Genomic DNA, 144,179 nt, shown 5'->3' with positions numbered 1-144,179 from the left:
TATTCCCCTTTATTCATCATCCTTATCTTACCCACTCGAGTCTTCCACCACTTTCCTCTTCATTTCTCTCCCATCTTAACTTCTTTCCTTTCTCTTCCTCTGCCATCCTCTTCCCTCCTCTCTCTCTTCCCTCTCCTTATTGTTCCCTACCTCCTTATTCATTTCCCTTCTCTTCCCTCTTCCCTCCTTTCTCCCCTTTCTTCTTCCTTCTTCTTGCCTCTTCTCTCTTCTGTTCTCATTCCTTCTTTCATCTTCAGTCCTCTTCCCTTTTCATCCTTCTTACCTCTTCTTTTGTCTTTCCTTCTTTCTCTTCCGTCTTCCCCTCCGTCGCCATTCCTCCTTTTCCCCCTTCCCTCCAATTTCTTCTTCTCGTCTCTTACCTATTTACTCTCTCCTTCCCCCTTTTCCCTCCTCTGTCCTCCTTTTCCATCCTCTTCCCTCTTCTCTTCTGTTCACTTGCCCTCCACTTCCCTCTTCCAGCCTCTATCACTTTCCCTCCTCTCTCTCCTGCTTTCCTCCCTCCTCTTCTCTACTGCCTCATCTTCTTTCAGCAATCCTCTTACCTCTTCTTCCTTTCTCTTCCTTCCTTGTCTGTTTTTCCTCCCCCTATTCCCTCCTCCCTTTTCCCTTCTCCCTCTTCTGCCCTCTTCTTTTCTCCTCTCTGGTCCATCTTCTTTCCTCCGCCCTTCCTCTTCTTTCCTGTTCTCTCTACGCTCCTATTCCATCTTCCCTGCTCATTCTTCTTACCTTTGTCTCTCTTCTCTGCTCTTCCATCATCTTCACTACTCTTAGTTTCTCTTCCCTCCTCCACCCTCTTCCTTAGTTCTACATTCCCCTCCTCGTGTTTCCCTTTCCTCTCCTGCTCATTCTCCCTCCATTTGTCCTTTGTATTCTCTTCTTTCCATTTCCCTCCTCTTCCTTCTTCTCCACTCTAGCCTCCTCCTCCCCTTCTTCCCTCATCCTTCCTCTCCCATCCTCATTCTACTCTTCTTCCACCCACTTGCCTCCTCCCTCTTTCTCCCCTCCCCTCCTTTTTCTTTTCCCTCCTCTTCCCTCCTATCTTCCTTTCTCACTCTCTATTCATTTTCCTTATTCCCTCTTTTTTCATCTCTTCACTTGATCTTTTTCATTCTCTCTTCTTTACTGTTCCCTCTTTTCTTCTCAAACTCATTTTCACTTCTCCCACTTCTTTCCTGTATTTTCTCTTCCCTCCTCTCTTTTGCCTTTTCTTCCTCATCCTTTCTCTTCTGTACTCCTTCCTGTTCCTCCTTTATCTTTCCAGCTCCCCACTTTTTCTTCATCCTCCTTTCTCATTCTTCTTCCCTTTCCTCTCATCTATCCTCTTTTGCACCTTCTCCTTCTTCATCCCTCCTCTCCTTTTCCTTCTTTCTTCTGCCTCCTTCTAATTTTCTTTGCTGTCCTTCCTGCTTCCCCCTCTTCCTTTCACTTCCTTCCTTGCTCCTCTTCTATCTTCCATCCTCTTCCCTCTTCTCTCTCATCCATCCCCTCCCCTCTTCTCTCCTTTCTCTTCTTTCTTCTTTCCTTCTTTCTTCTTTTTCCTCCTCCCTCATCTTTTCTCCCCCTTCTTCCCTCCTCTCTCCTTTCTCCTCCCCTTCTTCCCTTTCCTTCCTATTCCTCCCCTTCTATCTTCCTCCTCCCTTATTGCTCCTTCCTTTGGCTTCTTTCCTTTTTTTTCTTCTTTTTACTGAGACAGGGATTCTCTTTGTAGCTCTGGCTGTACTAAAACTTGACCTGTAAACCAGGCTGACCCAGAACTCCTCAGCCTACCTCTGTCTTCCATGTGTTGTGATTAAACACATGCACCACCAAGCCTGCCTTCCTCCATTGTTTCTTGACCTAATAGGCAACTTGATCTCAACACTAGAGTTCTTTGCCCAACCACACCTAGTCACCAGTTCATGCTCTGACCCTGACAGATTCCTCTATAAGCACCCCCGCTTACCCTGCCATAGCACTGTAACCTGTCCCTTACTCCCTTCCTTCTACCCTAACTCCTAATTTCCCCCCAAATTCTCTTTTAAGCCAAATTTAGAATCATCAGAAACTCCTTCCAGTACTGTAGTCCTACCATCATAGGTATAAGCTAAAGCCTTCCCAATTAGAAAAAAAATCCCTCTCTTAAGAATCATTAAGAATTTTCTGAGAATGGCTGTGTAGGTCCTAAGCAAAACCTGCATGCCTAATCTCAGGACAGGGCAGAAGGGTGCCTCAGAGGCCCTGGGCATGGAGTTGCAGACCTTTGTGCACTCCATGTGGGAGTTCACCATCAAAAACCTGGCCTGTGGAACAGCAAGCCATTGACCTAAGTGCTGAGACACATGTCCAGTCCCAGACCATCCTACTGTAGTCCTGATGTTCAGCTCCATTTTGTACAGCAGGATCCCAGTTTTCTATGAGCCTCTGCCTTCATGGATACTTATCTTCTTTTTCCCTGTTCACCCCGATCACCCAGACCTACAGGCAAAGCCAGGCCTCCTATCATACTCTTCATCCTCCTACCCACATCCTTACTCTCCTTGTCTCACAGTGACTCCTGATCACCTGCACATCCTCTGGTCCACACTCTCTGTCCCTTCTAGTGATATATATATATATATATATATATATATATATATATATATATATATATCCACTTCCCGTCTTAGAGAGCAAGCTGGCCTCTTTCTAGTCTTCCTGTCCATCCCAAGTTTGACTCTTCTTCATTCATATTCATATTCATCTTTCATCTTTATTCTTCTCACCCAACCTAGGCTAGTCACTACCCTTCCTGGTTCCTGATCTAGACTCCACCCTGCTTTCCTCTTAGACTCCTAACCTCCTCAGACAATATGTGAACTCCCCTGTTATCTGTTCCAATCCTATTGATCTTCCTCCGTGCTGTGTCACTATCCCCCTGCTTCGAACCCAAGTATGCAGCCTTCCACTTCAAGTTTCTTCTCCTCCCTTAGTCTCCTATACTCACCATAGATTCCTGCTTTCTCCTGGTCCTGGTCCTTCTCCCTGACCTGCTAAGCCCCTCCAGCTTTCTCATGTCTCTATGTGCCTGCTGCCTTACAAGCCAGTCTTTTTGCTTCTGGTGTGTAACACCCCCCACCCCAGGAGTACTGTGCTCAGAGCAGTCTCTGAATTCCCCCCACACTTCTGCACTCATGTCAAAGTCCTGTGCTTCCACACAGACTCCTAAAGTCCCAGACACTTGATCTCTATACCTGACATATAAACTTGACCTGGCCATTCTTTCATCCTCCTAGCCTATTACCCTCCCTCTCAAAATCCTATCTTCCATTGTCCGCCTTGACATACCCTGAGCCTCCTGCCCTCTTATGAAGTCTCCCCATCCTCCCAGACTTCTCCAGCTCTTTCCAGTCTCCCTACATGGCCATGACACTTAGATCTCTCCCTTACCTCAATCTCTGATCCACACTTCCTGAGACTTCTGCATTCATCCCCAGCCATTGCCCCCTCTCCCCAAGTTCCTGACATCTCAGCACAGGCATTAGCCTTTATCCAGTCACTTACACTATCCTATACCCTTCTGACAAACTACTTTCTGTTCTCCATTTTCTAAGTTTCAACTGGACCCTCCTGGTCTGGTACTCAGAGTCTTAGGAACCCTGGGACAGCTTCTGGTCCTCCGTGTCCCGCTCTGCCTGGGAATACACTTTCCTCCTATCAAACCTGTCAGCTGCAGAAGACTCCTACCCCTATCCACAGGGCTGGCACTTCCAATCTTCTAGACATTGACCATCTTTTTCCTACCTCTGGCCTCTACCCATGGCATGAGCTCACCTCCTGCACTCCCTCTTAGTTTCCAGCAACCCCACTGTGTGCCCTGCTCTCCTCTCCATGCTCCTACTGACCTCCTCTCCAGGCTTGTTCTCTTATGCTCCTCCTCTTCTCTTTTAAGACTCTAACCCCATTACCCTTCTGTAGTCCCAGAGCCTCACACTCTCAAGAGCTGCTGACCCCATTCTCAGACTCCATCCCTGGTGACACTCTCCACACCCAGTTCTGTCTCTGGGGACCGCCTGGAACTTGATACCCTCACCCTGAGCCTCCTTAATGTCCTATCCAGACTTGGTGTCCCTCCACAGCCGTTAAGACATCCCCTTAAGCCTGCTTTCCCCCAGACTCCTCCATTTCCAGAGCTCACTAGTCCAACACATAAGACAGTTCACCTCTTCCCTGGTCTTCTCTAGTCTGGTACTCTCCTATTTTCCTTACAAAGGACCTCCTGCTGAGTCTCCTGACATCTCCTGTTGTCTCTTCTCACTAGTATTCTGTCACCTCCAACACCATGTCCTCAGGTCCATCTTCTGTCTGTCCCCATCCTTCTAACTCTGCTAAGCTACCTGTACTGCTCACCCCTCCAGCGTCCCTGAGCTCCCTGCTCTCTTCCCCAACCCTTAGCCTTTACCCTGCTCACCACTATCCCCTTTTGTGTGTTCCTTCTCCCCTCTTCTTCACATGTCCTCTCTTGTGCCCTTCTCCAGTGACCTCCCCAGCCCCCAGCACCCTCACCATCCCCCGGCCCTCTTCAGTATACTGTAGTGCTCTGTAACCTCCTATAGCCTCCACACTCACCCGCAGGCTCCATTTTGTTTGGTCACCTTGGATCTGTCCTTCTGGAGAGACGTCTTGGAGTCTTCCTAAGACCCTTTTGTGGGCCTTTGGCCTCCTCTTCATCCTGCAATGTTTGCCCCAAGTCTTCTGCCCTGTTCCCTCACCTTCCCATCCTACTTCCTACTTCCTCCCTTTACACTGAGTCTCCGACCCCTTCCTCAGTCTCCTACAACCCTTGAGTCCTCATTCTCAGGCATTCTGTCCCCTAGCCCCACCCCAAACGCCCTTCTTTCACCAGAGTCCTGTCACTCCCCATTCTCCCTGAAGCTCTTGCCCCACACACCAGCCTCCTGTCCCCTGCCCAGTTCCTAGTGCCCCTTGAGTCCTCTCTCATTTCCTAGTGTCCCTCAGTTTTCCCATAGCTTCCTGCTCCTCCCCTGACTTTCTACCCCCATCCTGCGTACCTTCCTCCTCAGATTCTCACCCTCTCTTGTCCCTTTTCACCTCAGACTCTTCTCACTCCCATTTGTTCCCTGTAGCTGTATACTTCATCCCAGCCCTTTCGTTAGCCTCCCCTTTTGCCCTGCAACTCGTGCTCCTAGATACCCCCACAGCTTCTGGTCTGTCTCCTCCTCGACCCCTTCCTTCTACTACCAGCTTCATGCCTCCCCTGAGAAGCCTGCTCTGCTCCTCACTGTCCTCACCCTCTAAACCTGTCCTTGCATCCCTCTTTCCTCCTCCAGGTCCTTCTCCTCAGTTCCATCCAATGCTGTCTTCTACACAGCCCTCTCAAGCCCGCCCTCTGTTTTTCTTCCATTTCCATGAGCATCTTGTAATCCTCCTCATCCCTGGACGCTCCTTTAGTCTCCTGCCACACCATATGCCTTAGACTCCGTGCTCATCTCCAGCTTCTTCCTCAGCCTGCTGGTACACATGTCTTCCAGATCAGCCCTCAACCTTCTTTCCTTTCTGTGCTTTGAACCCTGCTCCTCAGCCCCTGCCTTCCTCCCACCATCCTATCCTCTGCCAACCTTCTTACCCTGCTCAGCATGGGGCCTGTCTCCCCAAACTCTTACTCTCTTCTGTTACATATCTCCTCAGATAGACTCCCTCCTAAAGTCTTTCCATTCTAGCCCACTACCTTACTCTTGAGCTATCTGCCTACTCCAACATCTAACTTTACTGACTTGCTTGCCCATCTCCCTGATCTCTACCCTGCTCTTCCAGCTTTGGTCCTGAACAGCCTATTGCCCCCTGCCCGAGTCTCCAACTATCCTACCTAGGCCCTGCTCCATTCTACCTATGGTTTGTGTCTGTCCAGAACCTCCTAAGCCCTCCTAGGCCTCCTCACCAGCCTTTAGCTGCATCCTTCTAGGTCTGAGTGTTTCTCTAGCCTCCTCCTGAGTCCTGAGTTTCCTGCCACCCGGCCCATCCTCTAGGAGCCCTCCTCCCCTCTACACCTTAGCCTCCTGCCCTCCCCTCGGCAGCTTGCTTTCCTCTGGCCTTCTGACACCCCTCAATGTTCCACTCCAGCCTTCTACCTGCTTCCAGAATCCTAGAATTTCCTCACACACACCCCCATCCTTATTCATCTGGTACCTAGCTCCCAATGTCACTTCCATGTCTTGAGCACCTGGCCTTTGTCATCAGCTTCCTAGCCTACAAATGCACATCTGAGCTCCTTTAGTGTCTTACCCTCCTCTCAAGGCTCCGTGCTGTTGTCCTCCCAGAATGTCTGCCCTCCCTGAAGTCTCCCCTCCTCCATCCTCTTTCCTTTCTCTGGATGCAAACCACCCTGTCCTCCTCTGTTGCCTCCCATCTTGCTCCCCAGCGTTCTGCTTCCCACCCCCAGATTTTTTGCTTCCTCAAGCCTTCTTTCCCCTAAACTTCCCCTAACCTCCCATCTTCCTTTAGCCATCTATTTTCTTTCGCCTTCCTCCTGAGGAGCCTGCTGCCCTCTCCTCTGCCTTCTGAGTCAAATAGACGCTGCGGCTTGTAGGGCCTCTGGCCACAGTCCACCTTTCTACTCTGTCCCTGCCCTGTCTCCAGCCTTCTGCTCCCTTGAGGCTCCTCCCCTTACCCCTGCCCTTCCTCAGACTCAGATCCCACTCCTGCAGGATTCCCTAGCCTCAGGCTCACTGCCTCAGCCTTTTGCCCTTCCCCCCATGGCTCCTGCTCTCCTCAGTGGGCTTATACCCTCCCACAGCGCCATTACTTTTCCAGAACCTCCTTCCCTCCTCACCCTCCATTTGCCCTTCTCCTGCTGTCTATGGACTGTCCTCAGAATACAAAGGGCTTGTCCGCTCAGTCCCCCTCTCCTACAGAGCCTCCAGCCCTCGGGCCTCTTTTAGCTCCTCCCTTCCTCAGTGCCTCCCACTCTCCTGAGGCCTGTTGTTTACCTCCCAAACCTCTGCCCTCTTCCAGCCCCCTGAACCTCCTGCCTTCCTCCCAGCTTACCTTTTTCAGTGTTCTGTCTTCCCTCCCAGAATACCACATCCCCAGGACAGCATGGCTCTCAGTCCTAGTTTTCTTCTCTCCCTAGGGTAGTACCCCCTGGCTCTGCCAGCCTCCTCCCAGCCCTTAGAGCTTTCCACAAGACCCATGAGCTCATGCTCTGTGAGAGGATTCATACTCTCTTCTGATCCTCTGTCCTGGCTGAGGTTCTATACTTCTCAGCATCCTGCCCTTGTCCTGGGCCTCATTAACCTTCTTCTGGGATGCTGGGCCTCCTCTAAACCTGTCCTCCTCCAGCTACTCCCTCTCATCCCAGACTTCCCGCTGAGTCTACGGCCTGCCTCTCTAGCCTCCCACCCCACTCTATGATCATTCTGCCTGCTTCACAGTATAACCTTTCCTCAAGGCTCCCGCCTTTTTCGGGGCTTTCAGCACCCAATATCCTCCACTTATCCTCTCATCCTACCATGCCTGCAGCCTGCTGCCTCCCTCCCCAGAACCTGAGATTTCTCTTGAGCTTCTGGCCTTCTTTCTTCAGCCTTCCTCTGCAGCCTTTACTTGCCCACCGCACCCCAGTATCCTATTGTATTCCAAGAAGCTCTTGGGCATCTCTTCAGGTTTTTGTCTTTTTCCTGAGACCTCTACCATTCAAGGGGTCTACAATTACCCTGAGCCTCCTGCTCCTCATGATTCTACCCTCCCATGACTCTCCCTTCTCCCTAAATACATTTGAGTTTTATGCCCTCTGCACTTCTCCCAACCTTTCTTTCTCCCTTTCTGCTTTCCTGCTGACTCCTTTTCTACACTCCAGGCCTTACAAGGGATTCTTTTTTACAAATATGCTGCCTTAAGGCCCCCTGCCTCCTCCCCACTGAGCCTCCTGCCTTCTTCCTAAGCCACACCTCACCTCTGCCCTAGAGTTCCTGGATTCTTGGGTAATAGCACAGAATGGTGTTCTGAGAGCACAGAGCTAAAGCCAGGAGAGAAAAGCAGGTATCGCTCAGTTCCAAAAGAAACTTCGATTCCTCAAATTTCAAAAGGTAGTTCAAATATCCGGAAATGAGCTCAACCTATAGGAGGGTTTCTATTGGTTAGATAAAATCAAGCATTCCTCAGGAACTTGTGAGGTCAGGTCAATACCTGTGGCAGACAGGACAGATAATTACCTGTTGTGCCTGGAATCTCAAGGTGTGTGCAGGTATCACAAGCAACTGTTACACATTCCAAGTAGATCTTAGCAACCTTTCCTACTTTACATTTATACTCCCCAGATCAAGACTTCCCTGCTCCCAGTTACTACTCAATCTTCCTACTATTGCTATGCATTCTCCCCCTCTCACCTCTCTCTCTCTCTCTCTCTCTCTCTCTCTCTCTCTCTCTCTCTCTCTCTCTCTCTCGTTCCCTCCCCCTCCCTCCCTCCCTCCCTCCCTCCTTCCCTTCCTCTCTCCCTCCTCCCCTCCCTCTGTTGTGCTTTGCTTCTCCTTCTGCTTCTTTCTATATATTTTCTCTATTCTCTCTCCCCTGTTTTTCCCCCCTCTCTCGCAGATAGTCGTGGTGAGGTCTAGGATGCTGGCTATGCTCAATCTGCTTTTTTCTCTCCTCCCTCTTCTTCCTTATCCAGATGCCTCTTGCTATTCTCTCTCTTTTTAATCAACATAAAAACCTTTTCCTTGCACATACAGTGTGGGGAGAAGTCATGTCTTCCGCTTATACAGCATCCAGTTCCAGCACCTGGTGGGTGGTTCGTCTTAGCAGCAGTCTTCAGCAGACAAAAGGCACTGAGGGCTTTACCACTTACTACTGCAGAGAGGACTTGGCTGCACACAGTGGCCTGCAGACACTGGTTCCATTTCCCCTTACTCTTGAGGTTCAACTTGCATTCAACACCTTGACTCCAGTCCCTAGAATGAGAGAGACAACTTTGATTCAGTTTCTTTCTCTGAACCATGTTAATGCGACCAACTGGAGCCTTCTGGGCCTGGCTCCACTGTAGCCCATTTAGTGTGTGTGTGTGTGTGTGTGTGTGTGTGTGTGTGTGTGTGTGTGTGTGTGTGTAGGAGGGTAGCAGAGGGTGGTTGTCCTGTCAAGGGTGATCTAGAAAGAGGTTCTGAAGGAGAGGAGGTTCTCTGCTCATCTCTGGATTGTCTTCTTGGCTTGGAGCTTGCTGTCCCATGTCCCACCTACTATCCCACTCAGGGTATGGTATGGCACCCACCAGAAACAGGAGGCAGCTAGGCAGTGTTCGGTGTACAGAACTCCAGGATTTTCTTTTACGTTTGAGAGATAACAGCATGTGACAACTTTGGAAACCACATCTCTGGCTAGACAGTGCTGACCATGCAGAGACCAACACACATGGAAACGAAAGGTCATCCGGGCTAAGTCTCTGAATTTTTGAAGCTCCACTGCCTGCCATACAGCCTGCAAATACAGGGCACCATGACATCATACAGCCTGCAAATACAGGGCACCATGATATCATACAGCAAGGGCACCATGACATCATATAGTGAGGGCACCATGGAAGAACAAAAGTTCCCAAGGGGATGGCAAAGCAGAAGCTCACAGACTGATCAGGGTCAGAATGGGACATGAGCTCAAAACTCAGTTGGGCCCCTCTGTCCCTGGGGCTGGCTGGCATGCTTCTGAAGCTTTCTGTATCAGTAATAGAATGAATAGACCTTGAGATACCAGTCCCAGAGAAGTTGGAGGAGTGTGGGATAAGGAGCAAAAGTATCCCTTGGGCCATTCTTGGGCATTGAGAGATCACAACTTCTACCCTAGATAGGGCCTCCTGGACAGGCTGTCCTCTGCTTATCTGGATGAGATTTCCCATGTGATGCCAGGGATGGGCCTGCGAGCTGGGAACAGAGAAACAGGGCCATACCATGGGTCTCAGCCACATCTCCTCAACCTTCCAGTGACATCATGACCCTATAAACCACAATGCCATCCTCACGGCTGTCCATACCACACAACAGCCCAGGAGCTCTTGGTCAAGCACCAGAGAATTGGGGGGCTTGGTTCTGGAAGGGGGCTGGACATTTTAGGAAATCCTTGAACCTTACCCTCTATTTATGAAATCAACTGTTCACCCGTCTTTCAGACCACTCCAAGGGAATGCAGATGTCCAGCTCCCCTATCTCGTGGCCTCTATTTCTCCCTAGGCTCCTTGGTAGCTCTCCACTCCCTCCCAACCCCAATGTCCTGCCAGGTTGTGGAGAAACTGTAGCAGGGATGGAGGAATACCGGTCCAAGACAAGCTGGGCTCTCTCCTCTTCTCGTGTAACAGGTGGGAGAGCACATCTCCCTCACACTTACTGGGAGATATCAGTGTCCAAGACTTTTCTGTGGAGGGACCAGGAGACCTGAGCCACCTCACCCCTCTGGGCTCACCAGAAAGGCCCCTCTCCTTCTAGGCAGGCTCTTCACTCAGCTGCTACCTGGGCTACTACAGCAACAGTGGCACCTCTAGGATCCAATTTGAAATGTTCAGAGACAGGGTGAGCCATCACCCAGAAGACCAATGCCTGAAAAAGAAAGAGAGACTTCAGAGTTGGCCTCCTGTGTGCTCCCCTTCTCTACCCTATTCTGAGAGCAGCTGCCTGCTTCTGGGGTCCTTCCAGGTCTCCAGATCCTGTGCATGAGTCCTTTGCATAAAAAAGGGACTGGATGCCTGGAAGGTGGGTGGGTGGGCCTCCCTGTCTGGGTGCTGGTGATGAGCCGACCCTCCAAGATACCATGCCCCCTTTACCCTATCAAGGAATCACATTACCAGGTAACATGGGAGAGCTTCGCCTACCTTTTTGGTTTCCCAGCTTGGCTAGGAAGCAGGTGTGTCAGGTGAGCTACCTCATTCCACAATGCTGTGCTTTTCTTGTCTCTCCAAACCTTCTATTCTACAGTTCACCTGTCCTCCTGCACTCACCCATCCTCCAAGTGTCTACTGATCTCTGACCTTCTTCCCCAGTCTTTTGTCTTCCTTCAGCCTCCTCAGTGGACCTTCCCACCTTATCTGCTCACAGCCCTTATGCTGTCTCCCAGCCTTGGAACCTCTTGCTCACCATGCACACGGCCTGTCTTCCGCGAGACTTTCTGATTCTCCTGTCCTCTCCTAGACTCCTGCATTCGTCTCCTGCTTTTTATCTAAGCTGTCTTCCACCTGTCTCCTCCTTATCTTCCCATTCTCATGACTTTTATCTTTCTCTATCCTCCAATCTGCTCCTTGAGCATGTGATTTTAGCCTTCTCTGAGCCTCCTACCCTTTACTATGGCATCCTCCTCAAATTCCCACTCCTTCCCAGCTTCCACCTTCCCCACCAGCCCAGCCTGCTATCTGTATCCCTAGCCTCCTGCCTTCGTACAAACCTCCTCTGTGTCTTCTACCCTCCCCATGAGTCTCATGTCTTCTTGTAGCCTGCCACCATCCCCCTAAGCCTACTGATCTCAGACGTCCATGCTCTCCCTGAGCTTCCATTTGCTGACATTCAACCTTTCATCCCCAGACTCCTGCCTGTTTCTAGGTTCATGTCCTTCTCTAGTGGTATCCTAAGAGCCTCTGAATCTCCAACCTTCCTCTTGAAGTGTGTATCACTGCAGTCCTTGGATGGCAAGAGCAAGGGTACCAAGAGCCTTTAAAGTATCTGTAAAGGACTCACTGTACCCCGCAAAAAACCAAAGTCCTAAACACAGCTCAAAGTTCCAGAAAGCAGTGGCATAATAAAACATATAAATGGACCTCAAAAGAAATGCGCCTGAGCTAAATATTAATATTGTGCTATATCTGTGCTCATATCTGTGTGTGACAGCAGGAAGACAATCCTCTGAGGTTGTACTGAATAAATTTGCAGGATGTAAAAAAAATTCTTATGCACTGATGTCCAGAGGTTGCTAAAGGATTTTAGATAGTCACTATTAAATTGAAACTGTCATTTTCTTTCTTTTTATATTATATTATTTGATTTATTTATTTGCTTGTTCCTTTTATTTATTTGTTTATGTGTGCACATTCATTTGTGAGCATATGTCAAAGTCTGAGGACAATTTGTCAGGAGTCACTTCTCTTTTTTCTGGGTTAAGATTAAACTCATGTTATCTGGCTTAGCAGCAAGAGCCTGGAACTTGAACCTTTTAGCCCAGAAATTGTCCCTTTCTTAAAATTAGAAATATTGAAGGTGATTTGACCCCTCCGTATGAGAAAGATTTCTTCAGGGCATTTCAGCAAGTTCAGTATCTGTATACAGGATAAGTGGTCATGCGTCTCCTGATCAGTGTAACCCTGAGGCAGAAGAGTGACCTCCAAGGCTCTACAGGCATCTTCATATCAAAAAAAGAAGCAAGTAGCATGCCCTTAATTTCTGCTGCATCTGGTATAAAATCTCAGCCGCTTGATCATTAAGAATGTTTCTGACACCCCAGTACCTGACCTTACACACCAAAATAAAGGAGGCAAGTCAGGGTCCCATTGTTCTTGGCATCATATGTTCCTTCAATTCACCACATACTTCTATGTATGATTTCCAGGTTACTACAGCTATATATCCCTTGCATAGCTTGGCATTGTTCACAGTGTGCAGTAATGCTGTTTATTAACTATGTCCTAGAAGGCCAGTCTCAGGGAAGACTGCAGTCTACTGTACCATCCTAAAAACCCTGGTTTTCTGGTCATTAAAACACCATACACTGTAAACAAGAAACAGACTGACAGTCAGTCTGTACTGTCGGCACATACAATTACATAGGTGAGCACATGTCTCTTTTTCTGTGGGATTGCAGCTGACCTTGAATACATATGCCATCACACCTGTCTTTGTCATATAGACCAGGTTGCTAGTTCTTACACTGTGCCCAAGGGGTTCCTCAGCCCATAAAATTTAAAGATACTCTGGTATGGAGCCAGGGAGTCCCACAAGGAGGCTACAGCAGGCATATGGGCCTGAGTCGGCCATGCCTGGGCCAGTCTGCTGACAGAGAAAATAAAACAATAAAAGATGTATCTGAATAATTGAGTCCAGGCTTTGTTTGGTTCTTCTGTAGAAAATGTCACTTTATATCCTTTGACTATTATCTTTTATAAGAAGGAACGAGTTGCCGACTCAGCTATCTCCTGTTATGCAGCTCGCCCCAACTTGGAAGAACACAGAGGCCATTGCTGCTACTTGACGAGGAGGAGTGTCTGCTAGTATCTTTTTTTTTTTTTTTGGTTCTTTTTTTCGGAGTTGGGGACCGAACCCAGGGCCTTGCGCTTCCTAGGCAAGCACTCTACCACTGAGCTAAATCCCCAACCCCGGCCGCTAGTATCTTTTGCCAACTCAGGGAAGGATAAATGAATGAATGAAAGCTTGGATAGATAAGTGACCAAAAGAACTGGGCTTTGCATTTTTCACCATAACAAGAGTAGGGTCAGTAACGAATGATGTGGCAGTTGCTTATATTTGTGGAGTTCAGGATACCTTGCACCTTCTACCAACTGTCCTGAGGTAAATGAGAAGAAAAGGAGAACTTATGAAAAAGCATTTCACACTCATGAAATGAACAGGTCACTATCCTCTCTCCCTCTTTAGATGCTCTGTATGAACAGAAGGCCTAAGGACATGATATCCTCGTATCTCACTATGGTTAGATGATATTCTCACTATGGGTAGATATTCTCACTATGGGTAGATATGATGAGTGTATAATGTGACTCTCCTCTCTCTGCTATGGTTCTCTGGATCTTCTAGCCGTCACAACCAAAGGTTCAGAAATAGATCCCACTCCTCAATACCTCTAGCCGGGCTGTATTGTATGGTAGTCAATGGCATCCTGCTTAACATTTAATGGGCTTTCTTTAAAGTGAAATGTAGTTAAGATTACTGAAACTTACATCAGATCCAAATTACGTTTCTCCATGACATAAACTCCATTTGAGGTACTTGTGGCTAGTGGCCCCAACATCAGAACAAATCTGAATTTTGTTCGCCATATTAACAGTGAGTGATTCTAAGCAGAGACATTGAGGTCTAGTGACATCATGATTTATGTTGATGCAGCCCAGCCCACCCATGTATATGCTTAATCAACTATTAGAATATAATATACTACCACTTGTCCTTTATATCCCTTTTAGATTCCAGCTGACTCAAAGGTGGCAAGCTTCTTCTGTAAAGTGACACTGATTTTTTTTCCAGCTTCAAGGGTCCCAGTTGCAGTCTGCTGTTCTGATTGCTTCCTCTCTTATGTAAAGCAACTTTTTCCAGGTGCACACTTACCTTGTTGCCCCAGTTCATCTCAAACTCCCAGGCTCAAGCGATCCTTCTGCCTTACCCACCAGGGTGTCAGAACTACAGGGGTGTGCCTGTACCCCCAGCTAACTAGTACTTGGCAAGGTTAAAACTATCATGAGCTACTGAGACAAAGACATCCCACAGACAGAATTGTCCTACAAGCCAAATGGCAGTGCACTGATGTTTTGAATGGTATGTAGAAAAAAGGATAGGTGGACCGAGAATTTTATTTACTGATAATAGAAGAGCCATTGGTGTTGTGTATTGGACAGACGGCATGGGGTCTGGAACAGTGGAAAAATGTAAAGCCCAGTTCTTTTGGTCACTTATCTATCCAAGCTTTCATTCATTCATTTATCCTTCCCTGGGTTGGCAAAAGATACTAGCGGTCACTCCTCCTCGTCAAGTAGCAGCAATGGCCTCTGTGTTCTTCCAAGTTGGGGCGAGCTGCATAACAGGAGATAGCTGAGTCGGCAACTCGTTCCTTCTTATAAAAGATAATAGTCAAAGGATATAAAGTGACATTTTCTACAGAAGAACCAAACAAAGCCTGGACTCAATTATTCAGATACATCTTTTATTGTTTTATTTTCTCTGTCAGCAGACTGGCCCAGGCATGGCCGACTCAGGCCCATATGCCTGCTGTAGCCTCCTTGTGGGACTCCCTGGCTCCATACCAGAGTATCTTTAAATTTTATGGGCTGAGGAACCCCTTGGGCACAGTGTAAGAACTAGCAACCTGGTCTATATGACAAAGACAGGTGTGATGGCATATGTATTCAAGGTCAGCTGCAATCCCACAGAAAAAGAGACATGTGCTCACCTATGTAATTGTATGTGCCGACAGTACAGACTGACTGTCAGTCTGTTTCTTGTTTACAGTGTATGGTGTTTTAATGACCAGAAAACCAGGGTTTTTAGGATGGTACAGTAGACTGCAGTCTTCCCTGAGACTGGCCTTCTAGGACATAGTTAATAAACAGCATTACTGCACACTGTGAACAATGCCAAGCTATGCAAGGGATATATAGCTGTAGTAACCTGGAAATCATACATAGAAGTATGTGGTGAATTGAAGGAACATATGATGCCAAGAACAATGGGACCCTGACTTGCCTCCTTTATTTTGGTGTGTAAGGTCAGGTACTGGGGTGTCAGAAACATTCTTAATGATCAAGCGGCTGAGATTTTATACCAGATGCAGCAGAAATTAAGGGCATGCTACTTGTTTCGTTCTTTCTTTTTTTATTGTTAACTTGAGTATTTCTTATTTACATTTCGAATGTTATTCCCTTTCCCGGTTTACAGGCCAACATCCCCTAACCCCTCCCCCTGCCCTTCTTTATGGGTGTTCCCCTCCCCATCCTCCCCCCATTGCCGCCCTCCCCCCAAAAATCACTTTCACTGGGAGTTCAGTCTTAGCATGACCCAGGGCTTCCCCTTCCACTGGTGCTCTTACTAGGATATTCATTGCTATCTATGAGGTCAGAGTCCAGGGTCAGTCCACGTTTAGTCTTTAGGTAGTGGCTTAGTACCTGGAAGCTCTGGTTGCTTGGCATTGTTGTACATATGGGGTCTCGAGCCCCTTCAAGCTCTTCCAGTTCTTTCTCTGATTCCTTCAACGCGGGTCCCGTTCTCAGTTCAGTGGTTTGCTGCTGGCATTCGCCTCTGTATTTGCTGTATTCTGGCTGTGTCTCTCAGGAGCGATCTACATCCGGCTCCTGTCGGTCTGTACTTCTTTGCTTCATCCATCTTGTCTAATTGGGTGGCTGTATATGTATGGGCCACATGTGGGGCAGGCTCTGAATGGGTCTTCCTACTGTCTCTGTTTTAATCTTTGCCTCTCTATTCCCTGCCAAGAGTATTCTTGTTCCCCTTTTAAAGAAGGAGTGAAGCGTTTACATTTTGATCATCCGTCTTGAGTTTCATGTGTTCTAGGCATCTAGGGTAATTCAAGCATTTGGGCTAATAGCCACTTATCAATGAGTGCATACCATGTGTGTTTTTCTGATTGGGTTACCTCACTCAGGATGATATTTTCCAGTTCCGACCATTTGCCTACGAATTTCATAAAGGCATTGTTTTTGATAGCTGAGTAATATTCCATTCTGTAGGTGTACCACATTTTCTGTATCCATTCCTCTGTTGAAGGGCATCTGGGTTCTTTCCAGCTTCTGGCTATTATAAATAAGGCTGCTATGAACATAGTGGAGCACGTCCCTTTTTTATATGTTGGGGCATCTTTTGGGTATATGCCCAAGAGAGGTATAGCTGGGTCCTTGGGTCGTTCAATGTCCAATTTTCTGAGGAACCTCCAGACTGATTTCCAGAATGGTTGTACCAGTCTGCAATCCCACCAACAATGGAGGAGTGTTCCTCTTTCTCCACATCCTCGCCAGCATTTGCTGTCACCTGAGTTTTTGATCTTAGCCATTCTCACTGGTGTGAGGTGAAATCTCAGGGTTGTTTTGATTTGCATTTCCCTTATGACTAAAGATGTTGAACATGTCTTTAGGTGTTTCTCAGCCATTCGGCATTCCTCAGCTGGGAATTCTTTGTTTAGCTCTGAACCCCATTTTTTTAAAGATTTATTTATTCATTTATTATATATAAGTACACTGTAGCTGTCTTCAGATAAACCAGAAGAGGGCATCAGATCTCTTTACAGATGGTTGTGAGCCACCATGTGGTTGCTGGGAATTGAACTCAGGACCTCTGGAAGAGCAGTCGGGGACTCTTAACCACTGAGCCATCTCTCCAGCCCTAAACCCCATTTTTAATAGGGTTATTTGTCTCCCTGCGGTCTAACTTCTTGAGTTCTTTGTATATTTTGGACATAAGGCCTCTATCTGTTGTAGGATTGGTAAAGATCTTTTCCCAATCTGTTGGTTGCCGTTTTCTCCTAACCACAGTGTCCTTTGCCTTACAGAAGCTTTGCAGTTTTATGAGATCCCATTTGTCGATTCTTGATCTTAGAGCGTAAGCCATTTGTGTTTTGTTCAAGAAATTTTTTTCATGTGTTCAAGATGCTTCCCCAGTTTTTCTTCTATTAGTTTGAGTGTATCTGGTTTGATGTGGAGGTCCTTGATCCACTTGGACTTAAGCTTTGTACAGGGTGATAAGGATGGATCGATCTGCATTCTTCTACATGTTGACCTCCAGATGAACCAGCACCATTTGCTGAAAATGCTATCTTTTTTCCATTGGATGGTTTTGGCTCCTTTGTCAAAAATCATGTGCCCATAGGTGTGTGGGTTCATTTCTGGGTCTTCAATTCTGTTCCATTGGTCTATCTGTCTGTCTCTGTACCAATACAATGCAGTTTTTATCACTATGGCTCTGTAATAATGCTTGAGTTCAAGGACAGTGATTCCCCCTGAAGTCCGTTTATTGCTGAGGATAGTTTTAGCTATCCTTGGTTTTTTGTTATTCCAGATGAATTTGCAAATTGTTCCGTCTAACTCTTTGAAGAAATGGATTGGTATTTTGATGGGGATTGCATTGAATCTATAGATCGCTTTTGGTAAAATGGCCATTTTTACTATATTAATCCTGCCGATCCAAGAGCATGGGAGATCTTTCCATCTTCTGATGTCTTCTTCAATTTCTTTCTTCAGAGTCTTGAAGTTCTTATTGTACAGATCTTTTATTTGCTTGGTTAAAGTCACACCGAGGTACTTTATATTATTTGGGTCTATTATGGAGGGTGTCGTTTCCCTAATTTCTTTCTCGGCTTGTTTCTCTTTTGTGTAGAGGAAGGCTACTGATTTATTTGAGTTAATTTTATACCCAGCCACTTTGCTGAAGTTGTTTATCGGCTTTAGTAGTTCTCTGGTGGAACTTTTGGGTTCACTTAAATATACTATCATATCATCTGCAAATAGTGATATTTTGACTTCTTCTATTCCGATCTGTATTCCTTTGATCTCCTTTTGTTGTCTGACTGCTCTGGCTAGAACTTCAAGAACTATATTGAATAAGTAGGGAGAGAGTGGGCAGCCTTGTCTAGTCCCTGATTTTAGTGGGATTGCTTCAAGTTTCTCTCCATTTAGTTTAATGTTAGCAACTGGTTTGCTGTATATGGCTTTTACTATGTTTAGGTATGGGCCTTGAACTCCTATTCTTTCCAGGACTTTTATCATGAAGGGGTGTTGAATTTTGTCAAATGCTTTCTCAGCATCTAATGAAATGACCATGCGGTTTTGTTCTTTCAGTTTGTTTATATAATGGATCACGTTGATGGTTTTCCGTATATTAAACCATCCTTGCCTGCCTGGGATGAAGCCTACTTGATCATGGTGGATGATTGTTTTGATGTGCTCTTGGATTCGGTTTGCCAGAAATTTATTGAGTATTTTTGCGTCGATATTCATAAGGGAAATTGGTCTGAAGTTCTCTTTCTTTGTTGGGTCTTTGTGTGGTTTAGGTATAAGAGTAATTGTGGCTTCATAGAAGGAATTCGGTAGCGCTCCATCTGTTTCAATTTTGTGGAATAGTTTGGATAATATTGGTATGGGGTCTTCTATGAAGGTCTGATAGAATTCTGCACTAAACCCATCTGGACCTGGGCTCTTTATGGTTGGGAGAACTTTAATGACTGCTTCTATTTCGTTAGGAATTATGGGCTTGTTTAAATGGTTTATCTGTTCCTGATTTAACTTTGGTACCTGGTATCTGTCTAGGAAATTGTCCATTACCTGCAGATTTTCAAGTTTTGTTGAATATAGGCTTTTGTAATAAGATCTGATGATTTTTTTAATTTCCTCTGAATCTGTAGTTATGTCTCCCTTTTCATTTCTGATTTTGTTAATTTGGACACACTCTCTGTGTCCTCTCATTAGTCTGGCTAAGGGTTTATCTATCTTGTTGATTTTCTCAAAGAACCAACTTTTGGTTCTGTTGATTCTTTCTATGGTCCTTTTTGTTTCTACTTGGTTGATTTCAGCTCTGAGTTTGATTATTTCCTGCCTTCTACTCCACCTGGGCGTATTTGCTTCTTTTTGTTCTAGAGATTTTAGGTGTGCTGTCAAGCTGGTGACATGTGCTCTCTCCTGTTTCTTTCTGCAGGCACTCAGAGCTATGAGTTTTCCTCTTAGCACAGCTTTCATTGTGTCCCATAAGTTTGGGTATGTTGTACCTTCATTTTCATTAAATTCTAAGAAGTCTTTAATTTCTTTCTTTATTTCTTCCTTGACCAGATTATCGTTGAGTAGAGCATTGTTCAACTTCCACGTATATGTGGGCGTTCTTCCCTTATTGTTATTGAAGACCAGCTAGAGGCCGTGGTGGTCTGATAGCACGCATGGGATTATTTCTAGCTTTCTGTACCTGTTAAGGCCCGTTTTTTGACCAATTATATGGTCAATTTTGGAGAAAGTACCATGAGGAGCTGAGAAGAAGGTATATCCTTTTGCTTTAGGGTAGAATGTTCTATAAATATCTGTAAAGTCCATTTGGTTCATGACTTCTCTTAGTCTGTCTACATCTCTGTTTAATTTCTGTTTCCATGATCTGTCCATTGATGAGAATGGGGTGTTGAAATCTCCTACTATTTTTGTGTGAGGTGCAATGTGTGTTTTGAGCTTTAGTAAGGTTTCTTTTACGTATGTAGGTACCCTTGCATTTGGGGCATAGATATTTAGGATTGAGAGTTCATCTTGGTGGATTTTTCCTTTGATGAATATGAAGTGTCCTTCCTTATCTTTTTTGATGACTTTTAGTTGAAAATTGATTTTATTTGATATTTGAATGGCTACTCCAGCTTGCTTCTTCCGACCATTTGCTTGGAAATTTGTTTTCCAGCCTTTCACTCTGAGGTAGTGTCTGTCTTTGTCTCTGAGGTGTGTTTCCTGTAGGCAGCAGAATGCAGGGTCCTCGTTGGGTATCCAGTTTGTTAATCTATGTCTTTTTATTGGGGAGTTGAGGCCATTGGTGTTGAGAGATATTAAGGAATAGTGATTATTGCTTCCTGTTATATTCATATTTGGATGTGAGGTTATTTTTGTGTGCTTTACTTCTCTTTGTTTTTTTGCCAAGACGATTAGTTTCTTGCTTCTTCTAGGGTATAGATTGCCACCTTATGTTGGGCTTTACCTTTTATTATCCTTTGTAGTGCTGAATTTGTAGAATGATATTGTGTAAATTTGGTTTTGTCATGGAATATCTTGGTTTCTCCATCTATGTTAATTGAGAGTTTGGCAGGATACAGTAACCTGGGCTGGCATTTGTGTTCTCTTAGTGTCTGTATGACATCTGTCCAGGATCTTCTGGCTTTCATAGTCTCTGGCGAAAAATCTGGTGTGATTCTCATAGGTCTGCCTTTATATGTTACTTGACCTTTTCCCCTTACTGCTTTTAATATTCTTTCTTTATTTTGTGCATTTGGTGTTTTGACTATTATGTGACAGGAGGAGTTTCTTTTCTGGTCCAATCTATTTGGAGTTCTGTAGGCTTCTTGTACACTTATGAGTATCTCTTTCTTTAGGTTAGGGAAGCTTTCTTCTATGATTTTGTTGAAGATATTTACTAGTCCTTTGAGCTTGGAGTCTTCACTCTCTCCTATACCTATTATCCTTAGGTTTGATCTTCTCATTGAGTCCTGGATATCCTGGATGTTTTGGACCAGTAGCTTTTTCTGCTTTACATTATCTTTGACAGTTGAGTCAATGATTTCTATGGAATCTTCTGCTCCTTAGATTCTCTCTTCTATCTCTTGTATTCTGTTGGTGAAGCTCGTATCTACAGCTCCTTGTCTCTTCTTTTGGTTTTCTATATCCAGGGTTGTTTCCATTTGTTCTTTCTTGATTGCTTCTGTTTCCATTTTTAATTCCTTCAACTGTTTGATTGTGTTTTCCTGGAATTCTTTCAGGGATTTTTGTGACTCTTCTCTATGGGCTTCTACTTGTTTATTTATGATTTCCTGGAATTCTTTCGGGGATTTTTGTGACTCCTCTCTATGGGCTTCTACTTGTTTATTTATGATTTCCTGGAATTCTTTCAGGGATTTTTGCGATTCCTCTCTGTAGGCTTCTACTTGTTCTCTAAGGGAGTTCTTCACATCGTTCTTGAAGTCCTCCAGCATCCTGATCAAATATGATTTTGAAACTAGATCTTGCTTTCTGGTGTGTTTGGATATTCTGTGTTTGCTTTGGTGGGAGAATTGGCTTCCGATGATGCCATGTCGTCTTGGTTTCTGTTGCTTGGGTTCCTGCACTTGCCTCTCACCATCAGATTATCTCTAGTGTTACTTTGTTCTGCTATTTCTGACAGTGGCTAGACTGTCCTATAAGCCTGTGTGTCAGGAGTGCTGTAGACCTGTTTTCCTGTTTTCTTTCAGCCAGTTATGGGGACAGAGTGTTCTGCTTTTGGGCATGTAGTTTTTCCTATCTACAGGCCTTCAGCTGTTCCTGTGGACCTGTGTCTGGTGTTCACAGGCAGGTCACTTGCAGCAGAAAAGTTGGTCTTACCTGTGGTCCCGAGGCTGAAGTTTGCTCATGGGGTGCTGCTCTCCTCGGTGGCAGCAACCAGGAAGATCTGCGCCGCCCTTTCAGGGAGCCTCCGTGCACCAGGTTTCCAGATGGCGTTTGGTGTTTTCCTCTGGCGTCAGAGATGTGTGCAGAGTGCAGTCTCTTCTGGTTTCCCAGGCATGTCTGCCTCTCTGTAGGTTTAGCTCTCCCTCCCACGGGATTTGGGTGCAGAGAACTGTTTATCCGGTCTGTCCCTTCACGTTCCGGTGGTGTCTCAGGCACAGGGGTCCTGCCCCTCCTGGGCCCTCCCCCACGGGAACCCAGAGGCCGTATATAGTTTCCTCTTGGGCCACGGATGTGGGCAGGGGTGGGCAGTGTTGGTGGTCTCTTCCGCTCTGCAGCCTCAGGAGTGCCCACCTGACCAGGCGGTGAGGTCTCTCTCCCACGGGGTTTGGGAGCAGAGAGCTGCTGCGGGCCGGGATCTTCTTCACCTCTTTTTTTTTTTTTGGCTTTTTTTTTCTTTTTTTTTAAATTTATTTAATACTTAATAATAATTCTTTGGTTTCCGGGCAAACATCCCCTTCCCCCCTCCCCTTCTTTATGGGTGTTCCCCTCCCCCCATTGCCGCCCTCCTCCCAACAGTCTTGTTCACTGGGGCTTCAGTCTTAGCAGGACCCAGGGCTTCCCCTTCCACTGGTGATCTTACTAGGATATTCATTGCTACCTATGAGGTCAGAGTCCAGTGTCAGTCCATGTATAGTCTTTAGTTAGTGGCTTAGTCCCTGGAAGCTCTGGTTGCTTGGCATTGTTGTACATATGGGGTCTCGAGCCCCTTCAAGCTCTTCCAGTTCTTTCTCTGATTCCTTCAACGGGGGTCCTATTCTCAGTTCAGTGGTTTGCTGCTGGCATTCGCCTCTGTATTTGCTGTATTCTGGCTGTGTCTCTCAGGAGCGATCTACATCCGGCTCCTGTCGGTCTGCACTTCTTTGCTTCATCCATCTTGTCTAATTGGGTGGCTGTATATGTATGTGCCACATGTGGGGCAGGCTCTGAATGGGCGTTCCTTCAGTCTTTGTTTTAATCTTTGCCTCTCTCTTCCCTGCCAAGGGTATTCTTGTTCCCCTTTTAGAGAAGGATCTTCACCTCTTTCTTGAAGTCCTCCAGTATCATGATCAAATATGATTTTGAAACTAGATCTTGCTGTTCTGGTGTGTTTGGATATTCTGTGTTTGCTTTGGTGGGAGAATTGGGCTCCGATGATGCCATGTAGTCTTGGTTTCTGTTGCTTGGATTCCTGCGTTTGCCTCTCGCCATCTGATTATCTCTAGTGTTACTTTGTTCTGCTATTTCTGACAGTGGCTAGACTGTCCTATAAGCCTGTGTGTCAGGGTGCTATAGACCTGTTTTTCTGTTTTCTTTCAGCCAGTTATGGGAACAGAGTGTTCTGCTTTCGGGCATGTAGTTTTTCCTATCTGCAGGTCTTCAGCTGTTCCTGTGGGCCTGTGTCCTGAGTTCACTAGGCAGGTGGCTTGGATATGGAAGGTTTGTCTTACCTGTGGTCCCGAGGCTCAAGTTTGCTCGTGGGCTGCTGCTTATGAGCTCTTCGCGGCGGCAGCAACCAGGAAGATCTGTGCTGCCCTTTCTGGTAGCCTCCGTGCACCAGGGTTCCAGATGGCATTTGGTGTTTTCCTCTGGAGTGAGAAATGTGGGCAGAGTGTAGTCTCTTCTGGTTTCCCAGGCGTGTCTGCCTCTCTGAAGGTTTAGCTCTCCCTCCCACAGGATTTGGGTGCAGAGAACTGTTTATCCAGTCGGTCCCTTCAGGTTCCGGCAGTGTCTCAGACACAGGGGACCTGCTGCTGCTGTGCCCTTATCCAAGGGAACCCAGAGGCCATATACATTTTCCTCTTGGGCCAGGGATGTGGGCAGGGGTGGTCAGTGTTGGTGGTTTCTTCTGCTCTGCAGTCTCAGGAGTGCCCACCTGTCCAGGCGGTGAGGTCTCTCTCCCATGGGGTTTGGCAGAAGCGAGCTGCTTCTGGCCCGGACCTATCCTTTTTGTAAGTTAGCCACTGGCTCACCTTTGACTCTGTGTGTGGCTACTGAAGTGGGTATTAGTGAAAGTTGAAAGTTCAGTTCCCTGGCTACATTCATCCTGCTCTGTGGGCACTAGTGAATAGTGCAACCTGCTATTGCACAGCTCAGCTTGAGTGTTCCCGTGGACTGAAGGCCGGGGTGCCCTTCTCAAGAGGTTCAGGCCTCTAGCCCCACTCCTGATAAAATAACATTCACCTTGTGTTTTGAAATTCAGGGACACCTCAGACGAATGGGAATGAAACATCTACAATCGCCCTGAGTAACCCTCAACAACCTCTCTAGTCTCGAGTCCCCCTTAATAGCCTTAATTCTGAGAGACCCGTGCTGGGGCGGTGCTCTGTGAAGGCAACCAATCCTCACTCCTCAGTCTTGTCCTCAGAGGCTGCTTGTGAACTAGCAACCCCACATCTTCCTCTAGAACTTAATCTACCCATGTGATACCCATCATAGCCAACACAACTTTGGAAGGAAAGAATTTATGTCATCATGCAACTTTTAGTCCATAATCAAGGAAAGCCAAGGCAGGGAGTCAGGAAAGGAGTTTCAAGTAGAAACCATAAAGAACTGCTGCTTACCACAGTACTGTAACCTATGTGTGTAAGCCAAACTAGACCCCCCCCCAAGGTGCTTTTTGTCAGTGTATTTTACCAGAGCAACAGAAGGAGACTAGAATAGATGGCCATCTATACTTAAAAGAATGTTTTTTGAGTTACAGAAACATTCGAAAGTCTAGCTAACATCTAACATACATAGCCGACCATCATAGTGGCCATGACCTGCAATTTAAAACTTTCACCCAATTGATCCCAATCCCTTAAATCTCCCATTTTTACAAAAACCTTTTGGATCTGGAGACCCATGTGGTTCTGAGCATGCTTGTAGGCAAAATTCAAATAGACTTGAAATCAAAACAATTATTTTTAAAAAGCCTTCACTGTCTTGAAGGGACATGGCAGACTTTGAAAAAGAGGTCTCTCTTTTCTAGTTCAGCTGGCTTTTCAAATAAAGTTGTCTTCCTTACCACAGAATCTTGACATGGTCGGTATATCATACATCCAGCAGCTGAACTGAATCCAATAACAACCATTTATCATGTGGCATTGTCTGAATTGATTCAATGCTTCTTTCTCGTTAGCACAAAGGGAATCACATCACTGCCCAACTCCTAATCTCTGGTGAGGGTTAATCTGCAGGACTTGCACCTAGCAGAATTTACTAACTGTCCTTTATTCAGGGCACATTATTCATAGCCTCTCCTGTTGCAGTATATTTTCCTATTAGGAAAGATACTTAGAGGATATACTGCTTATTTTTTATTGTTAACACAAACTAGATCCACATAGGAAGAAACAAACTCAGGTGAGGTATTGCCTAGATGAGATTGGCCTGTAGGTATGTCTGTGGGACATTGTCTTGATTGCTGTTTAATGTAGGAAGGCGAAGCCCACTATGGGCAGTACCATCCCCTAGGCAGGTGGACCAAAAATCTATTTTCTTAAGCTAAAGCTTATTGAGTGGGAGTGAGAGCTAGAGCAAGAGAAGGCAGGACAGGGATTCAAGGCAATATCCTGAAGGCAGGGACAATGGAGATGTGTTACTTGCTGGCTTACTCCCAAACATCCTTATATAACCCAGGCATCCTATACATGGATAGCATCTCCTTCATCAATTAATAATCAAGATAATCCTCAAAGACTTGCCCACAGGACAATCAGATGGAGGCAATTCCTCAACTGAGATTCCCTTATTAGAAGACTCTAGGCTATGCCAAGTTGGCAGTAAATGTTAACTAGGACACCACCTTACCATCTCAAACATTACATTAACAAATCACATCCTTGCTACTAACTATGTGAAAGAATAAAGGTTACTTAAAGACCACTTTTTCTACCTTGTCTCTGTCCTATGACATTACTAGTAAGCTCTCAGGTTTTAACATGTCTCTATGTTTTAGAGCTCACAGACGTTTTCTGAATGAAGTTAATGCTCTTACAAAGAGATGAGATTGGAATCTACAGTTTTCTGCCATGCAAGTGCCAAGAGAGTCAAAGTATTTTAGTGCATTTCTGAGACTATGTAGATAGTTACATAAATGTCTCTATAGATCTCAGGACTTGAATCTCCCTATGTGCTATGAGCCCTCTCCTCTATCATAGCTTTTGTTGAGACCATTCCTATACCTGTCCACTTCTATAAAGAGGTTCATAAATGAGAAATACTCCTGACTCTCACCAGGTGTGCTAGTAAAAGCACTTGGGGGACTAAAACAGTGAGAACCTATATTTAAGGCCAGTCTGAGCAACTTAGAAATTTGAAGTTCGTCTGGTGAAGGGGCAGGAGGCGCCATGTCGGGCCAGAAGGGTGGCGAAAAGAAACCCCTGAAACAACCCAAGACACAGGCCAAGCAGATGGATGAGGAAGATAAGGCAGAAACAAAAGGAGGAACAGAAGAAACTCAAGGAGCTAAAAGCCAAGGCCGCAGGGAAGGGTCCCCTGGCCATAGGTAGAATTAAGAAATCTGGCAAAAAGTAAGCTATTCTCACATCTGAGGTGATGGTGACCCTCCTCTTCCATTCCTATTTAAACATCTGGATTCCCTGCCATAACATCTTTGCCACTACAACTAGAATGAAGTGTTATCCTGTAACCTGTCAAACATCTGGATTCCCTGCCATAACATCTTTGCCACTGAATAGCTAGAATGAAGTGTTATCCTGGAGCCTGTTGTACATTGTAATGAATTTTTGTTAAAAAAATGAATAAACTGAGTAATGTGAAAAAAAATTTGAAGTTCAGGTTGGATGCATAGAAAGCTCCTGTCTTAAAAACAAAAGAAAGTAAAAATCCCCAATAACAACAATAAGAAACAATGGCCCAAGTCTTAGCAGTTCAGTGATAGAGTACATTGCAAGTATGCAAAAGGCCCTGATCTCCATCTCCAGCAAAACACACACACACACACACACACACACACACACACACACACACACACACACACACACCCGTGCACACACGCACGTGCACGCACACACACACACACACACACAACACACATGCATACAGAATCTCTTGGTATTCTGTCTAAGCTCCACCCCCACAGCTACCTAGCAACAGCCAGGTATGCTCTGCCTGACAGTTGCCTAGTAACAGCCAGCTGTGCCTGAGTATAAAGGGGGCTGCTTGCCCCCTCCTCTTTCTCTTGCTCTCATGCCCTCTCCCCATTGTCCCTTCTCTCCCCATGCCCCTCCTTCCCTCCACGTGCTCTTGGCCAGCTTTTATTCATCCCCCCTTCTACTCTTCTTCTGTTATTAAACCTCTCCACGTGGAACCATGTTGGTTTGGTGTGTTCTGTCAAGAAAGCGGGCGGAGATTTCAACCCCAACATTGGTGACCCATACTCAGTTTTTAATTTCCTCATGACTATCTGGCCTGCCACCCCACAGCCAACTACAGGGCAGACAATAGGCCTTCCTACCAAGTGCCTCTGCTGCCCACTACCGCCGCTCTGTGGGGAGGGATGGAGCAGCGTGCAGTGGTCACAGGAGCTCGCACATGGCTGTGGTGAGGAGGCACTCACTTCCTGAATTGGATTGCTGATGCATGTCCCAGTTCACAGCAACATCTACTGTGCCCGTGGACACTGCCACCTGCTGGCTGCTGTGAGACTCAGGGTTTTCACCACATGAGTTGTTGCTGTAGCTGGCGCATGTGCAGACTTCTGTGGAGAGCCGCTGCCCTCCATGGTTCAACACTTGGTGCCAGCCCTTGCCACGTGGGTCACTTAAATAGGCCCTCATCAACCATATGGTCCCTCTTCTCCTGCTACCAGACTACAGTTACAATTTCCGCACACCAGCAGATTGCTAGGTCTATTCTGGTTGGCAAGGAGGACACAGATAGGGCTTGACGAGCCCTTCTGGGATTAAGGGGAGTCCCCTAGCTAACATATGAGATAGAACCTTGATCATTAGGCAGAGATTCCCTCAAAAATGGTTCCTCGCTCCCCTCTCCTTCCGGACTCTCGCAGCCTATCACAAAATCCCAGGCCTGGGTAGGAACACTTTCTGGTGGGTTCGAGACCCATCGTTTATGACCTCCAGGAGTCTAAATGGTGACTCAGACACCTGGCCTGGCAGTGTACTGCTGTTACCAGTAAATCCTTCTGGGATGCCTCGATGGATGACTCGATAACTTTCCCGGATGGGCAACTGATGTCTTCGAATTTATCTCCAGATTATGTTTTCTGGAAAATTTCAAAACTCTAAAACTAATGCCTCACCTGAGGACATCAAACTGATACACCCTTGCAATGATGTTTGGACCCAGTATTCATTAGACAATAGTTCAAAATGGCCCCATAATGGCACACTAAAATTCTCAATTTTACAGGATCTTCGCAATTACTGCCAGCAGTCTGGTAAATGGAAGGAAGTTCTTTATGCCCAAACATTCACCTACCTTCGCTCTAATCGTTCTGTTTCGCTTCCTGTGGTATCCCGCTGAAGTAACCTGTGTCACGAGTACTGGCTGGTCAGTCCAGCAGGCCACCCCATCGCCTTGATGCCCCACATGCAGCTGCCTGCCAAGGAGACCGCCCTCTTCAAGCAGGTGCTGGTGAGCAGTGACCTACTCGACCTCTGTGCGCTTTTTTTTACCTCAGAGCTTGACTTTCCATGGTGCACACATGGTGTCAGGGGAGCGTTCTTGAGCTTGGAGCTACCTGTGCTGCCTCTAGGGATGAACCTTTTTACTGACTCTCATTCTAGGATCTTTTCTCTTGGCGAGATTTTTCCTCCCTTTTTTGAGACAGTTTCTCTCTGATGAAAATGCCACGCTGGGTCTGGATAAACTGCTCTCTGTCTCAGGAACAATGGCTCTGAGTGTCTTTAGTCAGAGATAGATTCATGACCTGTCCTCTGGCCAGTCTTTACAGGACAGTCTTAAAACCAATGAATTAAAACAAAACAAAACAAAACAAAACAACAAAAAAAAAAACAAAACCACAGGGGTCATTTAGGAAAACAGAAAAACCCATCCCAAATTTTAGAACACCTTGGCAAGGCTTTATTTAACTACACTAATTTGGACCCTGAAAATCCAGAAGGTAAGCAACTTCTGATGACCTATTTCTTTTCCCAGAGCCAGCCCCACCTCAAAGACAAAATTACAAAGCTAGAGAGGGGGCTTTTAACCCCACAGGCAGAAATTTTGGCACTGGCCTTTAGGGTGTACCTTGGGAGAGATGAGAAGGCTTGCAGACTAAAATACCATATGTTGGCAACAGCTGTCTGACCAGCCTCAGCCGCTGCCCAGAACTCCGGGTCTTCTAAGACTAAGAGACCACCAGACTCCTGCTACAAATGTGATAAACAAGGTCACTGGATAAGGGTTTGCCCTAATCCCCGCAAACCAAGGGGGGTATGTCCTAGATGTCATCAAAAGGGACATCAGGCTGTTGATTGCCCTCACATTGCACAGGATAAGGGGACATCATGTCCAGTTAACCCTCCAGCTGGTCTCCTAGGCTTGGCTATGGACGACTGAAGGGGGCTGTGTTCCCTGGACCTGACCACTGTCATCATGAGCAGGGAGCCCTGGGTAACTATATTGGTATGTGGGCAGTCCATCTTCTTCTTCTTGGACACTGGGGCCACTTACATGGTCCTAACAGAGTTTTGGGGACCCACTTCTCTCTCCCGTTTCCCCATTGTCAGGGTAGGGAAACAACCTTACCTTCCTCACCAAACCCCACCACTTGGCTACATTTTTAGGGGTGCACCTCTCACCTATTCCTTTTGGTAGTGCCAACATGCCCGGCCCCCTTATTGGGAAGGGGTCTTCTAGCTAAGTTGGGAGCCTCTGTTTTGCTCCACCCATTTGTCCAAACTCAAGCTCACCAGCAGCCCTTCTGCTCTTTCTAGCCAGCCAACCTACCAACAGGGACATGTTGCTTCCTTTACCAGCTTCTCAGGTAGAACCCCAGGTCTGGGAGGTCCAGAACCCTTCTGTTGCTAAACAGTCTTTCCAAGTAGGATCTGGAAACTGCTTTCTCTGTCTTTTTGTTGTGGCAAACTGTTTTAAGTTATCCAGAACATATTCTGTAGGACAAATTGTTCCTTCTGCTCCACAAAAAGCTTATCTTAAAGAATGTTCATGTTGTTAACTCATGTTGTTATCTCTTTTGTAAACTTATAAGCTACAGGAAACCCACTCAGACCTATCTCTCATGGACCAAATAGACTCCACCCAGATAAGTACATCTGCCTAAAGTTCCCACTGACTACCTATTCCAGAGGGTGAGATTCCTCTGGGTTTCAAATGTACATCTAAGAAAAAGAAAAATTTTATTTCTTCCAAATGCGCTTAATCCTATTCTCTGCCTATAACAAATATATCTGTGTTCCAGCATCTTGTCAAGTCCAGGCACTTACTACACCCAGGATAGCTCCAGAGAACTGACCTCCAGATGCTCCAATCTCCTCTCACAGACACAGAACTTCTATTGGACCTGTTCCTTCTGACCTATCCTCAGATGGTTCCACAGACCCTGGACAACAAGGAAACAGCCAAGTCTTAAGACTGGACAAACATCCCATATCCACATTTCTAGGTTCCCTGGAGACACATTGCCCCAAAGCAAACAGGAAGTAGTCAGAGATCATGCCAACCCTATTCCTGCTCCACTGTCGCCTCTAATTTTTCTTTTTTAATTAAACCAAAACGGGGGAATGTTGGTATTCTTCTAAGCGCCAACCCCACAGCTACCTGGCAATAGTCATGCATGCTCTGCCCAACAGTTGCCTGGCAACAGCCAGCTGTGCCTGACTATAAAGGGGGCTGCTTGCCCCCTCCCCTTTCTCTTGCTCTTCCTCTCTTCACTTCTCTGCTCTCTTGCCCTCTCCCCTTTGTCCCTTCTTTCTCCGCTCCACCCCCTTCCCTCTATGTGCTCATGGTCAAGCCTTTACTTATCCCCCTTATACTCTCCTCTCATTAAACCTCTCCTCATGGAACCATGTTGGTTTGGTGTGTTCTGTTTGGACACGGGCCGGATTTCAACTCCAACAGAATCTCTCCACCCTCTCTCTGTCCCTCCCCATCTCTTTCTTTCTCTCCCCAGTCTATGACTGAAAATCAATCTTTACTAAGTGAGAATCAATTTCAGTGCCAGCCCGTGTGATCATAATACTCAGTGTCTCCATTTGCAACATGTCATGTACTATGGAATATCTTTCATAAAATGCCCTGAGTTCAATTTTATAGAAAAAATAAATATACTTGTTTCAGGTATCTGAGAGAGAAATGTGAGGTCCATACTCCAATGCCAGGAAAGAAAGAAGGTCAGGAGCATCTGTGAAGTTGTGGAAATTGCCAGAAGTCACAGGCAGATAATCTGGTAGTTTGGATGAGATGTCCCACATAAGTCACAGGCATTTGAATGCTTAGTCGATAGTTGGTAGCTGTTTGGTGTGTGGCCCTCATGAGGGCAGTATGTCAATCGGGACACACTTTGAGGTTTCCAAGGTAAGCGTGGTTCCCAGTGTGCTCTCTCTGCTTGCTGTTTATGGATACAGATGTGAGCTCCTAACTATTCTTACCGCCAGGCCTTTGCTCTGTCCTCAAGGACTCTAACCCTCTGCACACACAAACCCAATTTAATAATAGCAACAACAATAATAATAATAGCAGCAATAATGATACCTTATTCTCTCTAGGCAAGCCACTAGACAAGCAGTCACCAGCAGGCCTCCTGATACACACCAGCACACACAGGCTGGAGCATGCAAAGCAGATCCCAGCAGGCTCCCAGGCACACATGGGCAGTGCAGGCACACACAGAGAGCACGAGGAAGCAGACTCAGAGGTCTGGACACTCACGGGCAGGCTAGTGAAGGCTACAAGGCAAAGGTAAAGGCCTAGGAAAAGGCCCCAATCTCTGACATCAAGGACATATTTATACAAAGTCCACACAAAGTGGCATTCTGATAAATAACTAGTCACATAACAGATTTTAGCACTGTTTACTTGGGGGTCTCCAGGACATCCAGGATCAACTATTTTTGATGACTCATATAGGCCCCTGGATATTCATAGAACCATTTCAGCATGGTTTTGTCTGAACAATTTGCCATAATTGTCCTGTTTCCTATAAGAGGTAGTATTTAAAGCTTAGTTATCATGTGGACTCCTTCCTGGAAAGTCTTGGTTTTCATGAGCCTAAGTATCTAAACTGTAGGGGTTTTGTTGCTGTTGCTGTTGCTGTTGTCGTTGTTGTTGTTTGTAAGCGACGGGTCTGAAGGTACCTAGAAAAGAATGGGGGACAAGGGACGTGAAGAAGGACGCCAAGAAAAGAGTCTGATCAAGGCGACAATTTTATTTTTCCCCAAGGCTGAATTTATACCATACATGGGTAACAGAGGGAGGGGGGAAGTAAGAAACATTTACGCAGGCCAAGGACACAATATCCGTGTGGTCAGGGAGTAGGCTGATGTTGACAAGTTGTTAGAAAGGTCACAGGTTTGTCATGTCTATTAGTCAAGAGGATGTCTTTATCATATTATTATTCATTTTGACCACCAGATTTGTATTAGTCTTCTGCAGCTGGCTGGGGATTTTCCATCAACCCAGTCATACTTAATTCTAACAGCAACAATGGAGGGCTTCAAGGGCATCGCTCCCAACATCTCCCCCTTCCATATAGTCAAATAAAAAGGTGGCCAAATGGCCGTGCTGTCCTGGAATGAGCCCCTCGGGAACTGCGTCTGTCTTAGGTTGGAGTGATATTTGTCACATGGCCAAGAGAATCTTGTGGCCAGGGTCTGTCATGGGATAAGGCAGCAGCTAATGGTGGCCCTCCTGTCTTAGGCCCTTTATTCATGAACATATCACTCTCTTACCTGTCATTGACTGTCCAGCTCAGCACGCAGGGTTGACGATTTGTTGATGTTTCAGCAAAGGCATCAGGACAGCAGACAGAAAAGAATGTTGGCCTCATTTGGCTGAAGGACAAAAATGTCCTTGCCTGGTTTGGGAGGAGATGTGTAGGTGAGCTTGGCCATCATCAAAGTCATCCTCCATAGCTAGCCTATGATAATATACCTGAATAGGTTTTGCTGCCATATTATCTACCTGTTGTTTAACAAAGCTGGTTGAACGATTAAATGTCCAAGTGCCAAAAGATATAAGCAAAGGAAGTCCTACTAGGGGACCCATCAGGAAAGGAAGCAGGATGGACAACCAAGGGGAGACGGAGAACCAATTTTGATACCAGTTCTCAGCTTTTTCTTTCTCGTTTTCTCTTTTCTAAGCCTTCTTTGACATTTTTCATGCTGTCTTTAACCATATACCAAGACACAGGAAGTAACCAAGCACTGTCTTTCTCTTACAAACCATAATTCGCTGTGATTATTCAAAGTTGTGAAATTAAAGGTAAAAAGCCAACCAGAAATAAGTACACTTGTTAGCATATACAGCTTATGTAAGGGGGGGGCAGACGACTGTTCTTTTTGATTAACCTCTGATTCTTAAAGACAGTGTGAGTCAAAATTAAAATAGTCAGATATACTTAAAACACTCCTTCATATTTGATAGATGTGGAAGTTTAAAATTGAATGAATTTATATGATTATAAATGTTTACCATGAAATATCACAGAAGGGATGCCACCAGGCAGAGAATTACAATTTTAACTGATATTAGATATCTTAAATAATTTGGAGAAACCTCAGCATTGAAATATAACCATCAGGAAAAAATAAAGACATACATAGATATCCTGTGCATGTTATATAAGAAATAAGCAAACCCCAACTCAGTACAGTACAGTAGCAATAACTGAAAATTAAATAATATGTTGATACATAGAAGGAAAAAATACCATGTTGATTGACATTGTTGACATTCACAAAATATATCAAATACACAATTCAATTTGGGTTCCTGAAACAATCATAATTGCACTATCCAAAAATCCAAACCCTACAAAAGGTATCACACTGTAGAAGAATACATAATTCAACTGTCCTGGAGTGGGTGGCAGAGCTTCCAGTTCTTCTTGTGCGATGACAATGGTCTCGAAGTGGTGCAGTTCTTTGAGCAAGCAGCTCCTCTAGGTGGAGTGCAGGCTGTAGATGAAGCTGAGTGTGCTCTGCACTGTGTTCAGTGCCTCCCTGGTCTCCTTCTTTGGATCAGTGCCCAAAACCGGGGCAGTAGGAATGTCCAACTTTTTTTATTAACTTATTTACATTTCTTATTTACATTTCGAGTGTTATTCCATTTCCCGGTTTCTGGGCCAACATCCCCCTAACCCCTCCCCCTCCCCTTCTTTATTGGTGTTCCCCTCCCCATCCTCCCCCCATTGCCGCCCTCCCCCCAACAATCACGTTCACTGGGGGTTCAGTCTTAGCAGGACCAAGGGCTTCCCCTTACACTGGTGATCTTACTAGAATATTCATTGCTACCTATGAGGTCAGAGTCGACGGTCAGTCCATGTATAGTCTTTAGGTAGTGGCTTAGTCCCTGGAAGCTCTGGTTGCTTGGCATTGTTGTTCATATGGGGTCTCAAGCCCCTTCAAGCTCTTTCAGTCCTCTCTCTGATTCCTTCAACGGGGTTCCTGTTCTCAGTTCAGTGGTTTGCTGCTGACATTCGCCTCTGTATTTGCTGTATTCTGGCTGTGTCTCTCAGGAGAGATCTACATCCGGCTCCTGTCGGCCTGCACTTCTTTGCTTCATCCACCTTGTCTAGCTGGGTGGCTGTATATGTATGGGCCACATGTGGGGCAGGCTCTGAATGGGTGTTCCTTCTGTGTCTGTTTTAATCTTTGCTTCAAGTTTCTCTCCATTTAGTTTAATGTTAGCGACTGGTTTGCTGTATACGGCTTTTACTATGTTTAGGTGTGGGCCTTGAATTCCTATTCTTTCCAGGACTTTTATCATGAAGGGGTGTTGAATTTTGTCAAATGCTTTCTCAGCATCTAATGCAATGATCATGTGGTTTTGTTCTTTCAGTTTGTTTATATAAGGGATCACGTTGATGGTTTTCCGTATATTAAACCATCCCTGCATGCCTGGGATGAAGCCTACTTGATCATGGTGGATGATTGTTTTGATGTGCTCTTGGATTCGGTTTGCCAGAATTGTATTGAGTATTTTTGCGTCGATATTCATAAGGGAAATTGGTCTGAAGTTCTCTTTCTTTGTTGGGTCTTTGTGTGGTTTAGGTATAAGAGTAATTGTGGCTTCATAGAAGGAATTCGGTAGTGCCCCATCTGTTTCAATTTTGTGGAATAGTTTGGATAGTATTGGTATGAGGTCTTCTATGAAGGTCTGATAGAATTCCGCACTAAACCCGTCTGGACCTGGGCTCTTTTTGGTTGGGAGACCTCTAATGACTGATTCTATTTTGTTAGGAGTTATGGGCTTGTTTAACTGGTTTATCTGTTCCTGATTTAACTTCAGTATCTGGTATCTATCTAGGAAATTGTCCATTTCCTGCAGATGTTCAAGTTTTGTTGAATATAGGCTTTTGTAATAAGATCTGATGATTTTTTGAATTTCCTCTGAATCTGTAGTTATGTCTCCCTTTTCATTTCTGATTTTGTTAATTTGGACACACTCTCTGTGTCCTCTCATTAGTCTGGCTAAGGGTTTATCTATATTGTTGATTTTCTCAAAGAACCACCTTTTGGTTCTGTTGATTCTTTCTATGGTCCTTTTGGTTTCTACTTGGTTGATTTCAGCTCTGAGTTTGATTATTTCCTGCCTTCTACTCCTCCTGGGTGTATTTGCTTCTTTTTGTTCTAGAGATTTTAGGTGTGCTGTCAAGCTGGTGACATATGCTCTCTCCTGTTTCTTTCTGCAGGCACTCAGAGCTATGAGTTTTCCTCTTAGCACAGCTTTCATTGTGTCCCATAAGTTTGGGTATGTTGTACCTTCATTTTCATTAAATTCTAAGAAGTCTTTAATTTCTTTCTTTATTTCTTCCTTGACCAGATTATCGTTGAGTAGAGCATTGTTCAACTTCCACGTATATGTGGGCGTTCTTCCCTTATTGTTATTGAAGACCAGCTAGAGGCTGTGGTGGTCTGATAGCACGCATGGGATTATTTCTAGCTTTCTGTACCTGTTAAGGCCCGTTTTTTGACCAATTATATGGTCAATTTTGGAGAAAGTACCATGAGGAGCTGAGAAGAAGGTATATCCTTTTGCTTTAGGGTAGAATGTTCTATAAATATCTGTAAAGTCCATTTGGTTCATGACTTCTCTTAGTCTGTCTACATCTCTGTTTAATTTCTGTTTCCATGATCTGTCCATTGATGAGAATGGGGTGTTGAAATCTCCTACTATTTTTGTGTGAGGTGCAATGTGTGTTTTGAGCTTTAGTAAGGTTTCTTTTACGTATGTAGGTACCCTTGCATTTGGGGCATAGATATTTAGGATTGAGAGTTCATCTTGGTGGATTTTTCCTTTGATGAATATGAAGTGTCCTTCCTTATCTTTTTTGATGACTTTTAGTTGAAAATTGATTTTATTTGATATTTGAATGGCTACTCCAGCTTGCTTCTTCCGTCCATTTGCTTGGAAATTTGTTTTCCAGCCTTTCACTCTGAGGTAGTGTCTGTCTTTGTCTCTGAGGTGTGTTTCCTGTAGGCAGCAGAATGCAGGGTCCTCGTTGGGTATCCAGTTTGTTAATCTATGTCTTTTTATTGGGGAGTTGAGGCCATTGGTGTTGAGAGATATTAAGGAATAGTGATTATTGCTTCCTGTTATATTCATATTTGGATGTGAGGTTATTTTTGTGTGCTTTACTTCTCTTTGTTTTTTTGCCAAGACGATTAGTTTCTTGCTTTTTCTAGGGTATAGATTGCCACCTTATGTTGGGCCTTACCATTTATTATCCTTTGTAGTGCTGGATTTGTAGAAAGATATTGTGTAAATTTGGTTTTGTCATGGAATATCTTGGTTTCTCCATCTATGTTAATTGAGAGTTTTGCAGGATACAGTAACCTGGGCTGGCATTTGTGTTCTCTTTGTGTCTGTATGACATCTGTCCAGGATCTTCTGGCTTTCATAGTCTCTGGCGAAAAATCTGGTGTGATTCTCATAGGTCTGCCTTTATATGTTACTTGACCTTTTCCCCTTACTGCTTTTAATATTCTTTCTTTATTTTGTGCATTTGGTGTTTTAACTATTATGTGACAGGAGGAGTTTCTTTTCTGGTCCAATCTATTTGGAGTTCTGTAGGCTTCTTGTACGCTTATGAGTATCTCTTTCTTTAGGTTAGGGAAGCTTTCTTCTATGATTTTGTTGAAGATATTTACTAGTCCTTTGAGCTGGGAGTCTTCACTCTCTCCTATACCTATTATCCTTAGGTTTGATCTTCTCATTGAGTCCTGGATATCCTGGATGTTTTGGACCAGTAGCTTTTTCTGCTTTACATTATCTTTGACAGTTGAGTCAATGATTTCTATGGAATCTTCTGCTCCTGAGATTCTCTCTTCCATCTCTTGTATTCTGTTGGTGAAGCTCGTATCTACAGCTCCTTGTCTCTTCTTTTGGTTTTCTATATCCAAGGTTGTTTCCATGTGTTCTTTCTTGATTGCTTCTATTTCCATTTTTAATTCCTTCAACTGTTTGATTGTGTTTTCCTGGAATTCTTTCAGGGATTTTTGTGATTCCTCTCTGTAGGCTTCTACTTGTTTATTTATGTTTTCCTGCATTTCTCTAAGGGAGTTCTTCATGTCTTTCTTGAAGTCTTCCAGCATCATGATCAAATATGATTTTGAATCTAGATCATGGTTTTCTGGTGTGTTTGGATATTCCGTGTTTGCTTTGGTGGGAGAATTGGGCTCCGATGTTGCCATGTAGTCTTGGTTTCTGTTGCTTGGATTACCGTGCTTGCCTCTCGCCATCAGATTATCTCTAGTGTTACTTTGTTCTGCTATTTCTGACAGTGGCTAGACTGTCCTATAAGCCTGTGTGTCAGGAGTGCTGTAGACCTGTTTTCCTGTTTTCTTTCAGCCAGTTATGGGAACAGAGTGTTCTGCTTTCGGGTGTGTAGTTTTTCCTATCTACAGGTCTTCAGCTGTTCCTGTGGGCCTTTGCCCTTAGTTCACCAGGCAGGTCGCTTGGAGCAGAAAAGTTGGTCTCATCTGTGGTCCTGAGGCTCAAGTTTGCTCGTGGGGTGTTGCTTATGAGCTCTCCATGGGGGCAGTAACCAGGAGGACCTGCGCCGCCCTTTCCGGGAGCCCTCGTGCACCAGAGTCCCAGATGGCGTTTGGTGTTTTCCTCTGGAGTCAGAGATGTGGGCAGAGTGTAGTCTCTTCTGGTTTCCCAGGCGTGTCTGTCTCTCTGAAGGTTTAGCTCTCCCTCCCTCGGGATTTGGGTGCAGAGAACTGTTTATCCAGTCGGTCCCTTCAGGTTCTGGCGGTGTCTCAGCCACAGGGGACCTGCTGCTCCTGTGCCCATATGGGAACCCAGAGAGGCCGTATACAGTTTCCTCTTGTGCCAGGGATGTGGGCAGGGGTGGGCAGTGTTGGTGGTCTCTTCCACTCTGCATTCTCAGGAGTGCCCACCTGTCCAGGCGGTGAGGTCTCTCTCCCCCGGGGTTTGGCAGCAGCGAGCTGGGGGCAGGGAATGTGAGGTTGGGAATCCCGCTAATAACCGGAAGTGTCCGGTCCTAGAGGAATTTTGCCTCTGTGTGTCCTGAGGCCACCAGTCAGGTCGCTTGCAGCAGAAAAGTTGGTCTTACCTGTGGTCTCGAGGCTCAAGTTTGCTCGTGGGGTGTTGCTTATGAGCTCTCCGCGGGGGCAGCAGCCAGGAGGACCTGTGCCGCCCTTTCCGGGAGCCCCCATGCACCAGAATCCCAGATGGCATTTGGTGTTTTCCTCTGGAGTCAGAGATGTGGGCAGAGTGTAGTCTCTTCTGGTTTCCCAGGCGTGTCTAGGAATGTCCAATTTTATGGTAAAAATAATCCCGTATCAACACCTGATTGAAACATTCTAAAACCCCAAGTATATCCACGTGTCCAATCCAGGATTCAAACTGTAGAGGTAAATTTAATATTTAGGAGGATAGACTATCACCTTGTTTTAGAATTAGAACCTTCACGACTGGAATCTGGGACATGTATATTAGTAGGGTAGGAGATAGTATAAGTCAAAACAACACAGTGTATTAGGTGATAAAATTCTTAAGAACAGAGGAAAGGGGCCCAGGCAGGAAAGCTAGGGCGTGGCCCCTTGAGAGCTGGTGGAACAACCAGATCAGGTGACAAATAGCATTCAGTCACACAGCTAAACGAGGAAGCTTTCTTGGGACGAAAAGGCCATTGTAAAATAAATGCAAGCTTTGTGCCTGTGAAACAGAAAGGCGAGCAGAGGGGCAGCTGGTCTGTTACCGGCTGTCTCTCTGGACTTAGATTCTCCTTTAAGGAGTACCTCCCTTCAGTGTCAGCTTGGTGGCTCTGCCTCTCAAGAGAGGCCAAAAGGGTCAGGAAAGAAGGAGGATGGTCCAGTCTCCCCCGTCAGTCTCTAAGGCCAATTTTGTCAAGGTCTCTTTTAGAGTTCTATTTATCTTTTTTACCTGCCCTGAACTCTGTAGTCTCTTCAGGGGCATGGGTAAGGCTGAATCTGGAAGGGGCATTTCTTGCTCTGAAGAGAGCAAGAGGGAAGGAGTGCCACCTAGTCTGGCACAGCCAGACTCCATGTGTGCCAGCCTCCATGGTCAATTTGGTCAGGGTCTCTTTTAGAATTTTTTTTATTCTCTCTACCTGTCCTGGTCTTTTATCTCTCTTTAGCTCTCTAGCTTCCTCTTCTTTTTGTCTCTTTTCTTCCCTAGCTTCCTGCTCTTTTTACCTTCTTTCCTCTTTCTCTTCCTCAGTCTCTCTGTTATGCTATCTTCCGCATCTTCCTCTACAGCTACTAGATGCTGTCCACTTATGTGCACAGACCCTGAACTACACTTCGATCTTACTTTCTCTGCAACCTACACTAACTCTCTCAGCAACTTAACTTAACCCCTCAAGTTTCTGTTACTTTCTCTCTGTATCTTTTCTTTATCTTAGCCAGATTGGTGGGGCATTTTCCAGCCCCTCGGAGACCCACCCTTGGAGCCTGGCGGTAGACCTGGAGCACTCCCTACCTTCAGGGGTATTGAAGTCAACAGTCAGGAGCAAGGATCTTCCATCCATATCTGGAACATTCTTTCTGACCTCTAGTAGGATTCTGTCTCTCCTCAGTGGTAAAGAAGACCTGTAACAGTTACTAACAAGTATCTAGATGCCAAGGGGCTGACATAAGAATTGTAACCGGTTTACCTGGGACTTTCAGGACCTCAGTAGCAGCCCTTTACCAAACTGTCTCCTTGAGTTAGAGGGCCATGGAAAAGAAAACATTGATTCTGACCTTGGCCACAGCCTCCAGTTGGAGTAAGGTGAAGAGCCCGTGCCAAGACTTTCTCCTCTTATCATCCTAGAGTAAAGCCTGTTCTGTCTGGCAAAACAAAGTTGTTGTTGTTGTTGCTGTTTTGTTTGACCCATTCATTACTTGACTTTCAGCTCAGCATTTCTACCCTCACCAATCTAAATCCTTCAACTGTGTCAAATAGTATGGCTCAGTGTTAGAGCATTTTCCCAGCATGGGATGACCCTGAGTTCCACCCCCAGCATAGCAAAAATATAAACAAAACAAATAGAGGAGGAGAGAGGAGTAGCTGAGCAGGGACCCAGTAGAAGCAGAAACATGAAAACAGGCAAAGAACTAGCTTGGGTTAAAGTGGATAGGAATTCATGTCAATTAACTGACAGTTCTGCTGTTAGCATTGCTCAACCCCCCTACAAGCAGTGGAGAACAGATATCTTGTTATTCCTGGTGATGATATTTCAAAGGCATGGTTTTCTGTCCTTGAGAAAGATACAATATAATATAGATTGTGGGTTGAGAACAGACAGCTTTGGAAAAGCCATTGTCTCAGAAAACCCCATGACATTCACTGAGGTTTTTGTCTAGAGCCCTGAACACGGAAAGGAGTGCAGGCCCTAGGCCATGTGAGCTGTGAGGTCTCAGATAACAAAGCAATGAATGAGTATCTCTGGACTTGGGGAAAAGAAGAGCTTTGTCATCACCTCTCCCATGCTGGCAGCATGGAGCATAGCACAGGAAATAATTTCTATCCTGCTCTAGATGCTCCAGCCCATAATTCCAGGTATCTGGCAGGTTGATGCAGGAGGATTGCAAGTACAAGGACTCCTGGGCCAGCAGACTAAATTCAAGGCAGTCTAAGCAATTTGAGTGAGTTAAGTGACACACACCAGCATTTAAAAGGTGGAAACAGAGAGAGTTCAAGGCCATCCTTGCCTACTTAAGCAGGCCTCTAGGCTTCATGGGCTACATGAGACTCTGTCTAAAAAAAAGAGAGAGAGAGAGAGAGACAGACAACAAAAACAAATGATTTTTAAAAACCACAGCGGCTAGTCATGGTGGCTGACACCTTTAAGCCCAGAACTTGGGAGGCAGAGGCAAAGGCAGAGGCAGAGGCAGAGGCAGAGAGGCAGAGAGAGAGGCAGAGGCAGAGGCAGAGGCAGAGGCAGAGGCAGAGGCAGAGGCAGAGGCAGAGGCAGAGGCAGAGGCAGAGGCAGAGGCAGAGGCAGAGGCAGAGGCAGAGGCAGAGGCAGAGGCAGAGGCAGAGGCAGAGGCAGAGGCAGAGGCAGAGGCAGAAGCACAGGCAGACAGATCTCTGTGAGTGAGGCCAGCCTTGTCTAAAGAGTGAGTTCTAGGGGGTTGGTGGATTTAGCTCAGTGGTAGAGCGCTTGCCTAGCAAGCGCAAGGCCCTGGGTTCGGTCCCCAGCTCTGAAAAAAAAAAGAGTAAGTTCTAGGACAGTCAGGGATACACAGAGAGAATCAATGGAAGATGTGGGAGAAGCGATTTTTCCCAGGGCAAATCAATTGGTTATCCAGTGCTGAAAGGTTAGCCCTGTAAAACACACACAGGTAACATTATTCAGGCTGAATCGGTTTAACTTGAAATTGTAAAGTAATAATTGCAGATGGGCATGCAGCTGAAATATATCTGAATTTATCTTTATCGGCTTTCCTAGATTTTCAACAGTACCATGCAATAATTAAGAACAATATTGCAACTAGGATGCTGAGATTGGTACTGTCCATGTACAGGATGGTTTGTGAACACAAATATCCACACAGTTGTTCACTTCTAGCTTCCCCCAACACCTTCCAAGACACCTCAATCCACCACAAGAACTCATCACTGACAAAGCACCCATCTCTCTCCATTTGAAGACTATTTTTATTTTTGTTTTCCCAATGCTGAGCAGCTCTTAGATATGGCATAATGGAGTGCCCCTTTACAATTGGCACCATTTTTGACTCAAAGCATTCTAGGGAGTCTCATGCAAGTTCTCCTGTGTAGCAATGTCCATGCTCCGGCCACCATATACACAAATAAATGTGATTTGGAAAATAAAAATAAATGCAGTCTTTGTGCCCTGGACAACCTTAAGGTGGAGGAGGCTTGTTCTCTGGTCTCTGGTTTTCATTTGTCTCCTCCCTCTCCCACTTCCTCAGCCTCAACTCTTCCTCCTTTCCCTCATAGTGAGGCTTTGACTGAGCCTCTCCAGCCAGTGTCACAGGCACAGGAATACTCGAGTATGTTCTACACACTGTCCCTAGTTGGACATGCATCTCTGAGGATAGATTAGAACTTGTTTTGTCACTGCACAATCAGAGTACAGGCAGATAAAGGGCAGGAATGGAAAATCTCACAGAGAGGTTAAGTTGTGATACATGATAAGGATCCAGAAGAGACTAGTATAGATGGGAGAAGAATAATTGCCACCGGGATGTAGGCACAGGAAAAGAGCCAGCACGAGGCAGAGAAGTGCTGTACACAGGAGGAGGGGGTCATGAAAGTAGGAAGCTTCTGGGAGTCCTTTCTTTTCCTTCCTTCCTTCCTTCCTTCCTTCCTTCCTTCCTTCCTTCCTTCCCTCCTTCCTTCCTTCCTTTCATTCTTTTTTTTTGTTTGTTCAGTTGGTGGTGGGTTTTTTTTTTGAGACAATGTTTCTCTGTGTAGACCTGGCTATCCCACAAATCATTCTTGTAGACCATGCTAGCCTTAAACTCAGAAATCTGTCTGCCTATGCCTCCCAAGTGTTGGGATTAAAGGAGTATACCAACACTGCTGGGCTTGGAACTCTTTTTTTTTTTTAAAGTCTGGTTTCCACAATAAAGGCTAGGCTGGCAAGAAGCACAATGTCCCCCTGACCTCAACCTGAAAAATGCTAAGATAAAAAGTTCACAGCAACACATTCGGCTTTCAAATGTCACTTGAAATAATTGGAGTGATGTTAAAATGTGTTTTCATTTTAATGGTGGAACCTTCTGACATTTCTCATCATTTTAGGCTTGCCCATACCCTCATTCAATCCAGTTCTTGGTCTTCTGTTTCCTGTTGTCATTTTTTCCCGTTTTTAACATACATACATATACATAATTGACATTTATTCATTCATGTGTATGATTAAAGAGGAGGAGAGGGTGAATTTGAGAGGGTGTAGACACAAGGAACAAACATGGAAAGGCTAGAAGGGAGGAGAAGGTAAAAATAATCCTCTAGCATGGAGATATATACAGGGGAGACTTTGTGTGTATGCGTGTTGTGTGTGTGCACACAAGTGCTGAGCCTAGACAGTTTCAGATCTCTTGGGTCTAATGTTACAGGCAGTTGTGAACCACCTGACCTGGGTGCTGTGAATCAAACACAGGTCTTCTGGAAGAACAGCAAGTGCTCTTAACCACTGAGCCATCATTCCAAACCCTCCCATCTATCATTTCTTTTTTTTTTAATTTTAATTAAAATATAATAACATCATTTCTACTTCCCTCTCCTCCCTCCTACCATGCCTGCTCTTCTGTTCCTATACCCTGCACAAATCACTACCTCCTCTCCTTAGCCATTGCTACATATATGTATAAATGAATAAACATAATTATGATTTGTCATTTTTCTAACATAGTATTTTTATTGACTATTTGAGTATTTCACATAATGCATCTCAATTACACTCACCTCCCAGTCCTCTCAGGTCTGCCCTCCAACCTTTGTAGCTTCCCCCCACAAAAAAGGAGAAGAAAAATACCAAGTCCAATTTGGGTTGCTCAGATACTCCCTGAAGCACGATCAAACTCCCAGTCAGCAGCCCCTAAATAAAAACGAGTCCTTACTCACTTGTGACCCCCACCAGATAGTTGAGAGCATGTGGATGTCTGTGGTCTGTGCTGTCACCAGCAACCATGAGCAAATCCATAAACCATGCTCTTGCTGACTGTCAAGGACAAAGAAGCTACTCTTGTATTGATGACTATGACTCAATAGTTGACAAAGGGGGACATAGAAGGTTTCTATGATAACACCTATACCTACCCTTTGCTCTCCAAAAAATGTTATAGTCTAGACAGATGCTGAAGTGTAGTTCTCCACAATTTGTCATTTGTTAATGCCCAATTTCTTACACAATTCCCATTCTGAGTTTCTCAGAGTGGATATGATTTGCTTAGCGCACCCATTAGCGGAGAGAACTGTTTGTATGGGACTACATCGTTATAAGCTATATGTCCTTTAGTCAAAGGAATTCCTTCCCATGCTTTGTAGTCTGAATCTCTGGGAATAATGATCAGCTCTAGATGGCATGTATTCTAAAATCCCAACCTAGCACTGCTTTGTTCTCACCAGTGTGCCATTTCACCAGGGCAATCTGTTGGGTTTTCCAGTGGGATGCAGTGAATTATCTCTGTAAAATGGATAGGGAGGAGAATCTTTAGTACTGAATAGCTATGTGCTGGAGAGTTACGCATACATAATTATACTTCAGATGTGATCTGCAATGCAACCTCACCATCCTTTCTTCATGAGATCCTACAAGAAGAATATCAAGATGGATACAATATCCTTCCCAATGCAACCAAAGAAGGCCCAGACAAGAAACACACAATGTACCAAAAGTAATTGCAATAAAGACTCATTTAATGGATCAAACATGAGAGTGGCTAGTTATTTTACTTGTTTTTAAAACATGTGTTTCACCTATACATAAACATGAATTTTGGCCACTCTATTCTGGAGGTGACACTTCATTTTAGTGTCCAAGCCCACTCAAACAAATCCATATCATTTCTGGGTCTCCCCAGCTGCCTGTCAATCAAATAGATAAGAATGTTATTGGAGGGCTTCTGCCATTTTGGCTCTTTAGGTGGGACCACCTCGATGTTCCGTTCTGGTGGGCTTTGTACTGCTTCTGGATTTTCTTTATCCATGTCTGGTATTATCCAATAGCCTCAAGGCAACAGAGAATGCCTGAAAAAGAAGATGAAGCCACATCATCAGGTCAACCCAGAGGCCTCTTTAATAATGCTCCTCCCTGTTTTGTCTGTCAGTTTCTCACACATGAATGCTACATGTCATAGTCAAATACTGTTTCTTTTTAAAGGACTGTGTTCGTGTGTGTGGGGGGGGGCAGAGTACCTATGGAAGTCACAGGACAACCTCATATGGCTTTCAGGGATTGAACTCAGTTCATTAGTTTTTGCAGCAACTGGTTGTGTGATCTTGCTAGCCCTCAACTCCCTTTTCGAAATGAAACCCTTGGGCCACATGCTAACTGCTACATTTCCTTTTGTTGCAAGTTATAGAAAAGCAGGGGGGAATGTACTCCTTTCATTTTGCATCTGTCACGGTAAAGTTACAGAGAAACCAGTACACGGATTTCAAGAAGAAAGGGATGGAATTCCCAGGATTCTGCTGCTTCATTTAGTTGACATCTAGAGAAAAAGAAGGTTAACCAAGAAATCAGGACACAACTCTAAATTATACCAAAACCAGGTATCCTGAGTGCTGAGACCAGGATATGGACTTAGAAGGCATAGTCTAGAAAGTTTGTGATGATCATACCTTGGACACTTTCTACAGGAAAGTTTCTCTTATCAGCTTAAACACAAAACTATCATCCTCCTCTCCAGTACTCAACATGATCAGGACTTACTCGTCAGATGAGTTTGATGATGAAACAACAAAAAGTACCCAATGTTACTGGTTTGTAGACTTTAATCTCTCAGACCACTGTAGCATCTCTATAAGAAATGAGCTGGTTGCACAAGGCATAAGATACCTGCCTTCTCTGCATCTTAGATACTGATTGGTCAGTTCTTACAAGAGTTATGATGCACAATGGACTTAGAACCCTCAAAGAAACAGTTTTATGATAAAACCACTGACCACTGCTCCCGCTTTGTGGCTGACTACAGTAAGCAGAAAGAGCTGTTACAGACACCAGACATTACCAAAGCATTAACCACACACACACACACACACACACACACACACACACACACTCACGCGCGCGCGCAAGTGCCCACAGACGCCAACACACACACACACACACGTGCAAGTGCCCACAGATGCCAACACACACACACACACACACACACACACACACACACACACACACACACCTCTGCAAGTGCCCACAGAGGCCAGGGGAGTGCATCAGATACCCTGGGGCTAGTCTTCCAGTTTTCGAGCCTTCAGAAGTGTATGCTGAGAACTGAATTTTGGTTCTCTGCAAGAGCAGCAAGCACTTTTAGGTCTTTAGTCATCTCTCTAGGTCCTTAGCCCTCCCCATCTTACATGGTTTATAGTACACAGTTTATACAGTTTACAGTGGGTTGTTTCATTATTAAAATGTTGGCCATGAGTAGTCACAATGGCCACAATGTAGTGTTTTCCATGTCTCTAATCTATAACAACTATGCTGTTAGTTAGCATTGATGTTTGACCCAGCTGGGTATTGTCTGTAGGAGGGCCTGAATTCTAGCAGGCCATTGGAGGGTTTATGGTGAGGACAATTTTTTTGATCGTGCTGCCCTCTGGAGGAAATGAAAAGAATTTCTTTTCTTTCTGGCCCCACACTGAACATCTCAGTTCATGTGAAAACTGAGGGAGTTTAAACCCAGATGCCTAATAGAGGGGCCCAGGTCTCAGTTAGTATTGGTTGGGGTTCTCTAAATAATCATAATATATACAAAGGTCATTTATTAGAATGCATTTCAGGTTGTGGTCTAGCTAGTCCAACAGTGGCTGTCTACCAACGATGGGTTCAACAATCTAATAGTCATTCAGTTCCTGATCTGCATGTTTCAGCTGGTCTTCAGTATAGGCCAGGAACCTAAAAAGTAAGCTTTAAGGCTAGTGAAGGAATGCACTTGCTAGCCAAAGTAAGAGCTAGCTGACAAAGGAAGAGAACAAGTTTCCTTCTTCTATGTCTTTAATATAGGCTGCCAGCAGAGTGTGTGGCCCAGATTAAAGGTGGATCTTCCTGCCTCAAAAGATCTGGATTAAAGGTCTATCTTCCCATCTCAAAGATCCAGTGGGTCTTCTCACTTCAAATGATCTATTTAAGAAACAAATCCCCCACAGATGTGCCCAGACATTTTGGTTTTAGCTAATGGTAGATATAGTCAAGTTGACAACCAAGGTTAATCATCATAGATCCACCAACTGTTGACATACATAGCATAAAAATGCTTGATAATATAGTCAAGTTGACAACCAAGGTTAATCATCATAGATCCACCAACTGTTGACATACATAGCATAAAAATGCTTGATAAACTTATTTCAGAAGCATTAGCATAATGGAACATAATCATTAGAATCTAGTAATTACAGCAAAATTGTACAATTCCCATCAGCACACATATGCTATACATGCTACACAAATTACTCCCCTGCAAAATACTCAATTGCATTCTCATGTAAGGCAATTCATCAGAAAATAAACTATCTCATTTTACTCATGAATGTGTGTGCCCTTGGATGGCTATATTCTAAAGTCATGTTGAAGAGGACAGGAAAATGATTGTCCCAGAGTAAAACTTATCTTACTGGCTGTCTTAGTTAGGGATTTAGTGCTGTGAACAGACTCCATGACCAAAGCAACTCTTAAAAAGACAACATTTAATGCTTGGTGGCTAAAGACATGAGAATAGCTATACTTACTGATACAACACCACCAGGCTGTAATTGGCTTTTGCCAAAATACCATATAATATGGTGAGAAAATGATAAAGATGATGTGGATCAACAAATCATTCCATGAATGGAGCCATTAAACTGGAAGCTGGATTTTCTCTCCTTGAGTTTAATATGGTGTGTTTTCATTTCCCCTTGTTTTATTTTTGTTTATTCACATGCCCCATATAGTCCAGTCCCAACTAGGTACTACCCAATGGCTGCAGACATGTAATCTCTGGCCACTCATTCTTGCAAATGTGTTTAGTAACAGTGTAACATAACGGAGCTTTGCAGTCAGAGTAGCTGTTAAGTCAACCTAGGGCATGCAGGAAATGACGGGGAATCCTTGAAGGGATAGGAACCTAGTTAGAAAAATCTAGCTAGTTACCTTGTATGCAGTTGGAGTATATGGCGAGGGAGACCCTGTGGGAGACATCTCCATTGTCATTGCTAAAGGATATCTTGCTGTAACTATTTAACCCCCTGTTACTTTTGGCTAGCCTTGGCTTATGCTCAGAATGCTTGTAGGATGAAAAAGGGAACTGTGGTGGTTTGAACATGCTTGGCCCAGGGAGTGGCACCATTAGGAGGTGTGGTCTTGTTGGAGGAAGTATGCCACTGTGAGGGTGAGCAATGAGACCAACCTCCTAGCCCCGTGAGAGCCAGCCTTCTTCTATCAGACTATTAGCTCCTCCTGCACCATGCCTGCCTGGACACTGCCATGCTCCTGCCTTGATGATAATGGACTGAACCTCTGAACCTGTAAGCCAGCCCCAATTAAATGTTGTCCTTATAAGAGTTGCCTTGGTCATGGTGTCTGTTCACAGCAGTAAAACCTTAACCAAGTCAGGAACCTACCCTGAAAGTTTCCTCTAACAGATGGCCACATCATATCCAAAGCTAGATCTGGAGCTATTTTGAGAATTTGAAGATTTCTAAGAAATTTGGTAGTGCTAATGCTTTAGTTTCAGACCACAGAGAAACTTTAGAAACTACAGAGTAGCACAAAGGACTGAGAGGAGCAGGGGTCTTGTAGGAAGCTGCATATGCCAAGTAAGATGTGGCGATGCATTAGAGAAGCAGGCATATCCCTGGCCACACAGGCCTGCCAGGCTCAATAGAGAGCTCACATTTAGTTTGAAATGGATTACGGAGATTGGTGGCTGGAGAGATGGGACAGCAGTTAGAGGGGATTGATGGTCTTAAAGAGGACCTAAATTTAGTTCCTAGTACCCTTGTCAGCCATCCCATAACTGCCTGTTACTCCCACTTAAGGCTATCTCTACTCCAAGGTTATCTACACACAGACACACAAGTATATAAATAATGAAGTAGTTTTTTTTAAATAAAGAATTTGGAACGATTTAAGCATCTGGTTTGTCTTTTAATGTGTCTGCTCTGGTAGCCAATGGGGAATGAAATGGTGGAGAAATGCATGGAGACCAGGAGCCCCACTGGAAGGCCACTACAGGCATGTAGTCTGAAATCAGCAGTGCCCCCATCTCCAATGGCAGTGGGAGTCAATCCCTGACCTCTGAGAGAGGGGAATAGAGGAGCATCGGGGGAACTGGAACTAATTTAGAGAACAGGGACTGGCCCCTTAAGAGAGGTTGCTCCTTAGTCCCAGGGAACCAAGAAGGAGTCCAACACAGAGCCTTCAGGAAGATTCCCATCTCTGGGGCTCTCCCCGTTCCCTTGTTGGGAGATGTATTTCTGTCCTAATACAATTTGCTGATTTTGTTCTTATTTCTCTTTCTGGTTGGTGCTTCTCCACCTTCTGTGTCTACGGTTCCATGAGCTCCTACTGTAGTTTTCACTTTGGGGTAATAGCCACTTGTTCTGTGTCAGTGGCTCCCAGGAACTCCTGTGGCTTTTGCTTTCTAGCAGCAGCTGCTTTCCCAGTCCCTGCCTGCATCTGCAGTCCTTGAGAGCTCCACCTGTCTCTTCACTTTCTTGTTAGTGGCTATAACCTCCCTCTAGTCCTTGACATAGCTGTTTCTGCATGGGTCTTATTTTAAGGATGCACAATTCTTTTATCTGTCTCATGGAACAAACTTGGTGGAACCCCTAGATGCACACTCCTCACCTAAGATACCTATGTTATTGGTGGTAATGTATTAGAGGTGAATGTGGGCCTCTGCTAACATATGGCTTCCTGTGGTCTAGAAGCCATGTTCTGAATCCTTACTTCCTGACCAAGATGTCTCAGTTGTTAACTCTCATCATAACTCTGTTGTGTAGAAATCTACTACTTGAGTAGACAGGAATGAGAAGAAGAGTGGACTTGGGGGTGTCCAGATTGTGTCATCCCTGAACCCCTGTCTTATTCTTCACATCCCAGGTCTTGGCCTACAAGACCTTATCTACTGTGTCTTGTGAAATAGTGTTTCATGGTACACTCATCCCTCAATGATTTCTCACAACTTTCAAGAGCCTCACGGGGATGGGTTCTTTTTAGGTTTGTTTTGATTTTTGAGATAGGGTTTCTTTGTTTAGCCCTGGCTGTCCTGAAACTCACTCTGTAGACCAGGCTGCCCTGAACTCAGAGGTCTGTCTGCTCCTATCTTTCAAGTGCTGAGATTAAAGGTATGGGTTACTATCACTTCCTGGGTCCCCCAGGAATCTATCAGTTACATGATTTTGTGACTCAAATAGCATAAAGGTGTGTCTTAAATGATGGGGAGGAAACTGAATGTACTTGTTATATGAGTGGACTTAGATTGGACCTCTGTGTTCTGTCCTCCCATAATTACTTGTGAAATTGACTGATAGCCACAGGAATATAATGTTAGAATCCAGCCCAAACTGCTACACAGGCCATAATAACTACAGAGGTCCTTCTTCTCTCACAGTTATGAATAAGCACTCCACTGAGGCATTGTCTGTGGATGGTTAGCTACCAGACTAACCATCTGGCTTTCTCATCGGGGGAAATGAGTTTCCCAGAAAGAGAGTGTTGGTGGTTACACAGTCTGCCCCTCATCCCCTTTCTGCCTCCTGCTTGAGCATCAGAGTCTAGGTGCAGGTTCCAAGTTCTAAAACCACCCCTCCCATGCTCATAGTGTTATAAGAGACTTCCATTTCTGCTCCTAAAAGCCTCTGACAAGCTGTTTTTCTGTCTGTCCAGAGCATCAATAACTTACTTATTTTTTGAGACAGAGTCTTACTATGTAGTCCTGAGTGGCCTGGGACTCACTATGTATACCAGGCTGGCTTTGATCACACAGAACTATGCCTGTCTCTGTCTCTCAAGTGCTGGAATTAACATGCGTGTGTGTCACTCTGCCTGGGCAATAATTTTTTGTAATAAACTTCTTATAACCAAACAATCCATCTCAGTGTCCCCCTGATCCCTAACATCTGAGACGCTTTAAGAGCAATTGAGAGAAATGTGCTGGTATGAAAAACTATTTCCACCTTAATGGATTCTTCCAGATCCAATGCCAGTCTCTGATGACCCATATGGTACTAATAATAATTCATATCAAAGGTAATCTTTTGAAGGTATAGTTAGCCCCACAGTTCTCCCCTTGTCTTTGGGATGCTTAGAAAGTCAGGAAACAGTGATGACAGGAGCTGTGAGGTTATGACGCAGGAGCTCACTCTCAATAGATGAGGGAAGAAAGCTCATGGTAAAAGCCTCAAGTTGCTCATTTGTGTTGACGTGAAGATAGAAGCTGCAATTAAAATGAGGATTATGGGATAACATGGCGCGGCCTGGAACATGAGGAAGATGAATATTTTAGCTACTGTTCTATTGCTGTGAGGAGACAATCTGACAAAGACAACTTATAGACGAAAGCGTTGAATTGGAGGCTTGCTTGCTTACAGTTTCAGAGAATTAGTCATGATCATCATGCTGGGGAGAGAGGTGGCAGGCAGGCTCTAGAGCAATAGCTGAGAACTTATATCCTGATCTGAGAGAGAGAGAGAGAGAGAGAGAGAGAGAGAGAGAGAGAGAGAGAGAGATTGGACCTGGTGGGGTTTTGGAAACCTCAAAACCTACCCCCTGGTAACACATCTCCTCCAAGACCATGCCACTCAATTAATACTAAAGAGCCCATCAACTGAGAAGCAAACATTCAATATATGAGCTTACAGGAGACATTCTTCTTCAAACCACTGCACTAAATAAGAAGGCTTATACTTGGGTCTGACATAGCCAAGCTAAACAGATAAGAGGAAGGACAGGGCTTTGGGCCAGTGATAGAAGACCAGTTTACTCCCTAGACCCGAAAGTCCTTGAGGAACAATAGTCTCTTCTTCTCCTTCTCCTTCTCCTTCTCCCTCTCCCTCTCCCTCTCCCTCTCCCTCTCCCTCTCCCTCTCCCTCTCCCTCTCCCTCTCCCCCTCCCTCTCCCCCTTCCCCTTCCCCCCTCCTCTTTTTTCTTCTTCTGGGGGTGGATTCAAGACAGGGTTTCTCTGTATATCCCTGACTGTCCTGGAACCCACTCTGTAGTCTCAGCTGAGACCATGCTGGCCTTGAACTCAGAGACCCACCTGCCTCTGTCTCTCAGGTGCTGGGATAAATGGTGTGGACAATAACCACCCAGCTTTATTTTTTTGTTATAACAGATGAAACTGGAAGTAAGAATTGAGGAACTTGGATTTAGATCCCTGATGAGCTGACAGGAAAAGGGCCACAGGTAGATAATCAAGATGACAAACTTCTGTCTTCTTCCTCACCCTCCTCATGGAAACAAAGGCTTGGCAGCTTAAAACAAAAGCCTGGTAGGCATCTTCTCCTGTCATAGGGTCCCTACCGGCAAACTAGTCCAGGCTGGACCATGACACATTTGCCTACCAGTGGGCCTACCAGCTTCTCTTTGTTCATTTACATTGGCCAACTCTAAATTACGGGGAAAGGCCTTACATTCAAGACTACTAAAGATCCTTGCAACCCACAGGCCTCCAGGAAAGGTCTGACTTCAGCCTCCTCAGCACCCCCTACTTTTCAGGGGAGGTCTCTATGTCTGTTTGGGTATGTGTGTACAAGTCTGTCTGTGAGTGGGTGAACGCATGTGTGTGTATGCCTTTTCACCTTTAATAAAGGTATTTTCATCTGTTCACTTTACCTGCTATGTCTGAGATTCTCCCTGATCCTGCCTGCCATGTTTGAGATTTTTTGAACTGCCTCTTAATTCTGTAACTGCAAGAGAAAACAAACACAATGCAGACTCTCTAGAAGGTACCAGGATGGCTTCTAAAAAGCTTCTGCTTAAGAGGGCACCTTATACCCCCATAGTTGAGGAGCCAAATATGATGTAGCCAAGAAACAGCGGAGCTGCATCTTGGCAGCTTTGATAGAGTTAACTTTCTGCTGAGGTAAAGCCCCAAGCTAGTTTTGTAAATGTGAGACCAAAAAGAACTTAGTATAATACAAGACACCTCCGAATTTAGAGAGTAGTAAAGTTGGACAATGACTAACAATTATCATACAGCCAGGATCAATAATTAACAAAGCTACTCAATGATGAATAGGAGGGACTCCAACTACTCCTAATAAGATGGGCAGTATCTGAACAGAAATTGGGCTATGATGACATGCAGAGAGCATAAGGGTCCTGCACTAGCTTGGTCTATGATAGCCCACAGAATTAGCCGATCTTAGCAGAGATTACCACAACCTTTGTCCAGTTTCTACCACAGTCCTGTAAAAATCCCTAGACCAAGGAGCTTGGTGACTTTTCTTTTCTTGGAAACTCATTCTACTTCAAGGAATTATCTAACTCTCCCGCCATCTTTTACTTCTTAAATAACTCTTCCTAATAAAGTCCTTTTCTGCTTTGCATAGTCCTGCAAGAGTCTGCATCTTCCCCTTTCATTGACATGAGACAAGGAACTCAGAGCCACTATCACAGGTTAACTTCAGTGATCACCGGCACCTGGTACTGTTCATAGAGGCAGGCCTAGGTTTAGTCCATTGGGGACATCAAAAGGTCCTGTCATACTTTAAAAAACAAGCATCAGCTGAAAGACTTCCTAGTTTATTCTAATTGCTCCTCAATGAGGACACACACTGCATTCACAATGAGATATGCTGTCAATTCTATGCAAAGAAGATGGACCCAGTTCTGTTTGGGGGCCAGAGAGATCATTTCTGTGTTTCCATTTCCAATAAGCTTACCTTAGCTCTGGGTGTCAGTCTGAACCTGTAGTCCTGTTGAGCGATGAGAGAAGAAACAATATGGACAGACCTCAGAGTTCCAGAATTGCCGTCTGCGAGAGAGGGCAGGAACTAAATGTGTCCTTTTCAGAAAGTAGGATATCAGCACTAGGGCTGCAAGTGTCCTGTACAGTACCCTTCCATTTGTATCCACTCCCCTTCACGTACAAAGAAACACAGTAGCAGAGGAGCTCAGGGAAAACTTGCTTATCAATAGCCACTGACCCTGTGCTAACCCATTTTCCCCCTCTGCAGCACTTTTCCATAACTACTAGCTTATCAGTTTACATTGGTTTTGGGGCGCCCTCATGGCCTTCCAATATGAGAATAGGAATAGCTGCTTCGCCCACTTCTGGCTTGCCAGTGCTTACCCAACTTGGTGTCAAAAATGCAGACCTGATGGTCCCTATAGGTTTGATTGTTGGACAGGTGCAATTTGCTTATTTTAGCTTCCAAACTTCCAAAGTTGGACTAATATTGCAAGGGAGAGAGCATGCACAGAATCCTTTAACAGGGCTGCTAGAAATAGCTTTGTCTTTCTGTCTGGAAAACAACTTGAAAGTGTGTGCCCCAGTCAAAAAATTACATTGTCCTTACAATCCCTCTTTTAGTAATTAGTACATTAAGCCAAGCAGCTGGTTATTGACATGCAAAACAACTTAAACATGACAATTTATATATTACCTATACGTTTTTGACTGTTACTGTTAGTGATTTCTGATACGTTTCTGGTATAGTTCAGGCTTAACCTCCAACTCACAATCCCGCTCCAACATCCTTCCTGGGATTTTACTTTTTCTCTCTATGCTGGGGGATAAAGCCAGGGACTTGTGTTTGTAAGGATTTTTACCACCAACTTTATTGCAGACCTTACATTAAAAAATAGTAATAATTAAGCATTAGAAAAGAACATCCCATAGCCAAGCATGGTTCCTTTGCACTTCTATTTCTAGCACTTTCAAAAGTGGAAGCAAGAGGCTTAGGAGCTCGAGATCAGACACAGATTAGTCTGGCCTGAACTACCTAGGGCATTGTCTCAAAAGAGGAATAGCCTGGAAAAATGGCTCAGTGGTTAATTAAGATCATATACTGCTCTTACGGAGGACCCAAGCTCCAGGGGATCTTAACTCAATCCTGAGTACCCACAAGGTCAATTCCAAGCATCCAATTAGATATAGCTCAAAACTGTCTTTCACTCCAGCTCCAGGGATTCTAACACTTCTGGCTTCCCCTGGCTTCCTCTGCTAACTTCACTCATGTGCACAGATACAAATATATACGCACAATTTAAAACTTAGTAAAAGTATTTTTTAAAAGGAGGGGGTGAGGTGACAGATAGCTCAGTGGGTAATGGGCTTGCCACAAAGGCCTGACAATCTGAATTGTACCCCCAGGACCTATGCATAAAATGGAAGGAGAAAACCACTTTCCCGGGTTGCATTCTGACCTCTATGCTTGTACTCTAGTTCGGGTTACTTGAGGAGAATTGGAGGAGGGAATTGGGGTTCTCTGAGGGGTCAGGAGGAAAGAATTAGGGGTAAATATGTTCAAGACACACTATTTACATATATGAAATTTTCAAAGGAAGAAAGTGAAAAAGAATCTCATAAAAGAATATTTAGTACTTTAAAAAGACTTTGACAAGACTTTGTTACAAAGTAGAAACAAGATGGTAAGTATAAACTTTAGATTTTTAATTACTTTAAAATAAATTCACAATAACATGAAGATACTAACACAGTATTCTGAGTGTCTATGCAAGGTAGCACTGTCAGCTGAATTTGATTGTTGGTTTATGAGTATCATGAAAAGGTTGCATACTTTTGTTAGAGAAGCTAACAGTCTCTAAACTTGTGCAGCTCTGCCATCTGGTGGCTGAACTAAAGAAATTACCTTTTAAAATACCTTGTTATTAATTTTTGTGGTGTGTGTTTGTGTGTGTGTGTGTGTGTGTTTGTACACGATATAATCATACACATGAACATACGTGCTGCATGTCAGAGGATAACTAAGAGTTGGTTTTCTCCTTCCACAATGTGAAGAAATTGAACTCAGACCATCAGGGTTGGCAAGCCATCCTGCTGGCCATGGAACTGTATAATTTTAGTCTGAGGGACAGATGCTGTAATCCAGATTGCAGAGCAGATACCACTGAAGGTATAACCCCAGGGTAGAATGTGCAAACTTTACATGTAGTTAGGACAAGTAACTATGGCTATGTCCTGAAAGAGTAGTAGTTTAGAACTCTAATTGGTACATTTACAATAATACACATGGTGACAATATGCTCTTAACTCCTTTCAAGTTTTTCTTTATATTGAATCATTTATTCATTCTGTGTGTGTGTGTGTGTGTGTGTGTGTGTGTGTGTGTGTGTCCATGCACTTGTCAAAAAAAGAAAGAAACAACTATAAGGAACTTATTCTCACTGTGGGGGTCTAAGGATAGAATGCAGGTGGTTAGGCTTGGTGGCAAGTGTCCTTACCCACTGAGCCATCTTGACAGTCCCTCATATGTAACCATTCATCAAGAGCTTCTTTTACTTGCTATCTTAACAAAAATGATGATTTTTCCATATTGCTATGGACAACACGATGGGTTTGAATTATTTTCACTGGATGCATACTGAGTCTAGTTACGATCTTGTCTATTGCCCAACCCGTGGGAATATGTTTATTTGGTGGTTAGGCTCATTTCACCTCATGTCTCTGTGCTGGAGAGTTTAAGAGGCCACCGTATCTCACTCAGTGGAAGGCAAAACAATTTATCCACTCAAAGTATGATGTCATACAAACAAGAAGGTTACCTACAGTACCACTTGGAGAATACCAACCTGATGATAAGATTCCTAGTACTTTCCAGACTACTCCTGCAGATAAATTAGCAGTAAGTACAAGGTTATAATTCAGAAGGAAATTACCAATGAGACGTGATAAAGAAGTGAAGCCTGTGGAAGTTGTAGGTATTTCCTTCCTCAGTGAGATTAATATCCTTATAAATGTATTCCCGGGAACCGCTTCCTTTCTATGCATTCTGAGGATGCAAGAAGTCATGGCTTGGGCTAGGGACGATTCTCAGATGCATATTGACTGACCAGCATACAAGTCTGTAGGTTTTATCCCCACCACTAAAACAAACAGACAAACACAGGAGATGGAGGCAGGAGGGTGAGAAGCTGAAGGTTACCCTCAACTATGTAATGAGTTCAAGGCTCAGCCTGAGATATGTGACACTTGGATCAGGGTTAAAAAAAAGTCATATTATAAATTGACACTAAAGTAGTATCCAGATAAAAATGCTAATAAAGAAATAGAGAGAAAGTACAAGCAAGTAGCTTGTATTGACGTATATGAGGCATTATCAGATGCTAAAAGACACCTGTGACAAACACAGAAAAAGTAGATTAAATGGTGGAGTTGGGGGAGTGAAAATCATTTTGAGGGCCAAGTGAGTTCAATTTCACATTACAGGACCCAGCGATGTCTTCAGAGAATGTGCTATTGCTTTGGTTTGATTTATTTAGAGCACGTTTCATATACTTTCCAAGCTAGCTTCTAACTTAATATGTAGAACAGGTTGGCCTTGAACTCCTAGTTCTCCTGTGCCTGCCTACAAGTGCTGGATTTATGAGTGTACACCAACATACTGGGTTTGGTTTTGTTGAGGTTTATTTGTTTTAAGACAGGATCTCACCCAGTAGCCCAGCCTAGCTTCAGACTTGTGTTGATTCTTCTGCCTCAGATAGCTGTGAGTCACTATGCCTGACATTCTTCAAGCAACTTTTTAGGCTTTATGACCCATCTGAATTAAGAATTAAAAATACAAAATTAACAGTTTGGTGCTTTGAATAACAATGGCCCTCATTGGTTCATATCTTTGAATGCTTAGTTATCAGATAGGGGCATTGTTTGAGAAGGATTAGCAGGATTAATAGGTGTAGACTTATTGGAGGAAGTTCATCACTGGAGGTGGGCTCCAAAGTTTCAAAAGCCCATGCCCAGCCCAGGTTCTCTTCTGCTGCCTGTGGATCAGGATGTAAAGCTCTCAGCTCCAGGGCTATGACTGTGTGCATGCAACCATGCTCCCAACTATGATGATGATGATGATGATGATGATGATGATGGTGGTGGTGGTGGTGGTGGTGGTGGTGATGGTGATGGTGGTGGTGGTGATGGTGATGGTGGTGGTGGTGATGGTCATGGTGATGATGAACTAACCGTCTGAAACTATAAAGAAGCCTTCAGTTAAATGCTTTCTTTTACAGGGGTTGCTGTGGTCATGATGACTCTTTACAGTAACAGAACCAGGACAAAGACAGGAACATTTTTTGAAGATTTCAAATGAACATGACTTTGAATATAACTGTACATAAAGTATTTATAAAAAGGTTATTAGAGGGGTTGGGGATTTAGCTCAGTGGTTGAGGCTTTCCTAGCAAGCACAAGGCCCTGTGTTCGGTCCTCAGCTCTGGGAAAAAAAAAGGTTATTAGAGCCCCTATTTGTCATAGACTTTTAAAGTGCTTTGTTTTGTTTTTGTGTTTGTTTGGACTGGCCTGGAACTTAATACACAGCCTAGGCTGGCCCCAAGCTCTCAAATAATCCTGAGATTTCAGGCCTGAGTCAGCCTGTCCAAAATGTATCTTGAATGTACTGTACATGCAGATCTATCTACACAGGAGATAGGGCGGAAGAATTCTATACAACCATTGTACTGCCAATCTCTTTGTTTGCATGCTGATCTACAGTTATGTGATATGTAGCCCTGCTGTGAAGGGAAGGCTAGATAAAGGAAGGCTTCAAGAGACCTGCCTGCGCCATCTTTCCCACTTGCTATCAAAGTTTCTTTAAAGAAAAATCAGTCACCATGTTGACTGTGATAGCAAACACATGCAATCCTGACACTCAGGAGGCAGGGACAGGAAGGGCAGCACTTTAAAGTCAGTCTCACCCACACAGTGAGTTTGAGGCCAGCCTGGTCTACACAAGATCATATTTCAAAAATAAAAAGGTAAACTGAAGCATTTCAGTTACACAAACTGAGAAAGTTTTACAAAAGAAGTAGATACAAAATCTAAGCTAAATACCCCCTCCTGATACAATTCAGTATCTACAGAGAAAATACCAAGGGCCCTTTGGTGGAAAGTGTGTGAAGAGAAGCCCTACAGAATACGTGGGGGAGAAAGCCCTGAGGGCAGAACATTGAGGAATCCAGGCCCACAGCATCATTTGTCTGTACATCTACCTACACTAGGTCTAGTGAACAAAAATTCACACAACTTCAAAGATCAAACAGTTGCTGTTTTTAGAGATGGGACTTTGGGTTTTTAGCATGCATAGCTTAGCTGAGAAGGCACCCAGCACTCAGTAAGCCCTTTTGGAATTCCACAGACATGGAATGACTACCCATCTGTTTAAAAGGTGAACTCTATCCCTTCAAATTCAAATGTAGATGAGTCTTAAACTCTGGATTTATTTGGAGATCTGGCAATCATTAGGGTAGCCCTGTCTGTTGACAGCTGAGGAGAGAAAAATAGTACACAGATGCATACACAGAAAAGATTGTGTGGAGACAAACCAAGGCGAGTCTGTTAGAGAGATCACCTCTGCTCAGACCTTCCTCTTTGACACCCCATATGTACAAAAGTAAATTCTAGCCAGGTGTTTTCATTAGAATTTTCACTGCTGTGAAGAGACACACCATGATCAAGGCAACTCTTATAAAGGACGAAATCTAATTGGGGCTGGCTTACAGGTTCAGAGGCTCAGTCCATTATCATCAAGGCAGGAGCCTAGTAGTATCCAGGTAGGCATGGTGCAGGAGGAACTGAAAGTTCTACATCTTCATCTGAAGGCCACTGGGAGAAGACTGGCTTCCAGGCAGCTGTGAGAAGGGTCTCACACCAACAGTGACACACCTACTCCAATAAGGTCACACATCCTAATAGTGCCACTCCCTAGGCCAAGCATTTTCAAACCACCACACCAGGTGTAGTGGCTTGTGCCTATGCTTGCACTTAGAAACCCAGAGCAAGGTAATTATGTGTTTGAGGCCATCTAAGCCCCACAGTGAGTTCAAGGCTACTGGGGGTCACGTAACAGCAATCTATTTCAAAACAATTTTGCATTGTTTAAGCCACCTGGTCTACAGTACATAGATGTGCACTTTGTTAAATTTATACACATGCGGTTTGTACAAGTGGGAAACAGGTGAGATCACCTGAGCCTCCATGTAGATGCCAGGCCCTAGAGTCTGAGCTATTTCTACTACTAGTTTATGATAGAAGTTAAAGGTGATATCCTTCCTCTCCGACCACCTATTCCCTGGGGATTATGGGACAGGCTCTTTAAGGAGATTTGTCATCATGAACTTTGGCCTGTCTAGATAGAAAATGATAAATCCCAAGTTAACTCCTGCTAGAGCCCACAAAGACTGCTAGTACCTGAGAAAGAATGATGGCTTGTTATCTGGGGCCATTCTACTCCACTATACCCTCTTTCCCTTGCTTCAATGCCCTAGTGTCATGAATAAATACCAGGTTTTGTGGTGCATGCGTGTAGCCCCGACGTGATGTGGTCTACTGCAGGATGATTGATGCAAATGTTGAAACCATTCTTCCTGGAACACTTAGCAATTCCAGACCAGCTTAGGTTACATGGGCTAGGTTTCAAAAAGCATGAATAAGGGCTGGGGAGAAAACTCAGTCAGTAAAGAGCTTACCATGCAGCAGAAGGATCTTTGTTTGTTTGCTAGTGCCTGTGTAAAAGCTGGGAATGGTAGTGTATGCTAGTAATTCTAGCTCTGAGAAGGCAGAGATGAGGGGTATCGCTGGGGGTTGGTAGCCAATCAGCTGACTCTAATCACTGAGGCCCAGGTCCCAGCGAGAGATCCCATCTCAAAACAAAACAAGGCTTTAGAGGAGTAACATTAGAGGCTGACCTCTGGCCTCTAAAAGTACATAAACTCATTTGCATGTGCATGCTCACATGTGTACCCAGGTATAGGAACATATACCAGCACACACAAACTCCTTTTTTTTTTTTTGGTTATTACCATTTTTTTATTAACTTGAGTGTTTCTTATTTACATTTCGAGTGTTATTCCCTTTCCCGGTTTCCGGGCCAACATCCCCCTAATCCCTCCCACTCCCCTTCTTTATGGGTGTTCCCCTCCCCATCCTCCCCCCCATTGCCGCCCTCCCTCCAACAATCACTTTCACTGGGGGTTCAGTCTTAGCAGGACCAAGGGCTTCCCCTTACACTGGTGATCTTACTAGAATATTCATTGCTACCTATGAGGTCAGAGTTCAGGGTCAGTCCATGTATAGTCCTTAGGTAGTGGCTTAGTCCCTGGAAGCTCTGGTTGCTTGGCATTGTTGTTCATAAGGGGTCTCGAGCTCCTTCAAGCTCTTCGAGTTCTTTCTCTGATTCCTTCAACGGGGGTTCCATTCTCAGTTCAGTGGTTTGCTGCTGGCATTCGCCTCTGTATTTGCTGTATTCTGGCTGTGTCTCTCAGGAGCGATCTACATCCGGCTCCTGTCGGCCTGCACTTCTTTGCTTCATCCATCTTGTCTAATTGGGTGGCTGTATATGTATGAGCCACATGTGGAGCAGGCTCTGAGTGGGTGTTCCTTCTGTGTCTGTTTTAATCTTTGCCTCTCTATTCCCTGCCAAGGGTATTCTTGTTCCCCTTTTAAAGAAGGAGTGAAGCATTCACATTTTGATCTTCCGTCTTGAGTTTCATTTGTTCTAGGCATCTAGGGTAATTCAAGCGTTTGGGCTAATAGCCACTTATCAATGAGTGCATACCATGTGTGTTTTTCTGTGATTGGGTTACCTCACTCAGGATGATATTTTCCAGTTCCAACCATTTGCCTATGAATTTCATAAAGTCATTGTTTTTGATAGCTGAGTAATATTCCATTGTGTAGATGTACCACATTTTCTGTATCAATTCCTCTGTGGAAGGGCATCTGGGTTCTTTCCAGCTTCTGGCTATTATAAATAAGGCTGCTATGAACATAGTGGAGCACATGTTTTTTTTTTTTTGGTTTTTTTTTTGTTTTTTTGGAGCTGGGGATCGAACCCAGGGCCTTGCGCTTGCTAGGCAAGCGCTCTGCCACTGAGCTAAATCCCCAACCCTAGTACGTGTCTTTTTTATATGTTGGGGCATCTTTTGGGTATATGCCCAAGAGAGGTATAGCTGGATCCTCAGGCAGTTCAATGTCCAATTTTCTGAGGAACCTCCAGACTGATTTCCAGAATGGTTGTACCAGTCTGCAATCCCACCAACAATGGAGGAGTGTTCCTCTTTCTCCACATCCTCGCCAGCATTTGCTGTCACCTGAGTTTTTGATCTTAGCCATTCTCACTGGTGTGAGGTGAAATCTCAGGGTTGTTTTGATTTGCATTTCCCTTATGACTAAAGATGTTGAACATTTCTTTAGGTGTTTCTCAGCCATTCAGCATTCCTCAGCTGTGAATTGTTTGTTTAGCTCTGAGCCCCATTTTTTAATAGGGTTATTTGTCTCCCTGTGGTCTAACTTCTTGAGTTCTTTGTATATTTTGGATATAAGGCCTCTATCTGTTGTAGGATTGGTAAAGATCTTTTCCCAATCTGTTGGTTGCCGTTTTCTCCTAACCATAGTGTCCTTTGCCTTACAGAAACTTTGCAGTTTTATGAGATCCCATTTGTCGATCCTTGATCTTAGAGCATAAGCCATTGGTGTTTTGTTCAGGAAATTTTTCCAGTGCCCATGTGTTCGAGATGCTGCCCCAGTTTTTCTTCTATTAGTTTGAGTGTATCTGGTTTGATGTGGAGGTCCTTGATCCACTTGGACTTAAGCTTTGTACAGGGTGATAAGCATGGATCGATCTGCATTCTTCTACATGTTGACCTCCGGTTGAACCAGCACCATTTGCTGAAAATGCTATCTTTTTTCCATTGGATGGTTTTGGCTCCTTTGTCAAAAAACAAGTGCCCATGGGTGTGTGGGTTCATTTCTGGGTCTTCAATTCTATTCCATTGGTCTATCTGTCTGTCTCTGTACCAATACCATGCAGTTTTTATCACTATTGCTCTGTAATACTGCTTGAGTTCAGGGATAGTGATTCCCCCTGAAGTCCTTTTAGTGTTGAGGATAATTTTAGCTATCCTGCGCTTTTTGTTATTCCAGATGAATTTGCAAATTGTTCTGTCTAACTCTTTGAAGAATTGGATTGGTATTTTGATGGGGATTGCATTGAATCTGTAGATCGCTTTTGGTAGAATGGCCATTTTTACTATATTAATCCTGCCAATCCATGAGCATGGGAGATCTTTCCATCTTCTGAGGTCTTCTTCAATTTCTTTCTTCAGAGTCTTGAAGTTCTTATTGTACAGATAATTTACTTGCTTGGTTAAAGTCACACTGAGGTACTTTATATTATTTGGATCTATAATGAAGGGTGTCGTTTCCCTAATTTCTTTCTCGGCTTGTTTCTCTTTTGTGTAGAGGAAGGCTACTGATTTATTTGAGTTAATTTTATACCCAGCCACTTTGCTGAAGTACACACAAACTCCTTAAACAACTGTCTGGTGTTACGGTAAACAGTCAAGCCATTGCCTATGCCCACAGTTTAAGATATACTAAGTTGAAGTAGTTCTGCAGCGTTAACCCTGGAAATAAAATCTCACTGAAGATCTTAGTAGCAGACAAGGAAGATGTGAGTTTTTCCCTTTATTGCTGTTTAAGTTCTGTGACACCCTGCACATATCAGCAGTGTCCCAGAGGCACCTCTACTTTTTATCAATATAGAAGCAAAAGTCTTCACATGGTACAGCCAGTTCACAAAAGTTCCTCAAGCTCTTTTGGATAGCTGGATGTGGAAGCTCACGCTTATAACCCCACACCTTGGGAAGCTGAAGCAGGACGACTGCAAGAACACAAGGCCAAAGTTGATTACACAGGCCTTGCTTGGGCTACAGAGTGAAACCCTTTCTTCCTCCATGAAAACCATAAAAATGGGATGGGAGTGCTGGATTAGTATGCATAAAGCCCTGAGTCCAATCCTTACCCCACATAAAGCAGGCATGGTAGTACATGCCTGTGATCTCAATGCTCAGGATGTATAGGCAAGAAGATAAGAAACTCATGGTTATCCTTAGCTACATAGTGAGTTTGAGACCAGCCTGAGCTTGTATGAGATGGTACTCAATATAAGTGAGAGAGCTGGAGAGATGGCCCAGAAGTGAGGAGTACTTTGCTCTTGCAGAGGACCTGGGTTTGATTCTCAGCACCCACATGGTGGCTAAAACCATTCTAATTCCAGTTCTGGGGGGATCCAACACCTTCTTCTGGCCTTCATGGGCACCAGGCACACACATGTATGCATGCCAGTAAAACATCCACACACATAAAATTAAATACGTCTAAAAATACATATTTACGTATATGTATATACATAAACTTCTCAGTCAGTATAAGGTTAATGTGTGTGTGTGTGTGTGTGTGTGTGTGTGTGTGTGTGTGTGTGTGTGTGTTTTCAGGGCTGACCATATATGCATTCAATAACAATTAGGGGGAAAAGGTAGTGAATCTTAAAGAGAGTGGGAATGGGTATATGGGAGAGTTTGGAGGGAAGAAAGAGAAGAGAAAAATGTCATAATTACATTATCAAAAATAAAATTTAAAATAAGAAAGGATGAGGAAAGATTCTAAGAGCCAGAGATTTTCTTAAAATTCTAAGAATCTACACCCATGAAGTCTCACCAGTGTGGCTGCCTAAACATGAGTTGACCATGGAGAAGACCAATACACATGCTAATGTGGAAAGAGGAAAGCCTATGAGGCCTCAGCCCTACATGAAAAACTATAGACAACCAAGGAGTGCTGAGACCTGGAGAAATAGTTTTCCCTGGGGAAAAGCATACCAATAGGTTATCCAATACCACATGGGCAGCCCACATTATACTTATATGGACTGAGTAGATATTTATGCATTTAGGATTACACATACACATATATGTGGGTGTATATATAACAACAATTAAAGGAAAAGGTCATGAATTTGAAAAACAGCAGAGGTGGGAAAGAGTACATGGGAGTTGTTGGAGGCAGAAAAGGGAAGGATGAAAGGCTGTAATTATATTATAAACTCAAAACAAGCAAGCAAGCTGTTGCAGTAAATTTCCAACCCCAATAAGCCCTTGCAAGGAAAATACAACTCACTTGTATATTTACAAACTGCACACCTATATTGGGCAGATATGTTTCTACACCACTTTCTTCCCCAGCTAAGAAATTCTGCTACTTGCAGTTTCTCCAGACCATGCGCTTCTGCTCCATCTTCCTTCCAATTTCTCTCCTTCTGTCCTCCTCTGTCCACCATCTCCTCCAACTTCAACTCCTCCCCTTCTCTTCCTGTCTTGCCCAGAAAACCTGCCTCCTCATTTTCACCCCTGATTGGCCATTTGTCATCTTTATTAGCCAATCAGATAAGGGAAATTCCTATCGATCTCACCTTTTTTGTCCAATAAAAACTCTTCTCTCAGATATAATTGAAAAAGAATTATGACAAGTAAATTACACAGTATGAGGTAAAAATGACATCCAGTCCAACCATCTGTCAATTAGATAAAACACTCTGACATCCATCTAACTTGAAAGGGCTTAATTCTAAACATGAATTATGCCCTGGTTTTAGATTGTATACCATGTGAAAACCATCTTCTCAAATCTATGTCATCTCCCTCAATGCTAAACAATTTGGGTTAGCTATGAGACTACATCCAATCTTCAACCCTGTCAGAAATCCAAGAATGACTTAGATATTACCTGAAAATATATGGAGCACAAAGCACAGCTTCCAAAACTTAACCAATTTATAGAAACATCTGATCACCTGGATAGTTCCTCAGTCCGCAACACTTTGAAGCACCGATCTGTAGCCTTCTGACCCAGGATCGACCGACAGACCTTGTGAAACAGAAATTATTCTGTCTCAGCAGAACTAAGCTGTCAACTATCCGTGTCTTGTGTCCTCTTATGGACAGTATAGGTTTGTAGAAGAAATAGACAATTTCTGCCCAGTGGCTACCTTGCCAGGATAAACAACCTTGCCTAGAGGTAAAGGCGCTCAGTACCTTCTTTGAACAGAAGAAAGGGGGTGCTGTCAGGAGCAGATATGTCAGTATCAAATGATCAAGTAATATTAAATGTCACATTCTGCGGATCTCTGGCATTTTTAAAACTATTTATGCAAAGTATATCTGAATTGTTAAGCCTTAAATACTCTCAGCCTTCTCTAATAAAAATATCTCAAAACACCCTTTTAATTAACTCAGAACCATGAGTTTGCTATCTGACCCTTGACTCGTATTGCTTAAACACTTAAAAACAGTTTGTAATAGTAGCTATAGAAGGACTGGGTCTAAGCTTTGCGTTCTTAACTCTTTGTATCAATAGAAGAAATGTATACTAATGAAAACCTTAAATCTGTATCACAATAAATCAAAATAAATTATGTACCAATGTCAAAAATTATAACTTTAACTTTGTAACAATTATAAAGGTTTCTATCAATGGAAGATATAGCTATGCAAGAGTAAATTTAATAGCCTATTCCTAGTTGCCTATTTCTCTAATTTCTATGTTACTATATCCCCTCCTTTCTCTTCCACCCTCCCTCCTTTACCTAAAAAGAAAGAAGAGGAAAGGAAAGGTAGCAATCCCCGAGTCTAAGCTCTCTAGTTCTCTCCCTGTTCAAAACTACATTTATAAAGTATCCCTGAAAATGACAACATATATATATATATATATATATATATAATTTGTAAAATAACCAGAACCATTCACCCCAACATATGATCTTTTGTCTGCTTCCAGTTGAATTGGGGGAAAGAATTCCCTTCTGGGTGTCCAAAGGGAAATAGGAAAATTGGCTTTGTCAAAAGAGAGCTAGCTGGCATCATTTGCCTTCCAGTCACTCTGTGCGGAGAAAGTTCATTGCTTAGCTGACATCTTGACTATGACAGTCTAAATGACTGGATAGGGAAGCTAGCAATTCTGGAAAAGTTCTGAAGCAAGTCTTTAAAAGAAGTTGTTTCAATGTAGTTGAGGTAGGATCAAACACAGAGCCTGAATGGAAGGGCTCAGAATCTCAGCATCCCAGAGTGTGGATCTTTTCAGGGCTGTCTTTCTCTTCTTTCATCCTGCAGCACACAAAACTTTAAGGCATCATAGAGTTCTGTAAAGGCAATCACATGGGGGTGTGCAGGGCGCACAGATTGGTTAATGAAGACCAACAAAGAAAGATGACTGCCTTTCTTCAGGTTATTTTGATCACATAATCAAACTGCAATATAACTTTGTATACATACCATCTTAAAGGATGCATGTAATAACAAGTCATGAGAAATTTGTACCCAATAAATGTTATTGGCTGTGTATAGACATTTTCGTCTCAGCCGATTCCAGAGCTGTCTCCACATACAGAGACATAAACATCTCCACATATATATCACCTATTTTGTTGATTATGTTAGCCTCCCTTTTCTTCTCCATCACTGAGGTCTTCAGGAGGTCTCCCTTGGTTATGTCTGGTTTTTATCAACTTGGAAGGAACCCTTACCTTTTCTTTTCCTGTGGAAACATATGCATAATCCCTCCCCCAGTATAACACATTTCCCATTTCCCATTCAGATGTCAGAATATCCTTAATGTAAACAGGCTGGTTTCATTCAGTAGTGGTCTTTTTGTTTTTGTTTCTGATTTTTTACAATTCAATGTCTTTCAGCAGCTCTAGTGTTTTGTTCATTAGCATTTAGAATTTAAGGTTAATAAAGTACTATGTAATCTATCTTTGGGGCATTTTTTTGTCCCCCTTTGCCTGTTAAACATCTCCTTTAGAGTGCGATTAGATCTCTCCACAATCGCTTGTCCTGTAGGATTGTGTGATATGCCTGTAACATGTTTTATATTTCACCTCATTAGAGATATACACTGAACTGTTGTCCATTTTAATTTGTAGGGGTATTACCATAATGGCCATAATTTCTAACAAATTACAGAATCGGCTTTTTCTGACACTAAGGCAGTTGCCCATTGAAATCCTGAGTATGTGTCTGTAGTATGGTGCACATATTTCAGTTTACCAAACTCTGTAAAATGGAAGACATTCATCTGCCAAATTTTATTTCTTTGGGTACCCTGAGGGCTAGTTCCTGTAGGTAGTGGAGTTTGGTTATATAATGAGCAAATAGGACTTTGCCTCACAATTTCCTTGGCTTGTTGCCAAGTGGTAAAGACTTCTTTCTTTAAATCATTGCTGTTAATATGTTTTATGGAATTCTGAAGCCTTTCGTGCACTTCCTATCAGTAGCTGGTCAATTTCATTATTACCTTGTGCCAGAGGCCCTGGCAGACTGTATAAGACCTGTATGCAGTTTTACTTCCTTGCATTCAGTATTCACATTTTGAAAGGCTAAAGACAATTACTGCCTTTCTTGCTGTTGATCTGACACACTCCTTTCCACAGCTAAGGGTTAGCCTTTGCAAAAAAAAGTCAGGGAAATTTTCCTTTGGACCTTGTATGACTTGATCGAATGGTTCAAGCCTTTTCCCTGATTCTGTGCCTTTGTCCCAGGTCTTTAAGGCTGACAATCGACACAGTGCCACAGTTCCTTCATCATATACAGCCTGCACCTCTACCTCAGCAAAGTGACCTTCACCAAGGAGTTGATCTGTGGAAATCTTTCTACCCCTGGCTCTATTTTGTCATGCTATCTTCCTCACCTCTTCTTTCCACCATGAGAACCATTGTAAATGTGATTCAGGTTCTAGTATTGCTTTTGCCATATCCTTCAAGTCTTGTGGGTTTATTCTATTTTTAATAGTCCAAGAAGTCAGAATTCGTATTATAAATGGTGAATGCATTCCAAAATTAGTGACACTTTTCTTAAATTTCCTCAGTTCTAACACATCCATGGGTTGCCATTCAAATTCCTGATAACCCTGTGGATGATCATCGTCTGGGGGTCTTTGTTGTACACTAACTGGATAGACTAAAGTTTGTTTCCTAATAACCTTAGGTTGGTTTTCTCTAATTTTATCTTCTATTTCTACCTGTGTATTTTCCTCAATTGAGATTCTAAATTCCTCCCTTAAGTTGTGTCCATGCTTCACATTTCTACTTTTGTCACTCCTCCTGTTCCTTGAGTTCCTATGTTCTCTGCTCAAGGTTCTGCCTCCACATTTTAATCTTCTTGTTATAGTGCAACTCTGATATTCTGCTATCCATTTTATGTTGAATAATTTTAAAAGGTTATTCTCCAAGTCTTGCTTCTGATCCTCATTATTTCACGTGTCTTCAATTCTAGTCTTTCCTCTAGGCTACATTGCCAAGTCATAAATTTTTCTTTCTGTTGTTCATGTTGCTCTATAATTTCCTGTATCTTCTCTTCTAGACCCTGCTTCCATAATCTTACCTTCTTTTTATGTTGTAATTTTGATATTGCAGCATCTCCCATATTTTGATTTGCTAGCTTTAGTAACTTATCCTCTAGACTTTGCTTCCAAATTTTATTTCTATCTCCTTGTTGTTCGGTCCAGTCTGATCTGTGATTTGTTGCATCTTTTTTTCTAGTGTTTCTTCCAGCTCCTGTCACCAACCTTTATTTTACTCTTTCTGTTGCATATCTTTACCTATAAAATCCTCAACCTTTAGTTCTAGTGTTATTTGTATTCTCTTTTCTAAGGCAAGGAATTTTTTTTAATTAACTTGAGTATTTCTTATTTACATTTCGAAAGTTATTCCCTTTCCTGGTTTCTGGGCCAACATCCCCCTAACCCCTTCCCCCCCCTTCTTTATGGGTGTTCCCCTCCCCATCCTCCCCCCATTGCCGCCCCCTCCCCAACAATCTAGTTCACTGGGGGTTCAGTCTTAGCAGGACCAAGGGCTTCCCCTTCCACTGGTGCTCTTACTAGGATATTCATTGCTACCTATGAGGTCGGAGCCCAGGGTCAGTCCATGTATAGTCTTTAGGTAGTGGCTTAGTCCCTGGAAGCTCTGGTTGCTTGGCATTGTTGTTCATATGGGGTCTCGAGCCCTTTCAAGCTCTTTCAGTTCTTTCTCTGATTCCTTCAACGGGGGTCCTATACTCAGTTCAGTGGTTTGCTGCTGGCATTCGCCTCTGTGTTTGCTGTATTCTGGCTGTGTCTCTCAGGAGCGATCTACATCCTGCTCCTGTCGGTCTGCACTTCTTTGCATCATCCATCTTGTCTAATTGGATGGCTGTATATGTATGGGCCACATGTGGAGCAGGCTCTGAATGGGTGTTCCTTCTGTGTCTGTTTTAATCTTTGCCTCTCTATTCCCTGCCAAGGATATTCTTGTTCCCCTTTTAAAGAAGGAGTGAAGCATTCACATTTTGATCATCCATCTTGAGTTTCATGTTTTCTGTGCATCTAGGGTAATTCAAGCATTTGGGCTAATAGCCACTTATCAGTGAGTGCATACCATGTGTGTTTTTCTGTGATTGGGTTACCTCACTCAGGATGATATTTTTCAGTTCCAACCATTTGCCTATGAATTTCATAAAGTCATTGTTTTTGATAGCTGAGTAATATTCCATTGTGTAGATGTACCACATTTTCTGTATCCATTCCTCTGTTGAAGGGCATCTGGGTTCTTTCCAGCTTCTGGCTATTATAAATAAGGCTGCTATGAACATAGTGGAGCACGTGTCTTTTTTATATGTTGGGGCATCTTTTGGGTATATGCCCAAGAGAGGTATAGCTGGGTCCTCAGGTAGGTCAATGTCCAATTTTCTGAGGAACCTCCAGACTGATTTCCAGAATGATTGTACCAGTCTGCAAACCCACCAACAAGAGTGTTCCTCTTTCTCCACATCCTCACCAGCATTTTCTGTCACCTGAGTTTTTGATCTTAGCCATTCTCACTGGTGTGAGGTAGGGAATTTTTTATCTAGGGCTCTGTCTTTCAAGAATAAATATTGCAATACCAGTAAATGACAAGGTGTCTATTTCCTTTAAATCCATTCCTGTCAAACCATTCAGAATTTCATCCGTCAAAGCCGAAAAGGCATTCATTGTGTTTCTCATCTTTAAATATCAAATATATGTATTTCTCTTTATTATCAATGCATGATGCTCATCGCCTGATCTGGAACCCTTTGTACCTTTGTCTCCCTGTGCTGTTTGATTCCGAGTCTGGCTGTTGAGAGGGATCTAGGGAATCGAGCACAGAAAGGCTATCTTGGGCTTAGATGCCCTGAGCAGTTCACTGTGTCTGCCCAAATCCAGCTCCAGGCTGTACACAGCCTGTACACAGGCTCGTGGCTGTAGCTGTCTGCTTGGGGCTTGGAGAGGTAGCTTCTTTTCATTTCTCTGTAGGCTCCTTAGACCCAAACTATGTTCAATTTACACACTGTTGCAGCTTAGATCGCTGCCACAGCCTTGTATTGGGGGTGAGGGGAAGGGTTGTGATCTTTTATCACAGGTTAGTGGATTCTAATAGATATGTCGGGGCACCATTTTGTTGTGATAAATTTCCAACACCAATAAGCCCATGCAAGGAAAATGAAACTCACTTGTATATTTACAAACTACATGCCTATATTGGGCAGATATATCTCTACACCACTTTCAGAATCTAAGAAATTTTGTTACTTGCAGTTTCTCCAGACCATGTGCTTCTGTTCCATCTTCCTTCCAACTTCCTCCCTCTGTCCTCCTCTGTCCACCATCTCCTCCTCCAACTTCAACTCCTCCCTTTCTCTCCCTGTCTTGCCCAGAAAACCTGCCTCCTTATTTTCACCCACGATTGGCTATTTGTCATCTTTATTAGCCAATCGAATAATTAAGGGAAATTCCTCTACAGCAAGCAAACAAACAAATAAACAAAAGCACCAGCAAACAAACCCTGTAGAAAAGTGCACCTTTCCATGAACCAACCCTGGAATATGTAGCCCAATCAACAGACTGCCAAGGGTCTATACTGCCACTTGGGCTCCAACCAAAACTCTTCTACTTCAGGACTAAATGAAAAAATTATTTCCATGAGACTTAATCTAAACTTATGCATATGATACTGTAAATGGTTTTTGTATGTTTGCTTTAAAGTGATTGTCACCAAGAATGAAGAGAGGCAAGGCTGGAGAGATGACTCAGCAGTTAAAAGCACTCTAGGTTCTTTCAGAGGTGTTTCCCAGGACAGACTACTGGTACTGTTAGTTCCAGAAGATCTAGCACCTTCTTCTGGCCCCCAGGAACAGCTGAACACAGGTGACATACATTCACACAACTACACGTACATCATTCTGACACAGATAAAAGGGGCAAGGAGGGAGGGTTGATGGGAACTTAGGCTGATCTGGTAAATAGGGACTGACCACTTTAATAAGGGACTTCTCCTTCCTTCTAGGGTTGCCCCCACTCAACCCCTAAGATGTTGCATTCATTAAACTTACAAACTGCTAGCCCGAAGGAAAAAAGAGCCTACCTAAGAGACACTACTCCTTGGTGGGACAAATAAGGAAGAAGAGAGGGTCTAGAAAAGAAAGGGCCTAGGGAAACTCTTAAAAGACATACCCAGAGCCCATATGTGGCTTCCTATCTCTGAGACCCTTCACATTCACACCCATTCCCTTGGCGGGAGTTGTTTTGCTCCCTCTCTCTCCCCCCTTCCCTCCCCCCTCTTCCTTTCTTCTCCCTCCCTCCTCCCTTCTCTTCCCCCTCCTCTGGTTACACTGGTTGCCCTTTCTTATTGCAACCACAACAAAAGTTCTTGCACCCCATTTATCCCATCCTCCTTCTTTCCTGGCCAATGCATGACTTCCCTTCTTGGGGATTTCAATGAAAATCATCTTATAATCTGTTGGATTTACTGTAACCCAAATATCAAAACCTACATTAGGAGGAGACTAAAAGTCAACTGTGGTGGTGCATTCCTGCCTCTCCAAAAGATTAAATTCATGAGTTCTAAACCAGTCTGGACTACACAATGAAACTCTTTCTTGGAAAACCACAAACATGAATGTAAGCAAGCAAACAAGTAGTCAAAATTACAAAAAAAGTTCAGTTCTCCAAAAATAGATTAATAGAAGTAATACAATCTTAACACTATGTGATATGTGTTCACACATTCATATATTTTTATGAAAACCAACTCTCTATCTGAAATGTATTTATATCTTTATGTATGTGTATATATATTCAATTCATATGTACACTCCCATAAATGTGGGAGTGTACAGGCCATGGCACTAAAGTGGGGGTCAGAGGTCACCCTCAAATGTCAATACTCATTTTCCACCTTGGTTCAGGGCCTTTCTTACTCACTGCTGCATATGCCAGCCTGGCTGGCTCAGACTTCTGGGTATCACGCCTCTGCCTCCCATCTCTCTGTATGAGTCCTGGGACCACAGATGTGTGAGCTACTGCGTTCAACCTTCACATGGCTTCTGGGGAGCTAACTCCAGATTGTCAGGCCTCCTCAGCAAGTGCTTTACCCACGGAGCCATCTCTAGAGAACCTAGGACTAAAATTTATATGAAAAGTCAAAGAGGCAGAGATAGTTCACTCCTGAAACAAGCTTGCAATGCTAGCCCTCAATAGGCTAATGCATAAGACTCTGGCTTTGAGGTGAGACAGAGCTACACAGTGAGTTTGAGGCAAGTCTTGCCACATGAGGTCCTGTTTTTAAAACATAAAACCTCTACCTATGCTCTTGGGTGTATACTCTTTCCTGAGCACACCTATGAACTCGCAGGCTTATTATTGTCTTCGTAATCATTTCCAATGCTGCTTCACAAACAGCAAAGCATCAAATACCCAGAACTGGGAAAAGGAAAATAAAATAGACTATGGAGATCAGAAACAACTGTTATCTAAACCACCATTAAAGCATGCATTAATGGTTCATATCTGCAATCTCAATATTTAGAGGAGATTGCGGCATGAAGTTTTCCAAGAGTTTAAGACCATTCTGGGCTAAAATGTGAGACTCTGTCTTAACAATGATACTGGCTATAGGGATTCGTGATTGTAATCTCAGCACTCAGGAAGCAGAAGCAAGATCAAGAAGAAGATCAGGAACTCTAGGTCATCTGTGGCTACAAAGTAAAACTCAAGGCCAGTCTAGGATACATAGAATCTTGTCTTTAGAGAAGAAAAAGATTATCAAAAGAATAGAAAAAAATGGATCACCAAATGGCAAGTTTGTATATGAATATGTACTTGATCTCATTACTTATTATGGTGATTCAGGTTAAAGCCATGCTGTGATACCTTTATATAGTCACTAAGATGACTAAGTTGAAAAAATGTGGGATGTGTATAAAAATATGGGGAAATCAGAATGCTTTTATTGTGGTGAGAGTATAAGTTGGTGGAATTGCTTTTACAAAGCATTTGGAAAATATTAATGAATACACTCTTCCAAAGTAATTTTAAAAGATTTATTTTGTTGGGGGCATGGTGGTATATACCTTTAATTTCAGTACTAAGGAGGCAAGGACATGAATGTTTTCACTATATGTACGTATGTCACCATGTGCATACATGGTAGCCAGAAGAGGGCATCAGATCTCTTGAAACTGGACTTATAGATGTTTGTGAGACTCCATGTGAGTGAGTGGAACCAAACCTAGGTCCTCTGCTAGAGATGCAAGTGTTCTAGCTGTTGAGAGAGCTCTCTGGACACACAAATGCACCTTAAAACCCTGCAATTCTACTTGTACTTCTATACCTACTAGATATGCACACATGTGTTTACCAATAGATATTTATGAGAATGGTAATAGCACACACTTTTATCTTTAGTGCTGGGTTGAAAGTAAGAGAACTGTATAGTAAACACACGCTCTTGCCATTACATTCCTCTTCTTCATGGTGACACATTTTGTAATAAACATCTACTGGAATACTAAATACCATGAAAATAAATGCCCTATTGCTTTATTAATGAATGTGGATCAGTATAATAAACACATTGAGCAAAAAAATGACAGAAGCAAAGGAATACAAAGCTGGGGGTGTACAGAGATTGCTTAGTGGTTAAAAGCTCATACTATTCCTATGGAGGACCCAAGTTTGATTCCCAGCACTCCTATCAAGGGGCTAATCTGTCTCTAGTTCCATGGGAACCCAAAGTCTCTGGCCTCAGGAGACACCAGCACTCTCTCTCTCTCTCTCTCTCTCTCTCTCTCTCTCTCTCTCTCTCTCTCTCTCTCTCTCTCTCTCTCTCTCTCTCTCTCTCTCTCACACACACACACACACACACACACACACACACACTCACACACACACACACACACCAAACAAAAATGTAATAAAATTTAGTACAGAAAATAAAATAAAAATAAGGTCGCTGTGACATAGTGGTTGATAACTGTAATTCCAGCTCTTGGTAGAGATAGAGGATAGAGAATTACCGCAAGTTCCAGGATAGCCTGATTCAAAACTACGTGCAACTTTAGATCCAGGGAATAAGATGCCCTCTTTGACTTCTGTTGCACCAGGCAGACACATAGTGAATATATATGCAGGAAAAACACTCCCACACCGTGGTGTTTTGAATACGCTTGGCCCAGGGAGTGGCACTATTAGGAGGAGTGGCCTTGTTTGAGTGGGTGTGGTCTTGTTGGAGGAAATGTGTCACTGTTGAGGTGTGCTTTGGGAGGCTCCTCCTAGTTATCTGGAAGTCAGTCTTCTCCTGATTGCCTTCCTATCAAGATAGAGGACCCTTAGATCCTCCACTGCCATGTCTGCCTGGATACTGCCATGTTCCTGCCTTGATGATAATGGACTGAACCTCTGAACCTGTAAGCCAGCCCCAATTTAGTGTTGTCCTTATAAGAGTTGCCTTCATCAAGGTGTCTGTTCAGAGCAGTAAAACACTAAGACAGACATGAAATCCAGAGCTTTGTGCATGCTGGGCAAGCACAAACCAAGTTACCTCTCCCACCCTAAATACTATCTTCTTTCCATTGGATAGCTTTAGCTCCTTTGTCAAAGTTCAAGTGACCATGTGTTTGTGGGTTCATTTCTGGGTCTTCAGTTCTATTCCACTGGTCTATTTGCCTGTCTCTGTACCAATACCATGCAGTTTTTATCACTATTTCTCTGTAACACTGCTTGAGCGCAGAGATAGTGATTCCCCCCTGAAGTTCTTTTATTGTTGAAGATAGTTTTCGCTATCCTGAGTTTTTTGTTACTCCAAATAAATTTGCAAATTGCTCTTTATAACTCTATGAAGAGTTGAGTTGGAATTTTGGTGGGGATTGCATTGAATCTGTAAATTGCTTTTGGTTAAGATAGCCATTTTTACTATATAAATCCTGCCAGTCCATGAGCATGGGAAATCTTTCCATCTTTTGAGGTCTTTAATTTCTTTCTTCAGAGACTTGAAGTTCTTGTTATACAGATCTTTCACTTGCTTGGTTAGAGTCACACCGAGGTATTTTATATTATTTGTGACTATTGTGAAGGATGTCCTTTCCCTAATCTCCTCTCAGCCTATTTATCCTTTGAGTAGAGGAAGGCTGCTGATTTGTTTGAGTTAATTTTATATCCAGCCACTTTGCTGAAGTTGCTTATCAGCTTTAGAAGTTTTCTGGTGGAATTTTTGAGGTCACTTAAGTATATTATCATATCATCTACAAATAGTGATATTTTGACTTCTTTTCCAACTTCTATCCCTTTGACCTCTTTTTGTTGTCTAATTGCTCTGGCTAGGACTTCAAGTACTATATTGAGTAGGTAGGGAGAGAGTGGGCAGGTGTGTCTTGCTCCTGATTTTAATGGGATTACTTCAAGTTTCTCTCCATTTAGTTTAATGTTGGCTACTGGTTTGCTGTATATTGCTTTTATTATATTTAGGTATGGGCCTTGAATTCCTGATATCTCCAATACTTTTAACATGAAGGGGTGTTGTACTTTGTCAAAGGCTTTCTCAGCATCTAATGAAATGATCATATGGGTTTTTTCTTTGAGTTTGTTTATATAGTGGATTACATTGATGGATTTCCAAACATTTCACCATCTCTGCATCCCTGGGATGAAGTCTACTTGATCATGGTGAATGGTCATTTTGATGTGTTCTTGGATTCAGTTTGGGAGAATTTTATTGAGTATTTTTGCATTGATATTCATAAGGGAAATTGGTCTGAAGTTCTCTTTCTTTATTGGGTCTTTGTATGGTTTAGGTATAAGTGTAATTGTGGCTTCATAGAATGAATTGGGTAGTGTTCCTTCTGTTTCTATTTTGTGGAGTAGTTTGAATAGTATTGGTATTAGGCCTTCTTTGAAGGTATGATAGAATTGTGAACTAAACCCATCTGATCCTGGGCTTTTTTTGGTTGGGAGACTTTTAATGACTGCTTCTACTTTTTAGGGGTTATAGGACTATTTAGATGGTTTATCTGATCCTGATTTATCTTTGATACTTGGTATATGTCTAGAAAATTGTCAATTTCATCCAGATTTTCCAGTTTCATTGAATATAGGCTTTTGTAGTAGGATCTGATGATTTTTTTTAATTTCCTCAGATTCTGTTGTTATGTCTCCCTTTTCATTTCTGATTTTTTTTAATTTAGATATAGTCTCTGTGCCCTCTGGTTAGTCTGGCTAAGGGTTTATATATCTTGTTGATTTTCACAAAGAACCAGCTCCTGGTTTTGATAATTCTTTGTATAGTTCTTTTTGTTTCTACTTGGTTAATTTCAGTCCCGAGTTTGATTATTTCCTGCCGTCTACTCCTCTTTTTTTTTTTTTTTTTATTAACTTGAGTGTTTCTTATATACATTTCGAGTGTTATTCCCTTTCCCGGTTTCCGGGCAAACATCCCCCTCCCCCCTCCCCTTCCTTATGGGTGTTCCCCTCCCAACCCTCCCCCCATTGCCACCCTCCCCCCATAGTCTAGTTCACTGGGGGTTCAGTCTTAGCAGGACCCAGGGCTTCCCCTTCCACTGGTGCTCTTACTAGGATATTCATTGCTACCTATGGGGTCAGAGTCCAGGGTCAGTCCATGTATAGTCTTTAGGTAGTGGGTTAGTCCCTGGAAGCTCTGGTTGCTTGGCATTGTTGTACTTTTGGGGTCTCGAGCCCCTTCAAGCTCTTCCAGTTCTTTCTCTGATTCCTTCAATAGGGGACCTATTCTCAGTTCAGTGGTTTGCTGCTGGCATTCGCCTCTGTATTTGCTGTATTCTGGCTGTGTCTCTCAGGAGCGATCTACATCCGGCTCCTGTCGGTCTGCACTTCTTTGCTTCATCCATCTTGTCTAATTGGGTGACTGTATATGTATGGGCCACATGTGGGGCAGGCTCTGAATGGGTGTTCCTTCAGTCTCTGTTTTAATCTTTGCCTCTCCCTTCCCTGCCAAGGGTATTCTTTTTCCTCATTTAAAGAAGGAGTGAAGCATTCACATTTTGATCATCCGTCTTGAGTTTCGTTTGTTCTAGGGATCTAGGGTAATTCAAGCATTTGTGCTAATAGCCACTTATCAATGAGTGCATACCATGTATGTCTTTCTGTGATTGGGTTAGCTCACTCAGGATGATATTTTCCAGTTCCAACCATTTGCCTACGAATTTCATAAACTCGTTGTTTTTGATAGCTGAGTAATATTCCATTGTGTAAATGTACCACATTTTCTGTATCCATTCCTCTGTTGAAGGGCATCTGGGTTCTTTCCAGCTTCTGGCTATTATAAATAAGGCTGCGATGAACATAGTGGAGCACGTGTCTCTTTTATATGTTGAGGCATCTTTTGGGTATATGCCCAAGAGAGGTATAGCTGGATCATCAGGCAGTTCAATGTCCAATTTTCTGAGGAACCTCCAGACTGATTTCCAGAATGGTTTTACCAGTCTGCAATCCCACCAACAATGGAGGAGTGTTCCTCTTTCTCCACATCCTCGCCAGCATCTGCTGTCACCTGAGTTTTTGATCTTAGCCAATCGCACTGGTGTGAGGTGAAATCTCAGGGTTGTTTTGATTTGCATTTCCCTTATGACTAAAGATGTTGAACATTTCTTTAGGTGTTTCTCAGCCATTCGGCATTCCTCAGCTGTGAATTCTTTGTTTAGCTCTGAACCCCATTTTTTAATAGGGTTATTTGTTTCCCTGCGGTCTAACTTCTTGAGTTCTTTGTATATTTTGGAAATAAGGCCTCTATCTGTTGTAGGATTGGTAAAGATCTTTTCCCAATCTGTTGGTTGCCGTTTTGTCCTAACCACAGTGTCCTTTGCCTTACAGAAGCTTTGCAGTTTTATGAGATCCCATTTGTCGATTCTTGATCTTAGAGCATAAGCCATTGGTGTTTTGTTCAGGAAATTTTTTCCAGTGCCCATGTGTTCCAGATGCTTCCCTAGTTTTTCTTCTATTAGTTTGAGTGTGTCTGGTTTGATGTGGAGGTCCTTGATCCACTTGGACTTAAGCTTTGTACAGGGTGATAAGGATGGATCGATCTGCATTCTTCTACATGTTGCCCTCCAGTTGAACCAGCACCATTTGCTGAAAATACTATCTTTTTTCCATTGGATGGTTTTGGCTCCTTTGTCAAAAATCAAGTGACCATAGGTGTGTGGGTTCATTTCTGGGTCTTCAATTCTATTCCATTGGTCTATCTGTCTGTCTCTGTACCAATACCATGCAGTTTTTATCACTATTGCTCTGTAATACTGCTTGAGTTCAGGGATAGTGATTCCCCCTGAAGTCCTTTTATTGTTGAGGATAGCTTTAGCTATCCTGGGTTTTTTGTTATTCCAGATGAATTTGCAAATTGTTCTGTCTAACTCTTTGAAGAATTGGATTGGTATTTTGATGGGGATTGCATTGAATCTGTAGATTGCTTTTGGTAAAATGGCCATTTTTACCATATTAATCCTGCCAATCCATGAGCATGGGAGATCTTTCCATCTTCTGAGGTCTTCTTCAATTTCTTTCCTCAGTGTCTTGAAGTTCTTATTGTACAGATCTTTTACTTGCTTGGTTAAAGTCACACCGAGGTACTTTATATTATTTGGGTCTATTATGAAGGGTGTTGTTTCCCTAATTTCTTTCTCGGCTTGTTTCTCTTTTGTATAGAGGAAGGCAACTGATTTATTTGAGTTAATTTTATACCCAGCCACTTTGCTGAAGTTGTTTATCAGCTTTAGTAGTTCTCTGGTGGAACTTTTGGCATCACTTAAATATACTATCATGTCATCTGCAAATAGTGATATTTTGACCTCTTCTTTTCCGATCTGTATCCCTTTGATCTCCTTTTGTTGTCTGATTGCTCTGGCTAGAACTTCAAGAACTATATTGAATAAGTAGGGAGAGAGTGGGCAGCCTTGTCTAGTCCCTGATTTTAGTGGGATTGCTTCAAGTTTCTCTCCATTTAGTTTAATGTTAGCAACTGGTTTGCTGTATATGGCTTTTACTATGTTTAGGTATGGGCCTTGAATTCCTATTCTTTCCAGGACTTTTATCATGAAGGGGTGTTGAATTTTGTCAAATGCTTTCTCAGCATCTAATGAAATGATCATGTGGTTCTGTTCTTTCAGTTTGTTTATATAATGGATCACGTTGATGGTTTTCCGTATATTAAACCATCCCTGCATGCCTGGGATGAAGCCTACTTGATCATGGTGGATGATTGTTTTGATGTGCTCTTGAATTCGGTTTGCCAGAATTTTATTGAGTATTTTTGCGTCGATATTCATAAGGGAAATTGGTCTGAAGTTCTCTTTCTTTGTTGTGTCTTTGTGTGGTTTAGGTATAAGAGTAATTGTGGCTTCATAGAAGGAATTCGGTAGGGCTCCATCTGTTTCAATTTTGTGGAATAGTTTGGATAATATTGGTATGAGGTCTTCTATGAAGGTTTGATAGAATTCTGCACTAAACCCGTCTGGACCTGGGCTCTTTTTGGTTGGGAGACCTTTAATGACTGCTTCTATTTCCTTAGGAGTTATGGGGTTGTTTAACTGGTTTATCTGTTCCTGATTTAACTTCGATACCTGGTATCTGTCTAGGAAATTGTCCATTTCCTGAAGATTTTCAAATTTTGTTGAATATAGGTTTTTATAGTAAGATCTGATGATTTTTTGAATTTCCTCCGAATCTGTAGTTATGTCTCCCTTTTCATTTCTGATTTTGTTAATTTGGACACACTCTCTGTGTCCTCTCGTTAGTCTGGCTAAGGGTTTATCTATCTTGTTGATTTTCTCAAAGAACCAACTTTTGGTTCTGTTGATTCTTTCTATGGTCCTTTTTGTTTCTACTTGGTTGATTTCAGCTCTGAGTTTGATTATTTCCTGCCTTCTACTCCTCCTGGGTGTATTTGCTTCTTTTTGTTCTAGAGCTTTTAGGTGTGCTGTCAAGCTGCTGACATATGCTCTTTCCTGTTTCTTTCTGCAGGCACTCAGCGCTATGAGTTTTCCTCTTAGCACAGCTTTCATTGTGTCCCATAAGTTTGAGTATGTTGTATCTTCATTTTCATTAAATTCTAAAAAGTTTTTAATTTCTTTCTTTATTTCTTCCTTGACCAGGTTATCATTGAGTAGAGCATTGTTCAATTTCCACGTATATGTGGGCATTCTTCCCTTATTGTTATTGAAGACCAGTTTTAGGCCGTGGTGGTCCGATAGCACGCATGGGATTATTTCTATCTTTCTGTACCTGTTGAGGCCCGTTTTTTGACCAATTATATGGTCAATTTTGGAGAAAGTACCATGAGGAGCTGAGAAGAAGGTATATCCTTTTGCTTTAGGATAGAATGTTCTATAAATATCCGTTAAGTCCATTTGGCTCATGACTTCTCTTAGTCTGTCTACATCACTGTTTAATTTCTGTTTCCATGATCTGTCCATTGATGAGAGTGGGGTGTTGAAATCTCCCACTATTATTGTGTGAGGTGCAATGTGTGTTTTGAGCTTTAGTAAGGTTTCTTTTACATATGTAGGTGCCCTTGTATTTGGGGCATAGATATTTAGGATTGAGAGTTCATCTTGGTTGATTTTTCCTTTGATGAATATGAAGTGTCCTTCCTTATCTTTTTTGATGACTTTTAGTTGGAAATTGATTTTATTTGATATTAGAATGGCTACTCCAGCTTGCTTCTTCCAACCATTTGCTTGGAAAGTTGTTTTCCAGCCTTTCACTCTGAGGTAGTGTCTGTCTTTGTCTCTGAGGTGTGTTTCCTGTAGGCAGCAGAATGCAGGGTCCTCGTTGCGTATCCAGTTTGTTAATCTATGTCTTTTTATTGGGGAGTTGAGGCCATTGATATTGAGAGATATTAAGGAATAGTGATTATTGCTTCCTGTTATATTCATATTTGATGTGAGGTTATGTTTGTGTGCTTTCATTCTCTTTGTTTTGTTGCCAAGACGATTAGTTTCTTGCTTCTTCTAGGGTATAGCTTGCCTCCTTATGTTGGGCTTTACCATTTATTATCCTTTGTAGTGCTGGATTTGTAGAAAGATATTGTGTAAATTTGGTTTTGTCATGGAATATCTTGGTTTCTCCATCAATGTTAATTGAGAGTTTTGCTGGATACAGTAATCTGGGCTGGCATTTGTGTTCTCTTAGGGTCTGTATAACATCAGTCCAGGATCTTCTGGCCTTCATAGTTTCTGGCGAGAAGTCTGGTGTGATTCTGATAGGTCTCCCTTTATATGTTACTTGACCTTTTTCCCTTACTGCTTTTAATATTCTTTCTTTATTTTGTGCGTTTGGTGTTTTGACAATTATGTGACGGGAGGTGTTTCTTTTCTGGTCCAATCTATTTGGAGTTCTGTAGGCTTCCTCTATGTCTATGGGTATCTCTTTTTTTAGGTTAGGGAAGTTTTCTTCTATGATTTTGTTGAAGATATTTACTGGTCCTTTGAGCTGGGAGTCTTCACTCTCTTCTATACCTATTATCCTTAGGTTTGATCTTCTCATTGAGTCCTGGATTTCCTGTATGTTTTGGACCAGTAGCTTTTTCCGCTTTACATTATCTTTGACAGTTGAGTCAATGATTTCTATGGAATCTTCTGCTCCTGAGATTCTCTCTTCCATCTCTTGTATTCTGTTGGTGAAGCTTGTATCTACAGCTCCTTGTCTCTTCTTTTGGTTTTCTATATCCAGGGTTGTTTCCATGTGTTCTTTCTTGATTGCTTCTATTTCCATTTTTAATTCCTTCAACTGTTTGATTGTGTTTTCCTGGAATTCTTTCAGGGATTTTTGCGATTCCTCTCTATAGGCTTTTACTTGTTTATTAATGTTTTCCTGTGCTTCCCTAAGTGTGTTCAGGTCTTTCCTGAAGTCCTCCAGCATCATGATCAAATATATTTTGAAACTAGATCTTGCTTTTCTGGTGTGTTTGGATATTCCATGTTTGTTTTGGTGGGAGAATTGGGCTCCGATGATGGCATGTAGTCTTTGTTTCTGTTGCTTGGGTTCCTACGCTTGCCTCTCGCCATCAGATTATCTCTAGTGTTACTTTGTTCTGCTATTTCTGACAGTGGCTAGACTGTCCTATAAGCCTGTGTGTCAGGAGTGCTGTAGACCTGTTTTCCTCTCTTTCAGTCAGTTATGGGGACAGAGTGTTCTGCTTTCGGGCGTGTAGTTTTTCCTGTCTACAGGTCTTCAGCTGTTCCTGTGGGCCTGTGTCTTGAGTTCACCAGGCAGCTTTCTTGCAGCAGAAAATTTGGTCTTACCTGTGGTCCCGAGGCTCAGGTTTGCTCGTGGGGTGCTGTCCAGGGGCTCTCTGCAGCGGCAGCAACCAGGAAGACCTGTGCCGCCCCTTCCGGGAGCTTCAGTGCACCAGGGTTCCAGATGGTCTTTGGCTTTTTCCTCTGGCGTCCGAGATGTGTGTGCAGGGAGCAGTCTCTTCTGGTTTCCCAGGCCTGTCTGGCTCTCTGAAGGTTTAGCTCTCCCTCCCACGGGATTTGGGTGCAGAGAACTGTTTATCCGGTCTGTTTCCTTCAGGGTCCGGCGGTGTCTCCGGCAGGGGTCCTGCCGCTCCTGCGCCCTCCCCCACGGGAGCCCAGAGGCCTTATACAGTTTCCTCTTGGGCCAGGGATGTGGGCAGGGGTGAGCAGTGTTGGTGGTCTCTTCCGCTCTGCAGCCTCAGGAGTGCCCACCTGACCAGGCGGTTGGGTCTCTCTCTCACCGGGTCTGGGAGCAGAGAGCTGCTGCGGGCCGGGATCCGCGGGTGTGGGACTTCCGGTAAACACAGAACGTGCCCGGTTCTAGAGAAATTCTGCTTCCGTGTGTCCCAAGCTCACCAGGCAGCTTTCTTGCAGCAGAAAATTTGGTCTTACCTGTGGTCCCGAGGCTCAAGTTCGCTCGTGGGGTGCTGCCCAGGGGCTCTCTGCAGCAGCAGCAACCAGGAAGCCGTCTACTCCTCTTGGGTGTATTTGCTTCTTTTTGTTCTAGAGATTTCACGTGTGCTGTCAAGCTGCTAATGATTTTGAGTCTGAACCTTGCTTTTCCAGTTGTTGGGGTTTCCAGGACTTTCTGTGGTGGAAGAACTGAATTCTGATGATACCAAGTGGTCCTTGGTTTCTGTTGCTTAGGTTCTTGTGCTTATCTCTTGCCATCTGGTTATCTCTGGTGTTAATTGGTCTTGCTGTCTCTGATTGGAGTGTGTCCTGCCTGTGAGCCTGTGATCGTAGGAGTGAGAGCAAAACTGGGAGACTAGCTCTCTCAGGATGGGCTTTGGGTATGGAGGGCTGTGGGACAGCCTTAGCTCCTGGGAACAAATGGAGACTGGAGGATCCTGTCCCCACAAATGACTCTTAAAACAATAGAGATTCCAGCTGTTGCTCTTGGTTGCCTGTCAGAATTTGAAGCTGAACTCCTATTGCTGAAGGTACCATACATTTGAGATATAACACTTAGCTCATTGAAGCTGGATCTAACTTTAAAATCTCAGTCCTGTGGTCTAGCTTCTATGAAACATTAAATATTATGCAAGCTGCCAAGAAAGGAAGAAATTAATGATCCTACACGTGTGATACCACAATGACCAATGTGACAAGTTAGTCCTAAAAGTACAATAAGAGGTACCCACAATTTGGTGGGAAACAACAGATGTCTAATTTGTTTTAAGCCCCACTCAACAGGAGGAAACCATGCCTGGCACCGCAAACATAGTCAACTTTCCAGGGTTAATGAAGCCGTGGCTCTTAGAAGAGAACCTACTACTCTCACTTTGCTAGACCAGCAGAATCCCTAACTACATTCTAAATCTTCTCCTTATACCCACAGCTCAGTGTAGTTACCACGCCTCATCAAAGAAGCTTCTCTGTACAGCAAATGGAGACCATCATAGAAAACCACAACCAGATACAATGGAGAAATCAAGGATCAGGAGGATGCCAACTCCGGTATATAAGTCTACATAATCTTAATGCATCTATGGCTCAGGTAATATCTCAGAAGAGGGAGCAGAAAGATTATAAGAACCAGTAACTGTCCTGTGAAACAATCTCTCCTAGAAATGACTGCACAAACAAGATCTGAACAATGACAGTACCATAAGACACTAGGCACAAGGGAAAATCTCACAATGCCACATCCCTGGACAGGCAATTGATGATTGCTGAGAGAGAGTCAGCTACTCCCAAGGATGAGCTCCTCTAATTGGTCATCCAGTACAAAATGGTCATCCCCAAAACCATATGTATATACACAAACAACAGAAACATTCATTATGGTACATTTATAATATGTATATACATGCACACGTATATATGTAACAATTATCAGAAAAGAGGTGGCCATCAATTTGAGAATGGGGGAGGCATACATGGAAGAAGTTGGAGGGAAAGACTTGGGAGGTGTTAGAGGAAGGGAAGAGAAGTAATGTAATTCTGTTTTACTTAAAAGTGTATTAAATTTTTTAAAAACCAAAATAAAACTGTAGCCTCAAATATAGTCAATGTAAGGTTTTAAAAACAGTCTCTTTCTTTTTAAAGAAATAGTTCAACAAATATTTCTATATGTGTTTATTTATGTACTCATACTGTAGGTTAGAGTTCTAGCAATAAAATCATTTCTTGGTATCAATTAGTAATTACTTAGTTTCAAACAACTGAGTTTAAAGCTGAGCATAGTAGTGCTTACTACTGTAATTCTAGCACTTGGAAGAATGAAGCAGGAGAATCATGAGTTTGAGTTTAGTCTCAGTGAACCTTGCCTCAGAAACATGTTTCTTTAAAAAGCCAGGTGTGATAGCAGACATCTGCAATCTCTGCTCTTGACAGCCTGAGGTCAGAGGAGGAGCACTAAGAATTTGAAGCCTTCTTCAGCTACACAATGAATTTCTGGCCAGCTTGGCCTACAGCAGAAAACCCTGTCTCAAAAACAATACCATGTAATTGCTTCTCTAGCACTTATACAAAAAAAAAAAAAGGAAAGAAGAAAGAAGAGAAATTGAATCCTGATTACTAGAAGTTGGATGGACCTCAGTACATGATTTTTGCTGTGTTTGGGGTACTTATGCAGACCTTGGCTTTTTCTACCAAACAGAACAGGAAGTTAAAGGGGTAGGTAGTAGGGGCTGAACATGAAAAGGGTTTGCTAGGGCAGAAGAAATAAAGGCCTTGATCATCCTCTATGGACTGAATCACTATTACCACAAAGGTAAGAGTGACAAGGGAGGGCCTTGAGAGACAACCAGACTTACTACCTCAAGGTTTTGTAGCAATTTTTAATCCTAATCCAGACTTTCTACCCAGCCTTGATCATTCAGCTCCTGCCTAAAACGCACACACTTTTATTATTGACAATAAGTCTTAAACAGCACAAGAGCTTGGTACAGATCTATGCTCTGTGCTAGTGCGATCTACTTTCCTAACAATAACCCTGAATTATTACTATATTTTATCTGGGCTGCTCTTAACTTTAATTGGCCAGCCCTCAGGGCCACATTTTCATGGCTCACCTAACCCATGGTTGCTTCTTTCTCTCTCCTTCCTGGTTCTCCTCTAACCCCCTTCCCCAGGCCCAGGGAACCCTAAAACGCTCCTATGTCTCTTTTACCCAGCTATTGACTCTTGGCATCTTTATCTACCTTTTAGGAATAACTTGGGACCCAATATCACTTGTCTTGAGGAGACAGTATTATCATTAGAATACAAACAAGTTCAAATAGTACTTTAATATTATAACCTGGAAAAAGAATGAGCAGTTGTAAGATCATGTCCTTGTAAAGGGATGGGCACAGGGGCAAGTGGGCAAGAATTAGAGTTCTAGTCAGCCAAGACTATATAGTGAGTTTGAACCTAGCTTGGGTTGCCTATTGCCATATTGACACCTTGTCTCCAACAACCACAGGTGGTGAATTTGGAGTGGGAGGGAAGGAGATAGCCACAGAGAGACTGATAAAACAGAGACAGAGGGACAGAGGAGCAGATACAGAAAGAAAAAGAGTGGGAAGGGTGGGGAGAGGAAAGATCATGTAGGACAGGCTGGGCCCTGGTGTGAGACCTTGAGAGTTATGGGCTATAGAGGTCAAGGGGTTGGGTTGACAAGGGAGGGTCTTGAGGGGTAAAGCAGCAACTTGAGTGTGGAAAAATTGGGAGCCAGTAAACTGAAAACTAGGGAGATAAATGAATGTTCAGCAAGAGGGTGGAGACCAAGAGACAGGGGACAAGTGAGAGACAGTGGTGTGACTGCCAGCAAGGCTCAAGTGTGTAGATCTAGGGAAGAGAAAGAGCTCAGCAACCATGGAACCATATCAGGTACCCAAAGCCTTCTCACAGAACTTCACTACCTCATCATGAGGCTAAAGGTCACCTCACCCACAAGATCCTTTGAGCTCCAGGTTTCTTTCTTCTTGAAGATCCCTGTGAGCCCCTAGAGTTTTCCGTCATGAGTGGCTTCCTAGCTGTTTTCTCTGAATACAACAAAGAAGACTGAGGCTGAAACTTAGACTAGAACCTCGGAATGCTTAGTTGAAGTTTGACTGAGCAGAGAGGACTCATTGACACAGGAGCTCTTGCCTGTCTATCAGTGTTTAGTTGCCTGGTATGAACCTAAAGCATTAAAATCTTCCTGGGTAGCTACTTGAAGTTAAGGATGGGGGAGTAAGGAAAACAAACAGCCTACAATTATTGAAGTGGACACGCCAAAGCTGATTAGAGAGTAGGGAAGGAGTCATAAATTGTGTAATGATAGGATGTGGAAATGGGAGTTCTAGTGTGAAGTCAGGTAAACCACCACCTGGCCTTACTCCCCAGGAAAGTGAAAAGACATCCCTTCAACAGGAAATAACTTTGAGCAGGTATACAGCTTTTATTGAGGTCATGTTATGGGTTGAAATGTCCCTCCTCCAACCATCTCAATGTTTGTCTACATTTCTGTCTCTCTAGCTCTCTCTCCTCCTCTCCTTCCCCTCCCCTACCCCTCCCCTCAATTTTTCCTCTGCCTTCCCTGTCTGTCTTCCCTTCCTCTCTCCTTCTCTCCATCTTTTACACAGGGTATCATTATGTAGTTGGCCTGAGCCTTGCTGTGTACACCAGGCTGACCTCTATCTTACAGAGATCTTCTTGTATCTGCCTCCCAATGCTAGACTAAATGTGTGTGCTACTATGCCCAGCCCAGCAATAAGGTGTTTAAATAGTCATTTAAGTTAATCCAGGTCATTAGGGTAAATGCTAATCCAACACGAGTAGTATGCTTACAAAATGAGGTGAGAGACTCACATAGACTGGCATGCACCTATAGTCCAATTACTGGGTCAAGTTGCTGAGGCAAAGGATCAAGAAAGTTCAGCCTATGCTACTTAGTGAAACCTTATCTTAAAAGAATAATAAAAAAAATGGATGGATGAATCCATGGTGTTTCAGAGATATCTTGTGTGTAAGAGAACTTTAAATATAGGCATAAGGACCTGATTTTGAACCCCTAAAACCAATCTAAACAATCTGAGTGTGGCTGTATGTGCCTGTATCGCCACTGATAGGGGACAGAGACTCCAGGATTGATAGGGCTTGCTGGCTGATAGACTAGCTGGAGGTTTGGTGAGAAGCCCTGTTTTGAGAGAATAAGGCTGAGAGTGACAGAGCAACAACACGCAACATCCTCTGTTGGTCTTCATAAATGTGCAGACGTGCACACACACACACACACACACACACACACACACACACACACATACAAAGAAATCTAGGTGAAATCTCATAAACCTATTGGGAGGTAAAAGCAGGAGGTCATCCTAAGTTTGAGTTTGAGGCCAGCCTGGGCTATATTAGACTTCCATGTCTGTCTCAATGTATGTTTTTAAACTAAAATCAATGGGATATGGGATAGATAGATAGGTAGATAGATAGATAGATAATTAAATTAAATAAATAAGAAAACAAAACCAGAGGGGGTGTGGAGCAGGAGGAGTGTGAGGGTGACTGATTATGGAGCCTGTAATCCCAACAATACAATTAGCTAAGGCAAGGATAAGGATATCTCACAGAGAGAAAGTTGAGAGGGAAGGAAAGGAGGGAGGGATGATTAGGAAACTAACAGACACAGAGGAAAGACCTTATGAACAGACAGGAAGAAAGTGCAAACTGCAAGTCTATAAGCCAAAGACAGGGGTGTCAGGAGAAACAAACCCTGCTTACAACTTCCTTTATCTCTGTCTTGTCTCTAGTGCCATGAGGTAAAGCCAAGCAATCTAGCACTGTTCTTTATGGGGACTATGCTGTTGTTATGATTTGAATGTGAAATGCCTCCTACTTTCTTTTATACTTGAAAACTTGGTTTCCTGATTGTGGCACTGTTTTGAAAAGACTTCCAGAGTCTTGTCTTGGCAGAAATGGGTCACCAGGGGGCAGTCCTGTGGGACTATAGTCCTGCTTTGCTTCCAGTGCATATTCTTTACTTGGAGGTATAGCTATGTGGGAAGCAGTAGCTGCAGGATCCTGCCACCACCAACATGATGGTTCTATTATGCTTTCTCTGTCCTAATGGATTGACCACCTGTAGTCCAGGCCAGCCTTAAGACCCCATGGCCTCTGCCCCCAGTGCTAAGACTGCAGAAGTTCAGATGTTCACCCAAAGGCTCAGAATTCCCTAGCCATGAGCTAAATAATAAGCTTTTCCCATTCCGTCATGTCAGACTGATGAGAGACATTAAGTAACACAATTTCTCAGTCTGGGATGCTTTGCCTGCACAGCTGGAATAGCACCTGGAATTCTGTGACTTATGGAAATCTGTAGCTGGCATGGCATTTTTAAAGGAAAGACAGATAGGTAAAACTAGGCACAGTTGCATATGCCTGTAATCTCAGCTCCCCAGGAGGCTGAGGCAGGGTATTCCCTTGAGTCTAAGAGTTTGTAGTCAGCCTGAACATCACAGCAAGATCCTATGTTGCAGTTTGAGTTTTTAGTGCTGTAATAAACACAACCAAAAGCACCCTGGGGAAGAAAGGATTTATGACAACATACACTTCCAGGGGACAGTCCGTCACTGAGGAGTCAGCAGAAACCCAAACAGGAGCAGAAACAAGAACCATGGAAGAAGGGTGCTTGACTGACTTGCTCCAAGGCTTGCTTCTAGTACCTTCCTGTGGTGGCTATCAGGCTTGGTGGCAATCACCTTTGCTCACTGAGCCATCTAACCAACCCCAATACCCTGAAAGAGAGCAAGTACCTACTCCAGACATTTAAAGCAAGGAATAAGGTGGAGATCAGCCACAGCAGTATGAAAATCATGATCAATTTCCAGACTCAAGTCCATTCATAACAGTCTGTGGATTGTAGTGTGGTTATCCGTTACTTAACAGCTAATTTCTACTCATCAGTGAGTACATACCACGTTTGTCTTTCTGGGTCTGGGTTACCACCCTCAGGATGATTTTCTTCTAGTTCTATCCATCTGCCTGCAAATTTCATAGTTCCATTTTGTTAACAGTTGAACAATACTCCATTATATAACGTTACCCTATTTTCTTTATCCACTCTTGAGGGACATCTAGGTTGTTTCCAGTTTCTGGCTGTTATGAATAAAACTGAAAAGATTCATTTTTGCTGGTGAACTGGTGGTAGGTGGGGATAAGAACAGGAGAGATCAAGTGGGGGAGGGAGAGACAGAGAGAGACAGAGTATAGGGAGTGGTGACTGGAATTGGGGAGCATCTGGGGTCAATGTGGAAACCTAGTGCATTGAAACTTCCTTGAACCTATGAGGCAAACCCTAGGAAAGACTCCTAGTAATGGAGGATTGTAGAGGGCCGCAATAACATTCGCCACCACAAGATGGTGCTGGCTTCCACTGCGCCCCACGTGGAAGGCCGAGATAGCTTTGCCATTACAAGATGGCTCTGGGAGGACCGGGCAATTCCTGTGTTCACCTGGAGTCCAAAACCCACGGATCCCAGCCAGCAGCCGCTCTCTGCACCCAGACCCCGTGGAAGAGAGACCTCACGGCCTGGTCAGGTGGGCACTCCTGAGGCTGCAGAGCAGAAGAGACCACCAACACTGCCCACCTCTGCCCACATCCCTGGCCCAACAGGAAACTGTATACGGCCTCTGGGTTCCCGTGGGGGAGGGCCCAGGAGCGGCAGGACCCCTGCGCCTGCGACACCGCCGGAACCTGAAGGAACAGACCGGATAAACAGTTCTTTGCACCCAAATCCCGTGGGAGGGAGAGCTAAACCTTCAGAGAGGCAGACACGCCTGGGAAACCAGAAGAGACTGCACTCTACACACATCTCTGACGCCAGAGGAAAACACCAAATGCCATCTGGAACCCTGGTGCACAGAAGTTCCCGGAAACGGCAGCGCAGATCTTCCTGGTTGCTGCCAGCGCAGAGAGCTCCTGGGCAGCAACCCGCGAGCGAACTTGAGCCTCAGGACCACAGGTAAGACCAACTTTTCTGCTGCAAGTGACCTGCCTGGTGAACTCAAGACACAGGCCCACAGGAACAGTTGAAGACCTGTAGAGAGGAAAAACTACAAGCCCAAAAGCAGAACACTCTGTCCCCATAACTGGCTGAAAGAAAACAGGAAAACAGGTCTACAGCACTCCTGACACACAGGCTTATAGGACAGTCTAGCCACTGTCAGAAATAGCGGAACAAAGTAACACTAGAGATAATCTGATGGTGAGAGGCAAGCACAGGAACCCAAGCAACCAAAACCAAGACTACATGGCACCATCAGAGCCCAATTCTCCCATCAAAACAAACATGGAATATCCAAACACACCAGAAAAGCAAGATCTAGTTTCAAAATCATATTTGATCATGATGCTGGAGGACTTCAAGAAAGACGAGAAGAACTCCCTTAGAGAACAAGTAGAAGCCTACAGAGAGGAATCGCAAAAATCCCTGAAAGAGTTCCAGGAAAACACAATCAAACAGTTGAAGGAATTAAAAATGGAAATAGAAGCAATCAAGAAAGAACACATGGAAACAACCCTGGATACAGAAAACCAAAAGAAGAGACAAGGAGCTGTAGATACAAGCTTCACCAACAGAATACAAGAGATGGAAGAGAGAATCTCAGGAGCAGAAGATTCCATAGAAATCATTGACTCAACTGTCAAAGATAATGTAAAGCAGAAAAAGCTACTGGTCCAAAACATACAGGAAATCCAGGACTCAATGAGAAGATCAAACCTAAGGATAATAGGTATAGAAAAGAGTGAAGACTCCCAGCTCAAAGGACAAGTAAATATGTTCAACAAAATCATAGAAGAAAACTTCCCTAACCTAAAAAAAGAGATACCCATAGACATACAAGAAGCCTACAGAACTCCAAATAGATTGGACCAGAAAAGAAACACCTCCCGTCACATAATAGTCAAAACACCAAACGCACAAAATAAAGAAAGAATATTAAAAGCAGTAAGGGAAAAAGGTCAAGTAACATATAAAGGCAGACCTATCAGAATCACACCAGACTTTTTGCCAGAAACTATGAAGGCCAGAAGATCCTGGACTGATGTCATACAGACCCTAAGAGAACACAAATGCCAGCCCAGGTTACTGTATCCTGCAAAACTCTCAATTAACATAGATGGAGAAACCAAGATATTCCATGACAAAACCAAATTTACACAATATCTTTCTACAAATCCAGCACTACAAACGATAATAAATGGTAAAGCCCAACATAAGGAGGCAAGCTATACCCTAGAAGAAGCAAGACACTAATCGTCTTGGCAACAAAACAAAGAGAAGAAAAGCACACAACCATAACCTCACATCCAAATATGAATATAACAGGAAGCAATAATCACTATTCCTTAATACCTCTCAACATCAATGGCCTCAACTCCCCAATAAAAAGACATAGATTAACAAACTGGATATGCAACGAGGACCCTGCATTCTGCTGCCTACAGGAAACAGACCTCAGAGACAAAGACAGACACTACCTCTGAGTGAAAGGCTGGAAAACAACTTTCCAAGCAAATGGTCAGAAGAAGCAAGCTGGAGTAGCCATTCTAATATCAAATAAAATCAATTTTCAACTAAAAGTCATCAAAAAAGATAAGGAAGGACACTTCATATTCATCAAAGGAAAAATCCACCAAGATGAACTCTCAATCCTAAATATCTATGCCCCAAATACAAGGGCACCTACATAAGTAAAAGAAACCTTACTAAAGCTCAAAACACACATTGCACCTCACACAATAATAGTAGGAGATTTCAACACCCCACTCTCATCAATGGACAGATCATGGAAACAGAAATTAAACAGAGATGTAGACAGACTAAGAGAAGTCATGAGCCAAATGGACTTAACAGATATTTATAGAACATTCTATCCTAAAGCAAAAGGATATACCTTCTTCTCAGCTCCTCATGGTACTTTCTCCAAAACTGACCCTATAATTGGTCAAAAAACGGGTACAGAAAGATAGAAATAATCCCATGCGTGCTATCAGACCACTGTGGCCTAAAACTGGTCTTCAATAACAATAAGGGAAGAAAGCCCACATATACGTGGAAATTGAACAATGCTCTACTCAATGATAACCTGGTCAAGGAAGAAATAAAGAAATTAAAGACTTCTTAGAATTTAATGAAAATGAAGGTACAACATACCCAAACTTATGGGACACAATGAAAGCTGTGCTAAGAGGAAAACTCATAGCGCCGAGTGCCTGCAGAAAGAAACAGGAAAGAGCATATGTCAGCAGCTTGACAGTACACCTAAAAGCTCTAGAACAAAAAGAAGCAAATACACCCAAGAGTAGTAGAAGGCAGGAAATAAACTCAGAGCTGAAATCAACCAAGTAGAAACAAAAAGGACCATAGAAAGAATCAACAGAACCAAAAGTTGGTTCTTTGAGAAAATCAACAAGATAGATAAACCCTTAGCCAGACTAACGAGAGGACACAGAGAGTGTATCCAAATTAACAAAATCAGAAATGAAAAGGGAGACATAATGTCTACAGGTTCAGAGGAAATTCAAAAAATCATCAGATCTTACTATAAAAGCCTATATTCAACAAAACTTGAAAATCTGCAGGAAATGGACAATTTCCTAGGCAGATACCAGGTACCGAAGTTAAATCAGGAACAGATAAACCAGTTAAACAACCCCATGACTCCGAAGGAAATAGAAGCAGTCATTAAAGGTCTCCCAACCAAAAAGAGCCCAGGTCCAGATGGGTTTAGTGCAGAATTCTATCAGACCTTCATAGAAGACCTCATACCAATATTATCCAAACTATTCCACAAAATCGAAACAGATGGAGCACTACCGAATTCCTTCTATGAAGCCACAATTACTCTTATACCTAAACCACACAAAGACCCAACAAAGAAAGAGAACTTCAGACCAATTTCCCTTATGAATATCAATGCAAAAATACTCAATAAAATTCTGGCAAACCGAATTCAAGAGCACATCAAAACAATCATCCACCATGATCAAGTAGGCTTCATCCCAGGCATGCAGGGATGGTTTAATATACGGAAAACCATCAACGTGATCCATTATATAAACAAACTGAAAGAACAAAACCACATGATCATTTCATTAGATGCTGAGAAAGCATTTGACAAAATTCAACATCCCTTCATGATAAAAGTCCTGGAAAGAATAGGAATTCAAGGCCCATACCTAAACATAGTAAAAGCCATATACAGCAAACCACTTGCTAACATTAAACTAAATGGAGAGAAACTTGAAGCAATCCCACTAAAATCAGGGACTAGACAAGGCTGCCCACTCTCTCCCTACTTATTCAATATAGTTCTTGAAGTTCTAGCCAGAGCAATCATACAACAAAAGGAGGTCAAGGGGATACAGATGGGAAAAGAAGAAGTCAAAATATCACTATTTGCAGATGATATGATAGTATATTTAAGTGATCCCAAAAGTTCCACCAGAGAACTACTAAAGCTGATAGACAACTTCAGCAAAGTGGCTGGGTATAAAATTAACTCAAATAAATCAGTAGCCTTCCTCTACACAAAAGAGAAACAAGCCGAAAAAGAAATTAGGGAAAGGCCACCCTTCATAATAGAACCAAATAATATAAAGTACCTCGGTGTGACTTTAACCAAGCAAGTAAAAGATTTGTACAATAAGAACTTCAAGACTCGGAAGAAAGAAATTGAAGAAGTCCTCAGAAGATGGAAAGATCTCCCATGCTCATGGATTGGCAGGATTAATATAGTAAAAATGGCCATTCTACCAAAAGCGATCTACAGATTCAATGCAATCCCCATCAAAATAACCAATCCAATTCTTCAAAGAGTTAGACAGAACAATTTTCAAATTCATCTGGAATAACAAAAAACCCAGGATAGCTAAAATTATCCTCAAAAATAAGAGGACTTCAGGGGGAATCACTATCCCTGAACTCAAGCAGTATTACAGAGCAATAGTGATAAAAACTGCATGGTATTGGTACAGAGACAGACAGATAGACCAATGGAATAGAATTGAAGACCCAGAAATGAACCCACACACTTATGGTCACTTGATTTTTGACAAAGGAGCCAAAACCATCCAATGGAAAAAAGATAGCATTTTCAGCAAATGGTGCTGGTTCAACTGGAGGTCAACATGTAGAAGAATGCAGATTGATCCATGCTTATCACCCTGTACAAAGCTTAAGTCCAAGTGGATCAAGGACCTCCACATCAAACCAGATACACTCAAACTAATAGAAGAACAACTAGGGAAGCATCTGGAACACATGGGCACTGGAAAAAATTTCCTGAACATAACACCAATGGCTTATGCTCTAAGATCAAGAATCGACAAATGGACTCTCATAAACCTGCAAAGCTTCTGTAAGGCAAAGGACACTGTGGTTAGGAGAAAACGGCAACCAACAGATTGGGAAAAGATCTTTACCAATCCTACAACAGATAGAGGCCTTATATCCAAAATATATAAAGAACTCAAGAAGTTAGACCACAGGGAGACAAATAACCCTATTAAAAAATGGGGCTCAGAGCTAAACAAACAATTCACAGCTGAGGAATGCTGAATGGCTGACAAACACCTAAAGAAATGTTCAACATCTTTAGTCATAAGGGAAATGCAAATCAAAACAACCCTGAGATTTCACCTCACACCAGTGAGAATGGCTAAGATCAAAAACTCAGGTGACAGCAGATGCTGGAGAGGATGTGGAGAAAGAGGAACACTCCTCCATTGTTGGTGGGGTTGCAGACGGATACAACCATTCTGGAAATCATTCTGGAGGTTCCTCAGACAATTGGAGATTGAACTGCAAATGGTTGGAACTGGAAAATATCATCCTGAGTGAGCTAACCCAATCACAGAAAGACACACATGGTATGCACTCATTGATAAGTGGCTATTAGCCAAAATGCTTGAATTACCCTAGATGCCTAGAACAAATGAATCTCAAGACGGATGATCAAAATGTGAATGCTTCACTCCTTCTTTAAAAGGGGAACAAGAATACCCTTGGCAGGGAATAGAGAGGCAAAGATTAAAACAGACACAGAAGGAACACCCATTCAGAGCCTGCCCCACATGTGGCCCATACATATACAGCCACCCAATTAGACAAGATGGATGAAGCAAAGAAGTGCAGGCCGACAGGAGCCGGATGTAGATCTCTCCCGAGAGACACAGCCAGAATACAGCAAACACAGAGGTGTATGACAGCAGTAAACCAGTGAATTGAGAATAGGACTCCCGTTGAAGGAATCAGAGAAAGAACTGGAAGAGCTTGAAGGGGCTCGAGACCCCATATGTACAACAATGCCAAGCAACCAGAGCTTCCAGGGACTAACCCACTACCTAAAGACTATACATGGACTGACCCTGGACTCTGACCTCATAGGTAGCAATGAATATCCTAGTAAGAGCACCAGTGGAAGGGGAAGCCCTGGGTCCTGCTAAGACTGAGCCCCCAGTGAACTAGACTATGGGGGGAGGGTGGCAATGGGGGGAGGGTTGGGAGGGGAACAACCATAAAGAAGGGGAGGGGGATGTTTGCCCGGAAACCGGGAAAGGGAATAACACTTGAAATGTATATAAGAAATACTCAAGTTAATAAAAAAAAGATCTACTATCTGCCACTGTATGCTAATTTCTCAAGAATTTCACGAAAGCTATGTGATTCAGAGTATCCACTATAGATACATAATAAATTCAGTGAGTCAATGACATACAGAGTCTCACTGAGGACACAACCAAGCATATGGTTTTTAACTATATATGAGCCAAAAATGTTTGTGTCCTAGAAGAAGTATTAGTAAAATTAAAATCCATAAAAGCAATTTTATATTATTCCTATAGTTTAAAGTATGAGGCCATGAAGCATTATGAAAAGGAACATTGAAAGTTATGTTTAATTACATGTTAGAGACCTGTAACTAAATAGTCAATTCCTAACACAGTTAAGTCAAATGTCTATCTTTCAACATTTCAAATGAAAAATACATTTCCATTTAAAATTTGGCCTCAAAGAAAAGTTAAGTAGGTACTACAACATGTTATTTAGCGATATTAATCTGCAGTTTGAAGGAAATATGAGGTCGTTGGTTGTGGGTATATTTTGACAGACTCTATCATGAGCAGTATAACAGGACTTCGTGCCATGACCTGAATCTGTAAGAATTTATACAAGGGCAAGTACTGGTTGTCATGGAGCAATGATCTGGACTCTATCAGAAACTTTTGGGATATCGTCGCTTCCCTTTTTTCAAGATTCCTTGTGTGCAATACAAAGAGATTAATCCACATGCTTTTAGCATCTCAAAATCCTGGCATTCTGTCATAGTGATTTTTTTAGTAAAACATTGGTAACTAAGTATGATGCTTAATGGTAACTTATAAGGTTTTTAATGAAAACTTAAATCAACGTTCAAATTTCATTGGAAGCATTTGGGAGTTGAAGTTTTTCCAAGTTGATACAGGGACAAGAGAACTTGTGGTAGGAATAAGACCTTGATGTGTAATTTGTTTTCTTAACAACAAATATATATATTATATATTATATAGCATTGTATATTACCTTTAATATTTTTAGGAGTCATACAGAAAGCAAAACAAGATGCCAAAATTAATTAAAAAAATTATACCATGAGAAAAAAAAGAATTTAGGACAATGTCTCTTTGTTGAGGTATTAGAGACCACACCATCGTGCGTTGATATGTAGGAATTGGCAGTCAAACTTTGTAGCATGAAGGATAGACTGGAGACTGGATTTTGGAGACTAGATCATTTATTGGAGGTTGAGTTTTGCTTTCCAAAGTTGTGGTTTGCCCTGAAGTTATCTGTATTTTAATGCTAATTCCACTGCCCCAAGGACAGCTGCCTAGTCATGTACTCAGAACTCAGGTGACCTTGTGGTTGTGCTCTGGTGTTACAAGGAGAACTTAAGGAGTGTGATTAAGGTTTGCCAGTGTTGCACTGACTAACTCAAACTTATTTATAATTGAGAAAAAAATCAAACAGGTAGAGATTGTTACAGGATTTACAAAGGATTGATGAGGTTTTAGAACTTGTGAGAGCATTATATAGCCTGTTTGCTTACTCCAACTGCCATTTCAAGATAGATTTAGAGGATTGATTTTGAGTTTTCATTTTGTGAGCTTGCTTATAATTTTAGAGAGCCCATGAAGTGATATCATTAAAAATTTTTACAAAAGAATGGTTATAGCCTTATATTATGTAATTTTGTTGCTTCTTCAATGTAAGAAGTTAGAACTTTGAATCTTTCAGTGTATATGGAAATTTTTACTACAAATCTTTGCTCTCAAAATGAGCTTTAATATTTGGGGAGTAGCTGTTACACTACTCCAGAAAAGAATATTTGAAACTAATTTTAAGCTTCCAAGGATATGTTAATTGCCAAAATACCTCACCTTACCAGAGGACTTAAGCCTTTATTATCCTCATTGGAGATAAAGCTTTTGTCGTATTAGTACAAAATTGTAGGCTAGATTCATGGAAATATTTTAAAAAAAGAAACCTGGTGAAACATATCTTATTCCAAACAACAATCAAATTGGTTATTACAAAATACTGATATTTGGCCTATTACATACAAAATTGATAATTTTACTCTTTGCATGCTTTTGTATTTCCTGTACATTTGTGCATGCAACCCATAGAAAATGTGCTTAGTGTATTTATAGGTGGTTCATCTAATGAAAAGGCTACAGGTATGATTGGATCACTTGTTTATTCTCTTGAGTTTCCGATGCTTCAGCACAGATTATTAAATTACGTGCTGTAGCCACTGTTTTTAAATGTTAAAAAAATCAAGCTTTAATTCATATACTGATAGCCAATGTGTGGCTTGTGGTTTACAATTGATTAAGAAGTTTTTGTTTTTTTTTAGATACTACTAGCCCTCAAATTTTACAACTAATTAATGCTTTATTAGAGGCAGGTTTTCTACTTGAAATCAGTGAGTGATGATTTCAGTGTGAATGTCTGACAACTCACTGTCCTTTCAGTGCTCTGGCTCAGACAACTAAACAAAACCATAGACCCAGCTCTTGGTAAATGGTAATGGAGTTGATAACACACCCTCAGGAAAAGAGGAAGACTCCAGTTGCTTACTTTCAACACCCAGCCTCACCCTGCCAACTCAGGGATTTCTAAGTAAGGCTAAATCTTGACGTTGTTTACAGGATTTGGCATTTTTAATTAATGCTTATGTTTAGGTAAATAAAGCTGGTGAGGGGCTGGAGAGATGGCTTAGTAGTTAAGAGCACTAAGTACTGTTCCTTTATAGGCCATTTAAGAACTCAAACTGGATTGCCTGGAGCCCTTAGCAAGGGAGGACAATGATACCAGGCAGATTATAGGCCTTACATAGAAACAATTAGTCAAAAAAATCTCTTTATATCACCAAAATAATAATGCTGGAAACAATAATTTGGTATACAAGTCAATTTATAAATGCAAGTGCTCAGTGTCCTCAATTTAATCCTCAAGGACTTATCTTAATAAATAATATCTTAACAATATCTTAATAAATAAAAAGGGGGAGTTATATCCTTGTATGCTAAATAATACTCCTTTTATTTCAATTTTAAAATTTGGATGCCAAGGAACCCTTGAGTGTTTATGGCACCCTACAACTAGGCATACTTCTGCCTAGGTGAAATAGAAAGATGCATGTATTGGCATGATCCTGTTCAAATATTTTATATGGGGAAGAGGGAATGTTTGTGTTTTTTCTACAGGATGCTACAAGAGTATGCCAGCTGCCAGAGTGGCTGGTGAGACTTGCTGATCCTGGTTGCATGAAGATTCAGCTCTCCTGGTTCGGGTCCCTAGAGTCATTCCTCTGCCCCAAGAGGAAGATGGAAGATTCCCCCTCATCTTTTGTCATCACAGAAATTCTGGCATTGCTGCAGTCATTGTGTCCCGTCCCACCGCGGCCTGAGCTCCGACCCTCTGTGCACTACTGCTTTCTGGAGAAGACTGGACTCCAGATGTTACCCTTGCCCCCCTCATTCCCCTGGTGACTCTTGCTGCCTTGACTGGTGTTGTCATCTTGCAGTCTGTAGCTTCACAGGAATGCCACCTTCGTGAAGCTGCTGTGGACTGGGGAACTCTGTCCTGGTTGTGCAGATCTCAGACATGGTTCCATTGCCTGCTGGTTGTTCCAGAGAAGAATGGCTGATCCTGAACTGTCCCGGGAAAGACCTTGACACTTTCGCTGCTATTGTAGCAGCCATTACTGCTGCAGACATTGTGTCTGCAGTGTCTGGAGTTATCCTCCCCCAATCTATTGTTAGACAAGCACAGCGGGTGAACTTTCTGGAGTAGTTGCTAACAATTGGGAATTCTAAATTTTATTATAGGAGCGGCTTGACTATGGCCCTTGGTGGTAACAGCTGAGGAGAACCAGATGAGGTGCCCACTACTTATCGGGAGTGGCTCTGTTTGGTGCAGCCCTATGCTGTGGATTAGTGTTCATGCTATGGTTGGTTTGCAAACTCAGATCTCAACCGAAACGTGACAAGGCCATTATCACTCAAGCACTTGTGGCCATTTGAACAAGGGCCCCCCCCTGAAATTTGGTTATCTATCCTCAAAAATTAGTCGATATCTGAGTTCTCTGCTCTTGCACCCCATGGATCTGTGGATCCATTGCACTGGGATGAGAGAGACTCAATGTTCCTTTGATCAGCCCTTCCACATCGCTGAGGTTTCCTCATTGCATGCGATAGGGTGATCATGATTTCTCCACTAACTCATTTTCTGGCTGGCCTCTTTTTAGAGTTCGCCCTAGGTCATTTAACAGTTACTGTCACACAGCACTGTGGTATCCAGAGACGGGCAACTTTCCTCATACACAGTACACGGGGCCCGGTGGCGATAGAGTTACCCTTCGATAAGGCTGTGACATAGAGGAACGACCTAAGACAGGAGCCACAGCAGATGGACGTAACTGCAGGGACCTAGACCAGCCTAGACAATAATTTATTGTTATAAATAAAACAATAAGGGGGAGATGTAGAGGGCCGCAATAACATTCGCCACCACAAGATGGCGCTGGCTTCCACTGCGACCCACGTGGAAGGCCGAGATAGCTTTGCCATTACAAGATGGCGCTGGCCTCCACCGCGCCAGCCGACTTCCTTTCAGGAAGTTAACTGTGTGCGCATGTGCAAGAGTGCCTTCGTGCCAGCCAGGTCTTTGCCCACTCCCGGGCATGCCTAATGAGATCATGGGTAAGCGACCAATCAGGTGTGGATGCGCCGCGCTAGGGTGTATATAAGCCGCGCCATGCTGGCGCCCCGGGCCGCCTCTCTTTAAGATTCAATAAACATTTAGCTGCAATAAGGATTCATGTGTTCGCGCGTGCGTTTCCTGCTGGTGGGACGTTGGGCGCATGACAGAGGATATGGAGCCTGAACAGTCATCTTCTATATCCAGGCAAGGCTCCCAGTGGTGAGCCACAAAACCTTCCACCTACAACCTGTCCTGCCTGCAAGATATGCTAAGAAAATGATGGCTCAGAGATAGTGGAAGTGGCCAACTGATGTTTTGAGGCCCACACTATGAAAGAAAGCCCATTCCAGACACTGCCTGGATAGCCAGGAACCAAAAGCTGGATGGCTCAGAGAGAAATGATTCCTAATGATATTCAGCTACCTGTGGTGGCTATTCCTGGTTGTCAATGCGACTCTATCTGGAATGAACTACAATCCAGAAATGGAGGGCACCCCTGTGACCAGGCCTTGAGGCTGGAAGATACAGGATTTTGATCCAGATCTTGAAGCATGGAGACCATGAAAAGCTTAGGCCCAGGCAAGGTGATACATGCCTTTAATCACAAGAGACTAAGCCAAGCAGATCTCAAGAGTTCAAGGTCATCGTGGGACAGAACAGATTACAAATAAAGAAGAGCTTAGATCCAGGCATGGTAGTACACATCTTTAATCTGGGCCATACCTTCTGTTGGAGGCCTACATGAGGAAAATGGAAGAAGGAAAGCCTTCTTTGCCTGCTTGTACTTACTTGCCAGTGCATCTGTTGGAGCCTACTTCTTCAGGATTCCAGTTTATACAGAGGACGATCAGCCTCATGGGACTAAACAACTACTTGATTCTTTCACAGCTACACATTCATTATTGGGTTAGCTGGACTGCAGACTTTAAGTCATTCCAGGAATTTCCCTTAATATATAGAGATATTCCATAAGTTCTGTGACTCTAGAGAACCCTGGCAAATAAGTTGCCTACCCAATTATCTGCTATTAAGAACTTTCCTCCTACTGGGATGCCTTGTCCAGCCTTGATATGAGTTTTGTGCCTAGTCTTATTATGAACCTTGTTATGCCATGTTCAGTTAATATATTGTTGGGAGACCTGCTTGTTTCTGAATAGAAATGGGGGAGTGAATCTGGAGGAGAGGTAAGGGAGGGAAGGGGACTGGGATGGGTTGGGGGAGGGTCAGGATTTACTATATAGAAAAGGAAATTTTTTTAAAGAAAGAAAATGTGTGAAAGAAGAAAGAAGGAAGAAGAAAAAGGCAGAAAGAAGAAATACTGTGTATTCTTGGAAAGAACTCTAACCTGGGCCAGAATCTATAATAAATGCCCTCCAGTGCTGCCCTCCAGAGGCGCCAATATCCATGGATGCACACTTCCACTGAGAAAGGGTTGAAGTAAGTTGCTCACTCATTATGGGTAGTCCTCATAGTTGCAGGATAGAGAAGCTGCAGAAAAACTCAGGAACCACGTACGATGCACTCGGAAGTTGAAGGGAAGAGAGTTACTGCAAATTAGAGGCCAGTCTGAGCAACACAGTGATTTCAGGCAGACCTGGGCTACATCGGGAGATAGTATCTCTAACAAGAGCAAGAAGAACAACAAAAAGATGGACATCAGGACAGTAGTATATAAGTCATAAAAGCCATATCTTCAAACCAGACATCTCACTTAGGCAATGAGTCAAAGAACTTTAATACTTAAAAGAGTAGAAGCAAATACAGTTCTCCCCATTTCAGTTACACAGTTGTTCTATTTCTTTTGTTTCATTTTAGAGACAGTCTTGCTCTGCAGTTCAAGATAGCCTCAAACTCACTCTATAGCCCAGATTGTCATCCAACTTGTAGCAATTTTCCCTCTTTAGCTTCACTCTGCCTAGATTTGTTGTACCATTGTTAAAGCTCAGTATGTGATAATATTAAAAATGTTCACATGATTCAAAGATGTGAGATGCTCCACTAAAAGAATCTCAATGCTACCTGGAGATATTAGGAGCTGACACTGTGGGGAGATAATTATCCCTTTTACAAGGATTCCTTGGCTTCTGTCGATAGCAGAATGCTAGACTGTACACCTGAGTGACGACTTCATTTGCATTTCTTCCATTTTTACATTGTTTTTGGAATGGTGTCATGTTCTAAGGTGACCTAACCAGTTAGGAAGTATCACAACTTAATTAAAAAAAAATAGCGAGTCTGTTCATTTAAAATGTACGAAGCTGAATAAAACAGACTCCTTGCAATAAGAGGATTAGATTAGGTAATGTTTTCATCCAAGAAAAGATGGATTATAGTGACTATGCCATTTTCAAAAATTCCTATCAACCTAGAAAAGTTACATTGTGCTGCTGAGTACATTTTAATGAAGGAAATCCTGAGGCATGGGGAGTGTTGAAGAGATCACCTTGGTGCTGTTTTGGCAGCCCCTGTGAGAGTGGGCTGGATTAGAGGATACTCCTGGTTTTCATGTCTTCATAAGTGAATGCTCAGTTCAGCTCTCGCTGCGTGAATGTTCTTAAGAAAGGAATTTTAGTATCAACATTAACAGAATTCCTGCAGCTTTAGTAAGTCATATCCCATGCAGATACTTAGCAAGAAGCTTAGATAGGGTAGACATTTTTTTCTTTGTTAGGCCTACAGCAAACATCGGTGGGAGGTTATTGTTTTTATCATGCCGAAGAAATTTTGTTCTGTACATAAATTGAGGAGTACTTTTTTTTTTAAAGAAAAGCTTACTCTTTAGCCCAAGTTGGTCTGGAACTCATTATGTAGCTCAGAGTGGCTGCAGTCACACAACAATCCTCCTGCATCAGCTTCCTAAGTACTGGTTTACAGGTATGAACCAGTATGATTATTTTAACCTAGGATGCTTGTATGTCCGACCCCAGGGCCCAGTTCTCAGTCTGTGGGTCTGATATGTGAGTCTGGGGTCTCCCGAGAGAGATGGGAACAGGTGCAGAGGGAGACTGATGTAGTGGTATGTTTTAGCAGACAGATGCAAGAAGCAGAGGAAGCCAGACAAGGAATCAGTTTTAAATTTGTGTGTGTGTGTGTGTGTGTGTGTGTGACTAGAGTGGGCTCAAGGTAGACCCTCTCTCAAAACAAAACAAAACAAGAGAGCCAACTTGAAGCTGCAGGAACCATATTGTCAGAATCTTAGAGTAGAGAATTAATTCACAAAAATCTCTTTAGTGTTATACTCCCCTGGAATCTCTCTTCTACTTCATGATGATGCATTCTTTTTTCCTCTCCCTGGCATACACAAATTAGGAAGCCACATGCCGCAAAACATGGACTTTTCAGTCTCACAGAGCAGGGTGCAATTTATGGTTCTGTCATTTGCAGTTAGCTCTTCACATACTTATAGATTCCACATCTTCAAATTCAGCTCACCACATACCAAAAATTTTATCATGGATGAGACAGGGACTCCCAGGTAGACCAGAGTGGCCTAGAACTCACTATCTTCCTGCCTCAGTCTCCACAGTTGTTAAAATTACAATTATGAACCATCATACTTGAAAAACAAACATCTTTTTTTCAAAACTGATTACATAGGAACCAGACATGGCAATGTATTCTGGTAATCCCAGTACTTGAGAGGCAAAAGAAGGAGAATCAGAAAGGAAGGTTTCAACAACATACTAAGTTGGAGGCCAATCTGGGTGTGATACCCTTTCTCATCATAGACAGACAGACAGACAGACAGACAGACAGACAGAGATAAATAGGTAACAAATACACTAAGAATTAAAATGAATATGCATATGATTCATTGTAAATAAGACACCAATTTCTATATGGAGGCTTGTATATGCTCTACCCAGGGAGTGGCACTATTAGAAGGTGTGGGCCTGTTGAAGTAAGTGTGTCACTGTAGGTGTGGGCTGTAAGACCCTCATCCTAGCTGTCTGGAAGCCAGTTTTCTCTTAGCAACCTTCAAATGAAGATGTCGAACTCTTAACTCTGCCTGCGCCCACCTAGACACTGCTTTGTTCCTGCCTTAATGATAATGGACTGAACCTCTGAACCTGTAAGCCAGCCCCAATCAAATGTTGTCCTTATAAAAGTTGCCTTGGTCGTGGTATCTGTTCACAGCAGTAAAACCCTAACTAAGACAAGAGGTGATTATTCTTGAATTTTGGTATTCATAAGGATTAGTGAAATCAATTGCCCATAGACACCAAGGAACATCCATATTTACTTGCTACATGACCTGAGATGAACTTGTTTGATTTACAATGTTGTCATCTATGAAATTAAAATTCAGAGCAGGTGATATAAGCAGAGGCTCTGCTACTGAGCCCCACTAGCATTGCATAGAGTACCAGTACAGTAGCTTTGTGACTGCAGGAAAAGGAAGGATAATAGTTCCCACTTTAGTAAGAAGGTAATTTACTTCTCTGCCTTCTGGCCTGGGGATGAGAAACACTGCATAGCCTCAAAACAAGACCACTGTTTCAACTAGAATATTGGGGCAGAAACATGTTCTTTCTATAGCAAGAACTGTGAGCTTGTGCCTGGCCCTAATAGTTGCCAGCCCTGGGGACTTAAAATGGAATAATGGTAACTCTCAGTAAGTCATGCACCTTAGCCCAAGCCCTTAAACCCATTAGCTCAGGAATCTAGTTCTAAATAAAGGGATAAGAAAAGGTGGATTCTAGCCACAAATATTTCCTGTGTCTCTAACTACTGCCAAGTTTGAGGTAGCATAGCAGACACATATGATGTGATTTTTATGTCCTCCTGAGACTCCAATTGTAGGAGAATTGATTTGTAGACAAAGAAAGAAAAAAGTTAACTTATGTGCTATAGACAAGAAAGAAGTCCACACTCTGCAGGAATGGCCAGGAAAGTGTTCACAGAGAAGGATGACCTTGGCTTTGAAATGTGACTAGAATGTAAGCAGGCAGAAAGAAGAATGGGGAGAACTTCTTAGGGAGAAAAGAAATGGCCAAGTAGAGATACAAGGGATGGACTGCAGATGGTCTGAATGGGAAGCAGTGGGGCTAAGGAAAGAAAGGCAGGTTTGTGACCTGAATACCACTTAATGACCAGCAGGCTCTATTTCCTATGTTATCTTTGACTTTATGAGGAAGGCTGTGTAGCCCAGGCTGGCCTCAAATCTTGATCTTATCTCCACCTCCAAGTAGGTGGCACTACCAAATGCCTGATTTGGTCTCTAGGTTCTTAAGGTAGGGGCTGCATAATGAAACTCTTTGAGCATCCAATCAAAGGCTATGTATGTTAGCAAAAAATATTCCTGGTGTTGCACAAAGAAACACACAAAGTGAAAGCAATTCATCCAGGCAATTTGCAGGACATGCAAACCAGCCAAGTACACTGGGGTGCGAATTCACTCCATTCTTATTCTAAAACAGGTGAAGATTGTTTCTCACCACATTGGTGGGAGCTCAGCCTCACAATTTGATGTGATAGACTAATTCATAATCAGCTCAAAGGGGAATGGTTTGATGAGTCGAGTCTCAGGAATGTCTGGCTTCCAAGGCTAGGGCAAACATGTACATACATAAGAGTTTCATTAGATTAGGGTGGTTATTTGAACACTGGCCATGTTTCATACTGTTCAGCTTTTGTTAATTTGACACAAACTAGAGACATTCTGGAAGATGAAACCTTCATTGAGAAGATGCCCCTATCATATTGGCTTATAGGCAAATCTGAAGCATTTTCTTGATTAAAGATTACACTAGACAGTCCATTCCACTGTGGGCAACGAAACCCCTGTGTAGATTGTCCTGGGTAGTATGAGAAAGCAGGCTGAGCCAGACAGTGAACAGCATTTCTCTATGGCCTCTGCATCAATTCCTACCCTGGGTTCCCTCCTTGGCTTTCCCCAATGACGGACAGTGATCCAGACCTGGAAGCCAGACAAACCTTTCCTTCCCAAGTTGCTTTTGCTCATGGTCTTTACCACAGCAGTAGAAAACAACTAGGACAATAGGAAATATGCTTTCTCAGATGTATATGATAGGGTGCTAGGTTAAGGATGCTAAATACTTCCCTATGAGACCTGAAACAAGAAGGGTATATACAGAAAATCTGATGGAGATCAACTTATGAACTTTATTAATGTTAAGGAAGTTATATTGCCTTTGGGTAGTGGTTTGACCCCTGAGAGCTCTGGGTTGGTTAGTATTGTTGTTCTTATGGGGTTGCAAACCCCTTCAGCTCTTTCAGTCCTTTCTCTAATTGCTGGTGGGTGTGAAGAATTCCACACAGAGTCCAGAAATCTACACCTTAGTAAAAATATCTGAAGACTTTAAAAAAAAAGAAAGGAAAGTTATATTGCCAGGCAAGGTGGCTTGTGATTGTAATTCTATCCCCTGAGAGGCTGACACAGAAGGATTGCTTTGAATTACGGGACAGTCCAAGCTACAGAATGAGTTCCAGGGCAGCCTGCGCTACAGAATGAGACCCTTTCTCAAAAATACCTAATAGGAAGCTGGGCACCTTAGTGACTTTCTGTACTCTAGCACTTAGGATGTAGTAGCAGGAAGATTAGGAAGATCAAGGGTATCCTCTACCAGACAGCTGATTTGAGAGCAGCCTGAGCGACATGATAAAACAGTCTAGGGAGAACATAGGCTGGCTATAAAGACAAAGTGGATTTCCTATCCATTTCTTAGAAATTAGTTGACATTATTTTTAAATATTAAATATTCTTTCTGGGTTCAGTGGAGAGGCCCACTGAGACCAATTTCAGATGAACACCTCCTTTAAGGACTCCAACTAGTAAGAGCTGGGGAAGCGGACTAAGATGTAGAGCCAGCAGAAACCCAACGAGCAAAGGGAAATTCTTGCATTCATAGATTTAAAGGGATGTCAGTATCTTTGAACTTAGCCAATTAGTGAAGGCGCTCCATAAAGTGCTCCAATTATAAGGCCATAATTGCAGTAACACATCCTATCAAGCCATCCTATCCTGGAGCTGCCGCATGCCCCAACCTTAGCAGCTCGAAGAAGGTACTGACCGATCCTCTCTATAGGGACAGCCTCTGTGATCTAACAGATGTGTAAAAAGGAGGAAACACCAATAATTCTGTTCATCAATTTTAACTGGCTTTATTTGTAATCCTCAAATGAAGCAAAACTTCATCCTGTAAATCTTTAAAAAAAAACATACAAACAAATGAAAACAATTAATGCTCCCAGGTTCCTAAGGTGTTCGGTATTGCAGACGCAGCCTCAGACAGAGCAAACAGAAAGAAGAACATAAGAATGGCATTGGCCATTTCACAGCTCCTTTCTTTGTAAGTCAGGAAGAGCAGAAGGGAGAGAAAGAGTGGCTTACACTGGTAATTCAGATCACTTCTGTGCAAAGCTTAAAGCAGAGGGAACTTCATTATCTTGCCACTTGAAATTGGCTCCTTTGGGAAATCTGGCTATTATCTCTCTAATTCTGCATTCTGAAAAGTCTGACAAATGGCTTACTTCCTTTGTTGTTGCTGATGCTTTTAATGTTATATTTTAGTTACAGAAAAAGATCTAAATTCTTATCCCATTGACAAACGTTCTGTATTAAAATCATTGATAAGGTAATATATACTTCCTATTTGTAGTACCTACATTTCAAGTGCCTAGTAAGCACGTTTTTTAGGATTTCTCCTGCTGTGATGAAACTGCATGGACAAAAATAACTTGGAGGAAAGAGTCTATTTGCCTTAAACTTCCACATTGCTGCTCACTATGGGAGGAAGTCAGCACAAGATTTTAAACAGTACAGGATCCTGGAGCCAGGAGACGATGAAGAGGCCATGTAGGAGTGCTGCTGCTTACTTTCTTATAGAACCCAAGACAACCAGCCCAGGGATAATCTATCCACAATGGGCTGGGTCCTCTCTCATCAATGACTAATTAAGAAAATGCCTTACAGGCTTGCCTGCTGACTGATCTTCTGGGAGCATTTGCTTGACTGAGATGCTTTTCTCTCTGGACTCTAGGTTCTGTCAAGTCGGCATAAAACTAGCTAGGACCGCAGCTATGTGAGGCCTGTGGGTGACATATGGGACAGGAAGACCCAAGTGGGTCCTTGCCCTCCACTTGGTCCAAAGCCAAGAACATACTTTTGTCTAGCTCACATTTCAGATATTAATAAATGTGAGCACCAAGACCACATGAGCACCACTCTAGCTGCAGACTTGTTATTTCTTGAAAGAGTACTTCAAAGGTTTTGACCCTATCCAGGTGATAGAAGCCCTTAGCTGTTGGTTGGTGATAAGACACAGCTGTCCCCTGGAAAAGGGAAATAAGCATGGGGAACTGGCTTAACAGACAGTGTAAAAGAAATGATTCTGGTTAGGGACATAGAGGCTCTGGGCTCTCTACTGTATGCTCGTGGTGTGTGTGTGTGTGTGTGTGTGTGTGTGTGTGTGTGTGTGTGTGTGTGTGTTTCTACATTTCCCTAACTATATGAAGATTCTTTGGAAATCTAACGAAGTGGAGAGGTAAGAATCACAGACTGCTGTCCTCTTATTACATGTTCTGGATGTTCTGGATGCATGGGGTCTTTCAGAGTTGAGCAGCTCAACTGCTCACATGTGACCAAGCCCCCTTTGGGAACTTTGTTAGTGTGCACATTCAGTTGCAGGGGTCTAACAGAGGAGAAGGAAGTTCAAGTTTGCCATTCTAACATTATCTATCTAGTCACATATAAAAGAAGCTAGTGAGCCAGTCACTGAAGCAAGAAACAGGATATTTGCCATTTATATAGAAAAACGGGACAAGAGGATATGTTACTTGTTTGCAATGACCTTTAACATAACAACCCAACCCAGAAATAAGAGCAATGGAATCCAGTCCATAAAAAATATTACTCCTCTTCTTTCATTAGGTAGAAACAGATGACGGGTACAGAAGGTTTACCGTATGCCAGAGGCCAGCCTGCCATTCACGGTGAGTTATAGGACATCCTGGCTTACATTGTTAGAATCCATTTCATTATCATTGTCCTGGTCGTCGTCGTCGTCGTCGTCGTCGTCGTCATCATCATCATCATCATCATCATCATCATCAAATACCAAAGGAGCTGGGAATGGTGGAAAATCCCTGTAACCTTGGCATTTGGAGGCAGAGGCAGCTAGATCTCCGTTAGTTTGATGCCAGCTTGGTCTACATCTAATGAGACCTTGTCCCAAACACATGCATGCATGCATACATACATACATACATATATACACACATACATACAAGTAAAGGGTGTCATTCCTAGAGGGTAGAGAAGTCCCTCTCTTCTACTGAAATATGAGTCTAGTTATAAGGGTCTCTTGCAGTAAAAGCAATAGCCCTTTCAAAGAAAAATGACAAATTCTAAACATAATTCCTGGGGCCAGCAGAGTAGTAAAAGTGCTTGCAATACAGCCTAATGATGTTTGACCTCTGGACCTCACCATAGGAGAGAACCAAGTGCTAAACATTGTCATCTGAACTCTGTAGATTATTTGTGTCTATTTTGATTTTTTTATAAAGATATATTGTTTTTCTTTTTGAGGCAGCAACATTCCATGTATCTCAGGCCGGCTCAAAACTTGCTACATAAACAAGATGGACTTCAACTTCTGATCCCCTTGCCTCCCTCTCCAGCACACTTGTTCCCAGATATGCACCACCATGTCCCATTTGTACACTGTGAGGGCAGCAAGTGCTCTTAGCTCTGGAGAATCTCTTCATACTCTCTCCTCCTTTTTTAAGACAGAGTTCACTAAGTTGCTCAGGTTGGCTTTGGATTCATTCTGCAGCTTGTATGTGCCTTGAACTTTCATTCTTCCTGCCCCAGCCTCCCAAGTAACAAGACGCAAGGGTCTCTTCCACCAGACTTGCCTCATAATATATATTTTATTTGAAGAAAAAGAGATGTACAGAGAGATGTTATAGTTAGAATCGTGTGCATGTGTACATGAAAGCTTGTATGCATTGCTTATGAATAAACATTTGTATAAATGTAGAATATTCTGGAATAATACATTATTAATGCCACTCTTAAGGAATGATATGCTAGGAAAAAAGAATTTCTCTCTAAAGATGCAAAGTCCTTAATTAGGTCTTGAGGTCACTGGGTATCCTCACATACCTATGTGGCAGGGGGAGGTGAAGGCTTTGGATGGAATAAGGCTGGTCATGTGGTGAGCATGTGAAGGAAGTTATCCTGAACTGTTCAGGAGTGCTCAGTGTAATCACAAAGGTCTTGTAAGTGAAAGGGAAGCAGGAAAGTAGCATCAGAGCCACATAAAGATCTGAAGATGCCATAGAGGATGAGGTCTTGGCCAAAGTGTGAAGATGATGACTAGAAGCAGAAAGCAAAGAGCACAGATTCCCCAAGGAGCTTCCAAAAGCATCTCCTCTCTGGCAATCCACTAATTTTATCCCACTGAGACAGAATTGGACCTCTGACTCTCCAACTGTAGATAAGGAATCTGTACTTTCAGCCACTGAATTTGTGGCCATTGTTATCAGTAACAAAATGTAACCAAATGAAAGGGGAATGAAGGTAAGAGGATTTGCTGGATCACTTCTTTATTTGATACAGGGAGTTCTGTAGCAAAGGATGGCTTGAACTGATCCTCCTGTCTCTGCCTCCTGAATGTGCTACTATAGGCTTTCATCAACACACCAAATTCTCTCTGACATGCTTGTACTTTTTCAATTTAGACTTTTCTTTTTGCATGTTGTGATGGTTTGTATATGCTTGGCTCTGGGAGTGGCACTCGCTATTAGGAGGTGTGGCTTTGTTGGAGTGGGTGTGTAACTGTTGGTATGGGCTTTAAAAGCCCCATCCTAGCTGTATGGAAGTCAGTCTTCTCCTAACAACCCTCAGATGAAGATGTTGAACTCTCAGCTCCTCCTGGATCATGCCTGCCTGGATGCTCTCACACTCCCACCTTGATGATACTGGACTGAACCTCTGACCCTGTAAGCCAGCTCCAACTAAATGTTGTCCTTTATAAATCTTGCCTTGGTCATGGTGTCTGTTCACAGCAGTAAAACCCTAACTAAGACAGTACCAGGGACTAGGGCATTGCTGTGATAAGCCTGATCATGATTTTGTTTGGAAGAATGTGGATTTGGGGACTTTGGATTTGGAAAGCAATGGAATGCTTTAAGTGGAGCTTAATGGGCTAACCTAGTAGGACTGTGGAAGACTGTGTTACTGAGAGTGATTTGAACTCTGCAGACATGGCCCAAGAGGTTCCAGTGGAGAGGGATTTCAGTATATGGCCTAGAGACTGTTTTAGTGGTACTTTGGTGAAGAATGTGACTGCTTTTTTCCTTGCCTGAAGAGTCTACCCGAGGCTAAGGTAAAATGATTTATATTAATTGCACTGACAAAGGAAGTCTCAAAAAAGACCATCAGGGACTTTGTTCTCTGGTTAAGTCTCATGAAGAGTGTTTTAAACAAGCACAGAAAGTCAGTAAGCAGTACTCCTCCATGGCTTCTGCATCAGTTCCTGCCTCCACGTTCCTGCCCTGTATGAGTCCTGTGCCGATTTCCTTTGGTGATAAACAGCAATGGTGGAAGTATAAGCTGAATAAGCCCTTTCTTCCCCAACTTGCTCCTTGGTCATGATGTTTTATGGAGGAATAGAAACTTTGACTAAGACACATGTTTACGTGTATGTGGTATGTATGTGTGTGTGCTCACATGTGTGTGAGTGGGTGGGTTCATGCACATGTGGGTTCATGTTTGTGGAAACCAGAGGTTAATGTGTCTTTCACAACTGCTCTCATATATATATATATATATATATATATATATATATATATATATATATATGTGTGTGTGTGTGTGTGTGTGTGTGTGTGTGTGTGTGTGTGCAAGGTATCTCATTTGAACACAGGCCTTAAAAATTAGTTTAAACTAGTTAGCCAGCTTTCTCAGAGGATCACTTGAATCCATCTACAGCATACTGGGATTAGAAGCAGCCCACCATATCTACCTTGTATATAAGTAAGTTCTGGTGATATGTGCTTATATTTGCAAGGCTAGCATGTTACTTGTTGAACTTAACCCCAACACCAGTTTAGACGCTATCGTGAAAATATTTTTACATTTACCTACTGTGTGTGTGTGCATGCGTGTGTTTCACATGTATGTCACAGCATGACTGTGACAATCATAGGATACTTTAATATTTTAATATATTCTTTGATAATTCCAAACATATTTACAATGTATCTTTTTTTGTAACAAAAACAAGCTCACATTTATTTTTACCCCAATGGTAATGTACAAGTGAAACAGGATGAGTAAATGTAGTCACCAGCTGGCCCCTGAACCCCCTTCTCAACCTCTCCCATGCTTGACCATTGCTAGTTGGAAACACTTTGGAGCAGAGTAATATTATCTCCTTTTAGCATGATCCGACCCAGTTGTTTTCTTGACTTTGTTTTAGAATGAATTTCTTCTGCATCATCTAATACGAGGTTCATGTACTCATCAAAGCCAATAATACAACCCTTTATCCGAATATTCACTTGTTCATACAGCCACACCTGAATTCGAGATCTATTTTGCAAGTATCTGAAGATAAGGTTGATGGGCTGCACCATCACCTTCTGCACCTTCTGGCCCTGGCCGCAGTAGGCCATGGTGGAAGTCACAAAGACCACACGAATAGGAAGACCGCCTCAGCAAGCGACTCATAATGTATCTTAATTATACCCATGCCCACTCCCTTTCTTAACACCCTAGAGCCCACATATTCCTATCCCAAATTCATGTCCTCTTTCTTTTTTAAAAAATAACCACCGAGTCCAGTTGATTTTGCCCATATGTGTGCAGATGTGGATTCATCCTCTAGGGGCTGTGCAATCGAGTGGCTGCCCAAACAAAGGAGACTCTCCCTCTTCCAGCAGCTGTCAAATAGTCGCTCTCAGAGGCTAATTTTTAGAAGCATCTTCTCTCCTTCCACCATAGAGATTCCAAGGATCAAATTCCAGTTGCTGGGCTTGGCAGCAAGCATCTTTCCCCACTAGGCTGTCTCCCCCACCCTGTGCTCTGATTGAGGGATAAGGAAACAGTTACAGAGTCAAAAGCTAAGTGATGACTGTATATGGATAGCTTCATTAAAGGTCTGAAGCACAGATGGGAGGAAGAAGGGGAGTGGGGAGGGAGGGAGGGAGGGAGGGAGGGAGGGAGGGAGGGAGGGAGGGAGAGAGGCTGACTGATTGATCGACAACTCAAATGTTTTCACTGTTTTTATGGTACTTTCAGCATTGCTGACTGTATTCATTGGGGCACTCCAGAGAAACAAAACCAAGAGGATGTAACTATAGAGAGAAAGAGGCTTATTCAATAAATTGGTCCTTAGGATCACTGAGGCTGACAAGTGACGATAATATGTGGGATGAAGTGGTGAGCTGGGAACTCAAAAAATGTTTTAGTTCTAACTCAAAGGCAGGAGCAAAGCCAACATGCAACTTCAAAGACCACTAGACAAGAAGAATTCTCTCTTGTGTGAGGAAAGTTCAACCTCCTTTTTTCTTTGTAAGCATTTAACTCACTAGATAAGGCCACCCACATTACAGAGAATAACCTGCTTTACTCAGTCAATTAATTAAAATAGTAATCTCATGCCAAAACACCCACACAGACAAATCTAGAATAATGTTTGGTCAAACATTCTTGACCCTGAAGCCCAGCCACGTTAACATATAACGTTTACCATCACAATGTCTAAAACAGGTTTGAACATCACTGACTTAATTAAAGCAAAACAAAACAAAAACAAAACAAAACAAAACAAAAACCCCCACCATTTTACTGATGACTAATTTGAAGCCAGAGAGTGAGCCTTTGATCTTCTCTTTTCTAAGCTATATTTATTTTTGTTGATCCATTTCAAGGTACAGAGCTTCATTTCCTTGTAGAAGTGCCAGAAGAGTCCATTTCCTTGCTTTGTCCAACTTCTGAAGGCCCCTACATTCCTTGGCTCACAACCTTCTTCCTTTCTTGTGAGAGAAGTAGGCTAAGCCCTTTTATATTGAATCACAATGACAGACTCTCCTGATTCCTTTTACTCAGAAGGACCCTTGTGATTATATTGGTCCCACCTGAAAAACTCAGAAGCCAAATCTCAAAAAGGTCACTGATTAATGGACAAGATACATTCCATCTAACTTTTTGTTGGAGCAGGGTCTCATGAAGGCCAAGCTAGCTGTATAGGTAAGAATGACCTTGAACTCCTGACTTTCCTATCTAGACCTGGGATTTCAGACACAGAACACTTGTTTTTCTTTGTTTAAGAAAGGTAATTTTAGTGCCAGGTGTGGTAGTACATGTCATTAATCCCAGTACTTGGGAGACAGAAACAGCCAGATCTCTGTGAGTTTGAGGCCAGCCTAGGTATACATAGTGAGTTCCAGGACAGCCAAGGCTATGTAGAGAGACCCTGTCTCAAACAACAACATTAACATTTTAAAAACACGTATGTGTATGTATGTGTATGTATGTGTGCCTGCTTATCTGTATGTACACCATGTGCATGCAGTACCCATGCAAGCTAGAAGGGAGCATCAGATTCCCTGCAACTGTAGTTACTCTTTGTGAACTACTCAACCTGTGTTCTGGGAATCAAACTTTAGGTCTCCTGCAAGAGCAATATGAACTATTAACCACTGAGCCATTTCCCTAGGCTAGTGTTTTTTTCCTTATTTTTGAGACAGACTGTCATGTAGCTCAGACTGGTCTGGAAATATGTAGGTGTCCTTACAAGCATGTATCACCATGCCCAGTTTATGCAGTGCTAGGGATCAAAGTTGGAGTTTCATGCATGCTAGTGCAAGCATTGTACTGACTAAAATACATACCCAACATGTCCTAATATACTGCCTGGTTTTGTGTGCCAACTTGACACAAGCTAGAGATCCAGCTGTAAGGCATTTTCTCAACTGGTGATCAAGGGAGGAGGACCCAGCCCATTGTGGGTGATGCTGTCCCTGGGCTGGTAGTCTTGATTCTATAAGAGAGCAAGCTGGGCAAGCTTGGGGAAGCAAACCAGTAAGTAACATCCCTCCATGGCCTCTGCATGAGCTCCTGATTCCTGTCCTGCTTGAGTTCCAGTCCTGAATTCCTTTGGTGATGAACAGCAATGTGGAAGTGTAAGCTGAATAAACCCTTTCCTCCCCTGCTTGCTTGCTTCTTGGTCATGATGTTTGTGCAGGAATAGGAACCCTGACTAAGACACGCACCTAAATCTTATTCTGCTTGACCTTTTAACACCTTATGCACAGATGTTTGGTGTGATGGTTAGTGCTGTCAACTTGACAAGATTGGAATTACCTAGGATAAAAGCCCTCCCACTTTCTAGAATCTAGGTCCCTCATACTCTTCTTACTCTTCTGAACCAGCATTATCATCTCAGAATTTCTTTCACTGATTATTTGCCTAAAAAGTACTTTATCTCTTACAGTATAGATTACAGAACCAACCTGATTCAATGTCTCCTTAGTAAATAACACACTGAACCATATTCTCAAAGGTTCTGTATATATCAGGGCCTTTACCCTTACTGTTTTTAGTATCTGTGATGTTGTTTCCCCAGACTGTGGCACTATTTCTCTCTTCCTTCAATCTGTACTGCTTTCAGTATTATCATATGACTGGGCACAGTGACACATGCCTTTAAAGGGTGGGGGAGACGATCAAATCTCTGAAAGTTTGAGGCCAGCCTGGTCTACAGAGTGAATTCCAGGCCAGTAATGGCTATCTAGTGAGAGGCCAACACACACACACACACACACACACACACACACACACACACACAATGGCAGGCCTCCGTCCCATTCCATATCCCCCTTATTTTATTTTCTGCTTAGCATTTATCATGGTGTCATACATCATGGTTGATGTTTCTTTTTTAAGGTATTTATTTATGTATTTATGTGTATGCATGTTCTCTCACACGTGTGTATGTGTTTGTGATTGTCTGTCACATATGAGTAAGTACCTATGGAGACCTGAAGAGGGCATCAGATCTCCTGGAGCTCGAGTTACTTGTACTTGTGAGCGGCTTGAAGTGAGTACAGGAAATCAAAATCAGGCCCTCCGGAAAAGTAGCAAGTACTTTGACCCACAGAGCGATCTCTCTACCGCCATGAAGTTGCTTCTTTTGGGTTTGTCTGTTTGTTTCAGTCCTGCTAATTGAACCTAAAGTCCCAAATATTCTGGGCTTACTACTTTCTAATTTACACTAGAATGTGAGCTCTGCCAGAGCAGAAATTTGTTTCAGTCATTGCAATTTCCCCATCATCTAGGACTAAGCTTGCTATCAGCTAAGCACTCGATTTTTTTGAAGCCATCCTAGCTAATCTCTTCATTCTGCTGCCACACATCATTTCAATGCACATTCTCTTGAATTTGGATATTTGTTAAATCTTCTATGCTGGCTTCCAATAGCCTATTCTGCAGTTAAAATGACCTTTGAAATCAGCAGATATTCTATGTTGGTGACTTTGGTGGTGCAGGACCATAATCCTACCACTTGGGATGCAGCAGAACATCACCACCTCTCTACAAGACAAGTGCCTGGCATGTCCAGGTTACAAATAGAAACCCCCACAACAAAAGCTTCAGATCTTATTTGTTTGTTTTCGGAATTCCGAACAATTCCCCTGCCTCAGTATTCATTTTCTTTCTTTCCTTCATTCTTTCTTTCTTTCTTTCTTTCTTTCTTTCTTTCTTTCTTTCTTTCTTTCTTTCTTTTTCTTTTTCTCTTTCTTTCTTTCTTTTTTTTTTGAAACAGGACCTAATTCTGTAGTTCTGGAACTTACTAGGTCAAACAAGCTGACTTCAAACATTCATCAATCCTGGGAGCCATAGATGCTACCTGAATTTAATACAGGAAGCAAAGAAATTTGACTTACACGAGCTCACCAATGCATACACTCCTTTATTGATACAAGGCAGAGAGGACTGGCTAAGTGGTTTAAGGTCACTTCCGGAGGACTCAGGTTTGAATCCCAGAACCCACATGACAGTTCACAACTGTCTGTAAATTCAGTTCCAGGGGATAATCTTCTGGTATCCCTGGGCACCAGGCACACATACATATACAGACAAAACACCCATACTCATTAAATAAATAAATTAAAATTTAAAAAACACAAGGTGGAGAGGACATTACTTTACCTCTAGGAGACTAGGCAAATGCCAAGTTACAGCACTAGATAATTCTTATCACCTGGAGAAAGGTCTGGGCTCTGGCTCTTTAAATGCATTTGCATTTTAATTGTGTGTATGTGTGTATGCGCAGGAGTGTACTAAATAGTTCCATTCCACAATTGACCTTTAGGCAGATTAAGGTTGTTGGTGGATTAATGGAAGTTCCTACTAAACAGAAACTGGCCTTTAAGTCCTCTGTTTGCCCAGTCAAAGTCCTTCTGTTTAGGACATTGTCATGACTGTCATTTGGGGGGAACTGCTTTAGACTGAACGAGCATTTTTCCTTTTAAATCAGGGCGTCATGTATCACAGACTGGCCTCAATCTTATTATGTACCTCAAGATGATCTTGATGCTCTTACACTCCTAAGCCTGTTTGTTGCCTTTGCCTCCCAAATGCTGGGATTATATGTGTGCCTTTAAAGTTCACTAATTCTGGAACTAATGCAGCTGAGCTGCCTTCCACTAGCTTGATAGAGCTTTGCAACAGATAACACCTCGGACTTATGGGATAAAGTTTTACTAGGTGACTCTTCATGGACTTGAAGGCCATTTTTGTTAAAAGCCACAAACTCCTCACATGTGCAGTTGGTGACTTCTTGATGACAGAAGAATGTTCACCCTGACATCGTGTTAACGCTGCCACTTTCTGAGCATATATCCCATGAAGAGCCACGAACTTTGATTCTGTGTGCATAGACTGCTGACTACCTTTAACTACCTTTCCTCATGGTTGATCACTCTACTTCTTTTATGAAAATAAAGGGTTTCATGTAATATGATTGGCTGGTGTTAAGCTCTCTATGTAGCCATGGATGACATAGAACTCTTATTCTTTCTGCATCTACCTCCCAAGTGCTGAGAGTATAAGCATGCACCACCACACCCAGCTGTCCATCCCATAAACATCCTTACGTCTGATCTTCGGGTTAAAGAATCCAGTCTCCCTCATACTGTGACATGAACAAAGTGGGCTCAGGTGGAAGACATGTGCTCCCTTCGGTGTCATCCAGTGTGAACACTTCTCTCTTTCTTGTCCTTCAAGACAAAATAGGCAAAAGGTTTTCCAACACCTGACTCTGAGGCTCCTTTAAAGAGAAACCATAGAATTTTATTGTTAAGGGTCCTGAAAGTATTGATTTTTCCCTGAGTACAGATTATCTTAGGTCCAGATGTGTCCGAACTGCTTATGTAGCAGATGAGACATTTAGTCCCCTTTGTCTTTTCACGTGCTCCCAGATAAAGGCATTGCAAAGGCCTATGATGCCTGCCTTCAAAGGCTGTGGAAAAGATTCCATGAGATGGAAAGTACCACAATAAAAATAATAATAGCTAATACTTCCAGAATGGTAGGTTATACACAGCACCCTTGAATGAAGCAGTCCCTATAATTATACCCAGGTTGCACACAGAAACCTGAGACACTGGAAAGCATGTTGAAGCAGTTTGAATGCTAAGGGAGTAAGATAAAGGTGTTGAGCGATATCTTTTCCAGACCTGAGCCCCTGGGTGTACTTAACCTCCATGCCTGGCCTCCTGGGCAAAATTTTGAAAAAAATGTAGATATGTTAGAAAACTGCTTAGAAGTGGTTAGGTTTAGGTAAAACTTGGAGACATTGTAGAAAATAGGCCTACCTTGCTTCTAATGCCAATCTTCAGCTCTTGTGTCCATTTTATCAATGTTTACTTCCTGCAAGGAAGTTCCCTCACTTGACTGATAATCTGATAGCTTGGTTTTACATACTAGTACTCATGTATATCCTGAGTCCAATAAAAGATTTCATTTCATCAACAGAATCATCCTTTAAGTTCTTGGAATAATAATAGTTTGGCATTTCTTCATTCATTTGATGGGCACATAAATTTGTCTTTTCTGTCAAATTCTGCCAGAAGTTGTCCCCAAAAATCAAAGAGAGAAAATCTATGCTCATGCTTTCTTTAGGATTATGACCTGGAATGTTCATTGGCCCTACATCATCCTCATTTGGTACCACAAATTTCCTAACCCAGCCCTCATAGATCAAACCAGAATCTCCCTTATTACTTGGTTGAGGGGCCTGGGCATGCCCCCTTCTTACAATACACTGTCTTCCCTTTTCCAGAATCACCCCTTAACACTTTCACTCAATACTTCTCAACATAATCAGCACTTGAATCAAAAAGAGAAAGGTAATCCTTGCTAATAGTGAATCGACCTGGCCGGTTTGCTCTTTGAAGTGCTCAATTCATGGTCAATCCAACCCCTACACCCTAAAATCACTTCAAAATACAACCAAAGCACACATTTGCAATAGGCAACCATTTGCAATCAGCTGACATCATGATAGCTTAGACTTAGCAGCGATTGGATGTTATTTGTAGCCCTTGATAATGAGGAGTTGGAGTCCCAGTGTTATAGATATTACACCATTACACCATTCCCAGTATAGTGGGAATTCAGTCCAGTAGGACTATGGGGCCAGAGAAATGATTCAGTAGTTAAAACAGTATATTGCTCTTGTAGGGGACTGGAGTTCAGTTTCCAACAGCTGCATTGGGGAGCTCCCAACTGCTTGCCACTCCAGCTGCAAGGGCATCACCTCTGCCCTCTTCAGGCATCTGCACTCATGTAGAAAGAAGCACGGTGCTCACATATACATAAGGAAGAAGTAAAAGGAATCTGTTTTAAAAGATATTGAGAAATAGAAATACAAATACGACCCAAGCCAGTTACATCCCAAACTGAGCCCATGCTTCTGATCTGTAAAGTGAGAACACTGAACTACTTCAGTACGCACCCAAAAACTTCCAGAGACAACTTTCAGAGTTGCACCAGGCACGGAAGCACATGCCTGTGATCCCAGCACTCAGAAGGCAGAGGCAGGAGGATCTCAAGTCCTGGGCCAACATGGGTCACATGGCGAGACCCTGTCTGAAAACAAACACAAAAGGGAAGTGGAGAGATGGCTCCGGGGTGAAGAACATTTGCTGCTCTTACAGAAGAACAAAATTTCATTCCCAGCCACCGCTGTGTGTAACTTCAGCTCTAGGGTTTCTGACTTCCTCTTCTGGCCTCCATGGCCACTCACACACATGTCATATCTCTCTCTCCCTCTCTCTCTCTCTCTCTCTCTCTCTCTCTCTCTCTCTCTCTCTCTCTCTCTCTCTCTCCCTCCCTCCCTCCCTCCCTCCCTCCCTTCCTCCCTCCCCCTCTCTTTCTTAAAACACACACACACACACACACACACACACACACACACACACACACTCGAATACATGTGCAAAGGAGTATAAAAAGTAAACCCTTTACAAAACCAGAAACAAATTCAAATGGAAAAGCTTGGGATATAATTTGTTGATAAATTATTTTTGGAATTTCTAATCAATTCATGGATCATGCTTTCTACAATAACGCTATTAGATTCACATATTGAAGCATACATTGCCAAGTTGCCTTTTATTTTATGTTTGACAAGCACGAATACTTCAAAGTGTTCTGAATATTTCCTCCTTACAGTGCAGTAAAGAGGCTGAGGGACATTTTCAGTAAGTCTTCTTAATGCAGATTATAATTTAATAATACATTTATAGCTCTTTTGTTCTGCCTCACTGAAATATTTAATGTGTACTTTTCTGTGAGATGAACAGGATGGTCATTTCCCCTCCTCCCCACACACCCCAGTACTAGGACTTAAACCGGGAGACTTGCGCATGCTCGGCAAGTGTTCTATCACTGGACTACTAATGACTGGCTCTCCTTTCACTTCATTTTGTGACAGTCTGACTAACCTTTCCAGGTTGACCTTAAATTCACTTGGTAGGTTAAGCAGGCCATGAACTTGGGATGTGTCTGCCTCATACCCCTAAGTGCTGGCATTAAAGGCATACACCACCACACCTAGCTTCTGTTTTGTTTTGAGACTGGATCTTTCTATGTAGTCTGATGTAGCCTTGGTTGGCCTGAAGTCCAAATGTGGCCTCAACTCACTTTGTTGCTACCTTCTGAGTGCTAAGATTAAAGGCACATGCCATTATACCCTGAAATGACTTTTTTTTTGAGCACCACTTCAGTGACAGACACTATCCAGTTGATACATACACGTTATAACGCCATTTGTGTTCAGCTTGATTCTGACCCTCCTGAGATTAAAGATATCTTGTCTTCATTCTGCATTGAAAGAAACCGAGGCTTTTTCTATATTGTCCCCAAATTTTGCTCTACTCATGGGATTGATAATTTCATCCCCTCTGTTTGAATTTTGGCAGAATAAAGGGCATGCACAATTCTTTTCTGTCTGATTGCTTGCTTGCTTGTTTGCTTGCTTGGGGTGGGGTACTGAGAACTGAACATAGGATCTTTTGCATACTAAGCAAGCAAACTCCTGCTTAGCTTCATCTTCAGCGATCTCCCTACTCATTTTTAAAGAAAACTTTGCTATATGCAGCTATGGCTACTCAGGTACTCACTATGCAGCCAGCGGTGACTGAAAATTCACAGCAATCCTCCGGCCTCTGACTTCCAAGTAGCTGCAGATGTCATAATGACATGCAGGGTTGAAAGGAGACAAAAAAATAGAAAGGAAATGATGTGCAATTTGGAGGATGTGAAAGAAAATGAACTTGTTCTGTTTTGCCTTGCCTCAACTCCTAGTGCTTTTATCTTTAAAAAAAAAAATACAACGGAGAAATGCCACAAGCTATTAGCAGCAGCGTGAAGCACAAATGACTGGTGTGGATTAAGTACCCTGAGTGTTTGTGGAATGCCAAAGATTCAAAGCTTTATGTGCGCCAGGGCTTGGAAGAAGGCCAGGGTCACCTTGAACCCTTGAAATATCACCAAGGTAATAATGGCAACACAAACAAGGTCCCAGTAAGAATCTCTAAGCATTCACGCAGCTCTTTACAGCCCAATGGCCTTTGTAGGCGCTTCTCAGATATGAGCAATGTGTGGCCCTCTCTTTCAGCACCTTAGTGTTGATGCTTTAGTTTAGCACTAACTATCACATCATAAAATGAGACATAAACTCCTTCTGCTTCATGCCATTAGACAATTGTAATACCAGAAGGATTTTGCATGTTAAATGTAAATAAATTGAAGAGTCAATACCCATTGAATTATCAATATTCAGTTAGTATGACAGATGGCATTGATTTGTCAAAAGAAAATCCCATTTTTCAACGTGAATATTACTATTGCACTTAAAAAAAAACATTTCCTTTAAATCAATAGAATATTATCTGCCGTCTTGAAGGGTAAACATTTATGCATGGGGGTTGACCTCTGTTCTTTTCTTGTGGATCCAAAATAGTACTCTTTGACACTGTTAGGATTATAAAAAGAGATGCAAATTCTGTTGCTATCTTTGCATGTCAGTTAGAGGTTCTGAGTTGATTGTCCTGGGATACAATGGGAGGATAACTGTTTCTGACTCACAGGTGAAGAAGAACACAAGTGTTTGAGTCTGACAGATCTGAAATTGTGCCCTGGCTAACCTCTATGTTACTCAGATTATGTCCTCTATAAAATTGGGAGGAAAATAATGCATTTTAATTTTGCCAACAAGGTCACTGTGGTGGTCTATGGAAAGGGCACCTACTAGCAAGCCTGTCAACCTGAGTTCAATCCCTGGGACTCGAATGATGGAAGGAAAGAACCAATTCCTTTGGGTTGTCCTTTGACCATCACATATACCTTATAGCATGCACTCAGATGAAATAAATAAATAAATAAATAAATATTTCAAAATCCAGGCAGCTGGTATGTTGGTAGACACCTTTAGTTCCAACACAAGAGGCAAAGGCAGGTGGATCTCTGAAATTTCAAGGCCAGCCTGGTCTATAGAGTGAGTTCCAGAACAGCCCGAGCTACCTAGTGAGACCATGTCTCAAAATTAAACTAACACAGCTAGCAGAAATAGGCATCATGACCTACTTTCTCGACATGTCAATGTTTAAGGGTGAAACTCTAGAGAAACTAGAAGTCACTCAGTGTCACTTCACAACTCCTCTGTAACTTGAGAACTACATGAGATTAGGCAAGTTGCAAAAAGATGTTCCTCTGCCCCCTACTCTGCCCTGCTAATGTCTGCATCTACTGATCCAGGTTCATATTTGAGAGCTGGAAATGGGATTGAGCCCATAAAGGGAGACAGAAAAAGAGAGAAGGCAGTACAAACAAGCAGCTGGGAATCCACGGAGCACATGCCTGGTGACAGCGGATGTTATCTAAGGCCCACCGACAAGGGCTTGCTTATTTGCTTCCTGGCTTGGAATGAGTCTCTTGATTCCTGAGGCCCCCAAGGTTGAAAATAGCCCAGCCACCTGCCAACGGTTGGTGTATTTTTAGGTCTAGCAGGATTGGAAAGCCAGCTCTGTATGCCTGGAACTTGAGCCAGGCTGCTTGGTGGGTCTTTCACCTTCCTTGGGCTTGGTCTGGGCTGCTAGATAGAATGTCACCGTGGCAGACAGAGCTATGAGAACAGCCTGGATCAGAGGAAGGAATGTGTGCTTGTTTAGGGAGTGTGTGTGTGCAAGATTTTACCTAGCGGGTACAAAGTAAAAGGATAAAGGCAAGACGCAGGCAAATTTCATAAATGACAGGACCAGACAATAAACAAATTGCAGCCAAAGACTTATTTCAAAATGGTATTGGGGTTGAGAATAAAAATGGAGAATATTTGCCTGCTGTACAAGGCTATGGGTTTGATCCTCAGCACTGTAAAACACACACACACACACACACACACACACACACACACACACACACACACAGAGAGAGAGAGAGAGAGAGAGAGACAGACAGACAGACAGACAGACAGACAGACGGACAGATGGACAGAGGGAGGGGAGGGAGGGAAAGAGAGAGAGAGAGAGAGAGAGAGTTGAGTGAAAGAGTTGACCAGGCCTAACAGCACAAGTCTGTAATCCTAGCTACTAGGGAAACTGGGGGAAGAAGATTGAGAATGCTGATTTCCTGGGCCACAGGAGGAGTTCAGGCTTGGCATCTTTCTGAGACTGTTTCACAATGAGAAGAGGTATATTTCCCAATGGCAGGTTTTCTGACCATCACACATAAGGTCCTGGATTTTAACACGCCAAAGTGGATGGTGAAAAGTCCATGACATAGACACTGTCTCAAAAGGAATGAAAGAAAAGAAAGAGGATAGAGCATAATGGTAGAGCACTTACTTAGAAAATATCAGACCAGACACCGCTGGAACCTGAAGGAACAGACCGGATAAACAGTTCTCTGCACCCAAATCACATGGGAGGGAGAGCTAAACCTTCAGAGAGGCAGACACGCCTGGGAAACCAGAAGAGACTGCACTCTGCACACATTACTGATTCCAGAGGAAAACACAAAACGCCATCTGGAACCCTGGTGCACAGAAGATCCCGGAAACGGCGGCGCAGATCTTCCTGGTTGCTGCTGCCGCAGAGAGCTCATGGGCAGCACCCCAGGAGCAAACTTGAGCCTTGGGACCACAGGTAAGACCAACTTGTCTGCTGCAAGTGACCTGCCTGGTGAACTCGGGACACAGAGAGGCAGAATTCCTCTAGGACCGGGCACTCCCTGTGTTTACCGGGAGTCCCACACCCTCAGATCCCGGCCCGCATTAGCTCTCTGCTCCCAGACCCCATGGGAGAGAGACCTCACCGCCTGGTCAGGTGGGCACTCCTGAGGCTGCAGAGCAGAAGAGACCACCAACACTGCCCACCCCTGCCCACATCCCTGGCCCAAGAGGAAACTGTTAAAGGCCTCTGGGTTCCCGTGGGGGAGGGCCCAGGAGCGGCAGGACCCCTGCACCTGAGACACCGCCAGAACCTGAAGGAACAGACCGGATAAACAGTTCTCTGCACCCAAATCCCGAGGGAGGGAGAGCTAAACCTTCAGAGAGGCAGACACGCCTGGGAAACCAGAAGAGACTGCACTCTGCACACATTACTGATTCCAGAGTAAAACACAAAACGCCATCTGGAACCCTGGTGCACTGAAGCTCCCGGAAATGGCGGCGCAGATCTTCCTGGTGGCTGCTGCCCCAGAGAACTCATGGGGAGCACCCCACGAGCAAACTTGAGCCTTGGGACCACAGGTAAGACCAACTTTTCTGCTGCAAGTGACCTGCCTGGTGAACTCAAGACACAGGCCCACAGAAATAGCTGAAGACCTGTAGAGAGGAAAAACTACAAGCCCGAAAGCAGAACACTCTGTCCCCATAACAGGCTGAAAGAAAACAGGAAAACAGGTCTACAGCACTCCTGACACACAGGCTTATAGGACAGTCTAGCCACTCTTAGAAATAGCAGAACAAAGTAACACTAGAGATAATCTGATGGCGAGAGGCAAGCGCAGGAACCCAAGCAACAGAAACCAAGACTACATGGCAACATCGGAGCCCAATTCTCCCATCAAAACAAACATGGAATATCCAAACACACCAGAAAAGCAAGATCTAGTTTCAAAATCATATTTGATCATGATGCTGGAGGACTTCAAGAAAGACGTGAAGAACTCCCTTAGAGAACAAGTAGAAGCCTACAGAGAGGAATCGCAAAAATCCCTGAAAGAATTCCAGGAAATCATAAATAAACGAGTAGAAGCCCATAGAGAGGAGTCACAAAAATCCCTGAAAGAATTCCAGGAAAACACAATCAAACAGTTGAAGGAATTAAAAATGGATATAGAAGCAATCAAGAAAGAACACATGGAAACAACCCTGGATACAGAAAACCAAAAGAAGAGACAAGGAGCTGTAGATACAAGCTTCACCAACAGAATACAAGAGATGGAAGAGAGAATCTCAGGAGCAGAAGATTCCATAGAAATCATTGACTCAACTGTCAAAGATAATGTAAAGCAGAAAAAGCTACTGGTCCAAAACATACAGGAAATCCAGGACTCAATGAGAAGATCAAACCTAAGGATAATAGGTATAGAAGAGAGTGAAGACTCCCAGCTCAAAGGACCAGTAAATATGTTCAACAAAATCATAGAAGAAAACTTTCCTAACCTAAAAAAAGAGATACCCATAGGCATACAAGAAGCCTACAGAACTCCAAATAGATTGGACCAGAAAAGAAACACCTCCCGTCACATAATAGTCAAAACACCAAACGCACAAAATAAAGAAAGAATATTAAAAGCAGTAAGGGAAAAAGGTCAAGTAACATATAAAGGCAGACCTATCAGAATCACACCAGACTTTTCGCCAGAAACTATGAAGGCCAGAAGATCCTGGACTGATTCATACAGACCCTAAGAGAACACAAATGCCAGCCCACGTTACTGTATCCTGCAAAACTCTCAATTAACATAGATGGAGAAACCAAGATATTCCATGACAAAACCAAATTTACACAATATCTTTCTACAAATCAAGCACTACAAACGATAATAAATGGTAAAGCCCAACATAAGGAGGCAAGCTATACCCTAGAAGAAGCAAGAAACTAATCATCTTGGCAACAAAACAATGAGAAGAAAAGCACACAAAAATAACCTCACATTCAAATATGAATATAACAGGAAGCAATAATCACTATTCCTTAATATCTCTCAACATCAATGGCCTCAACTCCCCAATAAAAAGACATAGATTAACAAACTGGATACGCAACGAGGACCCTGCATTCTGCTGCCTACAGGAAACACACCTCAGAGACAAAGACAGACACTACTTCAGAGTGAAAGGCTGGAAAACAACTTTCCAAGCAAATGGTCAGAAGAAGCAAGCTGGAGTAGCCATTCTAATATCAAATAAAATCAATTTTCAACTAAAAGTCATCAAAAAAGATAAGGAAGGACACTTCATATTCATCAAAGGAAAAATCCACCAAGATGAACTCTCAATCCTAAATATCTATGCCCCAAATACAAGGGCACCTACATAAGTAAAAGAAACCTTACTAAAGCTCAAAACACACATTGCACCTCACACAATAATAGTAGGAGATTTCAACACCCCGCTCTCATCAATGGACAGATCATGGAAACAGAAATTAAACAGAGATGTAGACAGACTAAGAGAAGTCATGAGCCAAATGGACTTAACAGATATTTATAGAACATTCTATCCTAAAGCAAAAGGATATACCTTCTTCTCAGCTCCTCATGGTACTTTCTACAAAATTGACCATATAATTGGTCAAAAAACGGGCCTCAACAGGTACAGAAAGATAGAAATGATCCCATGCATGCTATCAGACCACCACGGCCTCTAGCTTCAGTAACAATAAGGGAAGAAAGCCCACATATACGTGGAAATTGAACAATGCCCTACTCAATGATAACCTGGTCAAGGAAGAAATAAAGAAAGAAATTAAAAACTTTTTAGAATTTAATGAAAATGAAGGTACAACATACCCAAACTTATGGGACACAATAAAAACTGTGCTAAGAGGAAAACCCATAGCGCTGAGTGCCTGCAGAAAGAAACAGGAAAGAGCATATGTCAGCAGCTTGACAGCACACCTAAAAGCTCTAGAACAAAAAGAAGCAAATACACCCAGGAGGAGTAGAAGGCAGGAAATAATCAAACTCAGAGCTGAAATCAACCAAGTAGAAACAAAAAGGACCATAGAAAGAATCAACAGAACCAAAGTTGGTTCTTTGAGAAAATCAACAAGATAGATAAACCCTTAGCCAGACTAACGAGAGGACACAGAGAGTGTGTCCAAATTAACAAAATCAGAAATGAAAAGGGAGACATAACTACAGATTCAGAGGAAATTCAAAAAATCATCAGATCTTACTATAAAATATAGATTCAACAAACTTGAAAATCTGCAGGAAATGGACAATTTCCTAGACAGATACCAGGTACCGAGTTAAATCAGGAACAGATAAACCAGTTAAACAACCCCATAACTCCTAAGGAAATAGAAGCAGTCATTAAAGGTCCCCCAACCAAAAAGAGCCCAGGTCCAGATGGGTTTAGTGCAGAATTCTATCAGACCTTCATAGAAGACCTCATACCAATATTATCCAAACTATTCCACAAAATCGAAACAGATGGAGCACTACCGAATTCCTTCTATGAAGCCACAATTACTCTTATACCTAAACCACACAAAGACCCAACAAAGAAAGAGAACTTTAGACCAATTTCCCTTATGAATATCGACGCAAAAATACTCAATAAAATTCTTCCAAACCGAATCCAAGAGCACATCAAAACAATCATCCACCATGATCAAGTAGGCTTCATCCCAGGCATGCAGGGATGGTTTATTATACGGAAAACCATCAACCTGATCCATTATATAAACAAACTGAAAGAACAAAACCACATGATATTTCATTAGATGCTGAGAAAGCATTTGACAAAATTCAACACCCCTTCATGATAAAAGTCCTGGAAAGAATAGGAATTCAAGGCCCATACCTAAACATAGTAAAAGCCATATACAGCAAACCACTTGCTAACATTAAACTAAATGGAGAGAAACTTGAAGCAATCCCACTAAAATCAGGGACTAGACAAGGCTGCCCACTCTCTCCCTACTTATTCAATATAGTTCTTGAAGTTCTAGCCACAGCAATCAGACAACAAAAGGAGGTCAAGGGGATACAGATGGGAAAAGAAGAAGTCAAAATATCACTATTTGCAGATGATATGATAGTATATTTAAGTGATCCCAAAAGTTCCACCAGAAAACTACTAAAGCTGATAAACAACTTCAGCAAAGTGGCTGGGTATAAAATTAACTCAAATAAATCAGTAGCCTTCCTCTACACAAAAGAGAAACAAGCCGAGAAAGAAATTAGGGAAACGACACCCTTCATAATAGACCCAAATAATATAAAGTACCTCGGTGTGACTTTAACCAAGCAAGTAAAAGATTTGTACAATAAGAACCTCAAGACACAGAAGAAAGAAATTGAAGAAGTCCTCAGAAGATGGAAAGATCTCCCATGCTCATGGATTGGCAGGATTAATATAATAAAAATGGCCATTCTACCAAAAGCGATCTACAGATTCAATGCAATCCCCATCAAAATACCAATACAATTCTTCAAAGAGTTAGACAGAATTTGCAAATTCATCTGGAATAACAAAAAACCCAGGATAGCTAAAATTATCCTCAACACTAAAAGGACTTCAGGGGGAATCACTATCCCTGAACTCAAGCAGTATTACAGAGCAATAGTGATAAAAACTGCATGGTATTGGTACAGAGACAGACAGATAGACCAATGGAATAGAATTGAAGACCCAGAAATGAACCCACACACCTATGGTCACTTGATTTTTGACAAAGGAGCCAAAACCATCCAATGGAAAAAAGATAGCATTTTCAGCAAATGGTGCTGGTTCAACTGGAGGTCAACATGTAGAAGAATGCAGATCGATCCATGCTTATCACCCTGTACAAAGCTTAAGTCCAAGTGGATCAAGGACCTCCACATCAAACCAGACACACTCAAACTAATAGAAGAAAAACTAGGGAAGCATCTGGAACACATGGGCACTGGAAAAAATTTCCTGAACAAAACACCAATGGCTTATGCTCTAAGATCAAGAATCGACAAATGGGATCTCATAAAACTGCAAAGCTTCTGTAAGGCAAAGGACACTGTGGTTAGGACAAAATGGCAACCAACAGATTGGGAAAAGATCTTTACCAATCCTACAACAGATAGAGGGCTTATATCCAAAATATACAAAGAATTCAAGAAGTTGGACCACAGGGAGACGAATAACCCTATTAAAAAATGGGGTTCAGAGCTAAACAGAGAATTCACAGCTGAGGAATGCCGAATGGCCTAGAAACACCTAGAGAAATGTTCAACATCTTTAGTCATAAGGGAAATGCAAATCAAAACAACCCTGAGATTTCACCGCACACCAGTGAGAATGGCTACGATCAAAAACTCAGGTGACAGCAAATGCTGGCGAGGATGTGGAGAAAGAGGAACACTCCTCCATTGTTGGTGGGGTTGCAGACGGACACAACCATTCTGGAAATCAGTCTGGAGGTTCCTCAGAAAATTGGACGTTGAACTGCCTGAGGATCCAGCTATACCTCTCTTGGGCATAAACCCAAAAGATGCCCCAACATATAAAAAAGACACGTGCTCCACTATGTTCATCGCAGCCTTATTTATAATAGCCAGAAGCTGGAAAGAACCCAGATCCCCTTCAACAGAGGAATGGATACAGAAAATGTGGTACATCTACACAATGGAATATTACTCAGCTATCAAAAACAATGACTTTATGAAATTCGTAGGCAAATGGTCGGAACTGGAAAATATCATCCTGAGTGACCTAACCCAATCACAGAAAGACATACATGGTATGCACTCATTGATAAGTGGCTATTAGCCCAAATGCTTGAATTACCCTAGATGCCTAGAACAAATGAAACTCAAGACAGATGATCAAAATGTGAATGCTTCACTCCTTCTTTAAAAGGGGAACAAGAATACCCTTGGCAGGGAATAGAGAGGCAAATATTAAAACAGAGACTGAAGGAACACCCATTCAGAGCCTGCCCCACATGTGGCCCATACATATACAGTCACCCAATTAGACAAGATGGATGAAGCAAAGAAGTGCAGACCGACAGGAGCAGGATGTAGATCGCTCCTGAGAGACACAGCCAGAATACAGCAAATACAGAGGCGAATGCCAGCAGCAAACCACTGAACTGAGAATAGGACCCCCGTTGAAGGAATCAGAGAAAGAACTGGAAGAGCTTGAAGGGGCTCGAGACCCCATATGTACAACAATGCCAAGCAACCAGAGCTTCCAGGGACTAAGCCACTACCTAAAGACTATACATGGACTGACCCTGGACTCTGACCTCATAGGTAGCAATGAATATCCTAGTAAGAGCACCAGTGGAAGGGGAAGCCCTGGGTCCTGCTAAGACTGAACCCCCAGTGAACTAGACTGTTGGGGGGAGGGCGGCAATGGGGGGAGGGTGGGGAGGGGAACACCCATAAGGAAGGGGAGGGGGGAGGGGCATGTTTGCCTGGAAACCGGGAAAGGGAATAACACTTGAAATGTATATAAGAAATACTCAAGTTAATAAAAAAAAAAGAAAAAAAGAAAAAAAAAGAAAATATCAGACCGAGATTCAATCCCCGATAATAATAAATAAATAAAAATGCTAGATGTGTCACCTCATGCTTGTAATCCCAACACTCTGGAGGCTGAGTTAAGATAATTGTCAAAGACCATTCTGGGAGATATATAATAAGTGCAGGCTGTCCTAGGCCACAGAGTAGGACTGTCAAGACCAACAAAATGGACTAAGTGTTGTAGCACATAGCTTTAATGCCAGCACTCAGGAGGCAGAAGTGGGCACAAGTGGATTTCTTTGAGTTCTATGGCAGCCTGGTCTATAAAGGGAGTTCTAGGCCAGCCACAGGTATACAGTGAGGCACTGTCTCAAAATATGCTTGAGCAAAAGTGTCTTTGTTTGTCTTCTGTACATTTCAGGCAGGCATGATAGCAGCCCAGTCCAACACACAATCATTCTTCTATTCTTCTATTGCTAAATTATATTAAAATAATCAAAGGATTATGTTCTCGTCTTCTTTTTTAAGACAACATTTCATGTAGCCCAGGCTGGCCTTGAATTCTCTGTGTAGCCAAGAATGACTGAACTCCTGATCCTCCTGCCTCCATATTTCAAGTGCAGGGATTTCAGGCATCCACCACTCTGGGTCTTTCTCCTTCCACTTATTACTCAAGAAGTAGAAGTAGGAGGAAGAGGAGAGAAGGAGGAAGAGACAAAGTCTTTGTCTCACTATTGGTCTATCTTGATACAAACCCATCTACATGGAACACACACGTCCAGATAGAGAAGAGATGAACAGATAGGATGACAGGACAGGAGGACCTAAGCTAATAAGGAAGCCTGAAAGCTTTTCCCTGAGCCAGTTTTGGTGGTTTGGGTGTGTACTATCAGAACTTGGAAAATGGAAGTAGGACTGCATTCTTTCCAACACTGGCTACGGTTACAAAGAAATAGCCCAGGCAAGACCTTGCCACGAAATGAAATATAAAGGGCTTGGGCTGATGGTGCACCTGTAATTCTAACACCTGGCAGCCTGTGAGCTCAAGGTCAGACATAGTTATAGCTTGAAGGCCTGTCTCAAGACAAATAGGGATAGCAATTTAGCCCATACCATGTCTGATGGCACAGTGCTTAATCATCAGCAATAAAACAAAAACCAACATAAACAAAAGATCCTCTGGCAAAGTCATAGAATTAAAAGTCACTCTACATAAATGATCATAGTTTTGGCTTTACGTGGTGATTTAGGGGTTTTAAGAGTCTAGGTGTAGGCCAGGATGTCTCAAACCAACTATGTAGCTAATGTTGACATCAAACTGCTTCTGTCTCTTGAGTGCTGGCATTACACCCAGCCTATCATAGTAGTGTTTTTTTAAGGATTTTTTTATGCATACAGATGTTTTGCCAATGTGTTTGCAGTTCCTGCAGAGGCTAGTGAGGGGTGTGTGTGTGTGTGTGTGTGTGTGTGTGTGTGTGTGTGTGTGTGTGTATGTGTATGTGTGTGTGTGTGTGTGTGTGTGTGTGTGTGTGTGTGTGTGTGTGTGTGTGAGAGAGAGAGAGAGAGAGAGAGAGAGAGAGAGAAATCCTCTAGAAGCTCCAGGTGATAGCTGCTATGTGTGTACTGGGAAATGAACAGTGGTCCTCTTCAAAAGCAACAAGTTGTCTCAACCACTGTTTTTTAATTACAGAAACAAACCTTCCTGGTTGTATTTGTAATTGCTGCAAATCCAAATCAGCACAAATGCCCATCACCCTGTGATATACCTATAGAATGAAATAATTTCTAGTCATAAAGGGAGGCTATTACTTGGGCCTGGTCATGCACACCTGTAATCCAAGCTCTTTGGTGAATGAGATGGGAAACTTGCAAACTCAAGTCCAAGCTGGGATTATCTCCAAAGAGGAGGAGGGTTGAACCATGATGCACACAGAGACTTAGATTGACCTAACAGTAATCATTCTCAGTTTAGGAAGGCAAACTCACAGCAGAAGCATCGTTTATTGTCATATGTGTATATAATCTAGAAAGTTCACACTGCTCCATAACTACAGAAAGCATGTCATCAATGGATGAGGGTGACAATGGCAAAGAGGCACCGAGAAACTTCTCGGGTTGATGTATGTTCACTCTCTTGATTACTTTGGCCTCATAAATGTTGCATGCATCAAGATGCATCAGTTGGAGCTTTAAACAAGTGTAATTTGTGCTGGTCAATTCCACCCTAAATAATATAATTACAAGCTTTTTTTTCTATTTCATTTGAGATCTTAAGGACAAATAGGAGGAAATTATGAGCCCAGGGTGAGGGGAGAACAGTCCAGGCAGTGAGTGTACTGTGCAAAGGTTCTGTGCTGGGGAAGACTAGGACATACTTGACTTCAGAAAAGTCATTTTGGGATCAGGTTGAGAGATCAAAGAGAATCATTGCAAGGAAACAAGTCTGCAGAGGGCTGGTAGGCCAAGAATATGTAGGGCTTCCTTCCTATCTCTTCTATTGGTAAATCTGCTGAGTTCTCACTAGACACAAAGCTGTTCTACGTGTCTGGGACTGAATTAGTTTCTACAGCTGCCCACCAACAAGGTACCACACACACTGTGTGGCTTAGGTGACAGACTTATTTCCTCCCAGTTTTGGAGGCTGGGACGTTTAAGATCAAGGGTTAGTTTCTATTGGGGAATTCTCTCTTTGGCTTTCAGACTGGTGACTTCTTGAGACAGGCATAGTAGCAAAAGCCTGTCATTACAGCATTCAGAGAGGTGGAAGCAGGAAGATTAGGAATTTAAAGGCAGTCTGAATTGTGTGAGAGTCTGTCATTAAAAAAAGAAGAAGAAGAAGAAAGAAAACCTAGAGATTTCTAGTCTCATGGAGCTGCCATTCCAAAAGGGGAGACAGGCAATAAACAGCAGTCAAAATAAAGTACATAGAAGTTGAGAAGTGAGCCAAGTGTTCACTTCCAGCACTCAAGAGGCTGAGACAGGAGGATTTTTATGAGTGTGAGGTGAGCCTGAGCTGCATAGCCAAACTTTATTTCAAAACAACGAAACAGAGGATGAGATGTTCTTTGGAAAAGTGAAAGGGCAGCATATGGGGCCTGGGAATGTGAACTGTGGGATAAAAGGCGTGGGCTGGAAGGGACCAGGAGAACCTAACAAATATAGTCTGTATTCTAAGGGCATGAGAATCTACTGAAGGGGTTGAAACAAAGCTGCGCCATATTTGAGCTACACATGGTAGATCAGGTTTGTATTATCAGCACTCAAGACACTGAAGCAGAAGAGTTGTTGTGAATTTCGAGCCAAGCTGGACTACAAAATAACTTTTGTGCCAAGCTTGGGTTTTGCTACAGAGTAAGAACTCAAAAGAAAATAATAACAATAACAATAACAATAACAATAACAATAATAATAATAATGATAATAATAATAGGGTTGAATAGAGATAGCTTCGTGGTTAAGGGCCCTTGCTGCTCTTCCAAAGAACCTGAGCTTAGTTTCCAGAACCAACTTCAGGTGGCTCACAATTGCCTATAATTCAAGTTCCAGGGAATCCAATGCCTTTTGCTGGCATCTGTAGACCTGTGTGTGTGTGTGTGTGTGTGTGTGTGTGTGTGTGTGTGTGTGTGTGTGTTTCAAAAGTTGTTTTAAAAAGCCTCTCACTTTGTTACTTTTTAAAATGACAGCTTTGACCCTTAAAATGGAACCAAATTTTATTTGACACGTGTGGTGTCCGAATGTGTCTCTGCTACCCATCTGGCCCCAACTGCTAAAAGTGGGAAGTCTCAGGAGCAAGGTAGGGCCAGCACAGGGTGAGCCAGTCATATGGGGTGGGAGGGCCAGGGCAGGGATGAGGTGAGGGGTGTTTCATGGATGATGTGTAATGAACCAGTGATGTTCATACTGGGGGCTAACGGGAGGAGTGAAGTAGTGGGAAGGGCCTGAGTGTCTTGCAGAGCCTGCCTTCCTTCGTAGGCACTGAGGCAAGCTCCTGTGGTATGCCCAATCTTCCTGTCCTTGTCAGCCTTTGGCTGCATTTAAGTGTTCTCTTTCACTTTGAAATGAGCCAGTCTCTTTGTTTTGTTTTGTTTTGTTCTTTTTCAAGATTACTGGCCTTATTTCCTTGATTGTAAACAGTTCTTATGTATTTATTTTAAAGGTAGTGGAGGGAGAGCGGAGACATAAATTCGTTGTATGAGTAAATGGGTCAGATTTTCTGTATAAGCATGCATTCTCTGGCTGTCAGGGCATTTGGTTGAAAATAAGCATCTTGATAACCAAAACCCCTTCAAAATAGCTACAAAGCTTTAGTGCTGTATTGGTAAAGTCACATCATAAAAGCTTTATTTTGTAGGACTTCATAGCTGAGAGTAGAACATAGGATTGGGGCTACTGTTGGGGTAATGCAAACTACATAAACATTTGAAAAAAATCTCTCAGGGCTGGGAAATGTTGTTCAGTTGTAGAAGGCCAGATCCTGGGTTTGATCTCTACCACATTAAAAAAAATCTTTAGTGGCCTGAAGAGCTGGCTCACTTGGTAAATTATCTGCAGTGCATGCATGAAGACCTGAGTTGAGATCCCCATTGCTCATGTTTAAACAAAACAGGTTAGGCTGTGTGTGCTTATAAATCCAGAAACAGGGGAAGGAAGACAAGAGGCTCCTTGGGGCTTGCTGACTAACTAACTGGTTTAGCCAGTTAGTGGGCTCTAAGTTCAGTAAGAGAACCTATCTTAAGAAAAATAAGGTATGAGCAACAGAGGCAGACATCTTACATCTATCTGTGGCTTCCACACATTAACCACATTTGTGTATACATATGCCACATTACCACGGGGGGGGAGGGAGAGAGAGAGAGAGAGAGAGAGAGAGAGAGAGAGAGAGAGAGAGGAGGGAGAGAAAGAAGGGAGAAAGGAAAAGGGAGAGAAGGAAAGTCTTTAGATTCTTGTGGGAAATGGGATGATAACTGGGAGAAGCAGAGAGGATATAGCAATAGTCCAGATGAGCACTGGGCAGCATTGGGCAACAAATTGAAAATGGGCTGAAGAAATAGACCAGTAGAGCTGAATTGATTGAACATAGTGGGTCGAGAAACTGCACAGGAAAACCATGACTCTTAGGGTGCTGTCTTGCATAATGAGATAGGTGGTGCAGCATTCCTTAGGGTAAGTACCACTAAGGGAGGACCTGGTTTGCTAAGCCTAATTTAGGATGTGGTGAGTGAAATGCATTCATGATGTTCAAGTGGAGACATCCAAGGGCTAGCTGTGAGTCTGGAAGTTAGAAGAAATATGTAGGAATTGGGAAAGCGAGATTTATAAATGATGGAAGCAACAAGATCGTTTTGTTTCTCTAGTGTGTTTGCGCTTCAATTTTTATCCCCCAAGATCTTGGGGTTTGAACTAGGAGCCTTGTCAAGGCTAGTCAACTGCTCTGTATCCTTAGCCCTCCTTGAACTTTCATTTTGAGAGCATTTCTCACTGTTGCCTAGCCTAGCCTTGAACTCACTCTATAGCCCAGGATGGTCTTCAGCTGGGTATCACCCTTCCTCTACCTCTTAAGTAGGTAGTTGTAGGTACTGGGATTGCAGGTGTCTGTTGCCATAACTGGCAAGAAGCAGTGTCTTAAACTCAGCTTTGAGGTGCAGGCATTAGAATGCAAAGCTCACTTGAGGATGGGAAGGAAGGACATATGTAACTAGTCTCTAAGGAGCAGACTTGGGCCTGCCTCCAGATTGCAGCTAAGGTCTCACAAACAACAAACAAACGAACAAACAAAGAAATCCTTGAAGCAGGATGTGGCAGTGCGCACCTTTAATCCCAATATCCAGGAGGCAGAGGTAGGTGGATTTCTGAGTTCCAGGCCTATAGTGTGAGTGAGACCTTGTCTTAAAGAAAAAGGGCATGAAAGTATCAAGTCCTATGGTCCTGTGAGCAGCAGGGACAGGAAGGGATGAGAGTTGATGACTTTGGCAATTGTTAAACTACAGGACACTTCAGTGAGCTCACTCATATCATAGGTACCATTCCTAAAAGGAGTGTGCAGAACTATATTTTTCCAGTGGTCCTGGTGATGACCCTGGGGCTTGACCCCTGCTGAGTTACATGGACTCTAACTGATTTCATGCCTCCTATTTTTGTTTGAGGGTCTTATTTGGTTTAAAATAGCTTATTACATAGCACTGGTTGGCTGGGAACTCACTATATTGACTAGGCAAGTCTCAAAGTTACAAAGATTTTTCTGCCCTTACTTTCAATGTGTGAAATTGTCTGTGTGACCCAACACATCTAGCTAGATCTTTGTTCTTTGGTTGCTTTGGTTTGAGACAGGTTTCACATAGTCCAGCCTGGAGCCAAGAATAAACCTGGAGTCTTTTTTTTTCTTTATTTCTTTATTAACTTGAGTATTTCTTATTTACATTTAGAATGTTATTCCCTTTCCCGGTTTCCAGGCCAACATCCCCCTAACCCCTTCCCCTCCCCTTCTATATGGGTGTTCCCCTCCCCATCCTCTCCCCATTACCGCCCTCCCCCCAACAATCACGTGTTCACCTGATTGAATCAGGGGGTGCAGTCTTGGCAGGACCAAGGGTTTCCCCTTCCACTGGTGCTCTTACTAGGATATTCATTGCTACCTATGAGGTCAGAGTCCAGGGTCAGTCCATGTATAGTCTTTGGGTAGTGGCTTAGTCCCTGGAAGCTCTGGTTGGTTGGCATTGTTGTTCATAAGGGGTCTGGAGCCCCTTCAAGCTCTTTCAGTCCTCTCTCTGATTCTTCAACAGGGTTCCTGTTCTCAGTTCAGTGGTTTGCTGCTGGCATTCGCCTCTGTATTTGCTGTATTCTGGCTGTGTCTCTCAGGAGAGCTCTACATCCGGTTCCTGTCAGCCTGCACTTCTTTGCTTCATCCATCTTGTCTAATTGGGTGACTGTATATGTATGGGCCACATGTGGGGCAGGCTCTGAATGGGTGTTCCTTCAGTCTCTGTTTTAATATTTGCCTCTCTATTCCCTGCCAAGGGTATTCTTGTTCCCCTTTTAAAGAAGGAGTGAAGCATCCACATTTGATCATCCGTCTTGAGTTTCATGTGTTCTGTTCATCTAGGGTAATTCAAGCATTTGGGCTAATAGCCACTTATCAATGAGTGCATACCATGTGTGTTTTTCTGTGATTGGGTTACCTCACTCAGGATGATATTTTCCAGTTCCGACCATTTGCCTACGAATTTCATAAAGGCATTGTTTTTGATAGCTGAGTAATATTCCATTGTGTAGATGTACCACATTTTCTGTATCCATTCCTCTGTTGAAGGGCATCTGGGTTCTTTCCAGCTTCTGGCTATTATAAATAAGGCTGCTATGAACATAGTGGAGCACGTGTCTTTTTTATATGTTGGGGCATCTTTTGGGTATATGCCCAAGAGAGGTATAGCTGGGTCCTCAGGTAGTTCAATGTCCAATTTTCTGAGGAACCTCCAGACTGATTTTTCAGAATGGTTGTACCAGTCTGCAAACCCACCAACAATGGAGGAGTGTTCCTCTTTCTCCACATCCTCGCCAGCATTTGCTGTCACCTGAGTTTTTGATCTTAGCCATTCTCACTGGTGTGAGGTGAAATCTCAGGGTTGTTTTGATTTGCATTTCCCTTATGACTAAAGATGTTGAACATTTCTTTAGGTGTTTCTAGGCCATTCGGCATTCCTCAGCTGTGAATTCTCTGTTTAGCTCTGAACCCCATTTTTTAATAGGGTTATTCGTCTCCCTGTGGTCCAACTTCTTGAGTTCTTTGTATATTTTGGATATAAGCCCTCTATCTGTTGTAGGATTGGTAAAGATCTTTTCCCAATCTGTTGGTTGCCATTTTGTCCTAATCACAGTGTCCTTTGCCTTACAGAAGCTTTGCAGTTTTATGAGATTCCATTTGTCGATTCTTGATCTTAGAGCTTAAACCTCCTGACTAGACCTCTTGTTGTAGGACTACAGGTGTGCACTACTATGTCTGCATAGCCTTTCATATCTCTGGAGAGGTATAGGGCTGGAGCGATGGCTCAGCCTGTTTGGCATTTATTTATCTATTTTAGAATTTTAGCTGCCTTTAAAACTTATTACATTTATTTGTGTGCATTGTGAGGTGCACATGACATAAGACAGTAAAAATCAGCAGACAATTTTTGGAAGTTGGTTTTCTCCTTCTACCCCATGGGTCCTAGGCATTCAACCCCAGGTCATTGATAAAAAACATATTTATGTGCTACAAGGTTTCTTGGGCTGATCCTGAGCCACATAGCTTCCCAAGAGATGGAATTACACATAAAGACACTATACTAAGCTCATCTCTGATTTATAAATAAGAAAACCAGGGCTGCAAAGGGCAAACTTGACTACAGTCACATACATGGCTAGAATGTGTCAATGAGGTAGTGGTAACCCGGAGCTGAATGCATCTTCTCCAAGCTCTTCATCAGTCACTGCAGTTCAGGACTCCTGCCTCCTGCCATGCACTTTTGGGAACAATACAACTGGATTATAGGGCTGGCCACTTTGAAGTATGAAATCACACGGGCTGAAGTGGAGTATAATTATACACAAGCTACATCTTAAGTATGTGTTACTGAAGTTCTCCCTGCCTGCCTTACTCATCTCAGTCAGCAAAGTCAGCTGGGCCTCTGTGAAGAAGCACTCCAGATGTTCGACACCATCTGTGCTTTCTTTTAAAATACATTTGTTTGTTGTCTCTCCCCCCTCCTCGGGCTTATGGATATATGAGTTCTATTTGTCTTCCAAGTTCACTCATGAAGGAAATGGAGACGTGGGTAAGTGTGATATTTAAGGATGTTTACTTTTTCAATATTTTCAATTGGTGTGTGCATGAATGAATGTATGAGCCTTTGGAGGCTAAAAGATGTTGGGTCTTCTTGTAGCTGAAGTTACAGCCATTTGCAAGCTGTGCAAAATGAGTGCTGGGAACTTGGGTCCTTTGTAATAGCAGGATGTACTCTTAACCACTGAGCTATCTCTTCTGACCAGACGGTTTCAACTGTACTATCTTGGTTTCTCCCTTGTTTTACTCTGTTCCTTTCTAAAGCCTGTTTCACCTGGGACCTTGCCCGTCACAGTTACCCTATTGACTTTCTCCTACTTGGCAGGTCCATCAGACTAACCCCAAATTTTCTATCAAGAAATTTAGATGGCATTCAATAAAATCAATTTATCCTAAGGCTCACGTTTGTACTGAGCCTATTGGAACACACTATAGAAAATTTCAAGACGCATCCAAGGTATAAAGCAGGGCGTGGTAGCTAACATCTGTAGTCCTTATACCTGGAAGACTGATTCAGGACTCAAAGCCAGCCTGACTCTCCCTGCCCTTCAAAAATAGTAGAAACTGGTTTAAAATGCAAAGTGGGATCTCTCCAATAACCACTTACAAATTGAGGTAAAAATGAGTTGGTGTGGTGGTATACACCTTTAACCCCAAAGGCAGGATGGATTTCTGTGAACTTATGGCCAGCTTGGTCCATTTAGTGATTTCTAGGTCAGTCAGAGATACATAATGAGACCCTGTCTCAAAAAAATGTTGAGATAGTTATCTAATATAGAAAGTGATGAGTATGTCTAGACTTTTTGTAGAAAATGGCAAAACTTAGAATCTGATATATATTATATATAAAACAGAACCAAAATTACATGTACAGATGTCCAAGAGCAGGGTAACACTGAAATATGAGGAAGTATAACCTGGAAACCCTGTGTATATTACTAACATATGAGCTGGAATTTGGAGTTGACCTAAAATAGCATTTGAGCCACAATGTAATTAGTGTTGACATATTTTCTTTTAAGACAGGGTCTCTAAAACTGACCTAGAACTCATTCTATAGCCCTAGATGGCTTAGAATTTCAAGTGGTCCATATACTTCAGCCGCCCAAGTGTGAGGACCCTAGGCATGCTGTAACCATGCCTTTGTTATTTTACAAAGTACTGGGGATTGAACCCAGAGCTTCATGCAAGCAGTCTACAAAACTGAGCTACATCTCCAGCACCCCCAACCTCCCTGATGGTGTAAACATTAACCAGTTTCTGTAACCTTGGACCCTCTTTAACATCTTGGATTCTGTTTAGTAGTAAAATGGACTGACAGCTTTCTATGTTCTCATCTCTATACAAACATACATTATTCCCTAGCTGGAATGAGTTAAGCAATTTACCCTAGTTTTCAGAGGTCATTAGTCCATGGTTTTCTGAAAGTCCATGTGCTTCTCATGCTTCATGGCCATCTTGAACACCCAGCGAGAATTCCAAACTAGGAGAGGTGGTGCTTACCTGCAATCTCAGCACTTGAAAAGAAGAAGCAAGGGCATCAGGAGTTTAAGGCCGTGGGTGACTGAGTCAGGATGATTGCCATGAGTCTGAAGCCAGTCCAGGCCACAGAGTGAAACCCTGCCTTAAAAGACAAAAGCAGAACCCAAAACAAACCCTGAGTGTGGTAGTATCTTTAATCCTATCACACAGACGGTCAGAGACAGGTAAATCTCTGTGAATTCAAGGCTAGCCTGGTCTACATAGTGAGTCCCAGGACCGTGAGGACTACATCGTGAGATGCTCCCCCCACACACCCCCAAAAAAGAAAGAAAAAAGAAAAAAGTTTAGATTTGAGAGATGGATACTTGTTGCTTGGGCAGAGGATAGAGTTTCATTCCCAGCACCCACAGTGGCTGTAACCACCCACAGCTCCA

General features: G+C 42.9%; 1 protein-coding gene, 1 long non-coding RNA gene and 2 pseudogenes across 3 annotated transcripts in view; 1 reads left to right on the top strand and 3 right to left on the bottom strand.

The window, feature by feature from the left end:
- The window catches only part of LOC120099214 (uncharacterized), a 24,205-nt gene extending 16,820 nt beyond the window's left edge, over nucleotides 1-7,385 (bottom strand). The window contains exons 1-2 of the long non-coding RNA XR_015646776.1: nucleotides 7,042-7,385; nucleotides 4,606-4,708 (exon numbers count right to left, since the gene is read on the bottom strand). This is a non-coding gene — a long non-coding RNA (uncharacterized LOC120099214). The remainder of the gene's footprint in view (nucleotides 1-4,605; nucleotides 4,709-7,041) is intronic.
- An 18,820-nt stretch (nucleotides 7,386-26,205) lies between these two features.
- Nucleotides 26,206-26,581, top strand: Tma7-ps2 (translation machinery associated 7 homolog, pseudogene 2; annotated as a pseudogene).
- An 18,294-nt stretch (nucleotides 26,582-44,875) lies between these two features.
- Nucleotides 44,876-123,958, bottom strand: Etdc (embryonic testis differentiation homolog C). Of its 2 annotated transcripts, none has more exons than XM_087601021.1 (2): nucleotides 123,887-123,958; nucleotides 44,876-45,223 (listed from the first exon to the last, which is right to left on the bottom strand). In XM_087601021.1, exon 2 carries the CDS (start codon nucleotides 45,181-45,183, stop codon nucleotides 45,001-45,003), a length of 183 nt encoding a protein of 60 aa, XP_087457147.1. In that variant the 5' UTR covers nucleotides 45,184-45,223; nucleotides 123,887-123,958; the 3' UTR covers nucleotides 44,876-45,000. The 2 variants fall into 2 exon arrangements, with proteins under 2 accessions (XP_087457147.1, XP_087457146.1); XM_087601020.1 differs by lacking the exon at nucleotides 123,887-123,958 and adding an exon at nucleotides 54,065-54,152.
- Snrpe-ps1 (small nuclear ribonucleoprotein polypeptide E, pseudogene 1) lies at nucleotides 114,457-114,883 on the bottom strand (annotated as a pseudogene).
- Nucleotides 123,959-144,179: the final 20,221 nt, after the last annotated feature.

This window comes from Rattus norvegicus, chromosome X (genome assembly GCF_021556685.1).
Source record: "Rattus norvegicus strain SHRSP/BbbUtx chromosome X, alternate assembly SHRSP_T2T, whole genome shotgun sequence".
NCBI lineage: Eukaryota > Metazoa > Chordata > Mammalia > Rodentia > Muridae > Rattus > Rattus norvegicus.
Note: the sequence above shows the minus strand (reverse complement) of the source record. Positions and strands in the feature narration are given on the sequence as shown.

Bases quoted from the DNA above. Each gene is read 5' to 3' on its own strand.
- Etdc (XM_087601021.1), bottom strand. From the start codon at position 45,183: ATGGATAAAGAAAATCCAGAAGCAGTACAAAGCCCACCAGAACGGAAC.